At 32.3% G+C, this 112,293-nt stretch overlaps 2 protein-coding genes and 1 non-coding gene across 8 annotated transcripts; 2 read left to right on the forward strand and 1 right to left on the reverse strand.

Annotated features, from left to right (window-relative positions):
• Positions 1 to 10,483: 10,483 nt before the first annotated feature.
• On the forward strand, positions 10,484 to 21,548 carry LOC115877622 (glycine-rich cell wall structural protein 1.8-like). Its single transcript, XM_030893869.1, has 8 exons — positions 10,484 to 10,816; positions 10,939 to 10,987; positions 13,361 to 13,429; positions 14,856 to 14,903; positions 15,311 to 15,361; positions 17,198 to 17,236; positions 20,457 to 20,687; positions 21,400 to 21,548. The coding sequence occupies exons 1-8, from the start codon at positions 10,811 to 10,813 to the stop codon at positions 21,411 to 21,413; spliced, it is 507 nt and encodes a 168-aa protein (XP_030749729.1). The 5' UTR covers positions 10,484 to 10,810; the 3' UTR covers positions 21,414 to 21,548.
• Positions 21,549 to 29,917: 8,369 nt separating this feature from the next.
• LOC115877492 (fibroin heavy chain-like) lies at positions 29,918 to 68,493 on the reverse strand. 6 transcript variants are annotated; one of them, XM_030893682.1, is made up of 17 exons: positions 68,374 to 68,493; positions 59,525 to 59,575; positions 59,437 to 59,466; positions 54,052 to 54,285; positions 52,772 to 53,014; positions 50,679 to 50,849; positions 46,697 to 47,299; positions 46,357 to 46,596; positions 45,108 to 45,293; positions 44,919 to 45,077; positions 42,467 to 42,673; positions 40,868 to 41,050; positions 35,295 to 35,441; positions 33,634 to 33,750; positions 33,368 to 33,454; positions 30,754 to 31,605; positions 29,918 to 30,078 (listed from the first exon to the last, which is right to left on the reverse strand). In XM_030893682.1, the coding sequence occupies exons 1-17, from the start codon at positions 68,426 to 68,428 to the stop codon at positions 30,026 to 30,028; spliced, it is 3,618 nt and encodes a 1,205-aa protein (XP_030749542.1). In that variant the 5' UTR covers positions 68,429 to 68,493; the 3' UTR covers positions 29,918 to 30,025. The 6 variants fall into 6 exon arrangements, with proteins under 6 accessions (XP_030749542.1, XP_030749545.1, XP_030749540.1 ...); XM_030893685.1 differs by lacking the exon at positions 42,467 to 42,673; XM_030893680.1 differs by having other exon boundaries at positions 44,919 to 45,293.
• Positions 41,198 to 41,269, forward strand: Trnae-uuc. The gene has a single exon. It is a non-coding gene; the product is annotated as a tRNA-Glu (tRNA).
• Positions 68,494 to 112,293: the final 43,800 nt, after the last annotated feature.

Here is a 112,293-nt window from a genome sequence, read left to right on the forward strand (position 1 = left end):
CTTATTTGTAGGTCTTGATAAATAACAAAAAATCAAAATGGTATTTACTAAAATAGTTATACACATATTAAAATTTTATTTGGAATTGATATATTTTTCTTTTTTTTATAACGGAATTTATTATAACGGGATGGATTTTCAAATATTTAAAAGCTTGCATAATTAGCTTGCGTTATTAAAGCATTTTTCAGGTGTTCGACATTGTGTTAGTTGCCACGAGATATTTCATATTTCAAAAATCTCCAAAATCAGAAATCGAGAATATACAAATCCGGGAATGAGGGAGGTTATCATATGGGTCAATAATTGGTTCTAATTCATTGATTTGAGAAATAATAATTTCACAAAATTCCAATATTATTTTCGTTGTTAAGTTGTGAAGGGGATGAGCCCCATCTTACTGAAAGTATATTTCACGTAAATTAGTTAAAGGGATATTTAAAAATTCCGATATGATAGCTTCCAAGATTTACCAATAGCGGTAGAGAGTTAAGTTTCCCTAATATATAAATAACTTATTAGTGGCCCTCAAAATAAAACAAGAGACAGATAGCAGTATAATATATATTTTTAATAATTCTTTATTTTTTTTATTATCAATCATGGCCTACTAATAAATATGATCTTTGAATATATGTTTTTAAATATTACAATAAATAGTGAAGATAAATATAGAGTGGTATATATTTTTGAGAAGCTTATGGCAAACCAGATCATATAATTTATAAATATACAGCGTGTTCCATTTAAAAAAACATAACTATAGTTCATATCTTCAAAAATAATATTTTCGTAGAATAACAGACTACGCCACTGTATTTTACGTAAAAAGTTCTACAATAAACAGTTTTCACCATCTCGATATCTTTAACAATACCAGAGAGACAGGGGGTGTGCCAAATTGAAAAATTTTCAAAAAGACCTTGTAGCTCAGAGATGAAGACGGCTATGAAAATTTTGTTCACGGCATCTTCCGTTTGACAAAAAAGCGGCACAGGTTTTTGCAAACCGCACCCTTCTATCTTCACGAATAACGGAGATACCGTATGATTTCAACCAAAATGGGATACCCTGTACATAAAGCACAAGACAGGGAAATATGGAGACAAACTACACACATCACCTGACCACTACATTCCTCTTGTAGGAATAAAGACAGAGAGATTTGTTTACCGAAAGTAATTGTTGAGTTTAAGATCGAAAAACAATTGAGTTTTTGAAGGAAGAAAACATCGAATTGTTACGGTCCTGACTTAAGTCCTAATGACTTTTTTACTTTTTGAAAAAATAAGAATGAACTGAAGGCTATCGGATAGCTGTAATGTTCTACAAGCAGAGGTTTACGCCATAAAGGAAGCGACTAGTTGTATACGAGAGAAAATTGCTGATAGACCAATAGGGGATATCATGATATACTCTGATAGCTTGGGCGCTTTAAGAAGCATCACCATGCTATCAGTCAGATCGACAACTGTGATGGAATGCCGAGAAGCATTGTCCTGGGTCCTGGGTGCGTCAAGGCGTGGCTGCTCTGTGCTGGGTGTCAGGCCACAGCAATGTGGTCATGTGGTGGGCAATCAGCAAGCAGACAGACTCGCCAAAGAGGGGGCCAGGGGAGAGGCCGTGGCAGATGATCCATCACTTGTGACAATCAACACAATGCAGGAAGTTATAGGAACTGCCGTCAAGGCCAAGCAGCAAGAGACGTGACAACACCGTGAGGACTGCGCTACAGCTCGAAGACTATGGTCAGTGGTAGATAGTAAAAAGACAAAGCAACTACTAGAACACAAAAAGAACCTAGTACGCGTAATTGTAGGTGTTGCCACTGGGAACTGCCCCACGGGGGTAAACCTCGTGATATGGAAAGCTTCCAACGATGACTACTGTAGAGAATGCGGAGAGGAAGAAGAAACCATAGAGCACCTGCTGTGCCACTGTCCGGCACTGGAATACCGACGCTTTAAAACTTTAGGGCAAAGTTTTTTGGAGAGAATAGAGGAAGCAGCAGAAGCCAACATCAGCGACAACGGGAACTTTACAAAGAGCTGGAAGTGCTTTAACGCAAAGAACAATTGAGAGGAAGGTTTGGTACAACAATACAGGGGTATCGCAATGGGTCCAAGGCGTCCGAGTGAGGGATCAAACATGATCCTAAACCCCAGCAACAATAGTGTTTAAAAATTATTTGCTTTTTTTGTATCTCTTTATTAAAAATATAAAAGACAACCCCCTCGTACCGTAGAAAATATAAAGTAAGAAAGTACTTTTTTGAAATTTAATATGTTTCTATTGTGTTTAAGATACTTGTCTTTAATAAACTAATAAGACCAACATTTTCTCTCCCAATTATTGGCCATCTAGGGTAAATGCTGAGATCATTTCTTCATAGGCACAAGTAAAACACATGTATACAGACTGAGACTACGCAAACTATTTTTTAAGTGATTACAAGTTGCATTAATTAATGCCAGTTGATAATTAACCTGTATATATTACTGAGCAATGTTTCCTTATGGTGCACCATTTCATATACTGCAGAATTTATAGGTACTATTACTATGTATTATGTAAATTGACGGTTAGTATCACATTTTCATGTCTGATACCATGTTTTAATTCTATATGAAATACGAAGATATTAGATTACTCTTCTAAATATCGAATTTAATTTTTGTTGCTAAATAAACCTTAGAAACAGAAATTGCACAAATTTATTAACGTTTACATTCATAAAAATAAAATAATAGTTTTAAAAATAATTATTGTTCAGATATCTATACACAAATTTGATTATTTTTAATAACATGGACATGGATGTACAAATGTATAATTTGAAAATGCTTAAGCAATGGTTTTAATTTGGATGAATGAATTCAGGATGCGTAATTTTGTAAAAGAATGCGAATCACGACATTAGATACTAATTAATGTGTCTGACTTTACAGCAATCTTTTTGTTGATTTTTTTAAAGTTTTAGGTATATTTTACCAATGAATTTAAAATAACATGAAGCATAAAAAAAATACATTCTAATTTTTATATTCCAAGTTATAGGTGTATCTTATATTACTATTATGTTAACAAGTACTAATTTATTCAAAGTATAATTATTATTTATTATGTTTCTTTATTTGTTATAGTTCTATATTGACTGCCGTGTGAAGGAAAATCTCTTATCTGATGCGCTAAACAAATTAATATACAGGGTGAGTTTTAAATAAGTGCAAATATTTTCAGGCCTAGTAGATCTCGATAAAAGAAACATATTTTCTCTTTGCCATTTTTCAGATAAGTCCAAAATAACCGAGTTATTTAAGTTCGAGGATTACTTGATTTTGTTATTTATTATGTATCGTTTACAGGGGAATATAAGAAAAGTATTAGCAACAGTTTCATGCAAACATTTTGAAATTAATATTTCTAAGTAATGACCGAGGTAATGACCTATCTGGGAACCACTGTGCATAGAGGCTTAATGTGACAAAAAACATTTTTTGGAAGTCAGATTCGGAAAAATATTTCTTTTTCCTCAAAAAGCATGCGCATTTTTTACAGGAGACAAAAAAGGTAATAAATACTAAAAGGACCATTTTACGAAAATTACAGTTGAGGGTCGGAACCTTTGGTGTTACACAGCAAAATAAAAACACTAAATCACCACAATACACCAAAACACTTTTACTTTTAGAAATCTAACTGTTACGCTCAGTTGGCTCTGACTCGGTTGGCTAGATTTTGCCACGCCCACTCGTTGCCCACTGAGCGTGTATATAAACGCTCAACTTGTAGATTGTACTTTAGTTTATAATCATCTGCTGATGATGCTAACATGGTTAGCGAAACGCGCGTCCAGTATTGTAATCAGAAATATGTTGGGAAAACTAGAAGATCAATATTAACTAGATTTAAAGAACATTTAGCTCAGATAAGATACGGTAGACCGGATAAATCTTGCGTTGCCGAACATATTGTTGATAATGAACATTGTATAGATCTTAATAATTTAAAATTAATTAAACAAGTCTCAAATTACAGGCAATTAGATGCATATGAAAGCATCAGAATTAATAAATGTAAAAGATAGTATGAACAAAGTCAAGTTCTTTGTTCCTACTACTCTAGTGGCGGAAATCTAACTGTTACGCTCAGTTGGCTCTGACTCGGTTGGCTAGATTTTGCCACGCCCACTCGTTGCCCACTGAGCGTGTATATAAACGCTCAACTTGTAGATTGTACTTTAGTTTATAATCATCTGCTGATGATGCTAACATGGTTGGCGAAACGCGCGTCCAGTGTAAAAGTAAAAGTGTTTTGGTGTATTGTGGTGATTTAGTGTTTTTATTTTGCATTTTACGAAAAACAAATCTGTCGTCGGTGGAGTTGGAAAATATTTATACTAAAATATATGTTGTGGTGGGGGTAGTTTTTACTCTTTCCCTACATTTTCTTGATTTATGTGACAGTCAAATGTTAAAGCACTTAGCAAAACATAGACACCCAAAATCTTATTCAAATCGGAATAATGGTTCTTAAAATATCTGAAAAAATGTGTTTATTTTTTTAAAGTTTGATGCCCTCTAATGGTCAAACAAAGCACTTACATTATTTTTATTGCATGAAAATTTCCTTGACACAGGTTGAGTTTATTCAGGTAGCACTTGGCAGCCATATTTCCTGTCAGGAGATTTGTTGAAATTCATACTTTATCGATGATGAGAGTGCTGAGCATTAGCAGTGATTGCATCCTCTTTGATTTTAAAGACTGGCTCTAATCAAAGGAAATTTTAAATATGCCACCAAACATTTTGTTTAAATATGATCCCAGTACTCAAAAATAAAAACACTAAGAAATGAACTTAGTTTTGAAATGTGAAATAAAACTTATTCAAGAAATAAATACAAATCATCAGTGTAGCGTAGCAAGGCGGGGGCGTAGGGAGCGGTCCGCCCCGGGCGGCGTCCTTCCAAGTACCTGTAGGGCGACCAAAAATTGTTATAAAGGCGGCGGATTGACTCTGTAGGGGCGGCAAACTTCTCTCCTAGAAGCTCTCCGCCCCAGGCGCCCCTAACCCACGCTACGCCACTGCATATCATGACCAAGAAAGAAAAAAATATAAGTTCAAAAGTTTACTATTGTAATCTTAAGGGTAATTCAAGGTAAAAATCTACTGTTGTTCGCGAAATACTTAAAAAAGATGGTGTGTGTGTGATAAATATTTCTATAAAACTCAACCACAAATCCTATATTGTTTAAGTGGCTATTCACAATAGTCCTGTCTAAAACGTAAAGATGCAATGTTAAAATATTTGGGTCAATGTGTTAGGCAAGAAACGACATTGTCTTAGGAAATAATTCATTTTAATGCTGAAAATATATTTATTTTGTGACCAGAAAAGATGCAACACTGATCTAGTTCAGGAAAAAGGTCAATGCACAATGGAATCTATGGAAATCGTGTGTATTTCCAAAAAAATATTTTATTTGCTCAATTAATTCAAATTTAGAGACTCGCACTGTATAAAAAGTGCATGTGTGCACCTCTTGTGATTGCTGATATAACCAATGTAATGTATAATGTAATACACAGAGATAGATATTCTACTCAAACACAAATACAGGGTAGGAAGGTAACTGCAAACCTGAAGTATGTTGAAAAATATTGTAACTTCTACAGGGTGGCTCTAAAAAGTGGAAGTTGATCAGGATGATTGTTTTTTAACTGGAACACTAATATGCTTTGATAGTTTCAGAAATATTAAAAAAGAAATAAAAAAATATATTTTTTCAGCCTTTCTATAATATACCGGGTGCGTCTCAAAAGTGGCTCACCCCTATAACTTTTTATTTTTTGAGATAAAAACATGAGATTTGGTATGTTACTATATGACATAAATTAGGATTGATTGACCTATTCAGTTGTTTTTGGTCTCTTCCTGTTTCACCGGAAATAACTACAACTTTTGATTTTTAAATGGCACCCTCGGTATATTTCTACTTTATTCGATAGAAAATGGCACTCTGAGTAGAATGATATATCATTTGACATATCATTGACAACTTTCGACATTTTCGTTTAAAAAAATCGGTTTTTAAATTTCAATCTAGAGTGCCGTGGCCCTGTTAAAATCACTAATTTTTAATCAAGGTGTCTTTGAAAAATATATTTAATCATGTAATGTTTTCCATGTCTTGTCCTGGACGGTTAAAAGATTCCCAAATCGATTTTGAAATCATATCTCAATTTTTTCAAATGGAACAAGGGTGGCTCGATTATTAGCATATTTGGAAAGAGCATTTTTTTACGAATAATTTGGTACCACACACTTGGAATTTCCAGTCAAATTGTCATTATGATTCGCATGTTACAATTTCAAATGAACTATATGCGAAAATGTCAAAAGTTGACATATGATATTATATTATTATAATCAGTGTGTCATTGTCTATATGTATAATAAAGTAAAAATATATCGAGGGTGCCATTTAAAAATCAAAAGTTGTAGTCATTTCCGGTGAAACAGAAAGTGACCAAAAATAATTGAATATGTCAACGATTCCTCATTTATATCATATAGTAACATACCAAATCTCGTATTTTATCTGAAAAAATAAAAAAAGTATAGGAGTGAGCCACTTTTGAGAGGCACCCGGTATATAAAACATTTATTATAAATACAAGAAATGTCCTGAAATCAAAACTATACTAGGTATTTACTATAGTCGCTCTGTATTTACTTTGCTATAAATATTGTAATCTAAAACTATACAGGGTGTTCAAAATATTAGTCAAACTTTCTAAAATAAAAAATAATTTTTCTTTGCTTTTTTTATGGAACACCCTGTATATTGTATATACCCTGTTTATATTACATATGGCTCTGCCCACATTACAAATATTCGCAAAACCGTTAAAAACTTTGAAATACTTTAAATACAAAAAAATGTTCATTTTTTAATTCTCCATCTCACAAAAAAAATATATAGAATGTTCCATTAAAAAAAAAAGAAAAACTATTTTATACTTTAGAAAGAGTGACATAGAATTTTGACCACTCAGTATGGTTTAAGATTATTTTATTTATAGGAAAGTAAGTATTATAAGAAAGTAAACATAAAAAAGCTAATCATGTTTTTCGCTTCCACCAAATATTTTTTTACGTGTACTAAGAGTAGCAAAAGACGCATTGTTGTCATATTAACAATTTTATTAAGCATTGTGGCGATAGACAAACATTTTTTAGATTTTAAGTTGGCTGTACTTAAACTGCCGTTAAACGGTAGCTTACTAAAATGCCGTTAATAGGTATGACGTCGTTGATGTGACGCACTTGACGGGCTTTATGAAATATAGGAATTTTATAAGGACTAACCAACGCTATCCACCCCACCAAATAACCAACTTAACCAACGCAACTAACCTCGATACTGATAAAAAAATATAAAAAACAAATATAAATTAGTAAAAACCAACCAACCCCACCAAATAACCAACTAACCAATGAATTAACACCCTCCAAATAACCACGCTAACCAACCCGCCAAATAAGTAAACTGAACCAAACCAATCCAACCAAAACGAGTGAAACCATAATGCAATAAGATCACGCTATAAGCAAAAAAAATATAAAAAAGTCTGGTGAGAGTGAGATTTGAACCACGGACCATGCACTCACGAAGCGATAGCCTCAGCCACGGAGCCACAGGTACTCTTGCAAAATGCTTATAGGTAGGCATTACTTTCCGCCGACATGAACGACATTACAATATCTATAAACGGCATTTTAGTAGGCTACCGTTTAACGGCTGTTTAAGTACATCGTTTTAAGTTCGGTATTTAAAAACCTTTTTCATAATGCGAGAGAAAAATGAACAAAAACAATATGAAAAAAATCCCCTGATATAGAGGACGGTGGGTAACGCTAGATAGTCTCTAATGCCGGGCCCGACCAAGCAGACGAAACAGTGCAAGTCAGAAACATTCATGTTTTAGGACAAAGTTGTTAGGTTGAAATCTAATACATTTTTATCTCATTTTTGTTTGTTTCAAAATTCGGAGACTTTTCAATGTCCCGTCTCGGTAAAGATCAAAGTGTCTATGTTTTGTTCGTATATTTTGCGACAAGTTGTCGACGCAGTGTGGGTAGCGTGTGCTGCCAACAGTAGGAGACCAGTGAAATCACACATGGTTAATAAAACTCAAAACCTCATTCGCAATAACTAAACTTTTGACTTTTTTGTACTTTTGTCATTGCGGCGTGGATAATTTGTCTCAAGTTTGTCTTGTCAGAAGTCTCCATTTTTTGTGACAAGTTTGTCTTGTTTTTGTCTCAAAGTCGTGTTTATTTTTTGTCACCTTGGTCTGGACCCGACATAAACGGTTGAATATACAGTAAACCTCAGATGAAAATGGTATAAACCAATAATAAAAAAAAAATTATTTTATTCATTATAATTAGCAAATCTTCGATGCCAAAAAATACAAATATACCTTTTAAATCCATTCCAATAAATAATTTTCAAACACATACAATTAAGTCTAATTACTAGCAATAAATAAATTGACGAAATCACTTATGCAGTTTGCGGGCAGACGTATTTCTGTTTTCGCGCTAATTTTTTCCTTTTGGCGAATTAAGAAATTTTATTTAAACAACGCAAGAAACTGATTTTTATTATTGATTATTGCTCTAATTATACTATTATTATGTGTTAATAAATTAATGATTAGAAAGAAATACAAATAAACCAAAATTAACTAGTTTGGACGTTGTGTAAACGATTTGCTCGACTAGAAAAGATAGGTAATTGCTATCTTTTCGAATGTTGAAGAAATCTTGCTGATTAATTTTTTAAAGCGATGTTTCTCTATGCTTTAAACTTAGGGTGTATTGTACAGAGTGTCCCAAATTTGAGCCTCATCATACGCATCTCTAGGAGCCTAGTAGTGATGGGCATTACGATTCTTTTTAGTGAATCGAATCACAGAATTCAATTTCTCATATTGAATCGACTCCTACGATTCGTTCATTTGAACGAACCACATGCACAATTTACGTTTCATAAAAACAAGATCGTAACTGGCACTACCGGCGATAATTTGATAGGACAATTACTTAAGAGACCAGACCAGTTGTTTTCCAACACTTTATATGACACTGACGTAATTGGATTGATTATTTTACCAATAATATTAAATTATCAATGCAATTTATATACTATTTAAATACAAAAGTCAAAGCAACAAGACTGTAAGTCTATTTTGGCTTTTGTATTACAAATCAGGTCTCTTTGGGTTCAATGGACGCCTTTTTTAAATACTATTTAAAAATGGCTTAACTCAATTGAACGAACCGGATTGCAAGCAATGAATCGAATCTCACGATTCATTTTTAATACTCGTCAAAACGAACGACTCGTTCAATCTTTGCCCACCTCTAGAACCTAGCAGAGATACGAGGTCAGTTAAATGGAGGCAAAGTTGCGCAATTTGATTCTGATCCAAATGACCCTTTAAAAGTTTAAAAATTCCGAATACCATCCGAATATTTCTGAAAAAAAAACAATATCTGCGATTTTATTTTCGTTTTTTAATGACTCTTTGAATCAATGTAAGAAAATTTCTCTGAATTCTAATTCTGAGCTGGCAAGTATCTAGCAAAAGCATGCTGTATGATAGACCTATGCTTTATCTAGACTTTATCTTTATCCAGACGTTCTTCAGAAGCTACTATAATTGTTACATACTTATTACTACGTATTTTGTTCTACAATATGGTGTTATCATAGCGTTGCAAAATTGTTATAGTTAAATTGGGCGAGGGCAAAAAAAAGTCGGCGACGCTTTAAAGGTGCGTACAGCAACCTGACGAGTCGAGAGCGAGATATTCCAAATTTGCAAATTTCGGATGTTATCTACAAATGTTTAGCCGTCAAAATTAAAATTACACCTTTGCGCGCTTCTCAGCTCCAGATATCACGGAACTGGAACTGCTGACTGTACCTTTGCTTTTTAACACTAAAATGCAATCGATTTTGAAAACATGAGTCTTCAGAAAACTTCAGCAAACTCATTTGCATGTTTTTGTACATGGCTCTTTGGAAATAAGTTGAGGGCGGTTTATTTCACTATACTTATTATTATTAATGCGGATTCTCACGACTCATGTAAATGGCAAGTACGCCAATATTTGCATACTTGGCAAGTATACTATCTTCGTAAACCACATTTTTTTGCAACAAGATTTTCGCTCATTCGCCGCGACGAGTGACAAATAATTGTGTACAATAAATACAGTGTCTGTACAAGTAAAAAAGTTGTTAATCAAATAAATAAGGTGGGTTACTATTTGTGAAAATGATGAGTTACTATAAGTTTTTGATGGCCCAATTCAAAAACAGCTACAATATGACTATGTTAAAATTTTACATGTGTTATACTCCTGTTTCACTTTCTAGTCTAAACAAATCGGCTCAAATCCGTTTTAACGAAAAAAAATCACCGCAAAATGGTACCGAATTGTGCAAACGCCGATTACATGGTCAAGAAACCCGCCGATGGGATTAGAGTAAGAGGAGGAAGGTACCGGTACCGTACGTACACCGGCGAAGAACCATGAAATTTAACAACGAGCTGCATCGCAAATATCGAAATAATTATTGTAATTTAAAGTGGGCATATCGAAAAACGGGGGGATGCGCTAGGGGAACGTTTGGTTGGAAAGGGGGGCCCCAAGGTTCCCAATCTCCACTATATATAAACAGATTGGAGATGAGATTCAACAAGTCACTCACCTCTTGGACTTAAACATGAAGGTAAACAAAAACAAACACAACATTTTCCTAAAATAGTTATTCGTGAAGTGTGTTTTTAATTATTAATTTTTTTGTTAATTTTATTTTTTTATTGTTTTATTAATTTTTCCTCGTTATTTTAGGCCTTTGTGTGCTTGCTCATCGTAGCTGCGGTAGCCAGCTACGCCCAAGGTAATTTTTTATTTTTATTATTTTTTTTTTATTTTTTTTTATTTTCTTTTTCATACTTTTCGAAAATATTATTTTATATTTTATTATTTAATAATTGGCCAACGCCATATTAAAAGATTTAAAATTAATTTTATGTTTCTCATTTTTTGTACTGAATTTCTTCTTTTTGCATGTTGTTATGGAAATTTATAGTATATTTTGAAGGAAGTTTAGGTTTTTATTTTGATTAATTCTTATATTTTTATTAAATAAAGTAACAAGAAACAGATTTTTTTGAAGTGATATACTGGCAATATTAATTATAGGTTTTTATTTTTACAATTTTTGTCTTATTATTTAATATTAGAATTAATTTTATATTTATTTAAAGAATTCTAGCAAAATATATTTAACGATATACAATGTAATATATTTTAATAAACCTAAACCCCTAAAGCAACCTAAAGGACCCACTTGATATATAAAATATACTAGTTCCATTCTTTTCGCATATACAATACGATAAAAAAAAACGGCGTCAGACATTCCTGTCATTTTATATATAAATTTATAAGGTTTTCTACTTTTTTAAACAGGGTGAATCTTAAATAAGTGCAAATATTTTCAGGGCTGGTAGATCTCGATAAAAAAAAACATATTTTTTCCTCTTTACCGTTTTTCAAATAAGTCAAAAATAACCGAGTTATTTTACTGTAAAAAAGAATGAGATTTTGCTTAAATTTTGAGAGCCACTGGATGTTTCCTGGGTTTTCATTCTTATAAATTTAATTTACTACTATGTTTTTCAACTTAAAATTAAAAAAAAATCCAAAAAAATTTCCGAACAATACCAAATTTTCCAAAAAGAAAATTTCCCGACTACAACCTTTTTTCGCGAAATTCTGAAAGTCGAAATATACCGCCTTTAAGAATATTTTCATTTATTTAAGACTCCTGTACATTTCTTGTTTTTATATCGATATTCAATTGTTATAAATTATATATTTTTTTAATAACCGAGTTCTTTTTGAAAATAATATTTTTTAATAGTTCGTTCTTAAAATAGTAAAACAACAAAATTTAACTGGAACTTAGTATTTAAAGTGTTAAATATTTTTCTCTTTCTTATACCGGGTGCGTCTCAAAAGTGGCTCACCCTTACAACTTTTTTATTTTTTCAGATAAAAAACGAGATTTGGTATGTTAGTATATGATGACATAAATTAGGATTGATTACCGTATTCAACTGTTTTTGGCCACTTCCTGTTTCACCGGAAGTAGTCATTTCCGGTGAAACAGGAAGTGACCAAAAACAATTGAATACGGTAATCAATCCTAATTTATGTCATATATTAACACACCAAATCTTCAATTTTTGATTTTTAAATGGCACCCTCGGTATTCTTTACTTTATTCGATAGAAAATGACATTCTGAATAGAATGACATATCATAAATGTCAATTTTTGACATTTTCGCTTTAAAAAAATCGTATTTTAAATTTCAATGTAGAGTGCCATGGCTGTGTTAAAAACACTAATTTTTAATCAAGGAGCCTTGCAAAAATAGATTTGATCGTCTAATGTTTTCCGTGTCTTGTCCTGGGCCGTTAAAAGATGTCCAAATCGTATTTTTAATCATATTTCAATTTTTTTCAAATGGAACAAGGGTGGCTCATTAGTATATCTGGAAAAGAGCATTTTTTACGAATAATTTGGTACGGAATTTCGTATCAAATTGTTGTTATGAACCGCATGTTACAATTTCAAATAAAGCATATGCGCAAATCTCAAAAGTTAACATATGATATGCCATTCTATTCATAGTGTCATTTTCTATCAAATAAAGTAAAAAAATACCGAGGGTGTCATTTAAAAATCAAAAGTTGTAGTCATTTCCGGTGAAACAGGAAGTCACTGAAAACAATTGAATATGCCAATCAGTCCGGATTTATGTCATATACTAATATACCAAATCTCGTTTTTTTTATGTGAAAAAATAAAAAAGTTATAGGGGATGAGCCACTTTTGAGACGCATCCGGTATACATGATGGCCCAGAATACTCTTATAATCAGTGGCGGATACAGAGGAAAATCTATAAATTGGGTTAAATATTAGCCTTTTGGGTTAAAAATAGCGCCCTAAAAAGCATATTCTACATTATTTTTTATTTGCCCCCACCTTAAAATAAATTCCTGTATCCGCCCCTGCTTATAATGATTGATAATTTATTTAATTCATATGATAGAGAATTATTTTTTTTAACTTTTTTCTAAATGGTTTGGTAATATAATTAAAAATGTTTATCTTAATATATTTAGCTAAATATTGATATACATATTTGTATAGGCATTTTTTTAAAGTCAATTAATACATCGGTCATTTCATTTTCAGCTGGTTTCCTTAGTGGAGGCGGTGGATATGGCGGCGGAGGTGGTGGAGGATACGGGGGTGGCGGTGGAGGTAAGTTTATTTTATTTTTATTTTTACATTAAAATATTCTATTTATTTTATAATATTCTAAGACATTTTACCAATGCGATGGACTAACAATGCTACTGTCAGGTATTTTTTTATAGTTTTTCCATTTATAGATATTTTATGTAATTTACTGGTGTTTTATGTTTACTGATTACGGCCAAACTAATTAAAAAATATTTTATACTACTAAACGCCAATGTCATTTAAGAAGATTTTCTGGTTAGACTTGTAACGAGGTCGTATTCTTTGATTTATCCATATTAGCTTAGCAAACACAATATGGCAAACTATACATACATGGTTAATTTTTAAATTATATTTCTTAGGTTTTTTTATCGGGGATTTACATTATTTTTGCATATATGACATGAAACTAAACTAACTCCGATGCACAATTTTTTTTAAGTTTGTGTTTTTTCGACATTTTTTTTATTTTTTGTTAAAACCCTAACTAAAATCCATAAAAAATCCAGTGATACTCAAAATTTTAAATTTAAACAAATATTTTTTCTTTAATTTTCATAGTAAAATAATTCGGTAATAGTATAATGTTTTATTAGGAGTAAAAATGGGACTTTTTGTTGCGAGGCACGTTTGACGAACAGGCGAGGCACAAAAAGTCATTTTTACTCCGAATAGAACAAGCTATTTTTTTTGAAACGCTACAAATAATTTTTTTATACAATTTCAAACGTTCCAAATAACATAAAAATATTTAAAAATGATACCTTATAAGTCATTATATGTCGAGAAACTATGGTTACGCTCGTTGAATTTGACACTTGTCAGTTTAGTAATATATTTTCATACTTTTATGCTTAGGCGTAAAAGTGCTTTACGTTAAGTGCCTAGGCGTTAAAATGACTTATTTTACATTGTCAATCACGTCGAAGAAACTAATACTTTTGTGGCGTTTGAAAAAAAATATAAATTTTCTATTTATTAATAGAATAGAATAAACCATGCAAAATAATTACAGTTGGAGGTTCGAACCTTTGGTGTTACACAGCAAAATAAAACACTAAATCACCAACAATACACCAAAACACTTTTTACTTTTACATTGAACGCGCGTTTCGCTAACCGTGTCAGCATCAACAGCAGACGATTAAAAACTAAAATACGGTTTTTAGTATTTAGAAATGAAGATCGCTGTCATTTTACATATAAAATTATATGGGGAATGTCATCGATCGTCATTTCCAAGCCAACTGGACGCCGTTTTTTTCGATCATAGGACACCATGCGATCGAAAAAAGTCTATATCAGAGTTGACTTAGAAATGAAGATCGCTGCCATTTTATATGTAAAATTATATCGGGAATGTCATCGATCGTCATTTTCAAGCTTACTCAATGCCCTTTTTTTTGTAGATTATACAGTATGTTTAAATAAATAAATTTTATAGGATGGAAGATAAGCAGTGGCAGCTTTGGAGGTGGTGGAAGTTACGGAGGTAAACAAACGTAAAATAAGTAGTCATGGAGGCACTTGTGCCAGACAGACAGTCGATATAGATAAATAGGAGGGTAATGCGAAACATATAAAAGGAGTTAAAAAACGACAATCAATAATTATAAACAGGTCTAAAAAGGAAACGACCGCTTAAAGTAAGAAAATAGTAACCAAAATGCTTAAAATCCAGACCTGTTTTTCTTCTTTAAACCAGTTGGTTTTTGTTTTTGTGTGGTTGTTTCTTGTTTAAATCTGTTTATTCTGGTTTATTGGGGGTTTTTAACTGACTTTACATGTTTTAATTCACCCTCCTATTTTTCTATATCGGCTGTCTGTCCGGTACAAGTGCCCCCATGACTACTGTAATAAAAAACATAATATCCAGTTTTTAATGTTGATAATTTTAAGGTGGTGGCTGGAAATCCGGAGGCGGCGGTGGATTTGGAGGCGGCGGATACGGTGAGAATATTTATTTAATCATAGTTGTTCTTAATAAAAAAATAGACAAACTTTGTGACACAGACTTCTATAAAACAAGCCACGGAAATACTCTTTTGTATATTAAACACTATAGTTTTCTGAAAATTTAGTATTTTTTTACTAAAAAAAAAATTTTTTTTAGTAATTGAAAAACATGACGATGGAAACAGTCGATTATTATTATTAGGTAAAATACAGAAGGTACCGCAAAAAGTTAAACACTAAATTTTAGGATTTTTAAATATCTTTTAGCGAGTAATAAATTTAAGTATACAGGGTCGGTCATAAAGTCGTGGCACATAAAAGTTTCATTTTTTTAAAATAGAACCCCCTTTATATTACTGCATATTTCAATTCTTTCTTCAATTCTAAGCAAAAATTGAAATATCTACACACAATGTACCTCAAACCAACCGTTTCCGAGTTATTGACTTTTGAATATATCACTTCAACAATTTGATTTAATTAATTTCGATATGTTCAGTTTCATTTGATGATACCGAATCGTGATAGTGTTGTAATGAGTTTTTAAATGCCTATTAGCTACTAGTAAATTTAAGTATACAGGGTTGGTCATAAAGTTGTGGCACATCAAACTTTATTTTTTTTTAAATGGAATCCCCTGTATATTTTTGCATATTTCAATTCTTCCTTCAATTTTAAACAATGATCGTAATACACAATGTACATAAATTGAAGAATTGAAATGTTAAACGAAAATTTTGTAATTTCCAGACTTGCTATATACCTACTCTCATTTTATACATCTATAAATGCTAACATGAGAACTAATGTCAAATATTATTAAGTATCACAGTTTCGGCAGAATGGCATCGTTAAATGAAACTGAACATATAGAAATTAATTAAATCAAATTGTCTAAGTGATATTTTCAGAAGTCAATAACTCGGAAACGGTTGGTTTGAGGTACATTGTGTATATTGCGATTTTTGCTTAGAATTGAAGAAAGAATTGAAATATGCAGTAATATACAGGGGTGTTTGTTCAGAACAGTGGTTCTATTTAAAAAAAATGAAACTTTTATGCGCCACGACTTTATGACCGATCTTGTATACTAAAACTTATTACTCGCTAATAGATATTTAAAAATCCTATAATTTTTGTATTTAACTTTTTGCGGTACCTCCTATATTTGAGCTAATAATCGACCGTTTCCATACATTACAGCGACCCTGTATATCATCATCATATATCATTCTCTTACGGTTAAGGTCCGATGTCCGGTTAATGTGGACATTACCCGGTTAATCTCGAGAATAACACACAACAAAACAACCAAAAACATAACCTAACCCAAAAATTAATCTGTTAATGTCGACATTAACCGGACATCGGACTTTAACCGTAACAATTCCATGAAAATAACTGGATGTTTAGATAGTTTGTATATTAGAGTTGAGGGTTGGAACCTTTGGTGTTACAACAGGAAAATAAAACACTAATTCACCACAATACACCAAAATACTTTACTTTTGCACTGGACGCGCATTTCGGTAACCATGATATCATCAGCAGATGATCAAAACTGTCAGCTCTGCAGTTTTAATGATCTGCTGATGATGCTAACATGGGTAGTGAAACGCGCGTCCAGTGCAAAGTAAAGTGTTTTGGTGTATTGTGGTGAATTAGTGTTTTACTATGCGAGTTTGTATAGTTTCTAGCTCGTCTTTTATAACCATGTAAACACTTTAACTATAACAAAACGAATTATACAAAAAAAAACAAATTATACAAAAATGTATACAAAATTGAGTAGTATTTCTAATATTAATACTGGAATTTTGAATTTTGAAGGTGGTGGCTGGAAATCTAGCGGCGGAGGTGGCGGATACGGTAAGATTATTTTTTATATTTTTTTCCAAAATTTATTTTAATTTACCATTTCAGATAGAGATACATAAAATTTCGTTTAAAAAAAGTTTTTCATCAGATATCTCTTAAAAAAAAATCTTTGACAAGGAAATTTGGTAGTGTAATACTGGCCTTACAATATAACATCAATATCGTCTATATTGGTGCATCGTTGTTGGAAATATAGGAAATCCCTCCCATGCAAATTTTGAACTCTCTAGATATTGGCTCCCCTGTTAATTTTACAGCGATATGAATGGTAAACAGTTTTTTTCAAAGTCTGCGTATGCTGAATACACATGCCCAATTTGAACAACTTTGCAGCCAATTTTAACTAATTTAAGAAAAACTGCATCTATTTTTAAATTAAAACTGAACAGCTTACAATCAGGCAAATACCAGCGTATCTTAAGTTGTCATCTTATAATTTTGTCAATGTCAAATGGTATTTTTTAAACGTTATATAGGCGTTTGCCTCATTCGAACAGTTTTAAAGTACAAAAATAAATTTCAGGGACCTTAAACGTAGGTACTATAACGTAGAAACAGGGGCGCATATACGGGAGGGGTAATGGGGGTAATTACCCCTCCCAGAAAGAAATTAATTTATTTTAATTATTACTTCCGAAAATCGACAACTATGAAACTATGAACCCTTCCCGGACACAAACGGTACATTGTGAGACAGGAAATTGTAGAGAGACACAAGCCCTATCACATAGGATACAACATTTTAATGAACAGTGTTTTCCATAAAATCACTAAAATGAATAATATACGAAATAATATACATGTACTGATTTCTTTCGAAAATCGACAACTATAAAACTACGATCCCTTCCCCGACACAAACGGTACATTGTGAAACAGGAAATTGTAGAGAGAAACAAGCCCTATAACGTAGGATACAACATTTTAATGAACAGTGCTTTCCATAAAATCAATAAAATGAAAAATATACGAAATAATATACATGTACTGATTTCTTTCGAAAATCGACAACGATGAAACTATGATCCCTTCCCCGACACAAACGGTACATTGTGAATCAGGAAATTGTAGAGAGAAACAAGCCCTATAACGTAGGATACAACATTTTAATGAACAGTGCTTTCCATAAAATCAATAAAATGAAAAATATACGAAATAATATACATGTACTGATTTCTTTCGAAAATCGACAACTATGAAACTATGATCCCTTCCCCGACACAAACGGTATATTGTGAAACAGGAAATTGTAGAGAGAAACAAACCCTATACAATTACCCCTCCCAGAAAGAAATTAATTAATAAGATAAAATTTGGTATAAAATAAAATTGTTACAAAAAGGTTAATTGTACAAATTAAAACAGAATATCCAAACCAAATCAAGTAGTTTTTTTCCTCAGTTACAATACCTTCCAGCAAAAATTTAATTCAAATTTAGTACTTTTTTGATTATTCACACTACCCCTCCCAGACTCAATCTCTAGATGCGCTACTGCGTAGAAATGTAGAGAGCATAACAAATTACATTTAACAATGATAAAATCATAATTTGACAACTTTAGGTATGTTGACTGGTTTTGCATTGTTACCTGTTCAGTTTCAATTTAAAAATAGATGCAGTTTTTCTTAAATTTCTTGAAATCGGCTTATCCAAAATTATTCAAATTTGGCGTGTGTATTCAGCATAAGCAGACCTTTAAAAAACCTATTTGCGACTTAGCTTTAAAATTAATAGGGGAGCCAATATTTGGACAGTTCAAAATTTGCATGGGATTTCCTATGTTTCAAACAACGATGCACCACCCGGTATAGATATTGCTATAGATCAAAATCTTCTTCTTCAAGTGTCATGTTCCTAGTGAACGTTGACGACTGCCATGTTAACAATATCTCTGTATCGCTCTCGATCTTGCGCTACATGGAGTAATTCATCCGCACTCAAGCCTGTCCATTGCCGCAAGTTCCTCAACCACGAAAACCTCTTGAGCCCAATCCACTTCTTTCCTTCGATTTTTCCGTTAAGGATCAGTCGGAGAAATTCATAACGAGGTCCGCTGGTTATATGGCCAAGGTATTCAAGTTTTCGTCGCTTGATAATATTCAGAAGTAGTCTGTCGTGCTCCATTCTTCGAAGAACTTCTTCATTTCTGGTTCTGGTGGTCCAAGATATTCTAAGCATTCTTCTGTATGTCCACATTTCAAATGCTTCGATTTTATTTATCGTTTCTTTATTAAGTGTCCACGTCTCACATCCATACAAAAAAATCGACCACACATAACACTTTGTAAACTTCTCCCGTATTTTGATGTTTAGTGAACTATTTGAGAGCAGCGACTTAAACTTCTGAAATGTATCTCTTGCTTGTTCTATACGACATCTGATTTCGAATGAAGGATCGATATGTTGGTTAATCCAACAGCCTAGGTATTTAATCTTCGCCACTCTTTCCAACGTTTTCCCATTCAACAATAATGGGATCTCGCCGACATCTACTTTACTCACAACCATTCCATCTACTTAACCCCCAACCCCAATTCTTACAAGCTTTATTTATCAATTCTTGTAGATCTACGAGATTTTCTGCTAAAATTACGGTATCGTCGGCATATCTGATATTATTAACTATTTCGCCTCCTATTACAATTCCTTTTTGGCCACTTAGGGATTCTCTAAATATGTTTTCTTAAAAAAAACGTTGAAGAGGGTGGGCGAGAGTATGCACCCCTGTCACAAGCCTTGTTCAATATTAGCAGGTCTAGATTCTCTGTTATTCACGGTAATAGTAGCTGTTTGGTTCCAATACAAATGCGAAATCAGACATGATCGAATGCTTTTTTAAAATCAATAAGGCATATACCGGTCTTCTTACTTCCCAACACCTCTGCAGAAGCGTTTCCATCGTAAATAGAGCTTCCCTGGTTCCCATGCATCGTCTGAAACCAAGTTGCTCGCACTTGTTGCAATTCTTTTTTGAAGAAGTAGTTTGAGCACATAACTTATTAGACTGATAAGTTTACAGTCTGAACATTTTTTAGCATTTAGTTTTTTAGGTAAAGGAATGAAGACAGATTTTAGCCAGTCTGCTGGAATATGACCAATTTTGTATACCTTATTAAACAACAGTAGATCAAAATAGTTGTACATTATTTACATAATATAAATCTTCCTCTCTATTAGTTCTACAAATTTTAGAGTATATTTTTCTTCAGGAGGCGGCTGGCAATCTGGCGGTAGCGGCTGGCAATCCGGCGGCGGAGGCGGCTGGAAATCTGGCGGAGGCGGCGGTGGATATGGAGGCGGCAGTGGAGGCGGCATTAAAATCATCAAAATCATCACCAGCGGAGGCGGCGGTGGCGGATATGGAGGCGGCGGTGGACACGGGGGCGGTTTCGGAGGTGGATACGGAGGCGGTGGCGGCGGTGGTTACGGAGGTGGAAAAGGTAACAAACTTTACTAAATTGTGCGTACTTCAACATAGCTGTGAAATTAGTTCAACTTTAACAACTAGTTATCATTCTGTGTCAGTTAAAATAAAAAAAAAATCTCAGAAATTTGCCAAAAATGGAAAGTGATCCTACATCAGAGAGAATTGATATGATTCTATTAGTTGGTGACTGCATACTCACTATTTTATAGAATACTTAAATGTTCCTAATTTATCTAGACTTGACTTTTTTATTGGGGTATGTTAAAGACTGTGTTTACAAAAACTCGACCAACTATTGTCGTCATATCTCAAAATCCTTACAATTTAAGCATAATATGCTTCTTTAATAAAACTCACTTTTATTTTTTTCCTAGAATCCGAAAATCAATTATTATGTAGGGTGTTCCATTACAAAAAAAAACAACTTCGATGCGTAAGTTTTTTGGGGACACCCTGCAGGACTGTATATATTTTTATAAAATTCTTTCAAAGCCTCCGCGTCTTATGAGAGGCGCCACCCTGTACAACAACAACCAATACCCAAAGCCAATACAACAATACACAAACTTTTTTTATGCTTTGACATCAATATCTTTCAACCTAATCCCATTTTTGAAGATTGTTAATTAATCCCCAACTTTTGTTGGTCCACTGTGTAGTTCTGTCAACTGAATGGCATACTTTTTTATTATGTATATCGAAATTTTAATTTAATTTTTTTTTAGGTGGATGGTGGTAAGTTTAGCTATCATGATGACGCCAAAATTCAGTATTTGGAAAACAGCTGAAAGCAGCTGACATCTCTATCTTCTGCACCTCTACAGAATCACAATGATTCCTGTCTGAAAAACCTGTACATATTTTGTAAATTACTTTTGTACTATTTTTTATAATATATTTTTTTCTAAGAAGTAAGTGTTTTTATTAAACAATTTAAAAAATAACTTCAAATTATGAGGAATTCAATATAAAATTACAATAAGAATATTTCATAATTCATAATATTTTTATGATCATTCTTGGTAAAAATCTAACACACCTGAACTTTAGTTACATATTATATACTAGGCATTATTTTCTTATGTATTATTTACCTTTCCAACATCTCATATTTTCCATATTAATACCATTTAAATACAATTTAACATATGCCAAAAGACCAAAAAAAGACAGTACAGAAACTTAAAAAAATAGTAATATTTTACTTTACGATTTTTATAAACTATAGCAGTTTAATAATAATAATAATTAATAAAGTTATTTGTATTAAACTACTATAGTTTATAAAAATATTAAAATAATGAAAGATGGTCTACTATGTACATTTGTGTAAAATGGACATTTATTCACATGGAATAGTAATTTCAATGTTAGGTTTATTCTACGGGTATATTTGAGATTTAAAGATATACCGGGTGCGTCTCAAAACTGGCTCATCCCTATAACTTTTTTATTTTTTCAGTTAAAAAAAACGAGATTTGGCATGTTAGTATATGACATAAATTAGGATTGATTAACGTATTCAATTGTTTTCGGTCACTTCCTGTTTCACTGGAAATGACTACAACTTTTGATTTTTAAATGGCAACCTGGGAATATTTTTACTTTTTTCCATAGAAAATAACACTCTGAATAGAATGACATATCATATGTCAATTTTTGACACTTTCGCATATGGTTTATTTGAAATTATAACTTGCGGTTCGAAACGAAAATTTGACTCGAAATACCAAGTGTGTGGTATCAAATTATTCGTAAAAAAATACTTTTTCCAAATATGCTAATGAGCCACCCTCGTTCCATTTGAAAAAATTGAGATATTATTAAAAATACGATTTGAGCATTTTCTATAACTGGTCAGGATAAGACATTAAAAACATTAGACGGTCAAATATATTTTAACATAGCCATGGCACTCTAGATTGAATTTTAAAATACGATTTTTTATTAAGCGAGAATGTCAAAGGTTGACATATGATATGTTATTCTATTCAGAATGTTATTTTCTATCGAATAAAGTAAAAAAAAACCGAGGATGCCATTTAAAAATCAAAAGTTGTAGTCATTTCCGGTGAAACAGGAAGTGACCAGAAACAATTGAATACGTCAATCAATCCTAATTTATGTCATATACTAACATACCAAATCTCGTTTTTTTTTATCTGAAAAAATAAAAAAGTTATAGGGGTGAGCCACTTTTTGAGACGCACTCGGTATAATATTTTATAAAATTACCTGTGAACTTTATAAATATCTAGCCAGTATGATATTAAAGGATAATTTAGAGTGACCTTTAGTTTACATAAATCATGATAGCTTAAGAATTCAATTAAGTATTTTTTTATAAATATTTACGTAATATTTTTTTATATAAAAGTAAAATTCTTATATCTTTGATTATTGTTCATAATTTTTAGTTAATTATATTCGTTAATTCAATAATTTCGATCACAATTTCAGTTAAATACTGCATATTATTCTATTACCGCTCTATCTGCTCTATCCTCTACCTATTAAGGAAATTTAATAGTAATACCCTTAATACATATTGATATAACTTTTGTTTAACCATATGGGTAATAAAAATTTCAACATGTGCAGTAAAATGATATACAGGGTATTCCAATATTCCGTGGACAAAGAAATACTATGTATTTTTGGAAATAATATAATAGACCGAGAGCTGGCTACATAAAAAACCTTATTATCGTTACATGGCTAATGTTTTGTGTGAAATATCCTTTTGTGTAGCTATTTTGAAATAGTCATGTCTGCCAGCGCGATCCCGGGGCTTAAACCGGGGGCGGCCAATCGAAAGGATGAAATTTTTTATTATAAGGCACACGAGTTATAATAGCCAAATAGCTTTTATTTATTATTAGGAAACGTGTAAAATTGTTGACAAACATTTTTCTCGTGGCTGAAATGCCGGTAGACAACGCGAAAGAGGCATAGAATTTTGATAAAAGAAAATTATCGTATACATGCATGTCGGTTGGTGGAATGTCATGTTTATTGTTAATTAATTTAAAAAGCCGTATGCAAAAGGGCAGACAAAAAAATTGTTATTAAAAAAATAAAAAAATATATTATATGATTTATCTATACTTAAATGGATGAGGCGGCCAGCGTTCCCTGAATAAAGCGCTAGAGTAATATTGCGCTTTTGATAACTGTCTGCAGCTGATTGAGCCACGATCTTTTTGTCTGCTGTACGGCTTTTAAAATAAATAAATATGACATTTCACCAATCGGCATGCAAATATGCCATAATTTTTTTCATTCTTCAAATTTCATTTTTTAATAATTTTTAAAATTTCATACCCCTTTCGCGTTGTCTGTCGGCATTTTAGCGACTAGAAAAATGTCTGCCAACAATTTCTTCGCGTTTCTTAATAATAAATAAAAGCTATTTTCGCAATTATAACTCATGTATCTTATAATATTTTTAGTGTCAAAATTTCACCCTTTCGATTGGCCGCCCCCGCATTAAATCCCGGGATCGCGCTGGCAGACATGACTATTTCATAATGGCTACACAAAAGGATACTTCACACAAAAAATTAGCCATGTAACGATGATAAGGTTTTTTTTATGTAGCCAGCCCTTAGATTATAAGTTCATTGAACACAATTTACCTTTATACAAAAGTGCTTCGTTTATCCATTAGAGGCCATCAAACTTAAAAAGAACACATTTTTTTCGATATTTTAAGACCTCTTATCCTGATTTGAATGAGACTTTGGGTGTCTATGTTTTGCTAAGTGCTTTAACATTTGACTTTCACAAAAATCAAGCAAAAGTACGGGAAGGATGAAAACTACCTCCATCCTTACATAAATTTTAAATATTTTGCAACTCAACCGACGACTGATTTTTTTTTCGTAAATTGGTCCTTCTAGTATTTACTACATTTTTTTTTGCTTTAAAAAAAATGCCACCAAAAAATATTTTTTGTCACATCAAACTATGGAGGCGAATAAAATCTATTATGCTCTAATAATCCAATTGGAGAAAATATGGAATTTTATGCCAGTATCACAAATTATATTTGACAATAAACTTCATAAAAAGCTTAAAAAAATAATAAATTTTAAATTAATTAACGTTCGGGTTTATTTTTTACTAATGCCCTCCAATGGACAAATTGAGCACTTTTTAATAAAGAGTATGTGAAATTAACATAATGAATACTGTCAAAATTAAAGAACTTTGACTAAAGATAATTCATAAACTATACTAAGGGCTGGCAAAGGTTAGTCTTGGGTCGAGATTTCCGTATATAAGAAGAGTACAATGCGTTTATAATGTACTGAACAAAGAGAGGACAGTAAACACGTTGCCAAAGGTATGAAATTAACCGAGAAACTGTGCACATCGTTAAGCACAGTTAGCCTGGGCCAAGAGGTCAAAAAAAATATATAAACTTTGAGTACTTTATTTTTTAAATGCCGATACCACTGCTTCAAAAAAATATAAAAATTAAAATCGCCGACGTACAATTAGGGTCTCTACACAAATTTAAAAAAAAAACTTTTTCACCCAAAGTAAAAAGCGCGCAAAAAGTTTTGTTAATAATAAATAACGACCATCATCACCAAAAGGTATGCTTACTGTTGCCCCCCTCCCTGTTTCTAAATCCAGGAGGTTGGATCTCTGAACAAATTTAAATAAAAATAGACTTTAATCTAATGGAAAAAGCAAAAAAATATTTTTTTTCTAATATTTTAGTGATAAAATTTTACTTTATGATCATAAGTATTATTAAACAAGTAAAACTACAAACTAACAATTAAGGAAGTACAATTAATAACTTTAACACACACTGAATTTAGTCTAAAAAGGAACAAAACAATTTGGTACTAGCTATAAGTAAATAAATAAATTTTAAACATGGTTACTGTTGTAGGAAGCAACACTCCTAAGGAGATTTTTTTGACCAATTTGCCTGCCTGGCCAAGTGAAAATACCAATTGTTTAAAAAACGTGAACTTACTGATTTTTTCCATTTAAAACTGGGCATAGATTGGTGTGGATCTTTAAAAATTTGTCTATCTTTATGCTGTTACGAAAATCCCGAAATAAAACAAGAAACACATAAAAGTACCGGAATAAACAAACTTATTATAATAGGATTGGCTCCCAAAATAATAGAAACCTACAAAAATATCAGAGCAATGTTTGAGATTTTGCAACTCCATACTATTTGTGGAGTCAGTTCTTACACATTTGCCGCAAATCTAAAGTTGAGAATGATTATATTGGGCCTTCATTCTTCATCATCATACCATCCATGTGCCTGGTGTGATGTTAACTCTAAAAATTTACAGTCAAGAGGAGATCTAAGATCCATAAAAGATATTTCCAAATGGAGTACATTATGGAACGAGGAGACAGGTGGAAATATAAAAGAGACAAAAAAGTACAGTAAGTGTACTGCTAAGTTTACTTTATTGACTTTTTTAATAGTTATTTTTTTTGCAAATTTTAATTAAAATTTTTAGAGAATAGTGTCAACATTCCTTTAATAACTGGTGATGACGATCTTCCAATTATCAACTATATATTTATTTAGATGGGAGTTGTACAAAAAATATACGATTCTCTAAAAAAGGACTTTCCGGAAATTGCTGAAAGCTGGCTAAGAAGTTCTGGAATACAATTAGACCATTACAGCAGATTTAATGGAAATAATGCCAGAAACTTGCTTAAAAAAGTTGACGTCCTTAAAGCACTAAATCCTGGTACTTACTTTGTAACAAAACTTTATTTTATTATTGTTATTTGGACACTAAGCCCTTTGCTTATTTTTTTTAGACAACAAATACATAGAGGTATTTTGTGCCTTCAATGATGTGGTAGCTGGCTGTTTTGGAAAATATATTGATACCAATTACGAAGCCTATATACTGAAATTTTCCGACAAAATAAGAGATACGAAAATCAGTTTTATTCCAAAAATTCACGCTGTTGTTCATCATATAGTGGATTTTGTTAGTATTTCACAGAAAGCCTCGGGCTTTTACTCTGAGGCTTGCTCAAGCCTCAGAGCAGGTGCATCATTCCTTTAAGTTGTTCTCAAAAAACTTTAATTCAAATCCGAGATCAAAAAACTATCAAAAAAATCTCCTTAGGAGTGTTGCTTCCTACAACAGTAACCATGTTTAAAAATTATTTATTTACTTATAGCTAGTACCTAATTGTTTTCTTCCTTTTTAGTCTAAATTCAGTGTGTGTTAAAGTTATTAATTGTACTTCCTTAATTGTTAGTTTGTAGTTTTACTTGTTTACTAATACTTATAATCATAAAGTAAAATTTTATCACTAAAATATTAGAAAAAAAAATATTTTTTTGCTTTTTCCATTGGATTAAAGTCTATTTTTATTTAAATTTGTGCAGAGACCCAGCCTCCTGAATTTAGAAACAGGGAGGGGGGCAGCAGTAAGTATACCTTTTGGTGATTATGGTCGTTATTTTATATTAACAAAACTTTTTGCGCGCTTTTTACTTTGGTTGAAAAAGTTTTTTTAAAAATTTGTGTAGAGACCCCAATTGTACGTCGGCGATTATAATTTTTATATTTTTTTGAAGCCAGTGGTATCGGCATTTAAAAAATAAAGTATTCAAAGTTTATATATTTTTTTTCTTGACATTTTGGCCCAGGCTAACTGTGTAAGAGGCGTGGAAGGGGATATAGCAAATTTGTCGCAGTTGACCGGTCGACCCAATCACTTGTTTCTAGCCCCAGCAACTATTAAGCCCGACCAATCACGTTAGAGTTTTTGACAAACACAAGTGAATTAACATCCTCCAAATAACCACTCTAACCAACCTGATTGGTCAAGCTTAATAGTTGCCTGCTGGGGCTAGACACTTCTGACCCAATCAATACCCAGTACTTAAAGTTCTAGGAAGAGGTGTATATCATGCGTTCAGCTTCACGATTTAATTACGTCTCGTGATACTTAATTTGTTTATTTATTAACGAGTCGTTGTAATTTTCCCTATAGCTTGAGTTTTTTTAAGTGCAAGCTAGAAACACTTGCATTTTTGGTAAAAATAAGTGGAATTGAATGGGTGTTCGATAGTGGTCGCGCTATTAGAACTCTGAATTCAAAAATTGATATCTCGAAATCTATTAGAAATAATAGATTGTAGTTTTGTTAAGAACTTTGTTAATATTTCTGCTGTATTTTCTTTGTAGACAGTATGTGAAAATATTTATCAATAAAAAAATTACACGATTGCTGAAAATTGCTATGCTCTAAAAGTAAATAGATGGATTGTTTACAATTTTTGAATGGAAAAAACAACCTTATCGAATTTTTCTTATGTAAACATATTGTAAAATATCCGATCTTGAATATAAAAAAAGTTTCTAATCTAATATCTAAAGTGGTTCTTGAGTTATGGCCTGTTATGTGTTAAAAAGTTGAGTTTTTTAATTATCGCGATTACTGACGTTTTCTCGTTATAAAAAAAAATGACACCCTAACGATATCCTTATAATTCCATTTCAGATGCTCAGAAACATGTCTAATGATTTTATCTAGTTATCCCTATGCGATTTACTTCCACACATGTAAATGCAGACCCAAAAGTAACATTTGCCAGCACGGTATGTAAGGTATAATTATTATATAGATATTTTGGCAATATAGCTAGTTATACCGTACGCTCGAAAAAAAACGGCGTCAGCGATGGCCATGAATTGAAAATCGCTGTCACTTTATATGCAAAATTATATGGAGATTTTCTATTTAATTCGATCATCATTTTCCAGCCAACTGGACGCCGTTTTTTTCGATCATACAGTATGGAGACAATATGAAACTTTACCGCAATACCCCAAAACAATTTATTAGTTTTTTTTCAGTATTGTATTGGTACTACAATAATTGTATTAAAGTATAGTTTCTTCACATCAATGTGACAGTTACTAGAACAACCGCCTATCTAATTCTATCTACCGTGTAGATAAAAAAATACTAATATTAAATATTAAAGAGAATATAGCAGGTGATTTGCCTTAGCCTTTAAAAAATCATGTCGTAAAATTTAAAAAAATCACACGTTTATCTATCTAATTTATCATTGAATATATCAGAAATTGTATTGTTTAACATTACTCGTGTACTATACCATCTAACACCAGATGGCAAGATATTAAATATTTAAATATTGGGTAATTACTACAAATAAAAAGATTCTGTTCATTGTATTCTTGTCGCACGCATTGTTCATGGCTTCTATTTTAAACTAACCTGACTGAAGAGATTAAAAGAAAGACTTTGAATAAATCTGAATGCACTAGTAAAATAATAATAACTGTTTTACAATCCATTGCTAAATATAACTACATTAAATATAACGAATTATTCAGTACAGATAATTGTAGGCAGAATGTTATTGAAACTGTGATATCAATGAGAACAAATCAATTTTAATTTAATCGTCTTGAAATGAACTACCGTCAGGATTCAGTGGAAAAACTGATTCCTGATTTCTGATTGACTGTAATGTTATATACCTATATACACGATACACTTATAACACTGATACTCACAAATTTCTATAAGATTTTTCAAAGAAAGAACATGAATCATAAATCGAAAAAATTGAAACCAAGCAGTTACCAAAATATTGGTATACTCAAATGCGGAATGAAATAAAATATTTGTAACCTTACTATAATATAATTCTAACTATATTTAGAACTTATTTCGATTCAGCTTAAAGATTGCAAAATGTTCAAACTAATTTTAAATGTTTTTGTATAAGTCGTGACTACTCAATTTAAGGCACAAAATATCGACTCCGTCTTAAAGGAATCTTTTCAGGCCATGGCTATTTCGATTAGGAATATTTTTTAGATAGTTTTTGATTTATTAGGGTAATTTTTTTATTACAATTCATTATAAAGTTATTCAATGGAATATTTTTTTTAAGAGATGTATGATTAGCTATTAATTCTACTTATAGTGGAAATATGCCTATTGTGGAGGAAAATGTAAGGTAAATTAAAAAAGAAATAAATGTGAATGGGGATAAGTTCAGTAGGTTTATAACAGAGGGAGAAGTATCAGAATCTTGACAGATAATTGGAAGCAGAGCCTACAACAAATACGTTTTAAAAAGACTTAAATCTAAAGTCTAGATTGGGGCTAAGAACTGCACAAACTTATTTTTTTTAATTATTGAAAATTGAAATATAAAAGGATATTAAAGAAAATATTCCAGCATATTATTAAAATACGTATTTATTATAAGTATCTATAAAAAATTAAATCACATTTCGTATGGCTTATAAATTAATTTCACAGACACTAGTCTCAATAACTTAGCTTATCTTAATAACTTCTGGCAAACGAGCTTGAGTGAGAACTGGCACCAGCGTAACTACCTGCAAATGAAAAATTCGTATTACTTACTATTATTTGAATATTTAAAATATATATATTTTAATACTAAAAATATACCTAATAGCAATATATATAAGCGATACCAATTAAACTTTTTGTTACGTAATCGAGGGCGCGATTTTTAAATTGAGGCTTGAGCCAGGCTGAGTAACTGGAATTTAAATTTCCCGCTGGGGGTTCAGGTGGTAGCTCTGCTATAAAAAATGTCAAGTTGCCTCCTTTATTTATTTATTTATTAACATTGTCATTCGTTTCGTCATTTTAGTTTTGTATTACGAGTTTTTGGTTTAAATCAATTGTCTTGTGATACTTTAAGCTTAACATTTTTTACTAGCAGACATTGCGAACATTGTTCTTTTTAGAACCTCTTTTAGTGCGAAGTGTACAAGATAACTTAATGGCCGTTGCAAGAAACTCCTCACGCCCTTATTACAACATTTTGAACGAACAAGCGGTAGTAATAGCCCTTTATGTCTCTTAAGTGTTGTTAGGTATGTATAGTAAAAATGTTGTGTATATAAAGATAATCTTAGCACATTCATGGTCAAGACATTAACTACATGTAGTCTAATGTTATTAACTAACTTTACCCAACATCACAACATAGAGTTTATCGTACTACGGTACTGAACCAAATAAAGCATATTTAAAATTACCTGAACTAGCAAAAGATCCGGAGCTTGCAAACGCCGTACTTCCACCGATTCCTCCAGAACCGCCTCCCTGTTTGTAATGAGATCCAGATAAGCCTTCACTTCCAAAAAGGTTGCTCAAAATTCCAGAACCATCAAATCCTTTAACTCCAAGCCCTGCGCAGAGACCGTATTTACAGTTGGAACCACCAAATCCAGAACTTCCCGCATAGGAACCTGCTTGTGCTCCAGCAACGGCTCCTGAATTTCCGTTGGTAATGTCATATGTGGCACCGTTTCCTTTTTGAACGAGTACTTGACCTGTTGCAAAACCATTTCCGTCTGAGCCTCCAGTTCCGGAACCGCCACATGCTCCAGTAGAACAACCTGATCCAGATTGGCTACCGTATGACCCTGCTCCGGATGTGCTTCCTGAAATAGCTCCGTTGCTAGATCCAAATCCGTTGCTTGAACCACATGCACCACTGGAACAACCCGAAGATCCGCTTGCTCCAGAATTGCTACTTCCTGATCCAGATCCTGATCCCGAAATACTTCCGGATATAGCTCCATTGTTAGTTCCAAATCCTGAACCGCATGATCCAGTTGAACAGCCTGAAGAGCCACTTGACTGAGCCTTATCGTTACTAGATGAATCTAATCCTTGTTCAAATATTTCTTGGCCAGAATGGGAACCAGATATGGCACCTGATGCAGAATTGGCACCGCTAGATGACGATATAAGTGAACCGTGGGATTTTTCAATGGATACATCTCCAGTGCCAAATTTGTCAGTGGTCTCATCATGTTCAGAACTAAAGCAAAGTCCAGTAGCACATGGTCCAGATTCTTTAGGCGTTGTATTAGTATTTCCACCTGAAAAAAGAAAAGTGTTTTTTTGTAGTTTTTGTAGTAGCTGATTATCTTGCTCTAGATTTTTTATTATTAAATAACAAAATAAAATTAAGCTGGAATCTTTAGGGTCATTTTTTAAAAAAATGTATCATAAAACAGCTAAACATATATCGCTTCAACAAATATTTCTTTTCTGTACGAACGAGTGGGATTAGCGAAAGACACATTGTTGGCAAACTAACAATTTTATTAAACATTTTGGCGATAGACGAATATTTTTTTTATATTTTGGGTTTGGTGAGTAAAAAAGAGGATTTTTTCAATACGTGAGAGAAAAAAGGAAGATCAAAGAAAAGAAAGAAAGAAGACTATCCTCTGGAATAGAAGACTGTTGGTAAGATTACCGGTACGAAAAATGGGCACCTTAAAATTTTGATGTATTTTAAAGTTAAATATATTTTGTTCTTTGATGATTTTTTAAACAATTTGCAGCTAAATTATTTGTTTTTTAGTGTCTCTTTCTAAATTAAAAATGAAGTTTTCTACTGTCAATTATACGAGGGAAAACAAAATGTTGATATTTTGGTGAAAGTTTGAATCACCCTGTGGAATATGTTAGCAATGCAGGGAATTTAAAAATCTCATTTTAACATCAAGATACATCTTTTCTCGATAGTTTATTTTTTGATTCATCGCAATATCTTTATTTTTATTTGAGATATTCGCTTTTAAACAAGGCAGTAACGACCTACAGCAATTTTAGCAATGATTTTGGGTCCTTATCAACACACTTATAAAATAGTTTTTACTGTTTTTATAATTTCACTGTCATTGAAAAGTCACATTATTATTGTTTATTGGCGTTTACTATAGTAGAGATATAGTTTAAGTACTGAAGTATCGACTATTGCTGTTTTAATTCATCATGTTAGAGATCAACTTTAGGACTTAAAACCATATCTGCTAGAGTAACTGCATAACAGACAATAATAATATGATTTTACAAAGACAATGACATTACATAAAAAATAAACACTTTTTTATAGGTCTGTTGACTAGGAGCAAAGGCAAAGGTATGGTTTTAATGTAAAAAATACGAAAAAATGTAAGTGTCGTCTTCAAAAGCGAATATCTCCAAAAGAAATACTGTTATTGAGATGAATCAAAAAAGAAACTATAGAGAAAGGATGCATCTAGATGACAAAATAATTATTACAGTTTTTGCTTTGTTAACGTAGTCCACACTCCCAGGGCCGTATCTAGACCAACATTTCGGGGGGGGGTTTGGCTTGGAGGGGGGGGGGTACAAAAGCTGTTAGGAAAAAAGCATAATAAAAAAATCGCTTTGGGCTACACTCAAATCTTAATTCATCTTCTTCTTCTTCTTTTTTGTTTCGTTCTTACTTACTTACTTAATGATCATTACTTTTTAAAAATTTTCAGCCATAATTTCGGGGGGGGTTTGAACCCCCAAAACACCCCCCCAGATACGGCCCTGCACACTCCACAGGGTGTTCCAAACTTTCACCCAAATATCAACATTTTTGTTTCCTTCGTATAATTGACCGATGGGAACTATCATTTTTAATTTAGAAAGATATTCTAAAAAGTCAAATAATTTAGCTACAAATTGCCTAAACAGTCATGAAAATCGGTCCACTAGAAGACAATATAATAATATACATGAAAATTTTAAGGTGCCCGTTATTCGTGCCGGTGAGTGTATAGGATTGTGACTTGCTGATTTGCTTAGATTTTAGATATAATATTTTTTTTAATTTACCTTTAAAGGCTGCAGAACCACCAAAAGCTCCTTGGGTACCGAACGGTTTGTCGTCTTTTTCTAAAATTACATGACCAGTTCCAGAACCTGTAAACAAACGAATTAAAAATTAAGTTTTCTAGTTCTCTAGCGATTCCCAAGAAAAATGTAATTTGTAACAGCATTCATTTTATGGTAATATAAATAATACTCGCACATCTATAATTATTGGGACTTGCTGATTAGCTTAGATTTCAAATATTAAAGTCGATATTAAAAAAAAATACCATGTACTAGAGTATCTTTGATTTCGGGACGCTTAAAGGCTGCGGAACCACCAAAAGCTCCTTGGGTACCAAAAGGTTTGTCGTCTTTTTCTAAAGCTAAATGACCAGTACCAGGACCTGCAAACAAACGAATTAAAACTTTAGTTTTTTAGTTTTCTTGCGATTCTCATGGTGTCTGTCTATTCTGTGCAAGTTAAGTGTGTGCAGAGAGAGGAGAAAATGTGAAGAAAACAGACTCATCAGTCTCATGAATCATTCTCTAAAACTATTCCTGGAAATAATACATCGGAGATTGTACGGAAGGTGTGAGGATGCCATGAGTGACTCACAGTTTGGATCTAGACAGGGGTTAGGCACCAGGGAAGCACTGGCCGCGACGCAGATATTTTAGTACAGAACTGCTACGACCAGCGAAAAAACGCATGTCTATGTTTTATAGATTACGAAAAATCTTTCGATAGGGTTCAACATCATAAACTTATGCAGCTTCTCAGGAGATTGGATTTAGACCGGAAAGACATCCGATGTATCGAAAACCTATACTGGCACCAATCAGCACGGGTAAAATTAGCGAACGGCCTAACCAACCAAATTTGTATTCGCAGAGGAGTAAGGCAGGGGAGTATACTATCGCCGCTCTTGTTTAATACATACTCAGAGGCCATCTTTCAGGAGTCCCTAGAGGACAAGGAGATTGGAATTAGACTCAATAGAGTCTGGATAAATAACATACGATATGCCGATGACACAGTTCTGGTTGCGGATAACATGAATGATTTACATCAGTTGGTTAGTATGGTAGGAGAATGTAGTCAAAGAATGGGACTTGCCATTAACGCAAAGAAAATAAAATTTATGGTTGTCACGAGAGAGGTGGATGAGTTTAGAGCACGCCAGCTTAACATACGAAGGAAAATTCTTAGAACGAGTCGCAAAATTCAAGTACCTGGGAGCTTGGCTTCACGAGGACTGGTCATCTGACAGGGACATTAAGTGCAGAATCGAGCAAGCCCGGGGCGCATTCCTGAAATATAAAAAAGTCTTCACCTGTAGCGATTTCGGCCTTGAGCTTCGATTGAGATTTGTGGAATGCTACGTCTGGTCGGTAATCCTCTACGGTGTAGAGAGTTGGACAATAAAAGCAAGTGCCATAAACAGACTGGAAGCTTTCGAAAAGTGGATATACCGCAGAATCCTCAAGACACCTTGGACGGCCAAGATAAGAAACGAGGATGTGCTCATACGTATTAATAGAGAACGTGAACTCTTCAAAACTATACAAAAAAAGAAAGACTGCATACCAGGGTCACGTCATGCGTAACCATAAATACCAATTTCTCCAGTTGATTATCGAAGGCAATATCGACGGCAGAAGAGGTTTGGGACGGAAAAAAATGTCGTGGCTGCGGGACATAAGACAGTGGATAGGCATTAGTAACATACAGACGTTGATCCACACAGCCAGAGATAGGGAGCCCTGAAAAGTGTGGTCGCAAACATCCATAAGCAGAAAAAGAAGAAGAGAGAGGAGCCTAACAGTGACAGTAGTGGTCTGTCATTTTGATTCAGAAGTAAATTATATTTACTGTCATTTTTGGATGTCTGTTGTCAAAATGTGCCTTGACCCGTTGGACAGATTTTACTAAAAGTTAAATACTTACCAATCAATACTCCAGAATTATCTTCGGTATTGCTGCTAACAGCATATCCGCCAGTTTCAGAATTCTTGTAGGTTGGTTTAGTAGGGGCAGGTACAGGGGAAGATTCGTACTTGTTTGTATCATGTACCGATCCTGATGATGCACCAGCTGCAAGAACAATAATAAAAAAAAATATTATTTCCAATTATTCACAGGTAATTTAATACCCAGCTATCCAACTTAGCGTTTTTTGAAGATAGGAAAGAAAGAAAGATATAGGAAGGAAAGAAAAATGTTTTCAGGAAAACATTATAACTCTACAGGGTGGCTCAAAAAAGTGTGAGTGGATTGTGATGATTCTTTTTTAAATTGAACACCCTGTATATTATTGCATTTTTGACTTCCTTTCAGATCACTTTACAGAATTCTAGAATATGAATAAATATGTTCCGATAATTTCAGAGATAATAATAAATAAGTAAAAGAAATGTATAGTTTCAGCCTTTTAGCTTTTTAAAAAAATTATTAAAAATACAAGTACTGTCCTGAAATCAAAACTATATTAGGTATGCTCTTTGGTCTATACTTACATTGTTATAAATATCGTAATCTTAAATCATACACGGTGTTCAAAATTCTACGTCAAAATTTCTAAAATATAATATAATTTTTCTTCGTTTTTTTTTAAAGGGACACCCTATATATTATTTTTTAGTCGATGGAGAATTAAAACATTAACATTTTTTGTATTTATCAGATTGGCATTATCCACAGTAAATTTTTATCAAAACCCCTAATGATTTTTCTCTCGTATTTTACCGTTCAAAGAACCGTATGAGATAATACCGCAAGTATCTGCAAAACTGTTAAAAATTTTGAAATACTCTGAATAAAAAAAAATCATTTTTTAATACCCCATTTAATAAAAAAATAATATACGGGGTGTTCCATCTAAAAAAAAATCGAAGAAATTACTTTATATTTTAGAAAGTTTTGATTTCAGCACATTTCTTGTATTTTTAATATTTTTTTTAAATGCTGAAAAATATATATATATTTTTTTTTATTATTATCTCCGACTCTGTCGAAACATATTTACTCATCATATCATAGGATCATGTAAAGTTAAGTGAAAGGAAACCAAAAATGCAATAATATACATGGTGTTCCATTTAAAAAAATCATCACGATTCACTCACACTTTTTTGAGCCACCCTGTAGATGTTAACATATTTTCCTGAAATACATCCTAGTATCTAAGTACATACTTTAAGTTTGCATTTAAAAAGAAAGATTCACAAGTTTTTTATTCTAGGAGCTACAGACCCCCGACGCGACGCCCCGACGCACTTTTACCAGCCCCTGTATATCACAATAATAATTCCATTGTAGCTGTATTCTGTAGCCTGTAGGTACAGTCTCTCCAACAAGAGGATCCATGACAGTGACAGTTGCGTCTGTAATTTTATTTAATTAATTTACGGATAATTTGTAGTCTGTCATTCTTTGGTTGTCGTCTATCGAAGTCTTTCCTGACTCGTTGGATAGACTATAATAATTTGATAGACTATAATAAAGTCTGCAACATGGATATAATAATAATAATAATAATAATAATAATAATAAAGACTTTATTGCGAAATTAAAAAAATCACAAAAGGCGAAGTTGAAGCTTAGCTTCCTAACTTAACCCTAATTAGTAGACATAATTAATATATATTATATAAAAATATTATAATAAATCAATAATAATTATAATAGAAAACTAAAGGGTAGAATAACATAGTTAGAATATACCGAAAATCAATTAATTAAATATTTATACATGAAACATGAAATAATTGATAAGTATTTATATATGATAGATACACAAAGAGAATAATTCTATGAGTAAAAAAAAGCAACCAATAATTAATCCCGTATTATAGATAATTATACAGAAAGTAATTAACAAGTAAGTACATAAATAAATAAATCAAAACAAACTAAAATGGAGGCATGACGGGAGATTATAAGATCTGAACATTTAAATTGAAGAATTAAATATTAACTGTCGTATAGAACTTTTAAATTTCAAATAAGAGTTAATTTTAAGATTTACAGAAATTCTATTATAAAGAATACATGCCTGATAACTGAAAATCTCTCATACAGAGTTGTGCGATGTATAGGGGGAGCGATATTAAACTTGTGACGCAAGTCCAGTGAATGTTCATCATACCTAAATTTAATTTTATCAAACAAATAACATGGACTTTTATTATTGATTATCTTATAAATTAGTAAGTATGAATGAAATTTTCTTCTCCCAGCCATGTTGAGCCAACCAATTTCCGCCATTTTATTTGTGATACCTGTATCATATTTTTTTATACTGCCTATCAAACGGATACAACAGTTCTGTAGTCGTTGAATGCGTTTAGCATCATGATCTAAAATACACGGTCCATATAGTGAGTCACAATAGGTAAATTGTGAAAGAACTAAGGTGTCACATAATTTCTTTTTGAGATTAGGATTTAAGATGTAACGTTGATTGTAGATCAGTTTTAAATTTATGAAGGCCTTTTTTATACATTTGTTAATATGTTCAGTAAACCTTAAGTGAGTATCCATAATCACACCAAGGTTCCTTGCAGATTTACAGCTATTCAACCTCTTTCCGTCCAAAGACACAGAAAACAATTTTTCATATTGGTCTCTAGCCTGTATTCTACCAAATAAAAGACCGTAACATTTATTGGGATTAATGTCTAAACAATGATTAGATGATGTCTTTAGAAGTATACTAAGTTCACTAGAGAGGATGGCATTGGCTTCCAATATTTTTCCTGGTTGGAAAGACATATACACTTGCGTGTCGTCTGCATATAAGCGAAGCGACGTTGAATCTCTCAAACCCGAATCGAGCTGTGATGTGTAGAGGATAAAGAATAATGGACCCAGAATTGATCCTTGTGGGACACCACAATTAATATGTCGAACACTAGACAGCGTGCCATTTAATCTTACAGATTGTGTCCTATCTGAGAGATAACTCTCGACAAGTTTCAATGCGCGACACTCAAGCCCAAGAAACTTTAATATTGCTAATAAGAGTTGATGATTCAACTTATCAAAAGCCCTCGAGTAATCCAAGAGAACCAAACCAGTGAGGTCACCCCGATCAGCAGCCTCCAGAATATCATCCGTTACCTTGAGTAATGCTGTTGTACAACTGTGGTTTTTCCGAAATCCCGACTGAATCGGAGGCAAGAGACTATGTTTATTTATGTATTCTCTCAGCTGGGATTCAAGAACCCTCTCAAGTATCTTAGAGAGGGTTGGAAGGATACTTATTGGTCTTAGATCACTCATACTGGTGATACTGGATACTTTAGGCACAGGAAGTAGAAATGAATACTTCCAACCCAAAGGGAATGTGGAAGTTTCTATGCATGAATTGATAATATGCGCAATGTACGGAAGAATAACTGGATAACAATAAAGGAGCATGGTCAATCCAATACCATCGGTACCCACTGCTTCGGATTCGATCGATAAAAAAGCTGAGCGTACCTCGTCAACTGTAGCGATCCTGAACTCAAATGACGCATTTGTTTTCTTCCTGTTATGTAAGTAGAAATTCAAAGTATGAGGATCGGGAGTGGTAGGCCTAACGGAACTGATAAAAGAATTCGCCAAGATCCTCAGCACTACCCACAGAATCAGGAATGTGTTTGGAATCATTGGAATAAACACCCAAGTTTCTCAGAAGCTTCCAATTATCTTTTTGCACTGCGGTTACGTAAATTATACTCAAGAAAAGCCTTTTTCTCTTTGAATAGTAGCACTTGTAAAATTTCGAAGCTGCCTATAATACTCCCAATTCTGAAGTGTCTTTCTCTTTTTATATTTGCTTAATGCTCTGTTTCGAGTCTCCATCAAATATCTTATATTTTGTGTGATCCAAGGTGCCTTTTTTTTCGTTATGCGAGCTGTCCTGACTGGTGCATAAGAGTCAAATAAACTCACTATAAGGGCACTGAACACACTCACCTTAATATTAATGTCCTGAATATACAAAATATCCTGAAAAGGAGCGTTTAAAAGTTCTCTAAAAAAGTCTTCGCGATTAAAGTTCTTAAAGTCACGGTATGAGACAACATAGGGCTTAGGTTTAGATATAAATACCTTCAGTTCACATTTAATAAGAAAATGGTCGGAAACATCGAGGCTGGGATCAACATAACTGTTTAAAACACGACTAGAATCAGAGCACACTATCAAATCTAAAAGCGTAGCCCCGGTATTGCCAAGTCTAGTAGGCTCGTTGATAGTCTGAGTCAAATTGAAGGATTGAAGAAGTGACATAAACCGCTGTGTATATATTGATTCAATTTTTAAAATATCTACATTAAAGTCACCAAGGCACAATAGATTATTACATATTAATAAGTTATTAGAAACATTGTGCTCGAATTCTTCCAAAAAGTGGTCAAAATTAAGAAACCCTGGTGGTCTGTAAACTATGCCAAAAGTATTATTGAGATTATTTATTTTGCAATTAATCCACAATTGTTCCGAATAAACAGTTATCATATCACCAATAATAGCAAAATTAATAGAGTTACGTACATAAAATAAAATACCACCCCCTCTACCTTCCTCTCTGTCACGCCTTATTACTCTAAATCCATCAATGTCTATTATATTATCAGGTACAAGTTTTGTAAGCCAAGTTTCTGACATGGCTATAATATCAAACATACTCGAAATAATGTAATTTCTTATAACATGTATTTTAGGCAGAATTGATCTAACGTTAATGTGGGCAATTTTTAAATGATTACAAATTTTCACCATAATCAATTCTGTATCTGTTTCTGTTTATCTGTATCTGTTTCTGTTTTAGTTATTTTGTAAGCAGTAAGCAGGTAAGTTTAAGCTACGTTTACACGATGCAAGTTTTGCTTGCGCAAGAACTTGATTGCAAGTACTTGCTTAATGTAAACTGTGTTTCAAGTAATTGCTCAACTGATTGTACAAGAAAAATTACTTTGCAAGGAAAGTTGATCGACGGTCTACTTTTCTTGCACGCTAGTACTTGCAGAGCGAAAATTTTACATGTAAACACGTTGTCAAGTTCTTGCAGTAGCAGTTGCACGAAAAAATGGCCTCAAGCAGGTTGTCTCACGACCAAATTATGAGGTTTTTAACAATTTACGAAAAGCACGAATGTTTGTAGATCGTTAGAAGAGTACACCTTAGTGTACACTATCGAAATAAAATTATGAGATGCTGCCTCTGAAAGAGTTTTGGAATAAACAGTTTTTCCTCAGATTTATCCATGGTTTTACCCATATACTCTTGTTTTTTGATTTTTTTCTAACAAAGTACGCACTTCGTCACACTTAACGTATGACATAAAATATTTACACCGTATTTAACAATCTCTGTGGTATCCATAGTTCTTGCACAATAACTTGACTCTTGACTAGTGTGAACATACAATTTTAAAATGTTTAGTTGCAAGTACTCGCAAACCAGTATTTGCGCAAGCAAAACTTGCATCGTGTAAACGCCGCTTTAGAAACAAAATTTTTATTAGATACCTTGAGTAGAACCATAAGATCCACAATCACCACTAGAGCAGGGAATTTGTCCGCTAAAGCTAGGTGAACCATGCAAATAGGGTACTTCCAATTCGTTTGAAGGAACCAATGATGGTTTATTAATGTAATAAGTTCCGGAAGTTGGCACTTCTGGATGAACAGAAGGCGCGGGAACATCAGGTTCTAAAAATATATACAGAATGAGATTACAGGAAATTTTAAAAATAGATTAAGTTTGAAAAAAATATTACAAATCGAAAAGAGAACAAATTTAATTTTAAACGAGACTGGTTGAAGGTTTTCTTTAACATTTCGAAATTAACTGTACACTCCGATATGGTCTAGTGGCTAGGATACCTGGCTTTCACCCAGGAGGCTCGGGTTCGATTCCCGGTATCCGAAAAACTTTTTTTATTTTTAAAATAACTAAATTTTTGTCCAACATCACAATAATTACTCGATAGGCAATAGCGTTTATAAATTTTCTATGTTTTTTTTTAATTTCTGTGCAATACGCAGCAGTTTAATAAAATCTTTAAAATACATCAGAAATAAAAATTAGTTAATAAATCTTTACAAAAAAATTATATAATGCCTAGAGCAACTGAGATAGATTCTAACAAACTATACAGGGTGAGTCTTAAATAAACGCACATAATTTTAGGGGTGGTATACAGGATACATATAATATTTTGATCCCACAAACACGATTTTTCACGAATAAAAAAATGCTGAAAATGTTGTATTTCTCTAAAGATAATATCTTAACAATATGGCAACATAGGTAGATTACATATGTAGGTCAAGAATTTTGTCGTTGGACAGGCTATATGAGTTTTTTTCGCAAAAAAAAGATGTTGAAAATGGTGCATAAAAAAATGTTGAAAATGGTGCATAAAAAGATGTTGAAAATGGTGTTTTCTTTTAAATATTTCTGTATATTTTAGAAAGCTTTTTAGAACCGCCGGTTCATCGCAAATTTACTCACGCTATAGTTTCTTGATCTCTGATATTATACAGTATGTTCCCGGATTGTCTTTACAAGAGGAAAAAAACCTTTTTATTATTGATGTTTTGAGAAAAATTTATTCTTCATAAAAATTTTTGCTTGTCCTAAAATGGTTAATTCCGTTTATACTTGTCCAAATTTCAATACCGTTTTAGAGAAAATTACAAAAAAACATGAAAATATAGTTGAATTTTATCAAAGTTTTTAAAATCAAAACACGTTTCCATGATAATATAATTTCGTTTTAATCTTAATTAAAATCATATTTGTTGCTGTTTTAAAATGTTAAAGAAGCACAAAATTTATTTAGATATCATAATAATTATAAAATAAAATTAAGATATTAAAATAAATAATTTTTTTTTTATTTTTAAACTTGAATAACTCGGTTATTTTGGACTTATTTGAAAAACGGTAAATAGAAAATATTGTTAGGGTTAGAAATATTTGCACTTATTTAAGACTCACCTTATATATTTCTTTCAGTTTAAAGTAATTTGATGAAGAGGATTAACTAGTTTTGAAATTATATATGGCGCAGATAAATTTATGATATGATCAAAAGAATGTAGTGCAATGTTATGATTTACCATAGGAAGAAGGAAGAGAAGATCCACCTGATAGAATAGTATGAGTGCTTGTGCTAGAGTGAGCAGCCGCTGAGCTTTGTGAACTTGTGCTGGTATGATGGAAAGTGGAAATAGAGCCATCATGAGCATGAGCAAGGGGCAAGACAGGTTTGTAATCGTGAATACTGCCAGAAGGGCCCGGGAATGGCCCTTTGCAGCTTGAGCAGCCTAAGAAAAAAGAAACATGTATTTCGTGCAATAAATATGGAAGTAAATGTTTAATGAACTAACCTATTTTACTTTATACAGGGTGGCGCACCTCATTCGCCTCGGTTGATTATACTGAAACGGAAAGATGTAGAAACAAAATATTTTATGGGTATATGTGGGGAGACAATGTGGCACAATTTAAAATTATTTTGAAATATACAGGATGTTTCTGAAATAAGATCCATACCAAAGTTATATTTTTTCTTATGGAACACCCGGTATTTTATTTCATTTTTGGATTCTTGGACCCAAAAAAGGCATTTATTATAAGGGTTAAATATGTTTAAAATCTTTAGTTTTTGAGATATTTAAACATATTTAAATTTGCATGCTACAATAGAATAGATTATTAACACCCTGTACATTACTTTTCAGAATTAATTCGTATGCTGAGTTTAAAGGTAGAGAAATAAACTTTACTGAAAAATGGTATTGTATTTCGCAGAGCTGGTAGTGTGGTTTATAAAATGGTTTATAAAAAAACTTATTAGATTAGGCATAAACCTGTCGTTGGAAGTGAATAAAATGAATTTGCCGTAATTGGCTATTTTATAGAAAATCCATATATCTACAAGCCATCGTAAAATAATTCAAAGAACTACTTCTTCGTTTTTCTTGAAAGAATAATATACAAATATTCAATAAATATTATTTATTAAACTACTGTAGGTAAATTAAATAAAAGTAAACTGGTATAAATTTAAAAAAGTCCATAAACTAATCCCGATTTTGAAAATAGCTACTGTCACTAGAAACTTGCCATGACAACACTAGCCATCTTGATTACAATTTTATTGAAAAATCAATTTTTATTCAAAATCTGAGCCAGATAGGTATCTATAGGAAACACTAATATAGTTTGAAAGAGCATTTCTAATTCCGAAAAGTAATGTACGAAAGTAATTAATGTAATTCCGAAAAGTAATGTACAGGGTGTTAATAATAATTTAAATATCTTTAAATATCTCAAAAACCAAAGATTTTAAACATATTTAACCCTTATAATAAATACCTTTTTTTGGGCCCAAGAATCCAAAAATGAAATAAAATACCAGGTGTTCCATAAGAAAAAATATAACTTTGGTATGTATCTTAGTTCTGAAACACCCTGTACATTTAAAATAATTTTAAATTGTGCCCACATTACCTCCCCACATATACCCATAAAATATTTTGTTTCTACATCTTTCCGTTTTCGTATAATCAACCGAGGCGAATGAGGTGCGCCACCCTGTATAATTAGAATATTAATATAGATAATTTAGACCTTTTAACACAAAGTATCTGAACAAAAAGACGTTAAATCTATTTAACATTAAAAAAAGTAATTTTAAGAAATATATAAATATATAAAAATTCCATCACATACCGGATGCGTCTGAAAAGTGGCTCACCCTTATAATTTTTTTATTTTTTCAGATAAAAAAACGAAATTTGGTAGGTTAGTATAATAAGACATAAATTAGGATTGATAGACGTATTCAATTTTTTTCGGCCACTGCCTGTTTCACCGGAAATAACTACAACTTTTGATTTTTAAATAGCACCCTCGGTATTTTTTACTTTATTCGATAGAAAATAACACTCTGAATACAATGACATAGCATATGTCAAATTTGGATATTTTCGCTTAAAACAGAGTTGTATTTTAAATTTCAATCTAGACGTGTTAAAATCACTAATTTTTAGTGAAGGAGCCTTGGAAAAATAGATTTGATTGTCTAATGTTTTCAGTGTCTTGTCCTGGCCTCTTAAAAAATGCCGAAATCGTGTTTTTAATCATATCTCAATTTTTTCAAATGGAACGAGGGTGGCTCATTATCATATTTGGAAAAAGCATTTTTTAAAGAATAATTTGGTACCATAAATATATTTGGTATTTCGAGTCAAATTGTCGTTATCAATCGCATGTTGCAATTTCAAATAAATCATATCTGAAAATATCAAAAGTTGACATATGATATGTTATTCTATTCAGAGTGTCATTTTCAAATGTCAAATCTCGATTTTTATCTGAAAAAAATAAAAAAAAGTTATAGAGGTGAGCCACTTTTTAGACGCACCCGGTATATCAAAAAACACAATTAAATTTTGATAAGCTTAATAGTTGTTTATTGATATGCAGTGACTTATAAAGAACAAAAAATACCCGAAAAACTTAAAATAATCCAATTTCTCCCAAATGAATCTATTTTTTGCATACCTGTTGATCCTGTCACAGATCCACTATGTGCTGATCCAGCGTTGAAACCACTGTAAGATCCTGTTCCAGAACCAGTAACAGATCCACTAACAGTTCCAGTTGTTGATCCAGTATATGTTCCTGCTCCAGCTGTAGCACTAGCACCGGCATTAGTCACACCACCATGCACAGCTGGTTTGCTATCATGGATACTTCCAGATGGTCCAGGGAAATTAGGGATGATATTTATTGAACTTCCGGGGGCAGAATTGTATTGGATTGTGGGGAAACTCCCTTGGCATTTGTTTGGAGATCCTGGAGTATAACTGCAGGCTGGGGCTGTTGATCCTGATGATACTACAGTAGATCCAGATCCACTACCATAAGATCCAGTAGCTACAAAAGTTTCAATATAAGAGTAACTTTATGAACCGGTAGACAAACCAAAAAAATGGTTACTCTAATTAAGATTTTTTATTATTATTTAAACATTATAATGTTTGGTTTGCTATGCGATATATGCGATATGCGATATGCTATATGCGATATGCGATATACCGGGTGGGTCTCAAAAGTGGCTCACCCCTATAACTTTTTTATTTTTTCAGATAAAAAACGAGATTCGCTATGTTAATATATGACATAAATTAGGATTGATTGACTTACTCAATTGTTTTTGGTCACTTCCTGTTGCACCGGAAATGACTACAACTTTTGATTTTTAAATGGCACCCTCAGTATATTTTTACTTTATTCGATAGAAAATGACACTCTGAATAGAATGACATATTATATGTCAACTTTTGACATTTTCGCATATGGTTTTTTGTAATTGTAACATGCGGTTTATAACGACAATTTGACTCGAAACACCAAGTGTATGGTACCAAATTATTCGTAAAAAAATGCTTTTTCCAAATATGCTAATGAGCCACCCTTGTTCCATTTGAAAAAATTGAGATATGATTAAAAAACGATTTCGGCATCTTTTAACCGGCCAGGACTCAGGACAAGACACGAAAAATATTAGATAATCAAATCTATTTTTCCAAGGCTCATTAATTAAAAATTAGTGATTTTAACATAGTCATGGCATTTTAGATCGAAATTTAAAATACAATTTTTTAAGCGAGAATGTCAGAAAATAGCATATGATATGTCATTCTATTCAGAATGTCATTTTATTCAGAGAGTCATTTAAAAATCAAAAGTTGTAATCATTTCCGGTGAAACAGGAAGTAACCAAAAACAGTTGAATACGTCAATCAATCCGAATTTAGGTCATATATTAACATACCAAATCTCGTTTTTTTATCTGAAAAAAATAAAAAAGTTATAGGGTTGAGCCACTTTTGAGACGCACTCGGTATACTTTGCGTCTTTCAAGACGAAGAATTTCATGAAGATGCAGAATAATTTTTCAAAATGTACCTGAAGCAAAAAAAATAATTTTACGTACTTGAGCCTGAGTTAGTTGGATGGCCTGATACAGTAGGAACTGGCTTGCTATCGTAGATACTTCCTGAGGGTCCAGGTAATACCGGAACCACCACTGGTACTACGGGACTTACAGGCACTGGAGCACCACAACCTTTGTTTGGAGATCCAGGAGTGTAGGCACAGGCAGGTCCAACAATGGGGTGGAATACTGGTATGTTACTAACGGTTCCAGAGTTACCATATGAACCAGATCCAGCACCTTTAATAATATAGAACAATGTAAAATACAATAAGAAGAAATCATGAAATAAAAATAAGTATTTAATGAAATCTCAGTTTGGCATACCCTATATACATACCTGATCCAATAACGCTACCATGAACTGGAACAGCTACAACTGGTTTACTATCGTATATACTTCCTGATGGGCCAGGTAAAGTAGGCACAACCACCAATCCAGGCCCAGTAGATGGTCCACCACATTTGTTTGGAGATCCAGGAGCATAACTACAAGTGGGACCAGCTACGGGATATGACGATGGTATATTTGAAACTCCAGATCCAGAATTGTAAGATCCAGAACTTGCCCCAGAATTAGTAACACTTCCTGAGTTGGCTGCAGCGTTAAATCCGTGCCCTGAGATACTGGAAGCTGGTTTGCTGTCGTGGATGCTTCCAGGAGATCCAGGGAAAGTTGCAATTAAGGCTGGAGATACGTGTGCTCCACCTGAAGAAGCTCCTGCATTGTACGATGTACCACTGATGGGCTTGTTGGTGAAAATAGAACCGGATGCTCCTGGCAGATGAGGGGTTGGTAAAGGTTGGTGTGTTGGTCCAGTGGTGCCAATGTTAACAGTTGCTCCAGAAGATGCTGTAGTTGAAACCGAAGAGGCTAGTTTGTAGTCGTGAATGCTACCGCTTGGTCCTGGGAAGGGGCCTTTGCAAGTAGTGCATCCACCTGCTAAAAAATATAAAATATAGTTTATCTTTTTGATATCTTCTATAATAAAATTTATGGCAGACCTGATAAGACATATATTGTGGAAGGTATTATGAGTCTACTAATAGAAGCTTAATAAGCATCTACCCATACAGCACGTCCAAATGAAATTATGTTTCTACAAGGGAGACACATGAGAAACCAAATATGTTAAAATGAACCTAAGTGTTCATCTAGTTCTAACATATACATATGAGATACACGCAGGTTTATATTGATAGAATTGTGTGATACAATGTTTACTAGTTGTATACCGTATGCACTCAAGATTCTAAAGAGTTTTTTGTAACGTAACAAATAATTATTAAAATTATGAAATCTGACGTCGGTATATGAGACATACAATGTATATGTCATATGTATGTGTGATACTTCGTATCATAGTTGTGCCTATAGTATACACCTTGTAAAAATGTGACGTATACACATAATATAAATTTCTATATAGACACTTTGTAATAGTGTACTAGTGTACATTCTAGCATGAAATGAAGGGTGTGCGCACCCGCGGATAGCCTGAGCTTAGATACACCGACTAAGTGTATCTTATGTGTTCTCTCTCCTTTCTCCTTTCTAGGAGTGGTATGTGTTAGCAGCCATTATTGTTTTATCATTCGGAAGCTCTATATAAATGTACTGTTTGTGTGTAGTTTAAAAAAGATTTTAAGGTAAGCACAAGTTTTTAATTACCTTGTTACATCTTCCTAAGAGTATTATTAATATTATAGCAACGACTCTTCCCTTACTCGATACTCAATTTACCAAATTTTGACACCAATGAATGAAAACTCCAAATATTCTCGTATAATGATAAAGAGGTTAGCTCTGCAATATATTTTTTTTTAATTTGGAAATAATAAAAATCTAAATGGACTAGAGATAGAAAGATTTAAACACTTCAAAGAACTTCTTACACTGATATTCGGTAAGTTATAGATGGATCAATATACAGGTATGTTTAATATTCAATAATCAGTTTCATATAAAATTTAAGGGTGAGATTGTCAATCTGAGATTATTAATCTCGATGAATGAGTATGCTAACAAACCAACTGCTTGGAGGGAAAAGAAGAGAAAAAAATGACTAAACGAGGTCCACCAAATCGTGGCGATACATCAGTGTTTACCATTTTAGTATGTTGTTATACTAGGTACTTATATTTTTAATACATTTTGATACAAATTCTGTTCTTTTACAGTGTTTTCTTACTTCTGGTTTCTGCACTGTAAATAATTATTATTATTGTGTTATTTGCGCTATTGCGTTCCATGATATAAAGAAATATAAGAATTTTATTTTTAACCACTTAATCCATTTTATGGAAGAAAAATGGTACATTTAATGCAGAACAAAAATGGAACAATTTTAAGGCTACTTCTCTTGAACTTACGATCGAGATACTTTTGGAAAATACAAAGTTTTGCCTTCCTAATTTTCGTTCTAGAAAGATATAATTGGTATCATTGAATAAATATTTCTTAAAAAGAACGAAAAGTTAGGCATCAAAACTTGTATTATTTCCTAAATTCGTTCATAAGAAGTAGTTTTATCTAGCAGAAGATGTATATACGAAGCAAAATACATACGTATACACGCGGTAGTCACAACTGCAATGTGTAAACAGAGTTTAAACGTAATACACAAGCACTGTGTATCCTCCGGCACACTGTGTATCCCTTACTGTGTGTATACGTAAATGCTATACTGTGGCTACATTGTGAGACGGACGTTTAACGTTTGTGCATACGTGAACTACTATGTGTAAACGTAGCATATTTACATCGGGGGAAGTGTGTCACCCTGTGTCTACATCTAATAATGTATACACATCGTAAATGTGATTTGATGTGCTGTATGGGTAAAGGTGTGATGGGATTGGCCATTTAGAATGGACGAAGCCAGGTGAAGATTTTGTCAATCTGAAGAAGAAACGACGGAACACATTTTAAGTATAAGGGCAAATGGTTCTTTCTATTAGATAATGATAAGCCATTGACAAAAAGCTATATGGAGGGTTCAGTTTCTAAGTTAATAGATACCTTGAATAGGATAGGACTGGAGAATGTAATCTAGAGGTCAGAAGAGAACCACAATAGATCTGAAATGGTGGCAGTGTAATCGCATAAATCTAATCTATTCAATCTTCTAGTAAGTTTGCAAAATAATTATTGTATAAAAAAAATAAAAAGCTATTTAAATAATACAAAATTATTATGTCATGAGATGATTCTCTGCAGATTATCTTGGAACTAACAAAGTATAATTGACCTTTTTTTTAAAGTTGTATAATTATAATTCCAGGCATCAATATAATATTGAAGGGAGTATTTTATTCTACTAGCTTGTTGGAATAAGTAGGCAATATACATAAAAAATGTTATTGCAACAGTGCAACACGTGCATCATTCGTCTCTAGTCTTATAAGCTCAAGTAGCTTATAATCAGGATGCTATTTGAATAGAAATTGAAAAAACTAATTGCTTAAGTTTAATTTTTAAAACATATACAGGGTGGTCCGAATTGTATGCGGAAAACTTCGGCAGCATATACTGTAGCTAAAAATAAGTAAAAAAGTTCGTATAAATTTATGTTTATGTGCTTGTTTTCGGAGATACAGGGTGTAGAAATTTCATTTTTATTTCGAATTTTTCCAAATAATTTAAGTACTATCTGGATGAAATTAAGTAATTAAGTAAGTAATATAATAATATTTGGATGAAAATTTGTGTCTGGATGTGTTTTGATATGAGAAATTTGGATTTCGATGTCAATATGACTCCTACTTGTAGAGGGCGCCTCCTACATATTTTTAACTGGTTTGAAAAGTAATAAATTTTCGTCCGTTCCTGTATAAAACTATAAAGTAATACATTTCTATAATTTTTTACGAAAAATAGGTCCCTTTGTAAAAATCGCTACGAATATCCGTTTTCAAGATAGGTCGAATGGAAATAATCAATACATGTCATTATTAACAAAAAATAAACATGTTGACTAGATAGTTATTTGACTGAAATGATAAATTTCGGAACTTTTTATTCTATTAAGCTGATCATGAATTTTTCTAGATAAAAATACAATAAAACAGTTTCTGTTGAATCGTTATCAACATAGTATGTATCTTTTTTGTCTTTAAATGTATTGACTAATGACTAATTCGATTCGAAACTATTACTTGTAGTGATTTTTACCAGAAGAACTTTTTTACGTAAAAACACACAGGAATGTATATTTTTTCACTCAATATGCTACGGAAGTTTTCCGAATACAATTCGGACCACCCTGTATACTGGATGCTATAAGTTTTAAAGAGTATTGAGATCAATTAATAAGACGTACCTCCATGAACAAAGCTTCCACTACCCGCAACGGTTGATCCTTGATTACCAGAGTAAGCGTTTCCATTGTATTTACCAGAACTTATGGCACTTGAATCATAGTTACTTCCACAACTTCCACCATTTCCAGAACATCCAGACCCTGCTCCGTTACCGTAGGATGTACCACTGCCTGGAATACCATTCGTACGTTTATTAGGGTGTCCGTATTTACCAAGTTGATCATTTCTCTCACCCGCTAAATTTTTAGTTTATTTTCTAAAAACAATAACGTACCATTGTATACCCTTAATATTCACAATAAATCTTGCCCCAAAGACGATTCATTTTCCATTTAAATTACATGGGAATTTCCCACTTTTTGCAAATATTCTTTTTTCTCTCGACTTTGTTCTCTCGCAGCACGACAATTACATATTCTTATACAGAATTGAACGCTCTACATAGAGGTCTCTAACAATTTTTCGATAAACCTACTCCTTCAAAAGTTATTCACGGTTAAAGTTAATCAATAGGTAAATTATTAAATTCTTCAACTTTTTTGACAAAATTATGATTTTTTTGGAAAAATTTAATCTATTGTTGTAAAAATATACAATTCTGATGGTGTTAAGGTTGGGAATTAAGAAATCTTCAAGTCTAATGAAGTTTAAACCATTTAATTTAAGCTGATTTAAGTATAGCTGCAATAAACATTGTTTATTGAAAGAAATCAGCTATACTTAAATGGTACGAATAACTTTTGAAGGACCTTCTTTACCTTTTTTGTAGAGCGCTCAATTCTGTAGAATATGTGTTTGTCATGGCTACGAGAGAACAACATCGAGGGAAAATAAATATCTGCAAAAAGTGGCAAAAATTGCCCTGTAATTTAAATGGGAAATAAATCGTCTTTGGGGCAAGGTTTATTGTGAATATTAAGTGTTTACAATGGTCTGTTATTGTTTTTTAGACAATAAACTAAAAATTTAGAGAGCGTCGTGAGAGAAATGATCAACTTTGTAAATAACGGACACCCTATAATGTTTATACAGATATAAATAATAATATATTGTTAATCTCAATATTATTATTATTATTATGACTCGAAGATTAAAGTAAAAGTTTCAAACAGAAACTTGAAATGAAACGTTTCTGAAATAGTGAACATCCTGTAAATTATCAATAATTTGCTCAGATGCTAATCTTTTAAATAATTATTCAGACGCCAATCTTCAAATGATGTAGCATGTTAACTGGTTTTGTATTATTTTAAATTAGTTTTTTAGTACCTTGTTATTTTTAAATTAGTTTTTTAGTACCTAAATATATTATTCGTCAACTCAAACTACTAAAATCACATAGTTACATAGATAAAAAACATTATTCCGTAATTATTCCGTACAAAAATAAGAAAATTAATATTTCTATTATTAAAACTAATGTGAGAATGCAGTAAAATTAATTAGCGATTTTTAAATCGAATAGGTAAAAAATAAGCACGCCTTTAACTAAATATATTAATTTATCCACTCAACCAGTGTGAAAAATAACTTTATTCCATTAGCAAAACAATGAAATTAAAATACGAAATTTTATTTTTCTTTAAAAAGTAAACGTGAAGTGGCTTTTTGTGCTTCCTCAAGAATTGCTGCAGGAATACCAGTATCATCTTCTTGCATATTTCCGTGGTTTAAAAAAGACTTATGACACAAGCTCCGAATTTTACTTTTGTCAAATGAAAACATACATAAGTATTACAGTTATTTATTATCTGATATAATATATTGTCGAGGACTGTCTCACAAACCAACCAATTTTGTATTTGTGTTAGAATATAAGTTATTAGTTTAAATTTGCTATGGTTTTATTTAATTTCGAAGTATACTTCCATAATCCACTAATATAAATCAATAATTGTGTGGGTTATACATTTAGTGCCCAACGTGGGGACAGACTACTTTCTTGCGTTTAAACATTCTAGCGTGGAACACTTATAATAAATAACTATTAATTTTCTAGATCTTATTGTTGAATAACAAGAAACTTTGCCACTCTAAATAGCTTGTGGTTAGCAACTAATTCAAATGCCGATAAGATTATTATAAATTATACCTGAGTTACTTCCAGAAACATAACTTCCACTGGTCGGCGCTCCTGATCCTTTGACTCCACTAGAATATCCAGTTTGGTATTTTCCAGAATTGATAACTTTGTAAATATCAGCATCTGAAGCGTCGGTTGATGTTGCTGAATCACCGATAACGTTTGTGTCTACTGAACTACCGCAGCCAGAACTTTCAGAGCATCCTGATGCAGAATTAGAACCATTGTCGGTAGATGATCCACTGGCAGCTCCTAAAACATTGTTAACTTCAGCTTACTTCGGGTTTCTCTTATTACCGATTCTGAACCGTCCTAGAACTGTGATGCGTATGCGCAGAAGGAAATATCAAGATATTATTTCATTTGCGCATGCACTGCAGAGTCCTAGGACGGTTCAGAATCGGTAATAACAAGAACCCGAACAAAGCTTTCATATCTATACGAATTTATTAATTTATTGATGGCGCCAAGTGACAGCGGTGTGTCTTTTTGTGAATTAAATTACAAAGTAGCACCCTGATGAAGAAAACAATAAATTTTCGAAAGTTTGGCATAGCACACAAGTAGTTTTATTGCGCAATGAGAACCTAAGATATAAAAAAACTTACTATTTACATAGTCGGTCAAGACTACCCTTCAATCTCTAACTTCTCTTTACAATCTGCCCCAAAATTTTTACTTAAGAGTCCATTTCACTAGCCCGAAAAATTAGTAAAATAAGCGTTCGGCATTTAACGATTTATGTAAAACTGGCTAGGTATTTTTACCACAAATGAAGGAGGAAATTAAAGATAAAGGATTATACTATATCCGTATTGTCGCACATTTTTAGACAACTTCTTTATTTTGAAGATTTTGATGGTCAAACATCAATAAAATATTCCTTATGTTGGGACTAAATTTTCTCGAAAATAGAGACATCATTTAAAATTCCGTTACAATACGGAAATAGATTGAAGTTTTGTGATTACAGTGATATATATTTTATATGGTTTTGTAACAAATTGCTCGCTATTTTATGGCAAATGCTGAAGCTCTGCAAACCTTAATCAAGCCTTAATCAAAGCACGTGTGTTTGGAATTTTGGGTGTGGCTTTACACTGCAGGATCGGGCTAAGCCTTAGGCAGATTTCTGAAATATAATAAAAATGTCCTTCGGCCACACACCCGCTTTACCCGACCCCTGAGAGCGACCCGAACAGTACAGCGTAATAGACTCTTAATAACTGTAAGAATTTAGTCTTCTTTCTATTGACAATTTCAATTCTATATAACGAATCTAAACTAACCTGCTCCTGAGTGTGTTCCACTGACTGCCCCCGAACCGGCAAAAGCGCCCGAACCTGCAATGGCACCAGCGGAAGCTGAAGCTACGGCTCCTGCTTGAGCATCACTTCCAGCGCCAGCGCCTGCATTAGCTGAGGAGACAGCTCCACTGGCGGCTCCATTTTTCAATGCGTCATGTATAAGCGGAAGTTGGTCTCCATTGAAGGATCCACTGAATGAACTTGATTGACTGAATGCTATAAAAAAAAAACAGAAATAATGATGGACAGATTATCATGAAATTAAAAAAAATATATCCAGTTTGTATGTTAATGGAAATTCTTGCTTTGCTTTATCATCACCATTACAAATGATTAATTCGACGCGAACGAAGTCGCGGGTACACGCTAGTAAACAATATACCGGGTGTTGCATCGTCGAGCGGGACATAGGAAATCCCATGTAAATTTTAATAGGGTCAATTATTGGCTTCCCTAATCATTTTAGAGAATAATTCTATTTAGGTTTATTGAAGAGCACTAAAACCCACATTCGAAAGAATAACTTTAGATATTTTTGATTAGCCCGTTTACGAGTTATCGCCGATTTTTAAATATTTCTCCTTTCTTATGACCCTCTATTTACTTATGCGCATAACTTATGGGCACCAGTCAAGGTAAAAGATAACTGTCAAATGAAGTTGTCATTTCAGAAATGTATCTATTTAGTGCTTTATTATTATTATTAAAAACTCATACCTACATCGAAAATATTAGCCATGAATTACACTACCGAAGAAAAAATATTGATGATTAAATGGTACTATCAAGGAAATTGTATCATCCAGTATATCATTGTATATCAAGGAAATAGTTATCAAAAGGTGTCGGACATGTTTGCTGCTCTGTATCCGAATAGACCGATACCTGGAAAATCTACAATCGCAAAGAATATCCAGAGATTTGAGACCAAAGGTACCCTAATAAATAACTGCAGATGTGAAGCAAGGCAGGAACAAAGAGAAGATGCAAGAGATTATACCGACTTGGAAGTTTTATTGTGCGAGGAAGAGAACGATGGAAAGATCAATACAAGGAAACTTGAGGATGAAATAGGAATAGATCACACTACAGCGTTTCGAATTTTGAAACGACATAAATACTATTACTTCAAATATGAAAAGCACCAAGAGCTACGAGATGGGGACGCAATACGGCGGCAGGCGTTTTGTTTTGATATGATGGAAAGAGCAAACACGGATAGGGAATTTTTAAAAAACATATGTTTCACTGACGAATGCACGTTTACCTTAAATAATGAACCCAATGTTCAAAATTATCGATATTGGAACAAAGAAAACCCAGGTTTGTCGAAACAAGGACGCAATATCCACAGAAAGTAAATGTTTGGGCAGGGATATTCGGACACAATATTATCGGGCCATTATTTCTTACGCGAAATTTAAATGCAGAATATTATTTGGAACTACTCGAAAATTATATTTTACCTGCTTTACATGATGCCGCTAGGGAAAATCAGGAAGTTTGGTACCAAATGGATGGCTGCCCGGCACATAGTACCCTGGCTGTTCGGGAATATTTAGACAATAGTTTTAACGGAAACGTTATTGGCCTAAATCATAGAGTAAATTGGCCAGCACGATCTCCTGATATTTCGCTAAATGATTTCTTTTTCTGGGGCCATTTAAAAAACAGGATATACAAAGATAAAAAATACCCAAATCTAAACGAGTTAAAAATGCTATTTCTGCCGAATGCAATAGAATTTCAGTTTACCAACTAGCGAATGTAAGAAGAGAATTTTATGATCGCCTGGGTTATTGTCTAGCAGTCGATGGAGGAATATTTGAACATCTTCTTAAACTATAAAGTTCTAACAATTTAATAGTACCTAAATTAATAAGTTATTGAATATTGTAATAATACTATAATTAACCTTGTAATTGATTACTTTATTTTACTTTAATTCATATTAAATTGTATTTATAAATACGTCTTTAAGATTTTCGATGTAGGAATGAGTTTTAAATAATAATAAAGCACTAATTAGGGAAATTTCTGAAATGACAACTTCATTTGACCTTGACTGATGCTCTCAATCTTTTACCTTGACTGATGCTCATAAGTAAATACAGGGCCATAAGAAAGGAGAAATATTTAAAAAGAAATCGGCGATAACTCGTAAACGAGCTAATCAAAAATATCTAAAGTTATTCTTTTGAATGTGGGTTTTAGTGCTCTTCAATAAACCTAAATAGGATTATTCTCTAAAATAATTAGGAAAGCCAATAAGTGACCCCATTAAAATTTACATGGGATTTCCTATGTCCCGTCCGACGATGCAACACCCGGTATACCTAATAAAATAAGCAAATTGACTGTCAAAAAGTGGAAATTTTCTCAAAATGAAAGTACACCTTAACTGCGAACATTCAAAGTTGTAACTAAATAAGATCCTAATAGACTTTTAGTGAATCAGTCGCGCGATAAACCCTGTATACAGGGTGAGTCCTTAAATAAGTGGAAATCTTTTTTATATATTTTGGGGTTTGATCCCAAAGACACTATTATAGGACATTTTTTCACGATTTTTTTTGAAAATCTGGAATTTTTTGATTTTTTTTTTTAGTTATAAAACATAATTTCTTGAATATGGCAATATAGGTGGCAGATTAAATTTACAAGAAAAAAAAACCAGAAAAGATACCTACATACAGTGGATTTACTCAAAATTTAATGAAAAAATCATTTTTGTTGGAAATTTTCGAAGTAAAATAACTCGGTTATTTTTGACTTATTTGAAAACCGGTAAAGAGAAAATATTATGTTTCTTTTATCGAGATCTACCAACCCTGCACATATTTGCACTTATTCAAGACCCGCCCTGTATAGTATAAAAAATAAAAACTCGAGTAATATAAATTTTAAATAGTTTAATGTATTTACAATTAGCATTTTATCTTTCCTTTATATGTAAATTTCTATTGATATATGCTTTGATACAAAGCTAATTTTCTTTAATATTATGCCGTTTATTATACTAATGGGACGGACGTCCTCATAACAAAGTTTTACAGTTAAGGTAATAAATAAATCTGTCCGAACATACACATAAAAAATATGTGCTTAATTTAATAATAAGGTAAATAAAATAATTTATTATAATACAAAGTAGCAATGGGAATTCCAAAGAATAAAATGAAGCCAAGAAGAGATATTCTTAGGAATGATTTGTGTTATATTTGACAATTTGTTAGAAGCAGGGGCGCCGACTGCGTGGGTGCTCGGGTGCCCAAGCACCCACGAGAGAAAATTAGTGGGTGCGGAGCACCCACGTGCATATAAGCATCAAGACTAATTAGTTTAGCAACTTTAAGACACTCGCATCTCATCCAGCCCAATTCCAGACGTCAATTTCAGTAGTTCTAAGGAAGTTTCCTCGTTCATTCTTAGGTAGTTAAATCAATCCTGTTTTTCAACTGTTAAATCAGCAAGCAAATTAACATGGCAATACTTATTTCCTTTAAGTAACCGTTGTTTTTCTGCTTTTTTATTTATTGCATAAACGAATAAAATCCGAGACAGATGTGTATTTGGGGAGGCCATTTTTACTGAGAAAAAATGTGCCGAAGTGATTCCCTAAATCAGTTCATTCTAGATAAAACTGTACTATAAAATTGCGTGTGTGTGCGACAGGCTGTAATACAGGTTAAACTGCACAGACTGGCCTGCAAAGTCTGCCTGTGTTTAATAATAAAAATAAAAACAAATAACTGTGCGTTTGTGGGGGCTCTAAAAATGTTCTTAAATTAGTACAAATATTTTAGGGGTGGTATATTTCGACCCCAGAAACACATAAGGTTTCTTTCGCGATTCTTTTTTAAATTTGGTACTTTTTCGAAAAAAAATGGATTTTTTAAATTTATAATTAAAAAATATAATATCTTAATATTATGGCAACATCGGTAGTAGATTATGTTTACAAAAAGGAAACCCAGAAAATAAAACAGTGGTTCTCAAAATATGGGTATAAAATACATATTATTTTAGTAAGTAAAATAACTCGGTTTATTTTGGGGTTATTTGAAAAACGATAAAGAGAAAACAAGTGTTTCTTTTATTGAGATCTGCCAGCCCTGAAAATATTTGTACTTATTTAAGACTCTCCCTGTATATTAATTATATTTATTCTAAATTGGAAGCGAATTGTAAACTACATTAGGAGTGTGTGTTCATATCCACGATAGCTCACTGTCAATCTATTTAGCTGGCCATGTATATGAACTGTGCTATGTGATGCGAAAGCTTGTTGTGTATGATCTTTGAGAATTTTTAGTCTTGACGGATAAATTTGTTTATATAAAAACCCTAAGCTGTCCCCCTCCCAATCTCGGATATCCCTCCACTCACAAGTCTTCTCAGCAACTTTTAGTTTCCTTTATTTTGTATCTCTTTATAAAATACAGTTACAGTATCTGTCTGTTGTTTTAATGCCTGCCCTTACACGATTGTAATGGGTAGAATTAATATTTTCACAAACTGGTATCTGTACTAAAAAATATTTCTGCATAACTCAAATTATACTCAATAAAATTGTAAAAATGACAAATTGATATGATATTTTTCTAATATTATTATGTATGTTACATATGTAAAAAAGTGTAATAAATAAGACAAATGTAACAATCTGGAAATTTGGTACATTTACTCATATTTGATGAGCACCCACGAGGTTTTATGAAAGTTGGCGCCCCTGGTTAGAAGAAAAATTTAGGAGAATTATATTTTAATCTATTAAACAAAGTCGGTTTTACATATATGTGGTAAACTGCAAACTAAAGTCTAAACCATTGTCTACTGGTAGATCTCCTACTCTCTTACAGAAGAAACATGAAAGCGGTATCATACAAGCCAGTCAAGCCACCAAACAATAATATCAGTGAATATTATGATAATAAACAGAAAAAAAAGCGTTAGAAGAAATATTTATATATTACTCTAATAAAATTAGCTACTATTATTTAACTAACTGTCAGAGCTGTTGTAGTAGGTCTACTAGCAGGGCATTGCAAGGTGAATAGGCATTTGAGGCTAATGGGATTGACGAAGCCATGAGCAGGTTCTGTCAAACTGAAGAAGAAACGATGAAACACATTTTATGTCGGTGCGACAGCCACCAAATGTGAGATATTCTGTAATAAGCAACGATAGATCGTTGACAGAAAGCTATATGAAGGGTTCAATATCCAAGTTGCTAGACTTTTTGACAATGTAACCTAAGGACCAGAAGAAGACCACAATATATCTGAAAAGAATCTAATCTAATGTAACCTCTCCAACATTAGGTTAATCTTAAGTTTTATCTGAAGGTATAAAACTGGGCCTTACCTGACGCTGATGAAGAAGAATGTGAAGAACCTAGAAAATAAATAATTAATAATTAACTACTATAAAGCTCCCTTCTAGTAGTACTTACTAAAACTACCGCTAACAGCGGATGGGCCACCTTTGATGCTATAACCGGATGCTATAATTTAGAAAAAAGAAATATTTAAAAAAATATATTTTAACACATAACACATTTTATTGGATATTTTAAGAACCGTTAGTCCGATTTGAATGAGATTTTGGATGTCTATGTTTTGCTAAGTGCTTTAACATTTGGTTTTCACAAAAATCAAGAAAATGTACGGGAAAAGTAAAAACTACCCCCACCCCTACATAAATTTTAGTATAAATATTTTCCAACTCCACCGATGACAGATTTTCTTTTCGTAAAATGGTCCCTCTAGTGTTTACTACATTTTTTGTCTCTTGTAAAAAACGCTACATGGCATATGTTCCTGCAAATTTTTTTTTTGGTGAATTTGTTTTTTCAAAGCAGACCTCCAAAATATACAGGGAGTGCCAATATTTCGTGGACATAGAACAACTACGTATTTTTTGGATCAAAATAAGTTAATTGCACATAATTTACCTTTATACAAAAGTGCCTCATTTGTCCGTTAGAGGGCATCAATCAAAAATAAACCCGAACGTTAATTAATTTAGAAATTATTAATTTTTTTAGCTTTTTATTAAGCTTATTGTCAAATATAAGTTTGATGGCAAACGAAACACTTTTGTATAGAGGTAAATTCTGTTCAATAAACTTATTTTGATTCGAAAAATAGGTAGTAGTTCTATGTCTACGGAATATTGAGACACCCTGTATAGTTGGAATGGTGTTGGGACATCCTACATTTTAAAACCCTTTTCGTTATTTATTCCTCAGCTTTACCTAACGATAAAGAAATTCCATCTTATGGACTTTCTTATAAACATGCTAATCTTAAGACCTTTTCATTCTTTATTGCTATCCTTTGCTTGTTGTCTGGTAAAAAAAGATTTGGATTTAAGTTTTTTTGAACTTTAGGGACCTATTTTTAGAACCCGGCTCATTCGAATGTTCCTCCATGTTTTTTTTAGTATTTGGGAGGCGATTTTTTAATGCTTGCCATTTATATTCAACCAGGAATTCTCTTTGTTTATCTACCTACACTGACCCACCCTAGTTTGCATATTTATGAATTTGACATTAGAGTACGGTTGTTTATTTATTTTTTATTTATTGCAGATATTTGTATCTATGTTTCAAGTCATTTCACATTATTTATCGTCAGAATGACCTGAATTATATGAGAATGCCATAAGAACTTTTGTGTGATAATAATGTCATAATGCGGGGTGTTCCTTAATGACATGCTAATATTGAAGGGGGTTATTTTGGATTTATTCTAAGAAAAATCTTCATATGAATATATATCCCAAACATCTTAATTTTTGAGATACAGGGCGGTGAAATTTTCTAAATAACTTTTTTTCATAATAACTTTGATGTTTGCACGAAAATGCATTTTTTGATGTACAAAAAAAAGTTCAACTTCTTGGCACATCCAGTATATACAGGGTGAGTTTCCGACGATGTTATCTATGGGTATCTCGGAAACTACTGGAGATAGAGAGTCGGTTAAATGGGGAAAGAATTGCAGTTTTGTGGGGTCATAAATATGCGCCTTTCAGATTTTTAAAAAAGTTCATGGCTTACTAGATATTTCGAAAAAAAAAATTTCAGCTATTTCAAAAATTGTCCCTAATTCCATTATAAGCTATTTTAGACAAAAAGTTTTCAGATAAAAGTTGTAGATAATCACATCCTTAATGAGATTGTATCCTCCGCTTTTTTCTAAAGCCTGTCATTTTTGACATATGATACAAACGTATGTTTTTTTTAAATGGAAACCATAGTTGGCCATGACTTCATAAAAAGCGCAATTTTTTAAGCTTTTTAGCGATATAAGCTATATGTTTTCTTCGAAAAATTACTGAGTTATAGCCAAGTCTTATCATTTTTAAACAATTTCACTTAGTTAGCCATGGAAACAAGTTCAATCGCCGTTGCTCTCAGAAATGTGTAGCCTAACCTAACCTAACTAAACTTTGTAAATTAAAATAAACAAAAATTGTAAATGTGAATTTTTCAAATGAAAAAAAGCGTGTAAATACTCGCGCATCAATAGAGTGGTTCCAACATGACTTTCATTATAACCCCCTCAACCCAAAAAAATGATTTATATCATAATTATGCAAACTCAGGGATAGGTGGTCCAATTGCATGGGCCTCCTCGATCACCTGATCTATCCATTTTAGATTTTTTATGCGGTATGGTTAACAATAAGGTTTACAAAAGAACTTATGAATTAAGAGAGGCACTCGAAGTGGCGGTACGAGAGAAATTTAATTAATTCGACCGGTGAGAATAGGCAGTAATTCAGTTTTATAAAGATGCAACTCAAAACAATAGCGGATATTTTGAACATTTTCTAAAATAACTTAAAGTGTATGTAGTGACATTTCTTTTTTAAGTTTTAGTTTGTGTAATGTAAATTGTAAAGAACCGTTTAGTAATATATTCTGACATTTAATAAGTTATTAATCATAACAGAATAAGAATACCATACAATCTAAGTGAAATAGTCAAGAAAAATAAGAATTGGCTATGACTAAATTTAACTTTTCTAACATGTTCTCTAAAAAACGTAACATTCACCGGTCAACGTATCCTCGAAAATGTATGGTCAAGAAAAGTTGAACCAATAATCCTATACGCTTCTCTTCATTTGAAAAATTCATATTTACAATTTTTGTTTATTTTAATTTAAAAAGTTTGGATATGACAGCTTCACATTTATGAGAGCAAAGACGATTAAACTTGTTTCCATGGTTAACTAAGTGAAATGATTTAAAAATGATAAGAATTGGCTATAAATCAGTAATTTTTCGAAGAAAACATATTATAGCTTGTATCGCTGAAAAGCTTAAAAAATGGCACTTTTTATGAAGTCATGGCCAACTAAGGTTTCCATTTAAAAAAAACATATGTTTGTGTCATATGTCAAACATGACATCAGGCTTTAGAAAAAAACGGAGGACACGACCTCATTAAGGATGTGATTATCTACAACTCTTATCTGAAAACTTTTTGTCTAAAATAGCTTATAATGAAGTCAGGGACAATTTTTAAAATAGCCGAAATTTGTTTTTTTCGAAATATCTAGTAAGCCATGAACTTTTTCAAAAATCTGAAAGGCGCATGTTTATGACCCCACAAAACTGCAATTCTTTCCCCGTTTAACCGACTCTCTATCTCCAGTAGTTTCCGAGATACCCATAGAGGAAAAAAAACCGTAAACACCGTAGGAAACTCACCCTGTATTTGTAATACCATAATGGTTAAATTAATTTAAAAAATATGACAGGCACTATAGATATAGAAATAATGTCAGAATGGTATAGATTTATTGAAGAAATTCAAATGGTGTGTGGGGTTTCCTATGACTAAAATTCGCTCAATTCAATTATTATACTGTTAATCCGATTAAATCAAATATATACATATAATTATAAAAAAAATAGATCATAAAGAATCAATAATTGGGATAAGGTATTATAATTATATTCTTGCATATACAAGTGACTTAAAATATTTTTATTATGTCATTATTACTCATAAAATAAAGTTCATGAATATTTTATGAAGTGATTTTGAAGAGGTTTGTTTTAAATTTCTATAAACACGTTTATTATTTATAAAATGTTCGTTGCAACAGACTCTCAGAGGCTTGAGTATATTGAAGGATTTGGTAATAAAATATCGTTATTATAATTGTAATTTTTGTCTTTTTCAGCTTCATTCAGAACCTCGCAATTAGTGGACTAAATTAGTGGTTTCAATTAGCATAGAAGTTTGTTCCTTTAATCATGTAAGCATTAAGAACGTTAAAATTAGTGGTAGTAGTACATTTTCAATTAGTAGAAAAAGTTATCAAACTTTTAACTTTTCCACTAATTATAATTTGGGAGAAATGTCAGTTTGGTCTTTGATTATCTTCCGTCAAGAGAAATTTTGGTCAGAAATCAAAAATTGATTGTTTTATAAGCTAAATATTGGGCTTTCTCTATGGATACAACTAACTAGAATGTTGAATGTTTAGGAGGGGAGTTAATCACCGCAACCTTTATTGTGTGTTCCCTTTTCTTGAGTTACAACGAGTTATAACTCATCATACAGTCTCAGGGCTTTAACAAAAGCCAGTATCTGAGACGGCTCCACAGAGGCCAGCTCTCTGTCCTCGACATCAGCCATACCAAAGTTCATAACACGAATGGTAGTCGTCTCGGCGCACTCAGTGATAAGGTGTTCTGGTGTTTCCCCATTTTCCCCCACAGAATCTGCATTCGCCGTTGTTTCTCAGCTTCAGCCTACTGAGGTGTTTGTTCAGGAGACAGTGTCCTGTTAGAAACCCCGTGACAATCCGAAGATTGTTTTTACTTAAATCAAGGAAAACCTCTGATTTTTCTCGGTCGTAAGTTCTGAGGAACTTTTTCGAGTGACTTAGACCGTTGGAGGACACCCATTCCAAGTTACAAATGGAGTCTTCCATACTCTTCAGTTCCTCTTTCAGTTGGTTCCCGCTTGGAAAACAGAACGGTTCTGGTCCAGTTAGTGGAGTGTTCGCTTCTTTTCTAGCTAGATCATTTGTTTTTTCATTGCCTTCTATCGCTTGGTGAGCAGGCACCCAGAGTAGAAGGACTTTATTTTCTTTGTCTAATTTGTTGAGCTTCTGTAGGCATTCTTTGACCAACTTTGATGGTTACTGAGTTGATCGCCTTTAGTACTGCTTGACTATACAACTGACTAACTAAACCAGTTATAAAATATCAAAGAAGAAATATCATAAAATAAACTCAGAAAAGTCCAACAAATTAATAACAATTCAAATCAAATTAAAATGTGCCAAAGGAAACGTTAATCAAAACTGTCAAAAAATGACATGTCATGACGTAAATTTCTATCCTAATGCATGTATGTTGTGCATGTATTTACACAAACTTTTATTAGACTTTCCTCTAAGTTTTTTTTTAATTGCTCAGCGCTTGTAATAACTAAATTCTTGTAGATTTTAAGTTGTTTTCTTGCGAGATGCCGAGCTAATTTTACTATTGTTTTTTTATCAAAATATTTATTTACTGTTTATTATTCCTATTTTGTATTGCAAATATATTAAAATTGAACAAAGACGGTTAGAAAACAATGCTATTCTGCTACCTACAGATCAAAGCAAAGAATAGAAAACCCACGATTAAAAGGCCTGAAAATTGTGCTTCACGTAGACAGAATGTAAATTTCCGGTAAAGCAATTAACACAATTAACATCACATACGAATTCAAATCTTTATATGTATACTAATTTGCCGGGTATTCCCCAACAATGTCTATCACCTTTGAAGTAACAATGTGAACAAAGCAAATTATATCACTAAGATGTAGATATTAATTTTTAAAAACAAACTTGTGTTTGTTTTTAAAATGTTATACAGAGTGAGTCTTAAATAGGTGCAAATAGTTTTAGGGGTGGTACATTTCGACCCCAGAAACACGATCATTCATCAGTTTTTTTTCGCGAAAAATGTTTTTGAAAATTTGGATTTTTTTTAAATTTGTGTAGTTTTTAGTTAAAAACATATTTTCTTGATAATATGGCAACATAGGTAGTAGATTAAATTTACATTAAAGTAAACCCATAAAAGATCCAGTGGTTCTCAAAATTTAAGGAAAACATTTTTTTTTTGGAAATTTTCAAAGTAAAATAACTCGGTTATTTTGGACTTATTTGAAAAACCGTAAAGAGAAACTATGTTTCTTTTATCGATACTTACCAGCCCTGTAAATATTTGCACTTATTTAAGACTCACCCTGTATTGCTTGTAATATTTTTATTGTTTGTCTTATAAACATTTTCTGTGTAATGTACTTTGCATAAATGTAAGTTTTCGAAAACTGTTGATTATTTTGCCTAAAATAAAAAGTTGAAGACTGTGAGATGCAGAACTGAATAATTAATAATTATGTTGATACTAAAAGATCAGCTACGTCGAAACAAAGGTTCCTGATAGATCACCGAAGATAAGCGACGTTAGACGATTCGACTAGATGGACGGGTGTCCCTCTGGAAACTCCGTCGTGCTGTTGTTTCATGGCAAGAATGTAAAATCCTGTGGTTAAATCTATTGACACACACTGCTCATTGGCGCCGGTTCGAGACCGGATGAGATCGGATATCTCGTGAGTAAAGGTGCGTCCACATTGCTCATGATCCTGCTCGCGCTCTTGCTTCTGATTGTGCTTTCGTTAAAGATGGGCCATAAAATTAAGATTCCTTGCATCTGGAGACTCACATACCAGTTTGAGTTATTTATTCAAAGTTCCAAGCAAAGCATTTCAAAAATAGTACTAGGCATATAAATAAAGGCCAAAATATAAATAAAGTTCTCAAAGATCAGATTAAGATAAGTAGACAATATAAATATAGAGTTATATTTTATTAAAGGTATATTTAATATTATTAATCCAAGAACAAAACACAACTATTTTTAATTCTGAACAAAAGAAAAATAAGAAAGATCAACCGAATCCTATGAATGAAACCATACTAAAATGTCGAAACAGGCATTTTATGTGATCGCAAGCACGTGGAGCACCACGAGCGTCGCGAACATCTCGCTCCGACTGTTTGCCATGTTTTTCGTGTTTCACGTGTTCGTTCGGCCTGCTCGCTAGCAATGTGGACGCAGCTTAAGAGTCGATTAATCGCCAAGTCGGTAGGCTATTGACCATGATATGACTGAGGACCGCGGTTCGGATTCCGCGCAAAAAAGTAAGAGCAAAGAGGAAGTTACACTTAAAACACTTTAGCAAAAGAATTTCGGACTTCCATTGTCTTCTTAAGTAACTTTGAATGCAAATTTTAGTGTAAACTTTAATAATTATGTATTTATTGTCAAATATCTTATAGGATTTTATTACACTAAAATATATAAAGAAGTCGTTAAAGTTTTGTATTTTTAACGTGTTTAAGAATAAATAACGTATTATTTTGATTCATTATATTTGAAGTCAAAATTAAACATTTAAAACTGATGTGGCACAATTTAAGAAGCCCTGTATAATTTAATTACATGCATAATAAAAGTTCATTAGTTGAGAACATTAAATAATTATATAGATTTAAATTTCCTGATCATATTCCTTCAGCTTAATAATACATATTAAGATGGATATGAGCATGTCCTTAATAGTTTTTAATAATATACCATAATGATTTAATAATATACCTCAACACAGAAATTATCACTTGGCAGAAAGTAACTGAAGAGTGAAAAATATATTTATCGGTAATAAAAAATCTACAAGGCCAAATATAATCTAATGAATCAAAAATTGATGAAAGCAAATATATACTTTTAAAATGAATAAAGTAATATAAAACTTTAGCAAATAAACAATTAATAGCAGAAACTTTAACGTTAAACGAAGTAAAGAACTTTTTAGAAAACTCATCTAAAAATAAAATCTATAGAGAAATATTGTTTCTAAAGTTATTTGTAAATTCCTCAGAAGCTTTCTAAAACATATATTTTGATTATATGGAGATAATAACGCTAAAAATTTCTTATGAGTGTTTTGTTAGGTTAGGCATAACCAAACCAACTACAACCTTCTATATTTTTTTACTTTATTCGGTAGAAAAAGACACTCTGAATAGAATGACATATCAGATGTCAACTTTTGCCATTTTTGCATATGGTTTATTTGAAATAGTAACATGCGGTTCATAAGGACAATTTGACTCGAAATACCGTGTGTGGTACGAAATTATTCGTAAAAAAATGCTTTTTCCAAATATGCTAATGAGCCCAAAAATATTCAGAAGGTGCCATTTAAAAATCAAAAGTTGTAGTCTTTTCCGGTGAAAGAGAAACTGACCAAAAATAATTGAATACGTCAATCAATCCTAACTTATGGCATATACTAGCAAACCAAATCTCGTTTTTTTATCTCAAAAAATAAAAAAGTTATAGGGGTGAGCCACTTTTGAGACGCACCCGGTATTATGATGAATTTTTATAATCTTAAGCTTATACTTTTTAATTTACGATCATTCACAATGTCTAAATAACACTATTAAAATTAATAGAATATCCTAGCAACAGCTTGTGGTGCAAATGCAAAAATTGTTTAAAAAATAGTCTTAAATAGGTGCAAATATTTTCAGGGGTGGTATATTTCGACACCAGGAACACGTCTATGAGGTTTTTTCGCAAAAAAAGATGTTGAAAATCGTGTATTTTCTTTTAAATTTCCCTGTATATTTTTCGAAAACTTTTTAGAACTACCTGTTCACCGCAAATTTTCTCACGGTATAATTTCTTAATCTCTGATATTACCATAGATACGGCTTTACTCTATGGTTACGGTAATAAAAAGGATAGAAATACAGAAAAAATCCGGTGGTCCTCAAAATTTTTTCAAAAAAAAATCAATTTTTTTAAAAATTTTGAAACTTATCTGAAAAATGGTAAAGAGAAAATATGTTTCTTTTGTCGAGATCTACCAGCCCTGAAAATATTTGCACTTATTTAAGACTCACCCTATATATTATATTCCTTTGATGTAGAATTAGAAAATTAACATTGATTTTTTAAATTTAAAGTTGTTTTTCTAATTGTCATGGTTTGCAAAATCAAAGATACCAAAATGGACCCATTAGAGAAAAATTTTTGGAAAAACTTTAATATCCATGAAAATTTTAAGGTGCCCACTTTGTGTTTTGGTCAATAAAAAATCAACTACTTCAGTCCTAATAATTTTTTCATTCACAACAAACCCACTAATGACTACATTGCTAATTACGAATCCTTAACCATATATCACAAGCACTTACACAAGTTCACAGTGACCGCGAACAGGCACGCCACTATCGCCGAACCGTACTTCATTTCTTTTCTCTTTGACCTTACTTCCACACACCGTCTTGAACACAATTATATCCTAACTGACTTACCTATCTACGCCATCCCACCTTTTTATACATCATTGAAAATCGCACTTGCAAACTGGTCGAGCGTCTGCAGGACAGAGAACGGACAATTGCAGGAAAGAGAGAGGACAAGGTGGTCAGCAGGAGATTCCGTACCGGCGAACAGGATGTGTGCTTCCCAGAAAATGCTATCAAATTTATGAGAGATATTTTGTGTACGAATGCGATGGGAAAACAACATGGGTGTATTTTGGACATAAACAAGTGGAATGTAATTTGAATCTTTAACAAATTGATTTTCGAAAAACAGTTTTTTGTTTGCAACGATACTTTTTCAATTATTGTTTTCTTTTATTCAATTAAGAAGAAGAATATCTAAAAATGTATATGTAAGTAGGTTTTTAAGTTAATATACCGTATGATCCAATAAAAACGGCGTCAGCGATGGCTATGAAATGACAATCGATGACATTTCCCATATAAAATGACAGCAATCTTCATTTCATAGCCATCGCTGACGCCGTTTTTATTCGATCATACGGTATACTACACTAGGGTGTCCGTTATTTACCAAATAGGTCATTTCTCTCACGACGCCCTCTAATTTTTTAGTTTATTGTCTAAAAAATAATAACAGACCATTGTAAACCCTTAATATTCACAATAAACCTTGCCCCAAAGACGATTCATTTCCCATTTAAATTACATGGGAATTTGCCACTTTTTATAAATAATTTTTTTTCTCTCGATCTTGTTCTCTCGCAGCCATGACAATCACATATTCTTGTACAGAATTGAACGCTCTACAGAAAAGGTCTCTTACAAATTTTCGATAAACCTACTCCTTCAAAAATTATTCACCGTTAAAGTTAACCACTCGCTAAATTTATAAAGTTTTCAACTTTTTTGACAAAATTATGATTATTTTTGAAAAATTTAATCTATTACTGTAAAAATATACAATTTTGATGGTGTTAAGGTTGGGAATCTTCAAGTCTAATGAAGTTTAAACCATTTAAGTATAGCTGATTTATTTTAATAAACATTCTTGGTTAGGTTTTTAAAACTTGGATTAGTTGGATTTTTATATTTTTTATATTTTTTTGTATGTTGGCAAGAATGTTTGTAAAAATAAATTCAAATCATCAACTCAGTAGAAAAAAAATGTTAGGAAAATAACAGAAATTCACCGCACTTACTTAAAATTAGTTAATTAAGTACTGCAAAAGAATACAAGCTGAAAAATAATAAGTATTAGAATTAACAACCTGTCATCCATTCAATTGTTTTCCATAATTCAAACTTGTTTATCATGGTATCATGAAAATAGCTTTTTTTCAAATAATTGATTAAATTTTTCAAAAAGAATCATAATTTTTTCAAAAAAGTTGAAAAATTTAGGAATTTACCGAGTGGTTAACCACGTTTGCTCAGCATGTAAAAGACCATACCATAACGTGGTATATTGATGCTTCCAAAACCAAAGCAGGGACAGGAATAAGAGTATTTGGGCCGAAAACTAAATACTGCGAATCAATGGGCACCTTTCAGGCAGAAATCTACGCTATCGAAAGATGCGTACAATTTATCTTAGATAGGAACTATCGAAAACAGGAAATAGTAATCTTATCTGATGGTCAAGCAGCACCAAACGCGATCAACTCAGTAACCATCAATTCGAAGTTGGTTAAAGAACGCCTAGAGAAGCTGAACAAATTAGGCAAAGAAAATAAAGTCCTCCTACTCTGGGTGCCCGCTCACCAAGGGATAGAAGGCAGTGAAAAAGCAAATGATCTAGCTAGAAAAAGAGCGACCACTCTACTAACTGGACCAGAACCGTTCTGTTTTCCAAGCGTTCTGTTTTAAAGGCGGAACTGAGGAACCTGGAAGACTTCATCCGTAACTTGGAATGGAAGTTCTGCAACGGTCTAAGACACTCGAAAAAGTTCCTCAGAACTTACGACCGAGAAAAATCAAAGATTTTCCATGATTTAAGTAAAAACAATTAATCCAAAGACAAATTAATCCAATCCCGATAAAAATCAGGGGACACAATATTGAACAAGTACCACATTTTAGATATTTAGGAAGCTGGCCAAATAGTGAAAATACATGTGACGAAGAAAAGCAAGAATTGAAATGGCACGTAGAACATTCAAAAAATGGAATACAACGCTCACTAACAGAAACCTGTCACTGCAAACCCGATTGCGAACACAACGTTGTTACATATGGTCCACTCTTCTTTACGGATGCGAGACATGGACGCTAAAAGTCGAGAATATAAATAAAATAGAAGCCTTTGAAATGTGGTGCTACCGGAGAATTCTTAAAATTTCTTGGACCAAACATACAAGCAACGAGGTAGTTCTTGGACAGCTGAACAAAGATCGGAAACTGTTAACCACCATCAAGGCCAGAAAGGTGAGCTACTTCGGACACATAATGCGGGGCACCAAATATTATATTCCTCGTTTGATTATTGAAGGAAAAGTCGAAGGTAGAAGATGGGTAGGTCGAAAGAAACTGTCATGGCTCAGAAATATACGGAACTGGACCGGTCTGGGGGTGGAGAGGCTCTTTCATGCAGCAGAAGATAGAGAACTCTTCCACGAAATAGTCATGGAGATCGCCAACGCCTGAAGACAGTTACGGCACCGCAAAAAGGAGTAAAAACGATCTTCGGATTGTCACGGGGTTTCTTTCAGGACACTGTTTCCTCAACGAACACCTCAGTAGGCTGAAGCTGAGGAACAACGACAAATGCAGATTCTGTGGAGAAAATAGGGAAACACCAGAACAGCATATCACTGAATGTGCAACGACAACCGTTCGTGTCATGAACTTTGGTACGGCTGATGTCGAGAATGAAGAGCTGGCCTCAGTGGAGCCGTCTCAGATACTGGCTTTTGTTAAAGCCAGTATGATCAGTTATACACTACATTAACTAGATTCAATAGAAGTAACTCATCTCATGGAGGTACTATGATAATGTCTACTAACAACGACTTTTCGGCAGTAACTAAGTTCGATACTCTGATATCCGAAAAAAATTTTGAATTTTCCGTCGTTTATCATAATGCTTTTGACCTCTATATTATTTGTATTTACAGAACACCTGACACTGACGTACATATTTTCAGTCAAAAATTGCTAACCTTGCTTGAATCCCTACCTATAAAAAGTAAATTAATTTTGTGTGGCGATCTGAATATTGACTTTTCCAGTGTGTGTTCAGCTAAGGAGTCTCTCCAGTCCATTTTTCATTCTTTTGGTATACTCATGTTGACTCACCAACTAGAATAACTAAAACTGGCTCTAGTACTATAGACTATGTCGTGTCGTCTTTTGACCCGGAATTCGTTGACTGTGGAGTCCTTCACTCGGGTTTCTCTGATCATGAGGCAGTATTGACAAAGTTTTTGCTAAAATCCAAATGCAAAAATACCTCGCGCAAATTGGGCCGTATTTTTTCGGATGAAAATTTTCTAAATTTTCACCACCTATGTCTAACAACAGAGTGGGTTGTCCTCTCGGCTGACGTCGATTCCGAATTTTCTAGATTTATGGATACCTTGTCTAATCTGGCGTACAAGACATTTCCTCTTAGGCCTATCAAAAGTAAACAAGGTATACCCTGGTCTACTACAGGCTTGCGTATATCTGCAAAGAACATGCGCTCATTATCTCACCTTAAGAAATTCACGGACAGCGTCTTCTTTCATAATTACGTGAAACTTTATAGAAAGGTTTATCGTAAGACTATGAAAGCTGCCAAGGACATTTATTATAATGCGAGGCTAGCCAAAGCCGGTATGTCGCTAAGGAGACTTGGGCTATTGTAAATGACTTAAGGAATAAGACTTCTTCGTCTGGCACAGTCTTTAATTCACCTGAAGATTTAAACACTTACTTTGTTAATGTGGCTAAAAATTTAGTGAACACCATAACTCCTTCCCATGATCACTTTCATATCTCCCTAAAGCAAATGAGAATTTACACAGTTTCTTCTTCACGCCTGTAGCATTAGATGAGCTCCGTAGTACAATTAATAGTATTAAAAACAAATCCTCATCTGGGACTGATGGGCTTACTCTCAAAATGTTCTCTGAACTTCCTGAATGCACATTAAACCATCTTACTACTTTAATTAACGAGTCATTCCAAAATGAAGTTTTTCCAAACTGCCTTAAGACAGCAATAATTATTCTTCTGTATAAAGGAGGTGATAAAGATGAAGCTTCGAACTATCGGCCAATTGCACTCCTGCCCACATTATCTAAGATCATTGAAAGATTGGTTAAAAAAAGATTTCTATCTTTTCTCCTTAAATATAAAATACTTACTACCCATCAATTTGTATTTCTAAGTAACAGTTGCACAAATGATGCTATGTTCGACCTTTTTAATAATGTATACTCTAGCCTGAATAACCATCACTCTACAGCTACAATTTTCTGTGATTTCTCTAAGGCTTTCGATTGTGTAAATCATAATATCTTAATTAATAAATTGCAATACTACGGTTTCGGGGGAGTGCCGCTCGAATGGCTTAAGTCATATCTTGGCAACAGAAGGCAGCTTGTGAGGATTGATACGTCTATGTCTTCTTGTAAGCCTATAGAATGTGGTGTCCCTCAGGGTTCAGTACTTGGCCCTATTTTGTTTCTGGTGTTTATCAACGACATTGCAAATCTAGACATTAGCGGTAAAATCTGCCTCTTTGCGGACGATACTAGTTTCACTTGGAGCGGTCCAGATGTTGCGGCGCTATATGATACAATATCCAATGACTTACGCACCATTAAGTCTTGGTGCGATTCTAATCTCCTATGCCTCAACCTATCAAAAACTAAAGTTTTGTCATATAAAAGTACTATACAACCTTTTGTACTTAATAACACTACTATTGACGTCGTGGACTCTGTGAAATTCTTAGGACTTCTTGTAGACAACTCGTTAAAATGGGACTTTTCACATTGAAGCTCTATCAAAGAAACTAAGCGCTGCCTGTTTTGCGCTAAGATCAGTTTCTAAGGAACTTAACTTCCTCAACCTCTAGAATAGCCTATTATGCCCTTTATGAGTCACATCTTCGTTATGCCCTTCCATTCTGGGGTACTTGCTGCGCAACAAAATTTGATCGTGTTTTCATACTTCAAAAGAGAGCAGTTCGATATTTATTGGGACTGAACAGTAGAACTCACTGCCAGAATTTCTTTAAAAATTTGAAAATACTGACTCTTCCTTCTTTATTCATTTTTGAATCCGTTTGCTTAATCCGCAAGCACATATCTGCTATTCCCGAAAGGCCATCTCATAACTATCCACTTAGGAATGCAGAGCACGATCTTTATCTGCCAACCCCGAGCTCAGAACTAGTTAAGGGCTCAATACTGTACAATGATAAGAAAATGTACAATCATTTGCCTTTGAATATCAAGTCACTTTCATTTTTTCCCGCATTTCGCAAGGCTCTAAAATCATACCTACTGGAGAGAGCCCTATATGCGGTAAACGACTTTTTTGTTGATGTTTAATTATGAACAATTTTGAATTTTAAAATTTTGATCATCTCACACACTGGTCAAAGGTCAAGTATTTAATATTCTATAACTTTAAAATTATATCTATTTACTGCGTACTGTTCTAAAATTGTCCATGTATATTCTTTTTGTAATTTTAAAGAAGATTTTTTTGAATTGTATTATTTGTATTGTGTATTTTTTGTTGTTTGTATTTTTTTGTGATTTTGTTGTTTGTGAGTGCTTTGTCGATAAAGCTGTTTTGGCTTTTTGTACAATAAAGCGTTGTTTGTTGTTGTTGTTGTTAAAGTGTCCGTTATTTACCAAATTGATAATTTCTCTCAAGACGCCCTCTAAATTTTTAGTTTATTGTCTAAAAAATAATAACAGACCATTGTAAACCCTTAATATTCACAATAAACCTTGCCCCAAAGACGATTCATTTCCCATTTAAATTATATAGGAATTTGCGACTTCTTGCTAATATATTTTTTTCTCTCGATCTTGTTCTTTCGCAACCACGACAATCACGTATTCTTCTCTTCATATATAGAATTGAACGCTCTACAAAATAGGTCTCTTACAATTTTTCGATAAACCTACTCCTTCAAAAGTTATTCACGACTAAATTTCTGCCTTCAAATCCTTTTTATTACTCAATACTACAGTGTGGTGTTTCTCAAGGTTGTAGATTTTTGGTGTCATCCACTGGGAGTTGGAGAAGTGGAATTTTCTTTTTGAGGGTTTTCTAAGCCTCTTACCTGAAAATTTTCCCAGTACTGGTTCCGTCAATGACCATTCTAATCATTGTGGCACCACTAAAATTATAGCATGGTACCCACGTGGAATTAAAAGACCTAGAAGAAGATCAAATCTGAGTTGAGAAAAAGAAAAAGAAAGAAACTTGGGCCCACATATCTAATTATGTGAGGGAGTCTACACCATAATTGAAAATAGTTGGTAATATATTTGTGTTTGTCCATTAATTGTTTAGTTGCTAAGGTTTTATATTATTTTATTCATTTTAAAAGTATATATTTGTCTGTCATCAAAGATCCTTGACATTAGTTGTATCTTTGGCCTTTTAATTTCAAATTAGATAATTGTATTTCACTTTTCAGTTACTTTCTGCCAAGTGATAATTTCTGTGTTGAGGTATATTATTAAATCATTGTACCTATGGTATATTATTAAAAAACTATTGTATGTTCATATCTATCTTAATCATGTATTATTCAAGCTGAATCCACAGGAATAAATAAAACAACATAGGTAAAATAAAACAAACTATTTTATTAAAATAACTCCTACCAAATTTTATACCTTAAAGGTTGATTAATTAACTTTAATCTTAATTTTTTTAAACCAGTACCTTTTGACATTATTTTTCTGCAGTACTAAAATACATTATTTACCTATCGTGTGATGTTGATATTTTACTGCTACTCCAGTTTTTAGTATGTGTTTAGTTTGATCCTTCTACCATATACGAGATACACTTATCTACGACGAAATGGTATACAAACTTTGTCGATGGCAACTTCATTGGTGTATAAGACTTTCTGCCTGGGCAGCGAGTATTAACCATAAACTGTGCTCTGGGTCTACAGTTAATTTTCACTCGATTTTCCTCCACTTAACTTCAAAAGACACAAAACACACGTAATAATTCGAATCAAAATGCATCATTTTCCAAAACGCATGGTATTTAACAAAAGTTGACACAAAATTATAACCTATAATTTGGCAAGACTTTGACAAGCGTCAAAAATGACAAAAATCTAAAGGCGATTTCATACGCATCGGCGTCCGTTTGTCGTTCATCGTTCCGTCAAACCAATAAAATTGAAATACGATCTGTCATTTTTAAATAAACCAATAAAACTGGTTAAAAACAACAAGACACGACGCATGACGGATTTATATTTAAACCCATCCATAGATAACTTAAAAATTATTAGAAACTTTTTTTAGTAAAATAAATAGATTGGTATGGGACGTCATCTGCTTTTCTTCTGTCATCGTCTGTCGAAATCTTACCTGAGAAAAAAAACAGAGTATATTTGCTTTCATCAATTTTTGATTCATTAGTTTATCTTTGGCCTTGAAGATTTTTTATTACCGATAATTGTTTTTCACTTTTCAGTTACTTTCTGCCAAGTGATAATTTCTGTGTTGAGGTATATTATTAAATCATTACCTATGGTATATTATTAAAAACTATTGTGGACATGCTCATATCTATCTTAATATGTATTATTAAGCTGAAGGAATATGATCAGGAAATTTAAATCTATATAATTATTTAATGTTCTCAACTAATGAACTTTTATTAGGCATGTAATTAAATTATACAGGACTTAAATTGTGCCACATCAGTTTTATTTTCTTTGGCCGTAGAGCGCTATATTTAAAAAAATCTTTCTCATGTTAACGGGTACAGGGTGGACTATTTTGGTTGTTTCTATAGGGTATCTAGGAAACCGTAAGAAATATTCAAATTTTGATACTGCAGTTTTGGGTTCTTTTTTTGAAAAAATCACACTGCCGCAAACGGATCGTGGCTATCTTGATCGGTTTCGAAGCTACAGGGAGATACTCAAATTTTGTACTTTTTGAAGATGTTCGATAGTTTTGTTTATTTCAGCAACTACGCAAAAATGAATTATACATTCTAAAGGCACTTTTCTGTGTAGAATGCAGTGGCGTAGTCAGACTTTTTTCGAAAAAAATATTTTTTTAGATATTAACTATACTTCTGTTGTTTTAAATAGAACCCCCTATATATTTTTAAATTTCCTGATTCAGCTTGGCATGGGCTTCTCGAAAATATATAACACTCTATATTTATTTTCACTATTAACCTCAACATTTCAAATTTTTCTTAAAATACCCAGTTAGTAGTAGGCCGCGACGAGTAACAAAGTATACCGTTGTCATGGTGATCGGGACATACCTTTGATGAATGCGTGACATTTCATTTCAACAGATTGAAGTGTGTGTATTTTAAATAATAAAAAAATGAATAAATTTGAAATTTTTCAGAAATATAATTTGTTAGAATGTTATATTGAGTCTAACAAACATAAGCAAATGGCAGCTGATTTATATTTTGAGCGCGGGGAGTCAAACCCAGCCATTTTTAAAAGATCAGAAAATAGTTTAATCCTAGCCACCTATGTCACCTGATATCAATTCCTTGGACTTCTTTCTCTGAGGCTTTTGAAAAACGAAATTTATCGAAATGCAAATAGAACATTAGAAGAGTTACAAGACAGTTTTGTCGTGGCTTTGCAAAGTGTAACCAACATACACATTCGAAATACTGTTAGCGGCGGCGTGCAGAGACGGTGCCAACTCCGTCTAGATAATAACCTTAATAATTAGCAGCAGTTTGAACATTTAATGTAGTCTTTGTGGTTTTATTTTTATATTTATAGAAGCCCAATTGAAGTAACCTGTTGAGTTTGTATTAAAATATGTTCTTTTGTTTCTGTCAAACTTATTTTTTATTTGCTTCGTATTGTTCGAATTTATTTAATTGCTAATACACGGATTAATTTGAAAGTTCGCTCGTTTCCTTTAATATTCGTCATGACCTACCAAAAGGAAAGTCGATATCTTTAAATAAATTGGAATTTTAAAGTTAATAGTGAAAATAAATATATAGTGTTATATATTTTCGAGAAGCCCATGCCAAACTGAATCAGGAAATTTAAAAATGTACAGTGGGTTGTATTTAAAAAAACATAAGTATAGTTAATATCTAAAAAAATATTTTTTTCGAAAAAAGTCTGACTACGCCACTGCATTCTACACAGAAAAGTGCCTTTAGAATGTTTAATTCATTTTTGCGTAGTTGTTGAAATAAACAAACTATATCGAAGATCTTCAAAAAGTACAAAATTTGAGAATCCCCCTGTAGCTTCGAAACCGATCAAGATAGTCACGATCTGTTTGCCCCATTGTGATTTTTCCAAAAAAAGAACCCGAGACTGCAGTATCAAAATTTGAATATTTTTTACGGTTTCCTAGATACCCTATAGAAACAACCAAAATGGTCCACCCTGTACATTTGAAGTATCTAACATTAAAAAGAGTACTATCACATAAAGAAACTGTCATTTTTAATTTCTCAAAAACATTAGGTGTTCAAAAATCTAGTTGAATTGTTGAAACTTTTTGTCCCTTTAACATTTTTCTTCTACCAAAGTTAAAATATTAATAAAAAAAATTACATAATATATAAATAAAATATGTTTGACAAATCTTCATTGGCATTATCATATTCGATTCCCAATTTTACATTAAAGTGATAACTTATAGGTCCATTTATGCAACAGGATACAAATGAAACCACAAAGTAACATTTAATATCTTCTTCGTGAATTCCATTAAAAACATATTTTCATTTTGATAATTATCTGGATAAACCACATCGACAAGAAATCGTTTTTTCTTCAGTTGTGTCCTTTAACATTTCATACTGTTCAAATAAAGAAGAATACCTAATAATTCTTAGAATTGTTAGGCATGTTCATATAATCAAAGATTTAATGAAAAATATCATTTAAAGTATGATTTTTCTATAAATACGACATTAATAAATTAATTCCATTTTACTTAAGAGTCGCTGTACTTTCGGTTTGCTCTCAGGGGTCGGGTAAAGCGGGTGTGTGGCCGAAGGAAATATATATTATTTCAGAAATCTACCTAAGGCTTAAGCAAAAATTCAAAATTAGGCAAAATTCCAAACACACGTGCGTTGATTAAAGCTTCATTAAGGTCTGCAGAGCTTCAGCATTTCCCATAAAATAACGAACAATTTGTTACAAAACCATATAAATTATATATCACTGTAATCACAAAACTTCAATCTATTTCCGTATTGTAACGGAATTTTAAATTATGTCTTTATTTTCGAAAAAATTTAGTCCAAACATAAGGAATATTTTGTTGATGTTTGACCATCAAAATCTTAAAAATAAAGTTGTCTAAAAATGTGCTACAATACGGATAGAGTATAATCCTTTATCTTTAATTTCCTCCTTCATTTGTGGTAAAAATACCTAGCCAGTTTTACATAAAACGTTAAATGCCGAACGCTTATTTTCCTACTTTTTCGGACTAGTGAAATAGACTTTAAACAGTCATTTTGAACCTTTGAATTTTATTGAATTGAAAATTTCATTCTATTTGAAATTATACTCGAACGTACAACTTTAGCGCCTCTTCAAAAAAGTCTAATACAACTTTTGCATAAAATCATCATGGAATCAAAATCAAAATTTACATAGAACCCCTATGTACCATGTTCTGATGCACCACACGGTAGAAGCTGTAAGTCGCGAATGTATAATTTTTATTAACATATTGTAGGTGTTTAGTATAATAGGGTATACATATACTGGTTTTACAACTGAATACAGCCTAAAATAGTCTAGTTTTAATCATCTGCTGATGATGCTAACATGGTTAGTGATAGTTTTGATGTATTGTGGTGATTTAATGTTTTATTTTGCTGTTGTAACACAAAAAGTTCTAAAATTTAGATGTCTCTTGGTATCAGTTGAACATCAGGTCTAAATTCCATTAATTATTAATTATTAAACCATTCGTCTAAATAAGATTTAAAAGTTTTGGGTTAAACTAACATCGACCTTCATTACCAAAACCTATCATTATTTCAATCTCAGAAATATAATTTCAGTGTACTTTTTATAAGGTTTAACGCACAAAATTCTAGTAATCGGTTCATTGTATATTAAATATGAATGAAAGTTGTTTCTGTTAGTGAGCCAGCGGTTAAGGATACATGTATCACATGAATCATAGTTCATTAACAAATTATAGTTAGATCTATTCACTTTGTATTTTTTTACTAGGTGACCCGATTTGTTTAGAACTTTTATCGTTATACATATCTGCATTTTATTATACAGGGTGACTGAATAAAATAAATTTAAAAGAATCGCCTTAAAGCTCATAAGATATAAAAGGTTGGTGGAAACTGAAGGAACGAAAATTTCCTCTACAGTAAAATGAAAATTAGAAAACTACTATTGTGTTAAAAAATATTAGATACTACTACTTTTGTGTTAAAAAATATTAGATAAGAAGAATGGTATCAGGTATGTTTTATAAGTTTATTTGAGTGGATCTGCAGTAAAAGGTTACTGGAAATATTTAGACAAAGTTTACAGAATAAATACTTTATAATCAAAAAAACAACGGCGTCCAGTTTTGGCTTCTTCTTATAGTACCATCTTCTAACGAAGGTTGACAACAATCGCGGCGAAACACTGTCTGTCCTGTGCAGCTCGAAACAGTTCGTCTGAGTTCAGTCCAGTCCAGTCTCGTAAGTTTTTCAACCAAGAGTGCTTGCATCTCCCAAGCCCTCCTCTGCCTTCTACCTTTCCTTCTATAATTAACTTCAGAAGCTTTGTTCTACTATTGCGCATGACATGGCCCAGGTATGCTGTCTTTCGTTTTTTTATATTTGTCAGTAATTCCATTTCCTCGTTAAGCCTCCCAAGAACCTCTTCATTGCGTACATGATCTGTCCAGGGTACCTTCAAGAGTCTTCTGTAGATCCACATTTCAAAAGCTTCCAACCGTCTCATGGTGTTCACTTTAAGCGTCCATGTCTCACAGCCGTATAAGAGGATTGAGTATACATAACAATGAACAAAACGCAGACGTAAGTTGATGTTGAGTGATCGGTTACATAACCTGTTCTATACGCGATGTAACTTCTAAGTCGGGGTTAAGGTTCGAAGTTATCCAGGATTCAAGGTATTTGAACTTATTTACCGTGTCTACTAGTAGTGGGAACTATCGAATGAATACTATCGAAACATTCGATAGTTGCAATTCATTCGAATAATTCGATAGTTAGTAAGAAAACATTCGTTGAAAACTATTCGAATAAAAATTATCGAATAGATCCGTCATCTGCCTTGAAATATTGTATTCTAGTAATTCGGCAGCAAAAACCATTCATTTATAAAATTCATTCATTTATAAAATTCATTCATTTATAAAATTCATTCATTTATAAAATTCATTCATTTATAAAATTTTCATTTATAAAATTCATTCATTTATAAAATTCATTCATTTATAAAATTCATTCGTTTATAAAATTCATTCATTTATAAAAATTCATTCATTTATAAAATTCATTCATTTATGAAATTCATTTATTCGTCAGGATCGATTATAATAAAATATTAACTGAATTTTAGTTGTCGCCCGGCGACGTAGGTTTTTTTCCGAGAAAGCGGTCGGTGGCAATGCTATGAAAGAAGCCGGCATCTTTGATTTTGCGGAGTCATATATAGATAAGGACACATTATTTTTTTATTGAGGTGCTAGTATTTACACAGAAAATACATTATGAAAGGCGCTGTTGCCATATTTTGGTATTAGTTGATATTAGCAAAGAATATTATTGTTTGGCTTTAGTTAATTAGGGAATATAAAGACATACTATCTATTCTGCATTTTTTTTATTAATATTCTGTTGTTACACTGCAATAATACTTGTTATTTTGGATGTAGGAAAATTATTTTTAATGTTTTTTAGCAAAGACTGGTTTAATAAATAATAATAACAATAATAATTTGTTATACCTATTAACAACAAAATTTAAAATCATTTAATATAAATATTTTCTTTTAAGTAGTAGCAAAATATAAACAACAAATTAGATGTCAAAATTATTTATATTAGATCCTATTTAAAAATAATATAGTCTCTAAATTTTTTGGCAACGGTGGTTTATTAAATAATAATAATTACAGAACTAATTTGTTATATTAACAACAAATTTTAAAATCATGAAATATAAACATTTATTAATTTTCTAAGCATGCAGTGTAATGTAAGGAAAATATAAATAAAAAATTAGAAATCAAAATTATTTATATTAGGTGCTTTATATTACTATTTAAAAATTATATTTACTTTTACTGGCATTTACTTTAAAAAATAAATGAAATATTTTTTCTTCGCAAAAAACTACATGTAAAAGAATTAGCATAAACAAAATATAAACATTGTTAACTTTTTTTTTTAAATTGGCACGTGTAAAACTTTCATTTTAATTTTCTCACCCCATAGTTTGAGTTCGATAACCATTTACTTAAATATGATTATACAACCGCATTACTTAAATATGATTATTAAGTTCAACTAATTCATATTATTAAAACATCTAAAATACAAATATGTATTTTTAAAATTAATTGTAAGTTCATCTCATCTCTCTTAAAAATTGCTACTTCTCAAAATTTCCCATTAAAAAATAGACCATATACCATATAAAATGAAATAATTGAAAGATCGGACTACGGAAAACCACACAAATTATCGGAAAAATTTTGACCACCTGCACATGCACACAATCGTCAATAAATAAAATTAAAAAATAACTACTTTTTTAGTATTTCAACTATTTTAATAAACGCAAAAATAGCACAGTATTTATACGGCGAAGTTATAAAAATTTGGAAGAACCAATAATGCACTGACGCATACAAAATCCAAACGAATACTAAATTTCATTTATCAAAAGCATTCGATAGTCGTGGCTCAACGATAACCATTTAGTCGCACGGCGAGGTTGTCACATATGCTTTAGTTTACAAATGAATGAATGATTTTATTCGAATAAAACCATTCGATAGTTGAAATCATTCATTCATTAACCATTCGATAGTCTAATTCATTCGATAGTTCCCATCGCTAGTGTCTACGCATTGTCCTTATACTCGTATGTTGGGTGGTGGAATATTTCGCCTACTAACGACTCTCATCTTGGTTTGTGCCGTGTTTATTTTAAGACCCAATGGATCTCCTTCCCGAATTATGTCTTCAGAAGTTTTTAAAGAGCCTCAGGGTTGTCAGCGATAATCGCAGTGTAGTCTGCATACCTAAGGTTGTTAATTGGGATGCCATTTATTTGTTTTTTTATTTTCCAGTTGGCTTGGAAATGACCATCGATGACATTCCCCACATAATTTTACATATAAAGTCACGGATTTTCATTTCATACCCATTGCTGACGCCGTTTTTTCTCGATCATATTGTATATTCTGTAAATTTTGCTTAACTTGCTTACTAAAACTTTTTGAGGTGGCTATTGGCCCATTCTACTGTGACCTTTACAAAAAATGAGATGTAGTTAAAGATCAAGTAATTTTAAACACTCATGTCTCCTATAACTCTACATTCTACATCAAACGTATATAACAAAGAAATATTTTAAATAATTAGTTCCTTATTCATTGATCTAAAAACAGACACATACCCTACCATTAATATTAAAATTCTAAGATATAACGTAATATATCCATAAATGCAAAATAACAAACGAAAAAAATTGCAGGCGTAATCTAGTTGCAATGTCTACAGATCCGTGAGCGTTGTCGATATACAGGGTGCTACAAATTCGAGGTACGAGCAGTGGTATCTCGGTAACCGTAATAAATACGAACTGGTTAAATTGGAGCAAAGTTCCGCCTTGGGATGGTCACCAAAATGCCATAAAAAAAGTTTTGAAACTTTCATGGATTGGTGAGTTTTTTAGTAAAAAACGAATTTTTTTGAAAATCAATTTTATTTTTTCCTGTCGTTATTTTTTAGAAAATAAAAAAACTTTATTAGGGCTATCTGATGGTATTTTTAGATTTTTAAATTAGCTGAAAATTTGTGAGATACAGAGGCCTTAATTTTTTTTAAATACGGACCTGCATTTTTTATTTCAGATTTTGAAAGAACTCGGCCTCCTGAGTACAATGATATGCCACACTTTATCCTTTTCTTGTTTTGGGTACCTTAACAACAACAAAACTATTTAATTATTTAAAATAATTTCAAGTCCGATTCTGTTTTTTAAATTATTTAATCTGATTATATTCATCGCAACAATATTGATCAACGCTAATTAACATTGAATAAGGAATATTGAGCCAATTGAAAAATTCGAATAAATAATATTCAGGACAAAAATTTAAAGATATTATTTTTAATTTTTTTTATTTTGAATTTGAAATCTCAGTGTACGATCTAATAAAACTGATGCATAATATTAATCGTAGTTGTTATAAATAAATAAACTTCTACAAACTAGTTTCAACTAGCAACAAACTAGTTTCAACAAACTGCAACTACCCTTCCTATTGCACAAATTTATTATTCGTTCAATTGTATTTGTAGCCCTTTGAACATATTATCTGCTTATCTTCCGAATGCATTTTATACCTTTATATTATTTTTATTTTTTATTGCATTTAAGCCAAAAGATGTTAAGTTTAAAGGCTTATCAATATTGTAACGATGAATAGATTAAATATTAAAAAAAAACAGAGCCGGACTTGAAATTAGTTTAACTGAATTGTCTTCAAATCGAAACAAAAAAAGAGTATAAAGTGTGGCATATCATTGTACTCAGGAGACCGAATTCTTTCAAAACCTGAAATAAAAAATGCAGATCCGTATTTAAAAAAATGAAGTCGGCCTTTGTATCTCACAAATTATGAGCTAATTTGAAAATCCAAAAATACTGTCAAATAGCCCTAATAAAGTGGCTAAGAGAATGTGCAAATATTTTTTTGATTTTCTAAAAAATAACGACAGGAAAAAATAAAATTGATTTTAAAAAAATCCAATTTAACCATGTTCGTATCATTACGGTTACCGAGATACCAATGCTCCTACTTCGAATTTGTAGCACCCTGTATACAGTGCATACCAATAAAGATTTTCTAAGAATATACCTGAGTGGAGACAGTGAATAATACACACGATTTAATTAGATTTAATTTAATTTACGCAAACGTTGTCAATGACTCTGTTTGGTTTGAGGAAAATTAAAATGACAATTAAGCCAGGTTTGTTATTAAACAAATTATTTCTATGAAAGTAAACCGTTCCTTGAAGTGAGATATTTTCTTCAATGAATGCTGTGTAACGTCTTAAAATAGATTTAGATATATTTGAATATCGTTTGTGCTACCTCCTTCATACATAAATACACTACTTATTAGATAAATGTAATTGGTTGAAATTGTAATATGGTGTCAGTTTAATTAAAAAATCAATTGATTTATACCTATGCACCTTACCTTATCTTACAATCATGGACATCCAAATTAATATCATTATTTACTGAAGGGTTTTTGTATAGGCTACTGAACTTATTTAAATTTAGGTTTGTATCATTTACATATGATAAAAAAAGCGGCGTCACAGTAGCCTTTGAAAAGACAATCTAATATGCATGCCATAACAAAAAAAAGTTTGTCAACACCCTGTACAGTAGATAGTACATATATAGTTTTCAGAATTAATTCTTGTGCTGACTTTTAAGCCAAAGAAATAAACTTGGCTAAATATTAGATTCCTTCCTTAAATGTATACAAGGGTATCAAAAATCTATTATTATGAAAAGTCTATTTTAAATATATTCTTTACATACCCAAGCAGCATTTGGACGTCGGGACAACGTTGTGTCACGCGACCAAACGTCGGGGCGCAACGTCGGCACAACCTCGTGCCAACCCTAGTCTGCACTAGTTTGGAGAATAATTTTTGGGTCGAAACGACGTTGGATACCGACGTTGGCTAGAAGCCTAATTTAGTACAATCTGCAACGCTGTTTAAAATCCTAATTCACAGAAATACAAAACTAATATGGCGTCTAAGTCGCGTTTTATCCTAAATTGGGATAATTATAGTAAAAATATTATTTTTATGGTTTAGTTAGAGACATATGTCAGATGGCAGTGAAGGAAAACAAAACAAAAGTATTTAAGTGTGGAGGATGTTTGAAGATCATAATTATTGAAACACTTTAACCGACTCTGTAACTCGTTACCCAAGGCAAAAAAAAGTTAAACGCAAACAACTTTATTGATAAATGTATTGTTTCTACTTTGAAAAATACTAATGGGCCTTAAAAAAGACGAATTAAAGAAGTTTTAAAAATTTTCTTGAATTTTTTTTTAGTAAAATGAGAATAATTCATTCGCAGTCGAAAAAATTGTTTCCGCGTGTTTTTTAGGGTAAAATATTTCAAGTTAATGTATTCAAAAAGCAGGAATTGCTATTTTAAAAACGAAACATTTTCTTATTTAACAACATGGCGGCTTGCACTTTGTTGTTTTGGAGATTAAGATGGAGTAGTTCGAGTAGTCGCATACTGGACTAATAAAGTCGCAGTTCGGCCTTAACAGGTAGTATACTAGTCGCAAGATTGCCTAATTTAGTCATTCTAGAGTCTAGTTTGTGCCGCCCTCTATAATCTAAATAAACGAGGGAGTGGATAAACTATCGGTAATATATGTCGATGTATATTTAAATTTAGTTTTATATGTACCTTTCTTATGTCCCATTTTAATTAATTTTTTTTTTACAAAAACAAAAACAGCACTGAACTGTCTAACTGAACAGAACAATGAAGTGAAAATTTAAGATTTAAGGTTATGGTTCAATACAGTTGCAAAAAGGTAGTGACCCGACATCCTACCAACGTAAGAATAAGGAAATCTAAACAACGTTGGAATTACTAAAACAGACGACGTTTGCATAACGTTGGAATAGGTCCTGAAACTGACGTCGGAAAACTCTATATTGTCCAACGTTGTAACTACGTTGTCCGAATCACCTAAAGATCACTTAAGCAAAAAAGGTTACAAGACAACGTTTATTCGACGTCGCAGAAGCTTCTACTTTGCTGTAGTACTAGTCCAACGTCGGCACAACGTTATAAAAACGTTTAAATTTATTTTAATACCCAAGGTAGGGAGCTAACTATTTTTTGTAACTAATCCAACGTTGTGTTTAGTAAACATGTGGTCGCAAGTCGTGAAAATGCTACTTGGGTAAAAACTTCGTTATTTCCGAGATTATTTCAAATGCCCTGTATTTTTTAAAATAAGCCAAAGCAGATTTATTAGGGTTTCCTATACCTATTTGGCTCAGATTTTGAATAAAGATCGATTTTTCAATGAAATGGCAACCAAGAGGGTTAGTATTATGATCATGGCAATTTTCTAGTGACAATTAGTAGCTGTTTTCAAAATCGAAATTAGTTTATAGGCATTATTTAAATTTATAGCAGTTTACTTTTCTTAAATTTACCTACAATAGTTTAATAAATAAGTATAATTTTATCAATAAAGACGAAGAAGCAGTTCTTTGCTATATTTTACGATGACTTTGATATATTGAATTTTCTATAAAAGAGATTGCAACAATGAAGAGAGAAAATTCATTTTCTTCACTTGCAACGAAAGGTTTCTGCCTAATATATTTTTCATCAACCACACTATCAGCTCTGCGAAATTGAATAAGTAGTTTTTCAAAGGAACACTTATCAGGAGGATTCCTATTTAGACATCTTTGAGCATAGGCCAATAAGCAATTTTCCTCATAATATAAAATCATTAATAACATAATATCCATTCCTTTCCAGCAGAATGTTTCATTTTACTTGATAAAATAATAGATACTTACTTATTAAACGATTGTAAGTAAATTAAATAAAATTGAAGTGTTATAAAATTAAATAAAGTCCATAAACTAATGTCAATTTAGAGAATAGCTACTAAGTGTCACTAGAAAATTGCCATGGCGACACCAGCCATCTTAATTTCCATTTTATTAAAAATCGCTTTTTCTTCTAAATCTGAGCCAGATAGATATAGGAAACCTTAATATAGTTTGAAAGAGCATTTAAATGTGCTTCTATTTATTTAGAAAATAAGGGGTGTTGCATTTGGAATAACAAAGTTTTTATGTAATATAAATATTTAAAATTGATCAGCAATTTTTGGTACCCCTGTATACATTTAAGGAAGCAATCAAATTTTTCAGTAAAGTTTATTTCTCCACCTTTAAACTCAGCACAAGAATTGGTTCTGAAAAGTAATGTACAGGGTGGGTCAAATTCGACGCTGTTAAATGGAAACACCCTTTTCTATAGGAGATAGACGAAAACTAATATCGGTGTCTGGAGCTCAATTTTCATTAAAAACATGATGGTGAAAACTGCACATCAATATCTGTTACCGTTTCGGAGTTACGGGGTGTTTTTCAAAAATGTGCATTTTTAAAAATCGCTGTAACTTTTTTACTATGGAAAATTTTGTATTTCTATGAAAACATTTCCAAAGCACCTTTTTAGTAGAATTTAATGGTTTAAGTATAATTTTTTCAAAACTAATAATTTAAGAGTTATCAACAGAACAATTGATTTTTTATTTGGTACACCCCCTATATTTTTAATTAACTGAAAAGAATTTAAAATTACCTTTCCAAAAATATAGCACACTTGATATTTTGTTATTATCCCCTTCGAAATACAGAATTTTTAAGAGTTCGCCACTTATAACTAGTAGGCTTTGGACCCCTTACTAATGATATACCCTTAATGGGACTAGAAAACATATTTTTCCAGCAAGACTACGCACCGCCTCTGAACGCTGAAGTTATCAGCAAATTTTAGCAGCCAATTTCAAGAATAATTGAATAGCTAACCAAAATCCCAGCCGTTGGCCGTCGAGGCCGCCTGGCTTGTCGAGTGCCCATGGATCTAATCCTATGGATATATTTGCGGAAGAATAAAGGTTCCTTATTCTTCCGTATAATCTAGACAAGAATTAGAACTACTTAGCACTTATTTCACCCCCACTGAGTTAATGAATTCCGCGAGAATTGTTCAAAAACTGCCCCGTCTGTCCATAACATAAGACGGTCGATATGTCGAACACCTGTAGCAAAATCTCATGTCTTGGTTTGCTATGTATTTTTATTGTTATTAGATATAGTTTAAATGTGTTGAGATGTTGGTTAAATATATTTTAAATTGTTATAAAATTCTGCATCTCTCATAGCAAATATTATTTTCGTTTTAGTTGATTCTCACAGCTAGAATTTTTTTGCATTACAGCCGGTGCCCTTCAAAGCCTACTTTTTTAAAGCGGGCGAATTTTTATATACTCTATATCTCGAAGAGGAATCGAGCAAAATATCAAGTGTGTTATATTTTTGGAAAGGTAATTTTAAATTCTTTTCAATAAATTAAAAATATACAGGGTGTCCCATATAAAAAATCAAATTTTCTGTTGATAATTCTTAACTTATTAATTTTAGAAAAATTATACTTAAACCAATAAATTCTACGTAAAAAGGTGCTTTGGAAATGTTTTCATAAAAATACAAAATTTCCCATAGCAAAAAAGTTACAGCGATTTGTTAAAAATGCATATTTTTGAAAAACACCCCGTAACTCCGAAACGGTAACAGATATCGATATGCGGTTTTCACAATCATGTTTTTGACAAAAATTGAGCTCCAGACACCCATATTAGTTTTTGTCTATCTCCTATAGAAAAGGGTGTTTCCATTTAAAAGCGTCGAATTTGACCCACCCTGTACATGGTGTTGATAATCGTTTCTATTATAGCATACATATTTAAATAGTTTTAAATATTTCAAAAACCAAACTGCCTTTTTTAGGTCCAAGAATCCAAAAATTAAATAAAATACCGGGTGTTTCATAAGAAAAAATATAACTTTGGTATGAATCTTAGTTCTGAAACACCCTGTATATTTCAAAACAATTTTAAATTATGCACATTGCCTCCCAATATCCATTACATACATATATCTTTAAAAAATTTGTTTCTACATCTTTCCGTTTCCCTATAATCTACCGAGGCGAATGAGGTGCGCCACCCTGTAGAAGAAGAAGATTTGTTTAATATTGAATTTATATATTTATATAAAAACTTTTTTCACCAAATGCAGTCCTACGTTTAACATACGATTAGAATATTTCCAGATATTCTAAATCATGCCACTACTAGTACCCTTGAAGCACGTAAACAACATCCTAAACCAGAATATCATTATACATTATAAGTATTCATTGAAGATTATTAAAAACGCTCCTTGAAAAGTTGTCTCTTAGTAGAAAACATTAAGTTATTCATTATTTTAATCGACATTTAATGTATATACCATTTTCAAATTTTCAAAGTCGTTAAAGCTATTTTTATAGACTAGACTTATAAGCAGGATACGAGATTTACTTTCGTTCGTATCAGAAGCAATCAACAATGATTGCGTTAGAGAATTTTATGATTATTGATTGGTACAGATGCTAAAACAAATTATCGATCAAAAATTTTTACCAAATTTGTCAATACAATTGCATTATTTTTTTTGACCCTTCATTATTTTCTTGAAAATGTTAACTTTGTTATTTGTGAAATTGACATATTTCTCAATACAACTATTATAGTGTTCTTTACGGTTTACAAAATATATGTTCATCCCAACTTGCAAAAAACGGATAGAAATTGAACATAATCGGCAAAGTAACTTTTAATCAATATAGAATTGCAATTTTGAGCACCCGTTTATTTATTTCTTGAATATCTCGAAACGTATAGTAGTATACAGGGTAGCGCACCTCATTCGCCTCGGTTGATCATACGAAAACGGAAAGATGTAGAACCAACATATTTTATGGGTATATGTGGGGAGGCAATGTGCACAATTTAAGATTATTTTGAAATATACAGGGTGTTTCAGAGCTAAGATCCATACCAAAGTTAAATTTTTTTTATGAAATACCCGGTATTTTATTTAATTTTTGGATTCTTGGGCTCAAAAAAAGGCATATAATATTAAATATGTTTAAAATCTTTGGCACAAATTACCTATAACAGATGCGAAAGAACACCGAATTACGCGTTCAGGTTTCTGTGACCTTCAGAAAGAGTTCATAGACAATCCGCATCAATGTATAGTTTGGGTTATTATTTGTTTGGGTGAAAATAATCTGCACCAATATGTTATCGAGGCATACAAAAAGGTCCACAGACTTCGAGACATACGAAAGATCAAGTCCATTTAGCGTGTGTCGCAATTTTCACACCTTAAAAAATTAGTTTTTTATAGCTATAGCAACTGCAGCGACTATGAAAAAAGCTGTGTGATTTTCATAGGAAATAAGGGCACCTGTAATTCATTTGAGAATGTTATAAATCGCTAAAAGAGGTTTCAAATCTCTTGGATTTCTATTAATATTAAATAAATTTTATTAAAAATTGAACTAAAATTGTTAGTATCATTAAAAATAATTCAAATTCAAAAATTGTATCAGTCAAATTCCCTCATTTAAGGTGAATATTAAAGTAAATATAAATACAGCTCATTCTAAGCTCTATTTATCTTTAAAAAAAATTTAAATCATTGTTGCAATTGGGCCTTAATGCCATTTCGAATGAACAATAGTATTAATAATGTACATTATAATAATAATAAATTTTATATCATAGTGTGTATTAAAACTACTAAAACACTTTTAAATTGGTATTATATTAACAACTTTTGTTTTTTAATCCAAAAAAAAGTTACCAATTTTCTCAATCAAAATATTTGTGGTCCTGAAAAGGACCTTCGTTTTCCCATGTTCGTCAAGGTAGGTAATGGGTAAACGGTAAAAAAACAGGATAATGAAATTTAAAAAATTACAAAAATTGTTCAAAAGTGCCTCCCTCTTGCATTAAACAATAACCCAAACGATCATAAAATCCCCTCCTCACATTGGATAACATATCAGGGGTGACAGTGTCAAAGGCATTAAATATTTTCTGCCTTAACTGCTCCAAGTTTTGAATTTCTTCATGGCCGTAAATTTTAGATTTTATGTACCCCCATAAAAAGAAATCATTCACCGAGAAGTCAGGTGAAATTAAACGTCAGTCTAAACAAAACTGTCATTTTTGAAAACTTGTCAAAATTTGGACACACGCTAAATGGACTTGATTTTCCTATGTCTCGAAGTCTGTGGACTTTTCTGTATAATCTCACAGTAATTTAATAGATTGCTCGTCATATTATATCAGCTCGTAGGAGATTAGGAAAAAAAAGATATTTGTAGTATAAAAAATTAATTTATTTAACAAAATTTAATTCAAGATGTGACAAAATAGTTACATTTCTATTGGTTCTATCGGACTTTTTTCGACTATATAAATCTTTATTTTTTGTAAACTTTAATGCATAAAATATTTTCAATCTAATAAATAATTTAACGATGTAAATAAGAGGAAATTTCTCACAGGGGTGGTCAAATTCTATAGTTTTCATTATTTCAAACAGCCTCTAAATGTTTTCTTCAGTGCAAAACTCATCAAAATTTAATATAAATAATTTTTCCAGCCTGTAAATAAAATGAAAAAAATTTTCCACTTTCATGATCAAATGCTTTTAAATGGGTAAATAATTTCGAGTTATCCAGAGAATCGGATTCTTTTGCAAATTTTAGACAAATATCACATTGATGTATTTGAAGACCCTTTTTAATGATGTAGTCAAACATAATTAAAGGCATTTTGAGTTGAAAACATTTCTCAGAGGCTGTTTGATATAATGAAAACTATAAAATTTGACCACCCATGTGAGAAATTTCCTCTTATTTACATCATTAAATGATTTATTAGATTGAAAATATTTGATGTATTAAAGTTTACAAATAAAGATTTATATAGTCGAAAAAAGTCCGATAGAACCAATAGAAAGGTACCTATTTTGTCACATTTTTAATTAAATTTTTTTAAATAAATTAATTTTTTATACTATAAATATATTTTTTTCCTTATAAATAAATACATTTGCATCCCATTTTAAATAAGATATACAAATTACTAAAACTTAGAAATAACAGTTCAAAAGTTCAACAAAAATCCTACACGCGTTTTTAAAAAGATACATATAACCACGCACTATGTCATTCCAGCAAGCGAATACGACACAGCATAGGTTTCCGGACTAAACGACTGGTGTATTTACACCACTCAATAGGCGTGTCGGGTTGGCCGAGCGGTTTCCGATGCAGTCGCTTTCTTTCGCATCTGTTATAGGTAATTTGTGTCTTTGGTGTTTGAGATATTTAAAGATATTTAAATATGCATGCTACAATAGAATAGATTATTAACACCCTGTGTTGCCTTGATATATGTGGACTGTATAAATAAATGAACTGCACTTGTATAATATAATAACTATATTAATTTAAAGAATAATACTAAATTTAAGTGAACAGCAAATAACAACTTGGTGGTTGCACCAAGGAACAAAAGCAAAGTTAAAAGTTTTTACCCGTCTCGCACCCTCAGACAGGGTTTAGGTACAGAAGCGCCGTTGCCACTTCTGTTCGAACGGACATGAATTTATGGAATAAACCAAACATAAAAATACATTGATCTACATTTTACATACGGGCTAACACCCTGTACATTACTTTTCAGAATTAGTTCTTGTGCTGAGTTTAAAGATGGGGAAATAAATTTAACTGAAAAATATTATTGCTTCTTATTTATACAGGGTACCAAAAATTGCTATTTAATACACTTATTTAATTAAATTTAAAAAAAACCCTCAGACTATACATTTATTTCTCATCGGGTTTTGATTAATCTGTCATTATTATGGAAAACGAATTTAAATACCGCCAAAAAATTAATCATATTATTTAATTATTGGTTTGTTTTGAGGCTATAACAGCCGATAAATGGTCGAATTTCTTAAATATATTGCCACCCAAACGAACAAAATGAGAATAGCCTACTATATCAACCATTGTTGATAGCTCCGTATAATGTGTTCATAAATTATCTTTTTAATTAAATTTATTTTATTATATTTTTAGTGCCGATACTCCGCGAGGATTGGTAGAGAAAAATGACCTCAAATACAAATAATTGTATTTTAATAGTTAAACGATTTTGTGCTTACGAAGAGAATAACGTAATTCACTTTTCATATTTTTAATGTTAATAATCCACCCACAACGGAACTGCATGCCGAAGATATTAAAATAAAAATGAACGTAATAAAAACGTCACGAATTGATTTACAGCACGAAAGTAAAAAACTATCACAGGCAGGATAAACCTTATTCTACCAAATGTCAAAATAAAAAGTGATTCAACTGTATAATTGACGATATACTCGTAGGTGTGTACACGTGAGCAAGGACGCGCATTGAATTTGAAACTTTGTTTAGATGACATTTAAACAAATTGAACAAAAACCACTGGTGTTCAACGAAAACAAACAATTTCTAATAAATATATGGGCATTTTTAAGATGCATTTTTGTAGTTTGTATTGCCTAATGATTGCCTATCAGGATGTATTTAACAAATTAATAGGATTCACCATACATGCATAGATAGTGATGATAAAATTGAAAATTGTAATGCTTCAATAAACTACGTGCAAGTTCTTTTGAAATTCATCCGACATAAATAATAGTACAGATTAGTTAGAGATTACTAGATTAGTTCTAGATTAATTAGATTAGTTCTAATTCCTTATTAGTGTTAAGTTTTATTAAATAGTGTACCTAGTGTTTCTTTTTATTGTAAATAAATTTCGTTAATTTAACCTGACTTATACCGTAACTCTTACTTTTGGGTCGATATTTACATGGTATTTACATATGTGGAGTGAGAGAAATGCGACAATGTCCCTGTTGCAGCATTGCCGGTACGTTTTTCCCTATCAAGTAAAGTAAAATCACGATCGCAAACCGCTTATTTTTAAAAGACTTTTTTTCGAAAAGATAACTAGATAAAATCATTAGATATGTTTTTGAGCATCTGAAATGGAATTATAAGGATATCGTTAAGGTGTTCATTTTGTTTATAACGAGAAAACGTCAGTAATCGCGATAATTTAAAAAAACAACTTTTAAAAATTCGATAAGGTTGTTTTTTTCCATTCAAAAATTTTAAACAACCCATCCATTTACTTTTAGTTAGTGCATAGCAATTTTGAGCAGTCGTGTAACTTTTTTATTTATAAAGATCTTCACATACTGTCTGCGAAGAAAATATAACAGAAATGTTAAGAAAGCTTTTAAAAAAACTACAATCAATTATTTCTAATAGATTTCGAGATATCGATTTTTGAATTCTGAGTTATAATAGCGCGACCACTGTCGAACACCAACTCAATTCCACTTATTTTTACCAAAAATGCAAGTGTTTCTAACTTGCATTTAAAAAATTTCAAGTAATAGAGAAAATTACAACGACTCGTTAATAAATAAGCAAATAAAGTATCACGAGACGTAATTAAATCGTGAAGCTGAACGCATGATGAATTTCGCACCTTTCCCTAGAACTTTAAGTACTGACAGAGGTACTGAGTACTGATTGGGTCGAACGGTCGATTGTGATAAATTATATCTATATACCCCCTTCCTGGTCTCTTAGCAATGTGTACAGTTTCTCGGTTTATTTCATACGTTTGGTAACGTGTTTACTGTTCTCTCTTTGTTCAGTACATTATAAACGCATTGTACTCTTCTTACAAACGGAAATCTCGACCCAAGACTAACCTTTGCCAGTCCTTAGTATGATATCAGAGTAAGTAAACCAACTAACTTACCACACCACTTACTCTGATGATATGCATTGCATCCGGATTTAGGCTTTGATTGGCCTATTAGTACTTTATTTCTGTATGTACTATAACAAAGGTCATAGATAAATATATACTCTTGAACTAGTAACCAATTTAAAATATATTACAAATCCTTCACTTACATTTTAACAATTAATAATATTAGAAGTTAATAAATAAGCACATATATTACCACAGTTTAAAGAATATATACTTTATATTCTTTAAACTGTGATATCACCAATGAAAATACAAACACACTGTCTTTAGCCTTCAGTCAACTAAAAGTGATAAAAAACGAGTTTTAAACTTGTAAAACTAGTAATAGAACCGTACCCCGTAAGGTTTGAAGTGTGTTGTAGATTGTATCAGAAAGGGAAAGTTAATCACCCCGACCTTAAAGATCTATTGTGTCCCCTTTTCTTGAGTTATAACTTACCATGCCGTCTCAGAGCTTTGACAAAAGCCAATATTTGAAACAGTTTTACAGAGGTTAGTTCTCCGATATCAGTCGTACCAAAGTTTATGGTATGTTTTGTAAGTATATTTTTTATTAATTCTGACTAAAAAAGCAAGTATAGAAAAAAACTGACTACGCCACTCAATTTTGCTTAAAAAAGTGCCTTAAGAATTTTTTTACAGAATTTTATTATTCCGGGAAATACAAAAGTTATGGGCAATTTTCCAAATGGTAAAAAAGTCAAAAAGACTCCGTATCTCGGTTGGCAGTGAAAATATGAACAGGCGGTTTAGGCCATTAAACGTTTCTCAGAAATCGAGCCCATGACATCTACATTCTACATGTATGTCGATTTTGCTCTATCTAGTCAGGAAATAGGGTTTCTCTGTTAAAACAGACCAATTTCGACCACCCTGTACAACAGGAAGATCCCCATGTATATAGACTGTATCATGAGGTATATAACTCAAGAGAGGGAGACATTCTACATTCTTTATGGTGTCATCTATAAATAGGGTTGCCAACCGTCCTCTATTCCAGAGAACAGTCCTCTTTTTGATCTCACTGTCCTCTTTTCTATCGCATATTGAACAAGTCCTCTTTTTTACGAGCAAACTCAAAATCTAAAAAAAATATTTGTCTATCGCTACAATGCTTTAAAAAATTGTCTCTTTAATATATCTCTTTCGCTACTCCTACTAGTTTGTATCTCTGCCTATATTATGTTCTTTGTCAAAAACATTGAATTTTAAGCATAAAAAAGGTATTTTGTATAATAGAAGCACTAAATTTTGTTATTTTACATTTTAAGATATTGATTTCACATATTCTTCAAATATTAATAATTTGAATAATATCAATAATTAGCGCAACCAACTTAATATAATTAATAATTTCTAGTGCTTTTCGTAGATGTAATAGAATTTAGTGTAAATAGTAAAAATATGCCTTCAATTAATTTATGTAATTTCAAAAACCTTGTACGGGTAAAATATACTGCCATAAGGTCAAAGATATTTCATTTAAAGTTACAAATCTCTCTTTAATACCTTTTCCGAGATATATCAATGGAGAAATATGTTTTTATCGTAAAATCGTTTTCTAAATATAAATATCTTGACAGCCATGACATTGAGCTGATTTATTTTTTGTCCTATTTTGCTCTTGTCGCAAGATATTTCGCATACGAAAAAATGGCAGAAGGTAGAAGAAAGAAGACCATCTAAAGGATATTTCCGATTCAAGGTTGTTAATAAAAACCCACGTACCAACGAACCCATATAAATGTAAACAGATTAACATAAATTGGTACAATGGATAACCCACATGATTTCGCTGGGCTTGGTTTGGTATACGATTAGTTTTTTTGCATTCTGTTTCAAGAACTGTTTTTTGGTATTATTATTAATTGACTTGATGGTTATAACCAAATGTTATAACCAAATGTTATAACTAAGTCCGGATATGATGATCTAAATATGTGAGTGTTTCTTCCTGCTAGAGAAGATATATCTGGTTTGTTACATCATGGTTTTTGTCTATTTTGAATGTTTAAATTATTCTAGTTTAGTTTTTTTTTCTAGTGCAGTAGTAGGGAATTTGATATTGCTGAGATCGGTAATTAAGATAATAAACAATTAAAAAATATCTTGTTATAAATTAAAAAAAATTGACTTGGGTCCGGCAATAGTGCGTCGCGTCAGGCATCTACAGCTCATGGAAAAAAATACTTGGGAATTTTGTTTAAGTGGAAACCTAAAGTACATATGTACTTGGATATATTTCAGGAAAATATTTTAACTTCTACAGGGTGTCTCAAAAAAGTGTGAGTGGATCGGGATATTTTTTTTAAATAGAACACCCTATATATTACTGCATTTTTTGACTTCCTTTCAGATCACTTTACATAGTCCTAAGATATGAGTAAATAGATTTCAATAGTTTCAGAGGTATTAATAAATAAAATATATATTTCTGAGCCTTTCCTAAAACAATTATAAAAATACAAGAACTGTGAAATTAAAACTATATTAAGTACTTACTTTAGATGGACTATACTAACTTTGCTATAAATATGGTAATCGTTATTCATCCAGAATGTTTAAAATTCTACGCCAAACTTTCTAAAATATAAACTAATTTTGCTTTGTTTTTTTTTTAAATAGACTACACCCTGTATACAAAAACACCCTGTATATTATTTTTTCAATAGATGGAGAATTAAAAAATTAAACATTTTTTGTGTTTAAAACATTTCAAAATTTTTGACAGTTTCGCAGATATTCGCGGTTTTATATTTCATATGGCATTTTCCACAGTAAATTTTTATCAAAGCCACCTAATGATTTTTCTCTCGCATTTTACCGTTGAAAAAAAGAGTCATATAAAATAATACCGCGTTGGTGTATCTGCGAAACCGTTAAAAATTTTGAAATACTCTAAATATCCCCCACCTGGGACTCCCAAAGTTGGATACGACATTTCGTTTACATCTTCATCAGGGTGGAACTATGGATTTGATATTGAAGAAAAATGTGGGTCGATATCGGCATAGTTGGGGATGGGCTACAGGATGACGCTATCGACGTTTCGAACCGATCGATGCCTCTAAATGGACGAAATCATCAGGATGTTTCTCTCTCTTAATTATCCCAACTAGCAAATATAGTTCCCAGTCCTTTTTAAAATGCCACTGCCCCTAAAGTATAGTTCCTAGGCCCACTATGCCACTTAAAATGTTACTCTATAAGGAATAGTCACTTTGAAGTATATTTCGAGAGTGACCGGTTAGTCCCTACCTACCATAAAAGTGGAAAATAAACACCCCGATTGCAAGTCGCAAACATGTAATTTAAAGAAGTGGCTGGAACTACCCGAATCTTCGAATATAACACCATAAAAGACCTAAAACTTTATAGTAACTTTTCAAAGTAGGGGTTACCAACAAGTGCTACCATGATGCCTCCATTAAGTTTTTGTTACTTTATAGTAACAATTTAAGTTACGGGGTAGTCGCGGCCACGACACTTAGTTACTTCTAATTTATAGTAGCATTGAAAGTAGCAAAATGGTTACTGCTACCTTTCTAGGTCACTATAAAGTAGCCGTCGCTCATCCATTGCCACTAAAAAGTCACGGGGGTCAAAAACGGCTACTTTATAGTGACCGTAACTTAATATACCCTAATAAATGTAATTGCCTCAGATTGCATCGTGTGCTGCTCTGTTTTAGTGTTTTCTTTTACTTGCTTTTAAGCTTTATTAAAATTTTGTAAAATCCCTAAGGTGAATAAAAAGAAATTTAGATATTCTAGTACTTTCTACCGAAGAATTAAACAAAAAAAATAACTGCGAGCCGATGCATCAACATCAGAAACAAAAACAACATCTTTCTATAATCCTACTGATGAACATCATAAATCAGGTAGTGACTGAGACATTTTTGAAGCTGTTTCTGTAGTGTTAATTCATCTGAAACTGAATCTCAGAGGAGAACTAATTTGAGAACCAACAACAACAACCAACAACAATATAAAACAAGAGCTAAAAGAGTGGGAGTTAAAATACTCTATACCTCATGTAGCTCTGAATAATATAGAAACACTAATAATAGAAAATGCACAATAAGTAAAAATAACTTCAAAGGACAAGGCGGAACGTTATAGTAGCACCAATGGAATGTAGAGTCGCCACCATCGCGATCGGTGTAGCGACGCTCCAATTAAGTGGCAATTTGGTGGCGCAGGGAACTTTTTTGGAAAAATCACTTTATGGTTCCAAAAGATTCGTTGACCATGTAGTTCCAAAAAAATTATTGTTTCTATAAAGTCGCCTTTGGATAGCTACAATTGTCACTTTATCAATCCGAAGATTTTAAAGGCCCAAACGGGTAGGGTTGGCCTAATATGTTATTGTTCCCGGTACTTTGTTGAAGCATATGGAACTATAAAGTATTTTTAGGATTAAACGGCCATATTTTTTTCATGAATTTTTCATTATTTTTTTCATGACGAACAGCCAAATGGCTCAAACATTATGCGTTTTTGAGCTAAATATATAAATAAAATATACGTAGATTAAAGCTTTTTTTCCTTAGTTATTTTGTTATTTCTGACGGTGGACTAATATTTTAAAGTTTGACCACGGTTTCAAGCAAATTATTGTTATTTTTTAATTACGAACATGAGTTTCTATTGCAAATAATATAATAATTTGAAATATATTGAGAGGCGCTCGAAAATTTTGTTATATAAACCCACTATTTTATTCAGTAAAGTTGATTGCGTTCTGGAATTTACCTAAAAAAAGGCGTGAAAATCGCACGGTAAATAACAAAAAAATAATAATGGCTTCCATAATTATTTTCCATCATGACATTTATTTTTATGAAATGTGAAATTGCATGAAGAGGTCGCTGCGAATAAAGTTCAACCAGAGAATAGGTACATTAAAGAAATGCTAACTTCATGTTAAAAAATGGAAAAAGACGTCACCTGGTGTAGCCTGGCAGTACTAGCTAAATTGAGGGGAATTGGAGGGGCGGGGCTTAAAAGAGGGGAAATTTTTTAAAAAATATTTTTATAAGTATCACTGATTTACTGTTTAAAGTTAATAAACATATTTTTTATTACTTTAATATAATTTAAAGTATTAAAAAATGTCTATTAACTTTACACAGCAAAGCAATGATATTAAAGACTTATTATTCAGACTTCAGAGAAAATTCATAGTAAATAAATTACACATTTAGTAAACAATATCATTTATTTTTTAGAGCTGGGATTTATATTATAATAATATTGAAATATATGTATTTTTTTAACAATGAAAAAGAATATCCCGGAACCTGAAAAAGAAAGATGATCAATTAATGACTTAAATTAGTTCAAAATACATTATGCAAATAACTAGTGAATTGGAAAGATAAACATCTATTAAAAATACATTTTAGTAGTAGGTATGTTATCACTGATAATACATAAGTATATAATAGGTAAATAATAAGGCACTATGATACAACTACCTAGTAGTTGTATCATAATAACACACTAATATCACAAAAAATATGTGCAAATTTAAATTCCTTTAATGATCTAATCAAACACTATCTAGCCTCAATGCATGCCATTCCAAAGGCAAAAAAAACTATTATACCAAATAAATATAAGCTTAATAAAACATAAACCAAACCAACGTGCATAAACAACCAAAAAATGCATCAAAAAATACTTTTATCAGATCATACCCTTGGATATATTATGTATTTTATATATCGCACATCCTGTTCAAAAGTTTACTAACTCAAAATAGAAAATATAGAGAACATTGTCAACAGAAGTAAAAGAAAATTTAAGTTAAGGCAATATGCTCCTTTTTGCATATTAATGGCCAAATAATATAATGTTGATTTAATAAAATTTTACTGGCATCCTTCTGAGGTATAAATCAGATTAAAAGGAGGTAAAGGTGTGGATCCGGTGGCTGACCTTGAAGCCTATATTTGCTGTATTTGATCAACAATACTACGCAAGCGCACATCGTCGATGTTGCCAAGTTGCAGTTTATTTTCGAATTATTTGCAGTTGAAATTTATTTTTTTAGTGTTAATCAATAATAATAAAAATTCTATAATTAATTTTATAATTTCAGATTTATCTTGATATCCAAAATTAAGGTAAGCAAGATAATGAACATTGTAAACTTTGATTATTAATTTACTTTGATTGTTTGTATCATAATTTCTTAAAAATATCAAGTTAGTGGATTAAGAGCAATTTTATACATATATTTTATCGAAAATTGTGTTGATAAGACTAAAATATAAGCTTTATGTTTTATCTTTTTCTCTTTAGAAGGGAGATGGTTTGTGTCGTAGAATACATTACAGTATTTGGTAATTACCCAGTATTTATTAATATCGTGTACTTTGATATTATTTTCTTAATTTACTGCAATTTCTTGTTCCCTATAATGCCAAATCTTGACAATATGGTGAAGGTTGAGTTATGATCTTATTAGTTTTATACTTGTGTTTATACAAGACCAAATTGAGACTTAGTTAGTTTGTGATTTATATTAAGATCTGTCTTATTTTCTTATAATATTTGTTATGTCTTAATCTTAATATTATATTATACTTTTTCTGGAAAATAAATGTTAAAATATCTTAATTTTGCATATCCTATTCCATCCTTCCATTAGGAAAAATATGGTTTATAAATCATATATGCTAAGAAAATCACATAAATTAGGTGTAAGAATAGAGAAATCTTAAGGTAGCAGAAAAATTAATGCAATATATGTATAAGCAGAATTAAACAAGAGGTATAACTGTTAATGTTGTTGAAGCTGATTCTACAATTTTAATTACGGAGGCTAAAAGGCCTTTTAAGGCGTCCGTAGTTTTGATGGAATGTTAAAAAAAACTATTATGAACATGACATGGAGCTACAACATTTAAAAATTTAAAAAAAAAAGAAAAAACTTGGACACATCCCTTTTAATTTCACGAATTTTTAATAAAGCCCTTTTTAAACGTAGCATAATAATCTAGAGCAATTAGATTAATTATAGGAATCTAGAGTTTTATTTCTATTTAATTTTATTGACTATGAAAATACATAATAAGCGTTCACGTGTTGTGCGAAATATTAAAATAATAATATAATATACCGAGTACTATGATGGAAAAAAGCGTCAGCGATGACTATGAAATGAAGATCGCTGTCATTTTACCTGGGAAATGTCCTCAATCGTCATTTCCCAGCCAACTGGACGCCGTTTTTTCGATCACACGGTATATATTGACAAAAAAACACTGAAACTGAAAAGCACATATTTGTTTTCTACTGAAAATAATTCCAAAATAACTTTCAAACTGGCAACATCGAACATGTGCGCATGCGTAGTGTCAGTGACTATATGTAGCCAAAACTCGTTTCAAGGTCAGCCACCGGATCCACACCATTACCTAAAAGGACATTGTTTTTGTAATAATTGTTTGTTTTGTTAACATTTTTTGAAGACAATACAGTTTTGAACGGGCTGTGCGATATAAACAAGGATCTTACTATTATTTGAGGTTAGAAAGTATTTAAATAAGATAAAACATAATCAAAATCATTTTTCATCATAAATTATAGAGGTACTTACGTGTTTTGATATTATTTTCAGGAAATAATACGTTTAGTTAAACGGTACGCTGCCAGGCAAGTTCTATCGGCGGGTCTTTGCAAAAGTTGAAATCTAAAAATACAAAAATACGTTTACATCTTAGTTGTATTTACGAATAAAGTATTTGTGTGTAATTTCTGACTTACCAGTTAACTGAATAATCGCATTAAATACATCCAAATGGTAATTTAATATTGTAAAAAAGCAGAATTGTTTTAAATCACTTGCCAGGATAGCCGGCCAGCTTCTTTGTTGGCAAAATGGCCGCGGTATCATGATTTAAGCGATGTGAGTGACAAAGAAAGCGAATGCCTGGCAGATGTTGCTTTCTTTGTCGTTTATCCTGGCACGTTTAAAGTTGACTGTTGCCTGTTTTCCCATACAAGTGACACCCCCGTGAGTTCAACAGTTTAACGAAAGTTCCACATGTCGGTGGCTAACATGGCTAACACTTGGCTGCCACCAACCCGCGACTAGGCAGCTTCGTAACGGATAAGTCGCATTCACCAGTAGGCTACTTTATAGTAACTCTTTTAGTGGCAAAAACTACCCAAGACACTACCCGGCTACTCAAAATCTTTCCCCATTTTGGTCGCAGTTACTTAGCAGCTACGAATATACGACGTAGCCGCCGATGGTCACCCACTTTATAGTGGCTTTGATAGTAGCAGTTACGTATCTGCCACTATAAATGCTAGTTGGGATGGGTCGATTGGAGCCAAACTCGGTACCAAACCAAACTCGGTACGTGGATAGAGCTACCCGAATAGTCCTCAGACGGACAGATCGGATAGTAGGATAGTAGGACAAACTGACAGTCGGATAGTCGGACAGACTGACAGTCGGATAGTCGGTCAATTGAGATGTAATTTTTAATTTATTACCTTTTTCATTATTCTTTTTTATTATTTTAAACCGCACTTTTTCAAACATGTCCTTCAATTTAAAGCTGTTAGTAAGAAGTTTCGCTTCAAATAGGCGCACATAGCTGCGCACATAGTGCAAACACAATTTATTAAACGTTTAGATATTTTAAAATAAGACTCGTTACTTGTTACATAAAATATTCAAATATTTAAGTAGGTATGCAGATTTCCATGCAAAAGATCGTAAAGTCGGCAGGCTGATATTGAATTAGGCTGTGATTATAATTGAAAACTCTATTGTTGTAAAATTCTTACCTATTCTTATATAAACGGATGCATAATCTATATCAGCTCATCGTACACGATCTAACCGCAGTTATAGCAAACATCAATAAACCATGATTATAAACAATCATGTTTACCTGTTTTCTTATTATGCAACTTATTGATATATTTTTAAATAAATCACGAATATATTTATAGATATTCATAAAGCATTGTGATGCTAATTGTTGACGACAGGCCGCTGAGTCTGAGAATATATCAATAGAAAATTAAATAAATTTTCAAAAATAGCACTCTATATTTCAATTTTGGATACACGTTTTGCCAACCATATTAGAACCATCAACATTATTAAAAAATAATAACATGTTTAAAAACTGTTAAAATCTCTAAACTATGTCCCATGCGAATCATAACGGATGTTATCTTAAAAATTTAAGAACCTTACATATTATATTTAATTAGATACTTATATTTTTAAAAGACAATCATTTTTGGCCAAAAAGCGGAATTCCCCATCATGTGTTATTGTTTGTTTTAATTTTTTTGCGCCCATATCTAATGTGAATTTTGTTAAAACATTAACACTATATTCTTTTATTATTGTTAAAGTAGTATATTAAAGTATAAATGCGTAGTTCCATAAAAAGAGCGATTTTTAGCACGACGCGCGATGCGGCGCGCGGCTTTAGAATCGACGAAAGTATTAAAATAGAGCATAGAGCAGGCAACGGCCCATCTACGTCGAAACACCGGTTCCCATTAGAACACCGAAGTTAAGCGACGTAAGGCGATGCTAGTGGATGGACGGGTGACCGGTTCGAAACTTTGCATCGTGCTGTTGTCCAAAAGGGAAAAGTGTAAAATCTATTGATACACACTGCTCATTCACGCCGGTTCAAAGCCGGATGAGATCGGATATCTCGTGAGTAAGGGTTAATTTAGACACTTCCTAAGTCGGTAGGCCATTGACCATGATATGGCCGAGGACCGCGGTTCGGATTCCGCGTAAACAAGTAGGTCCCGTCCAGTTTAGCCATTGCAGCAGAAAGGAGACGTTAACTTGAACCTCAAAAAGAGCATATAGCAAGAATTTTAAATAGCTCCCCACGAATATTTTCATGGATAGTTATTTATACTTATTATTATTTTTTTATCTAAGAATAAAAGCGTTTATTGAAGGAAATAATTATTCTTTATTCAATCAACGATACAAGTTTAGCAAATTACTAGTAAAAGCTCACATTTACTGATTTGCTAAGACTACACCAGTAAAAGTTCAACAGCTATTTTTTAAACCAACTTTTACTAGTGAATAGTGAATACTGGCATTCCCTGCAGCGTTGCCAGAGACTTTTCCAAAATTGTACTATTCTGTGCTAAAAATGTACCAGATTTTGATCGATTTGATCGAAAATGTACCAGACAAATCGCGCATCAGTCAAAGTCGTCTCGGCACTGTCAGCCACAGATAGAAAAAGAATTCTTGGCAGGGTTGGCAGAATATAGTTTGACTTATATTTGATAGAGGGCGATACCGGCGATGTAGAAAACGAAATTAGTGATGAGCGGTATTAGGAAAAATTGTCGATTTTTTTGAACTTTCGATATTTGGAGTGTAATTTGCCGATTTTTATTCAAAAAATTATTGTTGTAATCAATGTTTACTGTTAAAAAATGTACCAGAAATGTAAAAAATGTACTTTGGTACAAACGGTTCCAAAATGTACCAGATCTGTACAAATGTACCAGCTCTGGCAACGCTGGTTCCCTGGACGATAGCAGTGAGTTTCAAAGATTTAGTTAGCGCGGTTGTCACATGTTGTAAAATATAAGGATAAATAAGGATAAGTTGAATAATAGGCAATATATATTAAGGATAACATTAAATTGGGCTAAACGTTGGCAACGTTGCCAGACATTTGGCGTAAATTCGCTTTGTTTTTTGTGGTTATGTATAATTGTTTTGTTATATCGTTGTAAAAACTTTTTACAACGATAGATATAAAAAGTAGTGATGGGAATAATCGAATTATTTTCACCATCGAATAATTAGTAATAATTCATATTTCACAATCGAATTAATAATTCGAATTATTTAGTAGAATTATAAAATTAACCTAATTATAAATTTCCGGTGCCCGGTGGCGTAGAGGTACAGGCTCTCGTCTACCAATCTCAAGGTGTGGGTTCGATTCCCACACCCGGCATTTCATCAGCCGACTATTTTTATTAAAATAAAAATAGTTTGGGTACCTAGGTCGACTCAGCCTTAAATGAGTACTTGGGATTCACAATCCTGAGGTAATAATAGGCGGTTGAAGCGTAGTGCTAGCCACATTACCTTCCTTGTATACCGAACGGCTCTAGTATAGCAAGCTGTACCTTGCTACTCCCAAGGTGTTAAACGCTATATACGGGAGCTATTATTATTATAAATTTAACCTAAAAATAAATTCGTCCCAGCTAGTGCTCGTCTAGGGGCTATTTTAAACAAATTCTGAATCATTGCCATACCTATATTCTATCACTGAATAAAGAATAAAAAAAAAATCTTTATTCAATGTATGCTATTAACTGGGCCGAAGCCGTTTGACAAATTAAACCATAATTTAAAGTTTTAAATTTAAAAGTGCCGAGTTTATGATTGTTATTGTTATGGCCTTTTATAAACATTTCAATTCCTATTGAAAACCTCCTCTCTAAAATTTCTTCTAAAACGATATAACTACGTCCTTGTTTACGAGCGGTTCGTATTTATTTTTATTTTATCAGTGAGATGGAAATGAACCAAATAATAGTAGTATTCTTTCGTTCTGAACGAAATGAAAATTTTCACTTAAACTGATTTATTCCTACGTGGTATAGGAAATAACAAATATTTCTGGATTTTTCTATATCGGATCGTTCCTTTCTTTGTCGATTCCCTTTATAAATCAGTTTAAGTGAAAATTCTCAGTTCGTTCAGAACGAAAGAATACTACTAAATAGTACTAATCCATAAGTACTAATTACTAATATTCGTCCATAACAGGTTATATTTTATGTTCATTTGTAATTCGGTTACCACCAGGGGTGGATGGGAAAGTGGAAACCGGCCCGGGAAAAATTTTAAAGCAAGTATTTTAACTTTTTTTTGCAAGTATTTTAACTGGTAGTATAGTTCAACTCCCCAGAAACACGCCTATGAGGTTTTTTTTCGCAAAAAAGAATTTTTTGAAAAATGTTTTGGAAATTTTTTTAGTTTTTAGTTAAACAACAGAATTTCTTGATAATATGGCAACATAGGTTTTACAAGAAAGAAAATCCAGAAAAGATCCAGTGGTTCTTAAAATTTGAGGAAAAAAATATTTTTTTGGAAATTTTCAAAGTAAAATAACTCCCTTATTTTGGACTTATTTTAAAAACGGTAAAGAGAAAATATGTTTCTTTTATCGAGATCTACCACTCCTTAAAATACTTGCACTTATTTCTGGGACAACCTGTATAGTTCTTATCACAAAACTTTTCCTCTATACTTTTGTACATTTGGCATCTTGTATGATAATGCCATGACGCAAAGAAAAAAACCTAGGCAATACCTAGGCAGTGGATATAAATGTGTTCTGATGTAATGTTATGTTACAGTCCATAATAAGAATATTTGGATTTTCGAGACATATTAATATTTTATTATCTGATCTAGTTTAAACCTTATTTAACTCTTCTCTGCTGTCTCAGTAATTTTTAGCAAATTAATTTTAGCAACATTTTAAACAACAATTTAGACTTGGCTTTTAGTTCTCAGACTTGACTTTTAGTCCGTCCCCAATTCAAGCCAAGCATATACATATATGTTTTCTCCGTCAACCGCAGAGTTCGCGTCAAATTCGTCCACCTTCTTACAAAGGGGAGCTCGATAAATATTGCACCGAGGCCCGAGGCCCCCAGTTGTCAATCTACGCTATCGTATTCTTAGTATACATTTAGATCGAGACTATTTAAATTTACCTAATGCTATTCATCCTTTTTTTTTGCCCAAATGGTGAGCCCATTGAGGTGGCTCAATTTTTTTAAATTTCCAAACTTTAATAACTCGATTTGACTTATTTGAAACTCGATAAAGAAAATATATTATGTTTATTTTATTGAGATCTACCACCCCTGAAAATATTTGCACTTGACTCACCTTCTATAATAAAAATTTTCAAACTGAACAAACAACAGATGATTATTAAAATTATAAGTGTCCCAGAGAAAGACATTTTACAATAGTTATTTTACAAATTGGTGTTTTATGTTTAAAAGCAACTGACGATTATACTGATGAAAATTTATTAGTTATGATAGTTATGGAGTCACTAAGGATCTTACGTCACTTTAGTTAGAAGATTAACCATTTAATTTTTGCTAATCCAATCTTTTTTGAGCTCTGATAGGGACCGGCCCACCGGTCCATTTTTCCACCGGCCCACCGGTCCATTTTTCCACCGGCCCACCGGGAATTTTCCCGTTTTCCCATATGGCCCATCCACCCCTGGTTACCACAGATATAATATAAAATACTACTAATTTTTATCTCGATTATATCGAAAAAAATAATCGAATTAGTTAGTTTTAATTTACTATCGAATTAGTCGTATTATTTAATTCGAATTTTCCCAACACGAGTAAAAAGTGCTCTGCCGTATTTTCCCTATGGAAGAAATTTTCTGTGAAAAATTAAGGTAAACTAGACATTCGCAAGAATGTAATAGTGCTGGTTTTTCATTTCTGTTATAGCAAAAGTTAAGCGTGCAAGAGAAAAAGATATTAAGGAACCTAGTGACTATGAACTTATTAAACGTTTTGATATACTTGAAGTAGCGGGTTTGAAAAAACGAATAACTCTAGTTGAAGAAAATTCGGGCATACTTTATTTTGTTCATGATGAAGAACAAAAATTTTAGGTTAATTAAAGGTTATTAAAAAAACCTTGTGCCAATAAGTAATCTTATGTTTATGAATGTTTTTTTAATTGTTTTGTACGCTTTAACATGTTTACTATGTTTTCCCTTTTAATATTTAGAAGGTTATGTTGTTATTTTCTATAATTTTTAATAAATATATTAAAGAAGTAAATTGTAATTTGAAGATATGTGGATCACCTTGGATATTGAGGTGATCCAATATTCTTAAATGTTTTATTTGTTCCATTAACATTCTTCCTCACCACACTCGCCCTGTGCAATAGTATAACTTTTACTGGCAACCTTTAGTAAATGTTACTTTCACTAGTGAATAGAAATTAATAGGAAAAGTCGACAAATCTCTTTAAAATACCATATTCACTGGTCCAAAGCGTAATTGTTAGCATTTCCTAGTGAATGTTAACAATCACTGAATTTCCGACTTTCGCTGTAACATATACATAGATTCCGTCTGGCCGAAAATATATTCTTACGTTTTTCGTCGGTTCGGTGTGGATAAAAAGTCTAATTTATTTTACACTAAGTAACAAAACAATAACGATAAAACACTTAAAGAACTATTTACAAACTTATTTACTACTATTTATCTAAAACATATCAGATTATATTTGAATATATTTTTGAATTTATTTTAAAAGCCGCGAGCACGATACCGACTCTGATCGTTTTCTCTCTTCTTTGCACAAGCCTCGTTTTATATACGATAGAAACAGACAGTCTAGATTTTACTCATATTTTCTTAGCCGCCCTTCTCTGTCTTTCTGGCGTTTTCCACTGGTTCTGGAATGAGGGCGGGGCATTTTAGTCCAAGAGCTGAGTCCGCAACAATATTATGTCGAATCGACTGCTTGGATTCTTGTCCCGCTGAAAACAGGACCAGGTTTCAATTTTACAGTAAAACCAGACTGGTCCTTGGTGACATATTCTTGAATAAAATCAACTCTATTAAAAGGTTGGTTTTTAAGAGTGCAATTAAATTTTGTATAAGTGAGCCACAATGTATATAAGTCCTTGTGGCTTCGGTGTGTAGTGTCTCCAATGTGAGACTTAATCTTGGTTAAATTTAAAATAATACAGTACGAAGAACTTATAACGACTGTTGTTATAATTTCTTCGTACTGTACTTTATAAAAGTCTAACAATAAAACAAAATCAATTTTCTTCATAACAGACCAAGACAAGACAATATTTACTTTATTAAACGCCGTCGAAGATCGTATGACTAATACGATAATGTAAAAGGCCAACATATCTATTTAATAAACGTTGTAATTTTTTGATTTATATTTAATGTTTTGCCGGTCCGGAATTCCCAAACGTACCTAAGTACGATATCTGATTTAAATATCACGCCTCGTCCAGTACCGCCATGAAGTGAATGCCATCAGTAGCGGCGCCTAGACGAGTTTATAGCAAGGAAACTGAAAATGTACAATAACAGTTAATAAATATATTAATTAAAAAGATCAATTTTCGAATAAATTTTGATTAGAATTATAAAGTAATGTAAAAGTGAATATTTCTGGAGCTTACTCAGCCAGTGCACAATGGAAATTCATCTCAAGTTTCCATTTAGTTGGTCACAGGCAAGCAGACTTTCGATATACATGAAAATAACAAAACAAACATTTACTGATCTGGATAAAATAATTAATATAATACTAAAACTCACCTGGGGTACTCCACCCTCTAGCTACTGACATTCTATTCAAAATGTAATTTTATCTCATTCAGCAATTATTGATCTATTGATTAATCATTTTCAACAACTAGCTGGGTTTAGTGCTGCTTGACTATCGGATAAGAAGGCTTTTTCCTACCATCCTTAAAAATACTTGTAATTATTTAGGATACACCCTATGTAGTTATGGCGATAGTGCCATTCACCAGAAAGCGAAGTCTGAAAAACTTGAAAAGAATCCAACTAGAGGGAAAGATAATACTGCCATCACAGGAAGTTAAATATCTGGGAACAACTCTGGACAGTAAACTCCTATGGAACAGGCATATTAAAAACATTACCAGCAAAGCCACAAAAGCTCTCATGATATGCAGAAGACTGGCCGGAAATAGATGAGGCTGCTCCTCTAACATTTTGCGCTGGATGAGATTTTGCCCATGATAGTAAGACCCATGATTACTTATGGAGCAGTTGCCTGGTATACAAAATTAGAGCATCGGACGGCAAGGCTAAACCTGTGCAAAGTCCAGAGACTGGCATGCGTTTGCATCACAGGAGCCATGAGAACCTGTCCAAAAGCAGCAATGAAGGTCATTCTAGATCTAACACCACTGCACATTGTCATCTGTAGATATGCCAATGCGACAATGATTAGAATGGTCACTAACGGAATCAGTACTGGGAGAATTGTCATACCACTCCTGCAACGATGATATGCCAAGAATGTACAACTATGTAGTATTAAGCAATAAAAAGGATTGGAAGAGAAACGTCTGCTCAGAAGTTAAAAGACCATACCATAAGTTGGTATACTGATGCTTCAAAAACCAATGCGGGAACAAGGATCGGAATATTTAGGCCGAGAACTACTCCGAACCAATGGGCACTTACCCTAGCATCCTACAGGCAGCAATTTACGCTATCGAAAGATGCGTACCACTTATCTTAGATAGGAACTATCGGAAACAAGAAATAGCCATCTTATCTGATAGTCAAGCAGCGTTAAAAGCGATCAACTCAGTACCAATCAATTCGAAATTCGTCAAAGAATGCATAGAGAAGCTGAAAAAATTAGGGAAAGAAACCAAAGTCCTCCTCCTCTGGGTGCCTGCTCACCAAGGGATAGAAGGCAATGAAAAAGCAAATGATCTTGCTAGAAAAGGAGCGAACACTCCCACTAACTGGACCCTAACCGTTCTGCTTCCCAAGTGGTAACCAGCTAAAGGCGGAACTCAAGAACTTGGAAGACTCCATCCCCAACCTGGAATGGGAGTCTTGCAACGGTCTAAGACACTCGAAGAAGTTTTTGATTGCTTACGACCAAGAAAAATCAAATGTCAGAGCCAGTATATATTTCTGTTACATTTGTTATATTTCTGTTACATATTTCTGGA

This window comes from Sitophilus oryzae, unplaced genomic scaffold, assembly GCF_002938485.1.
Source record: "Sitophilus oryzae breed Bouriz unplaced genomic scaffold, Soryzae_2.0 scaffold_1494_pilon_pilon, whole genome shotgun sequence".
In the NCBI taxonomy this organism is placed as follows: domain Eukaryota; kingdom Metazoa; phylum Arthropoda; class Insecta; order Coleoptera; family Curculionidae; genus Sitophilus; species Sitophilus oryzae.

Coding starts and splice junctions, on each gene's coding strand:
- LOC115877622 (XM_030893869.1), top strand. Junction 10,988..13,360: donor GGTAGCCAGCTACGCCCAAG/GTAATTTTTTAT, acceptor TTTCATTTTCAG/CTGGTTTCCTTAGTGGAGGC. Junction 15,362..17,197: donor ATTTGGAGGCGGCGGATACG/GTGAGAATATTT, acceptor TGAATTTTGAAG/GTGGTGGCTGGAAATCTAGC.
- LOC115877492 (XM_030893680.1), bottom strand. CDS start 68,428: ATGAAGTACGGTTCGGCGATAGTGGCGTGCCTGTTCGCGGTCACTGTG. Junction 42,674..44,918: donor ATCTGTGACAGGATCAACAG/GTATGCAAAAAA, acceptor CTTTTTTCTTAG/GCTGCTCAAGCTGCAAAGGG. Junction 31,606..33,367: donor TGGTTCTGCAGCCTTTAAAG/GTAAATTAAAAA, acceptor TTCTTTTTTCAG/GTGGAAATACTAATACAACG.